Consider the following 144,179-nt stretch of genomic DNA (forward strand, 5'->3'; position numbering starts at 1 on the left):
GACACATTCCTTATTGGAAACAATATAGAACTTTTGGGAAGCAAAGAGGATTACTTGAATAAAAGTTTTTCAATGAAGGACCTGGGAGAAGCTGCTTACATATTGGGCATTAAGATCAATAGAGATAGATCAAGGCGCGTGATAGGAGTTACACAAAGCACATACCTTGATAAGATTTTGAAGAAGTTCAAAATGGAACAATCCAAGAAAGGGTTCTTGCCCGTGTTACAAGGTATAAAGTTGAGTAAGACTCATTTCCCAGTAAGTGTAGAAGATAGAGAAACGATGAGTGTCGTCCCCTATGCTTCAGCCATAGGGTCTATCATGTATGCAATGTTGTGCACAAGACCGGATGTCAGCCTGACCATAAGTATGGCAGACAAGTTTCAAAGTAATCCAGGAATGGAGCACTAGACAACGGTCAAGAATATTCAGAAGTACCTGAAAAGGACTAAGGAAATGTTTCCCATTTATGGAGGTGACGAGGAGCTTGTCGTAAAGGGTTACATCGATGGAAGCTTCAACATAGATTCGGGTACCTCTAAGTCTCAAACCGGATACGTATTTGTTCTCAATGGGGCTGCGGTAAGCTGGTGCATTTCCAAGCAGAGCGTCGTAGCTGATTCTACATGCGAAGTAGAGTATATAGCTGCCTCGGAGGCGGCTAAAGAGGGTGTCTAGATGAAGCAGTTCATGATAGATCTTGGAGTTGTGCCAAGTGCACTGGCTCCAATAAATCTGTTCTGTGACAACGTGCCATTGCTCTAGCCAAGGAACCATGGTTTCACAAGAGGCCCGGACACATAAAGCGACGCTTCAATGCCATGTGAGATTACATCAAGGAGGAGGACATAAATATTTGCAAAGTGCACACAGATCTGTATGTTGCAGATTTGCTGACTAAGCCTCTTCCACAAGCAAAACATGATCAACACCAGAACTGTATGGGTGTTAGATTCGTTACATTGGAAATCACATAGAGATGTGAAGCTAGATTATTTACTCTAGTGCAAGTGGGAGACTGTTGGAGATATGCCCTAGAGGCAATAATAAAATAGTTACTATTATATTTCTTGTTTCAAGATAATCGTTTACTATCCATGCTAGAATTGTATTGAGTGGAAACGCAGATACATGTGTGGATACCTAGACAAAACATTGTCCCTAGTAAGCCTCTAGTTGACTAGCTCGTTGATCAAAGATGGTTAAGGTTTCCTAGCCATAGACAAGTGTTGTCACTTGATAACGGGATCACATCATTAGGTGAATGATCTGATGGACATGACCCAAACTATAAACATAGCATGTGTTCGTGTTATTTTGTTGCTACTGTTTTCTGCATGTCAATTATATATTCCTATGACCATGAGATCGTGCAACTCACTGACACCGGAATTGGGTGACTATCAAGGTGCTCTACAGGTATCTGCATGTTATTTTGTGTGTATCAAACATCACAATGTAACTGGGTGACTATAAAGGTGCTCTACAGGTATCTCTGAAGGTGTCCGTTGAGTTAGCATGGATCAAGACCAGGATTTGTCACTCCGTATGGCGGAGATATGTCCGAGGGCCCACTCGGTAATACAACATCACAAATCAAGCCTTGCAAGCAATGTGACTAAAGAGTTAGCCACGGGATCTTGTATTACAGAACGAGTAAAGAGACTTGCCAGTAACAAGATTAAAATAGGTATGGAGATACCGATGATTGAATCTCGGGCAAGTAACATACCGAAGGACAAAGGGAATGTTATACGGGATTAACTGAATCCTTGACATAGAGGTTCAACCGATAAGAGCTTCATAGAATATGTAGGATCCAATATGGGAATCCAGGTCCTGCTATTGGATATTGACCGGAGAGTGTCTCGGTCATATCTACATAGTTTTTGAACCCGTAGGGTCTGCACGCTTAAGGTTCAGTGATGTGTCGGTAGTATTGTGTTATGTTTGTTGGTGACCGAAAGTTGTTCGGAGTCCCGGATGAGATGCCGTACGTCACGAGGATCTGAGGAATGGTCCTGAGTTAAAGATTGATATATAGGAATGTTGCATTTGGCTTCCGGAAAGATTTCGGGCATTACCACTAAAGTACCGAGAGTGACGAATGGGTTCCAAGGTTTTTATCGGGCGGGGCCACCCACCTGGGAGAGGACCTAATAGGCCTAAAGGTGGCGCACCAGCCCTTAGTGGGATGGTACGGCCAGCCCAATAACCTATTTTCGGCCAAGAGTGCAAAAGGAAAAAAGAAAAGGAAAAAAAGGAAGTAGGTGGCCAAGTAGGAAGGGAGTCCTCCACCAAACCGAATTGGAGGAGGACTCTCCTCCTCTTGGCTCGGCTGAACCCCTCTCCTTGGAGTAGGATGCAAGGCAGCCCCCCCTCTTGTTCCACCTATATATAGTGTAGGTTTTGAGGGCAAAGCACACCAGAAAAACAACGTGCCACCGTCTTCTCCATAGATCATCTTCCTCGTCTAGATTAGTTCGGCATAGCTTGGTGAAGCCCTACTAGATTAGTTAACCAACACGAACACCACGCCATCGTGCTGCCAAGGAACTCTTCTACCTCTCGACCCCTGTTGCTGGATCAAGAAGGTGGAGATCATCATCGAGCTGTACGTGTGCTGAACACGGAGGTGTCGTCCGTTCGACGCTAGATCGGGGCAGAGTTCGTCGGACGCTTGCGATTCAAATTGCGAAGACGTTTGACTACATCAACCGCGTTTCTTAACGCTTCCCGCTTAGCGATGTACAAGGGTATGTGGATTCGATTTCCCCTCTCATAGATGATCATCACCATGGATAGGTCTTGCATGTGCGTAGGATTTTTTTTGTTTCCCATGCAATGTTCCCCAACAGAAAGAGCTCAATTTTCGTGGAGACTGATGATTTGAGAATATGGAAGATTTGGAAAAATCTTAGATCATTTGGATAGTTGTAGCTAGTACTTCCTTCAAAAAAATTCTCTCTAGATATACACTTTGGAAATTTCCTGAGGAAGATTTGCTAGGAAAATGGAGCTGAATATTGGCATGTGATAATGATTTGTATATGGATGATTTCCCAAGACGTTTGAGGGCAATAGGAGGGGTCTAGATAGCCCTTGCTTTGCAATGTGCCAATCTAGACATAAAATAGAAATTGAAGCTAGGCTCACATAGATGATTGGATTGAGCTGCAATTTTGAGGAGGCTGATAATATTGGCACATGAAGGCACTCGAAAAATTTCATACCAGTTGGATAAATACAAATGGTACTTCCTTCACAATACTCTCGAGTGAATAGAACATCGGGAAAAATATTGAGGGAAATTGGCTTAACTAAATGAGCTAAAATTTGGTGGAGGTGGGTTCTATGGTGAGGGTCATGTCCTGGTAAATTTTCATCAATTATAAAGCAATATAAAATTTAGTTGCTTCACAAACTGAAAGTATTACCAGAAACAAGAACTGGATGGTGAGATCACATGGATTGTTAGATGGGGCTCAAATTTTTTGGAGAGCTATTATTTGGGCATGTATAAGATGTGATAAAAATTCAAATAATTAGGATATTGTTAGCTAGTACTTCCTTCACCAATGTTCTAGGTGAACAAAAAATTGGGAATTTGGTGAGAAAGATTTACTAGGAAAATGGAGACGAATTTTTTCATGAGGCAATGATTTGGATTGGAAAGAGTGCCCAAAAATATTAAGGGCAATAAATAAATATAAATAGCACTTCCTTCAAAGAGAGCTATTCTAAACGGAATAGGGAAATCAATATTGTTGAATTACTGTTGAACTAGGGAAGTGAGGGTTTTGACATATTTGAGGAATATATGATCTAAAGAATTTCTGAGTATTTTTTGAGAATTTTGGGAATGACATAAATGGAGGCTGCTTCTCAACCTAGGGCAAAAATTGACACATGGACATGACACATAGGCAAAACTGACGAGGTGGCACCTAGTAATAGCAATGCACCATAATTTACAAGGCTATGACCATCTATATTGGTCCTGATCAAATAGAAATAAGGCAGCGGACCAGTGTTGTGTGCTTTACGACCATTTCGTCTAAGGGTTTGGAGCCCCGCGAACGGCTTACGACCAATTGGTCTCACATGGTCGTTGTTTTACGACCATTTCTTTCACGGTCATTGACAGAAGGTCACAAGTTGACATATTTTTTGTAGTGCGCCCCGCCGCAGCTCCGTGACGCTATTCATCACAGATCAAACCCCGCCTCTACCCTCGCCGCCGATTCCACACTGCGTGGACCGTCGCTTGTCGTCATACGGACGGATCGGGTCATCGCCGCATCGCGCCACTGTGGCCTCGTCCGCCTCCACCCCGGCGCCATCTGCCTCCGCTCCGCCCACCTCGCCCGCACTACACGCCCCCACCTACTGCCCCTCACCCGCACCACACGCCGTCGCCCATCTCCATTCGCCTCGTACCCGCCTCGCACGCCGCTGCCAGCTCCCCGCTCGGCCGACACCCCGACCTCTCTTCACCCGCTGCCGCCCCGAATCGCTCCGACCACTGTCGCCACCCGATGGCGCCGAAGAACAGTAGACGCGGAGAAGAAGAAGATGTGTGGTTGTAAAGTGGCTGAGCAGTAGTCGCCGACCGATTTTACATCTTTGTTTTGGACCATCTGTTGGAGTTGTTGTTTTGCATCTCCGCTTTGGACCATCTGTTGGTGTTGAACCTTTTTCAGAGATGTAAAAAGTAATTTTTGGTGCTCCAAATTTTTACATCATTGGTTTGGAGCACCAAAATATACATCATCTATTGGAGATGCCCTAATCTTGTGGATTGATAACCCAGAAGTATAGGGGACCGATTTGGATCCAAAAGTTTAATGCTATGGTTAGATATTTATCTTAATAATTTTCTCGTAGTTGTGGATGCTTACGAGGGAGTTAATCATAAGTAGGAGGTTTACTCAAGTAATAACAGCACATAAGCACAGGTCCACCCACATATCAAACTATCAAAGTATCAAACACGAATTAAGCTATCATGGTGAAAAGTGACTAGATGAAATTCCCGTGTGCCCTCAAGAATGCTTTGCTTATTATAAGAGACCACTTTGGCATGTACTTTGCCACAAAAGGATTGGGCTAACTTGATGCACTTATTGTTACTCTTGATACTAGTTACTTGTTTCAACTATCTTTCTATCAAACAACTTGTTACCGCTATTTTAGTGCTTGCAGAAATTACCTTGCTGAAAATCACTTGTCATTTCCTTCTGCTCCTCGTTGGGTCTGACACTCTTACTTATCGAAAGGACTACGATTGATCCCCTATACTTGTGAGTCATCAAGACTCTTTTCTGGTGCCATTGCCGTGGATTGAAGCACCCTTGGTAAGTGGAAACCGGTCAGGACAATTTACTCTTACGTGCTGAAATTTATTGTCACTTGCTACTATGGAAAACAATCCTTTGAGGCGTTTGTTCAGGGTATCTTCACCTCTACCGGAAGCACAATTATTTGCCCCTCGACCTACTGCACCTATTGAAAATATTAGTTATGAAATTCCTTCGAGTATGATAGAACAACTTCTAGCTAATCTTTATGCAGGAGATGGAATTGAACATCCTGATAAGCACTTGGTATATGTGGATGAAATTTGTGGATTGTTTAAGCTTGCACGTCTACTCAGAGATGATGTTAAGAGGAATTTTTTCCCTTTATATTCAAAGGGAAAAGCATTGTCATGGTATAGGTTGTGTGATGATATTGGATCATGGAACTGGAATAGATTGCAAACAGAACTTCATCAAAAAAATTATCCTATCCATCTAGTTCATCGTGATCTGAATTATATATATAATTTTTGGCCTCGCGAAGGAGAAAGTATCGCTCTAGCTTGGGGAGGCTTAAGTCAATGTTATATTCATGCCCCAATCATGAGCTCTCGAGAGAAATTATTATTCAAAACTTTTATGCTCGGCTTTCTCGTAATAATTAAACCATGCTCGACGCTTCTTGTATTGGTTTTTTTATGAAGAAGACTATTGAATCCAGGTGGGATCTCTTAGAAATAATTAAATGCAACTCTAAAGATTGGGAACTCGATGAAGTTAAAGAGTCTGGTATTAAGCTTAAGTATATTGTGTTAAATCTTTTATGAATACCGATGCTTTTCAAAAGTTTAGCACTAAAAATGGACTTGACTTTGAGATAGTATCCTCTTTTTGTGAATCATTTGCTACTCATGTTGATCTCCCTAAGGAGAACTGGTTTAAATATCACCCCCTATTAAAGAAGAAATTAAAGAACCAATAATAGCCAAAGAAGAAACTATCATTTATAATATTGACCCAGTTGTCCTTACCACTTACATTGAAAAACCTCCTTTTCCTGTTAAGATAAAAGAACATGCTAAGGTTTCAACTCTGGTTCTCAAAAGTGAAATTAAAGCACCAAAACATTGTGAACAACTTAAGGTAGAACCTAATGTTGCTATAGTTAAAGATCTCTTGGACGAAAATATTGATGGGCATGCTATTTATTTCTGTGGTGAAACTTCTAGAATTGCTAAACCTGATGGAAAAGATAAACATAGAGAAGTTGTTGGCATGCCTATCGTCTCAGCTAAAATAGGAGATCATTGTTACCATGGTTTATGTGATATAGGTGCTAGCATAAGTTCTATTCCCTTTACTATGTATCAAGAAATTATGGATGAAATAGCACCCACTGAAATAGGAGACATAAATGTTACTACTAAACTTGCTTACAGAGACAACATCACACCAATTGGGATTGCTAGAGATGTTGAAGTCTTGTGTGGGAAAACAAAACATCCTACTGATTTTCTTGTTCTTGGTTTCCCACAAGATGACTTTTGTCCCATTATCTTTGGTAGACCTTTCTTGAACACCGTTAATGCTACTATAGATTGCCATAAACAAATTATCGGTGTTAATTTTGGTGGTGATTCTCATGAGTTTAATTTTTCCAAGTTTAATAGAAAACATCATAAGAAAGAATTTCCTAATAAAGATGAGATAAGTGGTCTTGCTTCTATTGATGTGCCTCCTACTAATCCTTTAGAACAATATTTGCTAGACCATGAAAATAATATGCATATGCATGAATGAAATTAAATAGATAACATCTTCTTTGAACAACAACCTCTGCTTAAACATAATTTTCCTATTGAAACTCTAGGAGGTCCTCCTCCACTTAAATGTGATCGTGTGTTTCAATTGAAACAATTACCTGATACTTTGAAATATGATTTTCTTGATGAAAAGAAGATATATCATGTTATTATTAGTGAAAACCTTTCATAACATGAAGAAGAAAGATTATTGAAAGTTTTGAAGAAGCACCGAGGTGCTATTGGATATACTTTTGATGACCTTAAGGGTATTAGTCCTAGTCTATGTCAGCACACGATTAATATGGACTCTGATGCTAAACCCGTTGTTGATCACCAACGTCGGTTTAATCCTAAAATGAAAGAAGTGGCAAGAATTGAAATATTAAAGCTTCTGGAAGCAGGCATAATCTATCCCATAGCTGATAGTAGATGGGTAAGCCCCGTTCATTGGGTCCCTAAGAAAGGAGGTATTACTGTTGTTCCTAATGATAAGAATGAAGTTATTCCACAAAGAATTGTCACTGGCTATAGAATGGTAATTGATTTCAGAAAAGTAAACAAAGCAACTAGAAAGGATCATTACCCTCTACCTTTTATCAATCAAATGCTAGAAAGACTCTCTAAGCACACACATTTTTCCTTCCTAGATGGATATTCATGTTTCAGACCTATTTCACAATCTCATCAAGAAAATCCACTTTTACTTGTCCTTTTGGAACTTATGCTTATAGGCGTATGCCTTTTTGTTTATGCAATGCACCTGCTACCTTTCAAAGATGTATGACTACTACATTCTCTGAATTTTGTGAAAAGATTGTTGAGGTTTTCATGGATAATTTTTATATTTATGGAACTTCTTTTGATGAATGCTTGAGCAACCTTGATCGAGTTTTGCATAGATGTGAGCAAACTAATCTTGTCTTTTGATAATTTTTCTGTTTATGGAACTTCTTTTGATGATTGCTTGAGCAACCTTGATCTTGTTTTGCATAGATGTGAGCAAACTAATCTTGTCTTGAACTGGGAGAAGTTCCACTTTATGGTTAATGAAGGTATTGTATTGGGTCATAATTTTTTTTGAATGGGGCATTGAGGTGGGTAAAGCTAAAGTTGATGCAATTGAGAAAATGCAGTGTCCTAAATATATCATAGGTATTCTTAGTTTCCTTGGTCATGCTGGTTTCTATAGGATGTTTCTTAAAGACTTCTCTAAAATTTTTAGGCCTCTTACAAATCTTTTACAAAAGCATGTTCCATTTGTTTTTGATGATGATTGTGTAGAAGCCTTTGAAACACTTAAGAAAGCCTTGACCACTTCACCCATTGCTCAACCACCTTATTGGAACTTGCCTTTTAAAATTATGTGTGATGCTAGTGACTATGCTATTGGTGCCGTTCTAGGACAAAGAGTTGATAAAAAATTAAATGCCATCCATTATGCTAGTAAAACTCTAGACAGTGCTCAAACGAATTATGTACCACCGAAAAGGAATTTTTAGAAGTTGTGTTTTCTTGTGATAAATTCGGATCTTATGTTGTTGATTCCCAAGTAATTGTTCACACAGATCATGCTGCCATAAAATATCTTATGGAAAATTTGATTTACACATCACTAATAGGAAAGGATTTGGGAACCTCGTTGCTGATAACTTATCTAGGTTAGAAAATGTTCTTGATGACTCACTACCTATTGATGATAGTTTCCCTGATGGAAAATTAGCTACAATAAGTGTTTCTCACAACACACCTTGGTATTGTGACTATGCTAATTTGTTTGTTGCCAAATATGTACCACCTAGTTTTACATACGAACAAAAGAGAAAATTCTTCTATTATTTGAGACATTACTTTTGGGATGACCCACATCTTTATAAAGAAGGAGTACATGATATTATTAGACATTGTGTACCCGAGTATGAATAGGAACCAATCCTACGGAAATGTCACTGTGAAGCTTATGAAGGATATCATGCGGGAGATAGAACTGCTCACAAGGTATTGCAATCTGGTTTTTATTGCCCTGCTCTCTTCAAGTGTGCCCGTAAGTTTGTTTTATCTTGTGATGAATGTTATAGAATTGGTAATATCGGTAAGCGTCAAGAAATGCCTATGAATTATTAACTTGTTGTTGAACCATTTTATGTTTTGGGTTTTCATAATATGGGACTGCTTCCTTCCTCTAATGGGTATACTCATATTTTGGTTGGTGTTGATTACGTTACGAAGTGGGTAGTGGCTATTCCAACTAGTAGTGCTGATCATAACACTTCCATTAAAATGCGTAAAGAAGTTATTTTCCCTAGGTTTGGAGTCCCTAGATATCTAATGACTGCTGGTGGTTCACACTTTATTCATGGTGCCTTCCGTAAAATGCTTGCTAAGTATGATGTTAACCATAGAATTGCATCACCCTATCATCCTCAATCTAGCAGACAGGTTGAACTTAACAATAGAGAAATAAAATTTATATTACAAAAAAGTGTCAATAGGTCTCGAAAGAATTGGTCTAAGAATTTAGATGATGCACTTTGGGCCTACAGAACAGCCAATAAAAATCCTATGGGTATGTCTCTCTATAAAATGGTCTATGGAAAAGCTTGTCATTTGCCTCTTGAGTTAGAACACAAAGCATTTTGGGCAATCAAAGAAGTCAGCTATGATTTCAAACTTGCCGGTGAGAAGAGGTTATTTGATATTAGCTCGCTAGATGAATGGAGGACCTAAGCTTATGAGAATGCAAACTATTTAAAGAAAAAGTTAAAAGATGGCATGATAAAAGAATTCAAAAGCAGGAATTTGAAGTGGGAGAAAATGTTCTTTTCTACAACTCTCGTTTAAGATTCTTTGCAGAAAAACTTCTCTCTAAATGGGAAGGACATTATATCATCGAAGAAGTTTATAGTTCTGGAGCTATCAAAATAAATCATGTCAAAGGTATTGAGCCGAAGGTGGCCAATGGTCAAAGAATTAAACACTACATCTCAGGTACACCCATTAATGTTGAAAGCAACGTTATTCAAACCATGACACCGGAGGAACACATAAGGGAAACCTTCTGAAACACTCTAGAATCGTGAAAAATAGGAGGTACGTGATACGGTAAGTAAACGGACTCCAAAAAATCCGCAAAAATGTTTTTTGTCAATTTTGGAATATATCAAAAATTAGGAAAATAAGAAATAGCCCCAAAGGTACCCGAGGAAGGCACAAGACACCAGGGCGCACCAAGCACCCCATGCACGCCCAGGTGGGTGGTTCCCACCTCGGACACTTTCTCGATTCCGTTTTCCCCTCGTTCTGCTTGTTTCCCAAGATAAAAAAAATCTGTATATGCTCCCCGATCGTATTGACCATCGTACCGTAGAGAAATCTCATGTTCTTCTTCCTTGCTGTTTTCAACCAGATCTAGATCCCCATGGCTCCTTCAAGCTCTCCAATGTAAGTTCTTCGACAAGGTCATCAACCCGTATCTGCGGGAGGAGATGCAGTACCCTCAATCCATTGAGATGCGTGAGGGGGTGCTCCGAGACGTCCAGGGACCCAAGGGGAAGGGAATTGTTGAGGATAGACTCGAAGCTATGGAACAGGAGATCTTCAAGTGCAAGGGGGTGGTGGAACGTGAACTCAACGTCAATCACCTCATGATCGCAGACTTCACCCGTGATCTCAAGGTGGATGGAAAATCCATGAAGGACACCATCTTTTCCTTCAACGAGCAAATCAACTTTCTACAAGACCAAATCTATGATCTCCAAAACCAAGTCTTTGAATATGAGACAAGGTTCAAAGGTATGAGTTTGGCTGCTAGCTGCAGGACTCCCCGGACCCTCAGTTCCTCTTATGATGGTGATCCAGTTCCATGGAAACCGGAGGACAAACCTACTACCTCATCACCACCACTTTCATCATATTCACCACCCAAGGAGGATTGAGTATTGGGTATGGGCACTCCCCTTGGCTTGAGCCAAGCTTGGGGGAGGTCCCCGGTATCGTATCACACCACTATCATTATTTTCATCTACTTTAGTCCGATCCTTAGTTTTCCTACGATTTAGTTGAATAAAAAGTTTAGTTCGATCCTTTGTTTTCGAGTGTTTGCTTAGTGATCTATCTTTGTAATCGTGTGCGAGATATAATAAAGTTAGTTCAAGTTTTGCCTTCTTTAGTTCTATGTTGCAACCAAAATAAAGGAAAGGAAATAAATTAATAAGATCATATACTATTCTTATGTCGAGTAATGACATTACATGAGGAAGAGTATAAGTAGTAAAATCTGTTGGAGATTGCCAAACATAGCATTGGTGAACAATGCAACTCATGAAAAAGGTTAATAAGGGAAGAGAAGATTCACATGCAAATATACTATCTTGGATATCTTTTATGATTGTGAGCCCCCTATCATTGATCCTTTAACATATGATTTATCCTTGCTTATATTCACATAGAAGTTATATTGTCATATATAGATTTTTTTTGTCCTTTAACATATGATTTATCCTTTAACATTGATCCTTTAAAATATTATATGCCAAAACGGTTGACATTCGACAAGGAAGACAACGCAATGATTTATCCTTCTTATATTCACATAGAAGTAATATTGTCATTGATCCTTTAACATATGACGTGTCACACCCTATGTTTTGACTCTCCTGACTAAATTAAATTATCTAAAAAATGAGGACCAAGTAAAAAAATTGTGACTCATTGTTTTGTTTGATGTGACTCTTGCTTGCTTGCTTGGTTGCTTGTGTTTGAATCAATGTTCCTGCTACCCTTTAGGCTCACCTCCTTGACCCAAACCCTTTGCTAATGATAATGCCATGTGTATAGGACCAGAAACTATTTTTACCAAATATTATTTTTACAAAAAAGCATGTACTTGATTTAAGGAATCCAAAACCCTTGGATGGTATTTGTACTACAAGTCCTCAAATTAGGGAGGTTGTTTTGCACCAAATATTTTATTTAAATCCCGTTATCAAAATGGCTTTCCAAAAACACAATATTATTATTGTAAAAGTTATTTTCCTGTTCTATTTAAATACCTTTCTCTAAGGCCAAAAATGGTCCCTTATGAAGAAAGTTTATTTTTCGTGTCTTCAGAATATTTTTATAAAATTTAGGCAAACTCAATGAACATATATATTCCATATATAAGAATTTAAACACGTGGTCATGTTCGGAATATTGGGCAAAACCCTTCAAAACCCTTCGTGCCTATTTGAAGCTTTTGGAATATTTCTATAAGAAATATTCTCAATAAATTCCAGCAAAATTCTAGAATGTCACATGATATATGTGATGATCTTGCGAGATTTCATCTCAATCCAAGTTTATTTGGTCCAGCTAATTATTCCAAAACCATATCTGCCCAGATACAAATTTGAGCAACTCTACATTGCCAAGTGTCTACAATTGTGCTCACATTTTGTGGACATGTTCTGATACTCTAATAATGCATCCACATTAAGTGGTGCATCAAGGATAATAGATGATCTTGTTCCAAACCCCTCAAAACCTTCTCTGTTGATTTCTAGCTTTGGGAAACTTTACATTAAAAAGTTTATCCAATTGATCCCAAACTTTTAGGGCATGCCCTAATGCTCCAATACTGCCACACTAGTAGAAAACAGGGCTTTGGTTCGGGCCTAGCCAGCCCATTAGTCCCGGTTCTTCACGAATCAGGACCCATGGGGGGCATTAGACCCGGTTCATGAGCCCAGGGGGGCCGGCCGGGGCCTCGTGGGCATTGGTCCCGGTTCGTCTGGACCCATTTGTCCCGGTTCTAGGCATGAATCGGGACCAATGGGCCGCGCTCCTGGCCCACATTCATTGGTATCGGTTCATGCCTTGAACCGGTATAGAAGGGGGGGGGGGCTTTAGCCCGGTTTATGCCACAAACCGGGACAAATAATTTGCCTATATATACCAATCGCCGCGGCAGAGTACTCTGTTTTTTCTGGCCGGTGAGGGGAGGGCATTTGGGTGCTCTAGCTCACCTCCTATGCACATGAGGTGTTCGATGAAATGCCCGAGCCACACTAGTTAAGCTTTCTCCTCTCGAAGCTCGAGCTCGGAGCTCCATTTTTCCCGAGATTTGTCTAGATTTAGCGATCCGTCACGCCCCATCCTCGTTTTCACCGTCGTTGTTCAGCAGCGCCGATATCACCGCCGGCACCACCGTGGTGAGCCTCTTGTTATTATCTTCTTTCTGATTTTCTTACTTTAGATAGAAACTTGTCTGATTTTCTTACTTTAGATAGATACTTGTCTGATTTTCTTACTTTTGACACACACAATTATATATAATGCACACAGATGAACCAGCAATGGATGTATGGTGACAGACACACCTCCGAGTACATTAAGGGCGTGCATAATTTTCTCGAAGTGGCTGAGGTAAATAAGAAGAATGGTTTTATGTGTTGTCCATGCCCTAAATGTGGGAATACGAAGTCTTACTCTGACCATAAAATCCTTCACACCCACCTGCTTTACAAGGATTTCATGCCATACAATAATGTTTGGACGAGGCACTTAGAAATAGGGGTTATGATGGAAGACGACGAAGAAGAAGAGGACGATGACAACTATGTGCCCCCTGAATACGGTGATGCTGCAATGAGGGGAGCTGCTGAAGATCAAGAGGAACCAGACGATGTGCCCGATGATGCTGCAACGGGGGAAGCTACTGAAGATCAAGAGGAACCAGACTACGTGCCTCATGATGATGATCTCCGCTGGGTCATTGTTGATGCAAGGACGTAATGCGAAAGTCAAAAGGAGAAGCTGAAGTTCGATCGCATGTTAGACGATCACAAAAAAGGGTTGTTCCCCAATTGCGAAGATGGCAACACAAAGCTGGGTACCGTACTGGAATTGCTGCAGTGGAAGGCAGAGAATGCTGTGCGTGACAAAGGATTTTAGAAGCTACTGAAAATATTGGAGAAGAAGCTTCCAAAGGAGAATGAATTACCCGACAGTACGTACGCAACAAAGAAGGTCGTATGCCCTCTAGGATTGGAGATGCAGAAGATACATGCATGCCCTAATGATTGCATCCTCTACCGCGGTGCGTACAAGGATTTGAACGCATGCTCGGTATGCGGTGCATTGCGGTATAAGATCAGACGAGATGAACCTGGTGATGTTGACGGCGAGCCCCATAGGAAGAGGGTTCCTGCGAAGGTGATGTGGTATTCTCCTATAATACCACGGTTGAAACGACTGTTCAGAAACAAAGAGCATGCCAAGTTGATGCGATGGCACAGTGAGGACCGTAAGAAAGACGTGAAGTTGAGAGCACCCCCTGACGGGACGCAGTGGAGAAAAATCAAGGGAGAGTACTGGCCTGAGTTTGCACGTGATCCAAGGAACGTATGGTTTGGTTTAAGCACGGATGGCATTAATCCTTTCGGGGAGCAGTGTAGCAATCACATCATCTGGCCCATGACTCTATGTATGTATAACCTTCCTCCTTGGATCTGCATGAAGCGGAAGTTCACTATGATGCCAGTTCTCATCCAAGGCCCTAAGCAACCCGGCAACAACATTGATGTGTACCTAAGGCCATTAGTTGAAGAACTTTTACAGCTGTGGAATGGAAACGGTGTACGTGTGTGGGATGAGCACAGACAGGAGGAATTTTACCTGCACGCGTTGCTGTTTGTAACCATCAACGATTGACCCGCTCTCAGTAACCTTTCAGGACAAACAAACAAGGGATACCATGCATGCACACACTGTTTAGCTGACACCGAAAGTATATACGTGCACAAATGCAGGAAGAATGTGTACCTGGGCCATCGTCGATTCTTCCGACCAACCATCAATGTCGAAAGAAAGGCAAGCATTTCAAAGGCGAGGCAGATCACCGGAAGAATCCCGCCATGCGTAACGGTTATCACGTACTTGCTATGGTCAATGATTTATAAGTAATCTTCGGAAAGGGTCCCGGCGGACTACTTGTTCCGAGTGACGTTGCGGGACACACACCCATGTGGAAGAAGAAATCTATATTTTGGGACCTACCCTACTGGAAAGACCTAGAGGTCCGCTCTTCGATCGACGTGATGCACGTGATGAAGAAACTTTGCGTGAACCTACTAGGCTTCTTGGGACATGGCAGAGAAAAAGTTCCAGAACCTAAAGTCTCATGATTGCCACATGATTATGACGCAACTGCTTCCAGTTGCATTGAGGGGGCTGCTACCGAAAACGTCCGATTAGCCATTGCGAAGCTATGTGCATTCCTCAATGCAATCTCACAAAAGTTGAACAATCCAGAAATCATACCAAGGCTAAGGAGTGATGTGGTGCAATGTCTTGTCAGTTTCGAGCTGGTGTTCCCACCATCCTTCTTCAATATCATGACGCACGTCCTAGTTCATCTAGTTGACAAGATTGTCAATCTGGGCCCTGTATTTCTACAGAATATGTACCCCTTTGAGAGGTTCATGGGAGTCCTAAAGAAATATGTCCGTAACCGCGCTAGGCCAGAAAACAAAGGATGCCATTGGGTTTTGTGTTGACTTCATTCCTGGCCTTAAGAAGATAGGTCTCCCTGAATCGCGGTATGAGGGGAGATTGACTGGAAAAGTCATGCTTGGAGGGGACTCAATAATATCCAGGGACGGATATTCTTAGTCTCAAGCACACTATGTTGGAATTATGCCCTAGAGGCAATGATAAATAAGTTATTATTATAATTCTTGTATCAAGATAACCGTTTATTATCCATGCTATAATTGTATTGAATGAAGACTTAGATGCATGTGTGGATACATAGACAAAACACTATCCCTAGCAAGCATCTAGTTGGCTATCCAGTTGATCAAGGATAGTCAGGGTCTTCTGACTATGTGCAAGGTGTTGTTGCTTGATAACTGGATCACATCATTGGGTGAATCATGTGATGGACTAGACCCAAACTAATAAACGTAGCATGTTGATTGTGTCATTTTGTTGCTACTGTTTTCTGCGTGTCAAGTATTTATTCCTATGACCATGAGATCATATAACTCACTGGCACCGGAGGAATGCCTTGTGTGTATCAAACGTCACAACGTAACTGGGTGACTATAAAGATGCTTTACAGGTATCTCTGAAGGTGTCCGTTGAGTTAGTATGGATCAAGACTGGGATTTGTCACTCTGTGTGACGGAGAGGTATCTCGGGGCCCACTCAGTAATACAACATCACACACAAGACTTGCAAGCAATGTGACTTAGTGTAAGTCACGGGATCTTGTATTACGGAATGAGTAAAGAGACTTGCCGGTAAACGAGATTGAAATAGGTATGCGGATACTAACGATCGAATTTCGGGCAAGTAACATACCGAAGGACAAAGGGAATGACATATGGGATTATATGAATCCTTGGCATTGAGGTTCAAACGATAAGATATTCGTAGAATATGTAGGATCCAATATGGGCATCCAGGTCCCGCTATTGGATATTGACCGAGGAGTCCCTCGGGTCATGTCTACATAGTTCTCGAACCCGCAGGGTCTGCACGCTTAAGGTTCGGTGATGTTTTATGCGTATTTGAGATATATGGTTGGTTACCGAATGTTGTTCAAAGTCCTGGATGAGATCACGGACGTCACGAGGGTTTCCGGAATGGTCCGGAGACGAAGATTGATATATAGGATGACCTCATTTGATTACCGGAAAGTTTTCGGCATTACCGGGAATGTACTGGGAGTGACGAATGGGTTCCAGATATTCACCGGGGGGGCCAGCCCACCCGAGGGAAGCCCATAGGCCTTAGGGGTGCCGCACCAGCCCTTAGTGAGCTGGTGGGGAAGCCCAAGAGGGCCCTTGCGCAGGAGATAAAGAAAATCAAAGAGAAAAGAAAAAAAGGGGAAGTGGGAAAATAGAGAAGGACTCCACCTTCCAATCCTAGTTGGACTAGGATTGGAGGAGGAATCCTCCTCCCCCCCTTCGGCCGACCCCTTGGGGCTCCCTTGAGCCTCAAGGAAAGGTCCTCCCCCTCCCTCCTATATATAATGAGGTATTAGGGCTGATTTGAGACAACTTTGCCACGGTAGCCTGACCACATACCTCCACGGTTTTTCCTCTAGATCGTATTTCTGCGGAGCTCGGGTGGAGCCCTGCTGAGATAGATCATCACCAACCTCTGGAGCATCGTCACGCTGCCGGAGAACTCATCTACCTCTCCGTCTCTCTTGCTGGATTAAGAAGGTCGAGATCATCGTCCAGCTGTACGCGTGCTGAACGCGGAGGTGTCGTCCGTTCGGCACTAGATCGGAGCCGATCGTGGGACGGATCGTGGGACGGTTCGTGGGGCGGATCAAGGCACGTGAGGACGTTCCACTACATCAACCGCGTTTCTTAACGCTTCCTGCTGTGTGATCTACAAGGGTACGTAGATCGGAAATTCCCTCTCGTAGATGGACATCACCATGATAGGTCTTCGTGCGCGTAGGAATTTTTTTGTTTCCCATGCGACGTTCCCCAACAGTGGCATCAGGAGCTAGGTTCATGCGTAGATGTCATCTCGAGTAGAACACAAAAGTTTTTGTGGGTCGTGATGTGTGATTTGCTGCCCTCCTTAGTCTTTTCTTGATTCCGCGGTATTGTTGGATCGAAGTGGCTCGGACCGACATTACTCGTACGCTTACAAGAGACTGGTTTCTTCACTACGAGCAACCCCGTTGCTCAAAGATGACTGGCGAGTGTCCGTTTCTCCAACTATAGTTGAATTGGATTTGACCGAGGAGGTCCTTGGAGAGAGGTTAAATAGCAATTCATACATCTCCGTTGTGGTGTTTGCGTAAGTAAGATGCGATCCTACTAGATACCCATGGTCACCACGTAAAACATGCAACAACAATTAGAGGACGTCTAACTTGTTTTTGTAGGGTATGCCTGTGATGTGATATGGCCGACGATGTGATATGATATATTGGATGTATGAGATGATCATGTTGTAATAGTTAATATCGACTTGCACGTCGATGGTAAGGCAACCGGCAGGAGCCATAGGGTTGTCTTTAAACTATTGTTTGTGCTTGCAGATGCGTTTACTATATTGCTAGGACGTAGCTTTAGTAGTAATAGCGTGAGTAGCACGACAACCCCGATGGCGACATGTTGATGGAGATCATGGTGTGGCGCCGGTGACAAGAAGGTCGTGCCGGTGCTTTGGTGACGGAGATCAATAAGCACATGATGATGGCCATATCATGTCACTTATGAATTGCATGTGGTGTTAATCCTATTATGCACCTTATTTTGCTTAGAACGACGGTAGAATTATGAGGTATCTCTCACTGAAATTTCGAGACGAAATTGTGTTCTCCCCGACTGTGCACCGTTGCTACAATTCATCGTTTCGAGACACCGCGTGATGATCGGGTGTGATAGACTCAACGTTCACATACGACGGGTGCAAAACAGTTGCACACGTAGAACACTCGGGTTAAGCTTGACGAGCCTAGCATGTGCATACATGGCCTCGGAACACACGAGACTGAAAGATCGATCAGGAATCATATAGTTGATATGATTAGCATAGGGATGCTTACCACTGAAACTATCCTCAACTCACGTGTGATCGGACATGAGCTAGTGGAATTGGATCATGAACCACTCAAATGACTAGAGAGATGTACTTTTTGAGTGGGAGTTTAGCAAGTAATTTGATTAGTTAAACTCTAATTATCTTGAACATAGTCTAAGTCCACTTTGAAAATATTTGTGTTGTAGATCAATGGCTCACGCGACAGTCACCTTGAATTTTAATACGTTCCTAGAGAAAGCTAAGTTGAAAGATGATGGAAGCAACTTTGTAGACTGGGCTCGTAATCTTAAGTTGCTCCTGCAAGCTGGGAAGAAGGATTATGTCCTTAATGCTGCGCTAGGAGATGAACCACCGCCGCGGCTGACCAAGATGCTAAGAACGCTTGGTTAGGACGCAAGGAGGACTACTCAGTAGTTCAATGTGCAGTCTTGTATGGCTTAGAGACGGGACTTCAACGTCGCTTTGAGCATCATGGAGCATATGAGATGTTCCAGGAGTTGAAGTTTATCTTTCAGAAGAACGCCCGGATCGAGAGGTATGAGACCTTTGATAAATTCTATGCTTGCAAGATGGAGGAGAATTCGTCTGTCAGTGAACATGTGCTCAAAATGTCTGGGTACTCAAACCGTCTAGCTGAGCTGGGGTTGTACTCCCGCAATAGGCTATCACTGACAGAATTCTTCAATCACTGCCACCAAGCTGTAAGGAATTTGTGTTGAACTATAACATGCAAGGGATGAACAAGTCACCCGGCGAGTTATTCGCGATGCTGAAAGTCGCAGAGTCAGAACTTCGTAAAGAGCATCAAGTGTTGATGGTGAATAAGACCACTAGTTTCAAGATAAACGACAAAGGAAAGAAGGGTAATTCAAATAAGAGTGGCAAGCTTGTTGCCAATCCGACGAAGAAACCCAAAGCTGGACCTAAGCCTAAAACGGAGTGCTATTATTGCAAGGGTATGGGTCACTAGAAGCGCAACTGCCCCAAGTATCTAGCTGATAAGAAGGCGGCCAAAGAAAAATCAGGTATATTCAATATACATGTTATTGATGTGTACTTAACCAGCTCTCGTAGTGGTGCCTGGGTATTCGATACTGGTTCCATTGCTCATATTTGCAACTCGAAACAGGAACTGCGGAATAAGCGAAGGCTGGCGAAGGATGAAGTGACGATGCGCGTGGGAAATGGTTCCAAGGTTGATGCAATCGCCGTCGGCACAGTTTCACTTCAGTTACTATCAGGATTAGTTATGAACTTAAATAAATGTTATTTAGTGCATGCGTTAAGCATGAACATTATATCTGGATCTTGTTTATTGCGAGACAGTTACTCATTTAAGTCAGAGAATAATGGTTGCTCTATTTCTATGAGTAATATCTTTTATGGTCATGCACCCAATGTGAGAGGACTGTTCATATTGAATCTTGATAGTGATAATACACATATACATAACATTGAGACCAAAAGAGTTAGAGTTAACAATGATAGCGCCATGTTTTTATGGCACTGCCGCTTAGGTCATATTGGTGTAAAGCGCATGAAGAAACTCCATACGGATGGGATTTTGGAGTCACTTGATTTTGAATCACTTGACAATTGCGAATCATGCCTCATGGGCAAGATGACTAAGACTCCGTTCTGCGGAACAATGGAGCGTGCAAGTGACTTGTTGGAAATCATACATACCGATGTGTGTGGTCCGATGAGTGTGGAGGCGCGCGGAGGATATCGTTATTTTCTCACCTTCACTGACGATCTGAGTAGCTATGGTTATGTCTACTTGATGAAGCACAAGTCTTAAACGTTTGAAAAGTTCAAGCAATTTCAGAGTGAAGTCGAATATCATCATAACAAGAAGATCAAGTTCCTACGGTCTGATCGTGGGGGTGAATATCTAAGTTTCGAGTTTGGTGCTCACTTAAGACAATGTGGAATTGTTTCACAGTTGACACCGCCGGGAACACCACAGCGTTATGGTGTGTCCGAATGTCGTAATCATACTTTATTAGAGATGGTGCGGTCTATAATGTCTCTTACCGATTTGCCGTTATCGTTTTGGGGTTATGCATTAGACGCAACTGCATTCACTTTAAATAGGGCACCATCGAAATCCGTTGAGACGACACCATATCAGCTATGGTATGGCAAAAGACCAAAGTTGTCGTTTCTTAAAGTTTGGGGATGTGATGCTTATGTCAAAAAGCTTCATCCTCAAAAGCTGGAACCCAAAGCGGAAAAGTGCGTCTTCATAGGTTACTCAAAAGAGATGGTTGGGTATACCTTCTATCTCAAATCTGAGGGCAAAGTGTTTGTTGCTAAGAATGGAGCTTTTCTCGAGAAGGAGTTTCTCTCGAGAGAATTGAGTGGGAGGAAGATAGAACTTGATGAGGTTGTCGAACCTCTCATCCCTCTGGATGGTGGCGCAGGGCAAGGGAAAACCCCTGTCGTTGCGACGCCAGTTGAGGAGGAAGTTAATGATGATGATCATGAAACTCCGGATCAAGTTCCTGTCGAACCTCGCAGGTCGACGAGACCGTGTACAACTCCAGAGTGGTACGGTAACCCCGTCTTATCAATAATGTTGTTGGACAACAATGAGCCTGCGAATTATGAAGAAGCAATGGTGGGGCCAGATTCCAACAAATGGCTGGAGGCCATGAAGTCCGAGATATGATCTATGTATGAAAACAAAGTGTGGACTTTGGAAGTACTACTTCAAGGCTGCAAGGCTATTCAGAACAACTGGATCTTTAAGAAGAAGACAGAGGTTGACGGTAATGTGACCGTTTATAAAGCTCGACTTGTGGCAAAGGCATTTTCACAAGTTCAAGGAATTGACTACGATTAGACATTATCACCCGTAGCGATGGTTAAGTCCGTCCTAATCATGTTAGCAATAGCTGCATTTTTCGATTATGAAATCTGGCAGATGGATGTCAAAACGGTGTTCCTTAACGGTTTCCTTAAGGAAGAGTTGTATATGATGCAACCCGAAGGTTTTGTCAATCCTAAAAAAGCTAACAAAGTGTGCAAGCTCCAGCGATCCATTTATGGACTGGTGCAAGCATCTCGGAGTTGGAATAAATGATTTGATGAGGTGATCAAAGCATTTGGGTTTATACAGGTGGTTGGAGAATCCTGTATTTACAAGAAAGTGAGTGGGAGCTCTGTGGCGTTTCTAATATTATATGTGGATGACATATTGCTGACTGGAAACCTGGAGCTTTTGGAGAGCGTAAAAGGTTACTTGAATAAAAGTTTCTCTATGAAGGACCTAGGAGAAGGTGCTTACATTCTAGGCATTAAGATCTATAGGGATAGATCGAAACGCGTGATAGGACTTTCACAAAGCACATACCTTGATAAAGTTTTGAAGAAGTTCAAAATGGATCAGTCCAAGAAAGGGTTCTTGCCAGTATTACAAGGTATAAAATTGATTAAGACTCAGTGCCCAGCAACTGAAGAAGATAGAAAGACAATGAGTTACGTCCCCTATGCTTCAGCCATAGGTTCTATCATGTATGCAATGTTGTGCACTAGACCGAATGTTAGCGTGGCCATAAGTATGGCAGACAGGTTCCAGAGTAATCGAGGAGTGGATCATTGGACGGCGGTCAATTATAGCCTAAAGTACCTGAAAAGGACTAAGGAGATGTTTCTCGTATATGGAGGTGACAAAGAGTTCGCCATAAAAGGTTACATCGATGCAAGCTTTGACACAGATCCGAACGACTCTAAGTCGCAGACCAGATACGTATTTATTCTTAATGGGGGTGCGGTAAGCTGGTGCAGTTCCAAGCAAAGCGTCGTAGCTGATTCTAGATGTGAAGCGGAGTACATGGCTACCTCGGAGGCAGCTAAGGAGGGTGTCTGGATGAAGCAGTTCATGACGGATCTTGGAGTGGTGCCGAGCGCACTGAATCCAATAACTCTGTTTTGTGACAACACGGGTGCCATTGCCTTAGCAAAGGAACCACGGTTTCACAAGAAGACGACACACATTAAACGACGCTTCAACCTCATTCGCGACTATGTCGAGGAGGAGGACGTGAATATCTGCAAAGTGCACACGGATCGGAATGTGGCAGACCCGCTGACTAAACCTCTACCACGGGAAAAACATGATCAACACCAGAACTGTATGGGTGTTAGATTTATTACAATCTTATTCGCATGGCGATGTGAGGACTAGATTATTGACTCTAGTGGAAGTGGGAGACTGTTGGAATTATGCCCTAGAGGCAATGATAAATAAGTTATTATTATAATTCCTGTATCAAGATAATCGTTTATCATCCATTCTATAATTGTATTGAATGAAGACTTCGATGCATGTGTGGATACATAGACAAAACACTGTCCCTAGAAAGCCTCTAGTTGGCTAGCCAGTTGATCAAGGATAGTCAGGGTCTTCTAACTATGTGCAAGGTGTTGTTGCATGATAACTGGATCACATCATTGGGTGAATCATGTGATGGACTAGACCCAAACTAATAAACGTAGCATGTTGATCGTGTCATTTTGTTGCTACTGTTTTCTGCGTGTCCAATATTTATTTCTATGACCATGAGATCATATAACTCACTGGCACCGAAGGAATGCCTTGTGTGTATCAAACGCCACAACGTAACTGGGTGACTATAAAGATGCTCTACAGGTATCTCCGAAGGTGTCCATTGAGTTAGTATGGATCAAGACTGGAATTTGTCACTCCGAGTGACAGAGAGGTATCTCGGGGCCCACTCGGTAATACAACATCACACACAAGCCTTGCAAGCAATGTGACTTAGTGTAAGTCACGAGATCTTGTATTACGGAATGAGTAAAGAGACTTGCCGGTAAACGAGACTGAAATAGGTATGCGGATACTGACGATCAAATCTCGGGCAAGTAACATACCGAAGGACAAAGGGAATGACATACGGGATTATATGAATCCTTGGCACTGAGGTTCAAATGATAAGATCTTCGTAGAATATGTAGGATCCAATATGGGCATCCAGGTCCCGCTATTGGATATTGACCGAGGAGTCCCTCGGGTCATGTCTACATAGTTCTCGAACCCGCAAGGTCTGCACGCTTAAGGCTCGGTGATGTTTTATGCGTATTTGAGATATATGGTTGGTTACCGAATGTTGTTCGGAGTCCCGGATGAGATCACGGACGTCACGAGGGTTTCCGGAATGCTCCGGCGATGAAGATTGATATATAGGATGACCTCATTTGATTACTGGAAAGTTTTCGGCATTACCGGAAATGTACCGGGAGTGACGAATGGGTTCCAGATGTTCACGGGGGGGGGGGGGGGGGCAGCCCTCCCGGGGGAAGCCCATAGGCCTTAGGGGTGCCGCACCAGCCCTTAGTGGGCTGGTGGGCAAGCCCAATAGGGCCCTTGCGCAGGAGATAAAGAAAATCATAGAGAAAAAAGGGGAAGTGGGAAAATAGAGAAGGACTCCATCTTCCAATCCTAGTTGGACTAGGATTGGAGGAGGAATCCTCCTCCCCCCTTCGTCTGACCCTTTGGGGCTCCCTTGAGCCTCAAGGCAAGGTGCTCCACACCCTCCTATATATACTGAGGTATTAGGGCTGATTTGAGACAACTTTGCCACGGCAGCCCGAGCACATACCTCCACGGTTTTTCCTCTAGATCGTATTTCTGCGGAGCTCGGGCGGAGCCCTGCTGAGATAGATCATCACCAACCTCCGGAGCACCGTCACGCTGTCGGAGAACTCATCTACCTCTCCATCTCTCTTGCTGGATCAAGAAGACCGAGATCATCGTCGAGCTATATGTGTGCTGAACGCGGAGGTGCCGTCCGTTCGGCACTAGATCGGAGCGGATCGTGGGACGGATCGCGGGACGGTTCGTGGGACGGTTCGCGAGGCGGATCGAGGGACGTGAGGCCGTTCCACTACATCAACCGCGTTTCTTAACGCTTCCTGCTGTGCGATCTACAAGGGTACGTAGATCGGAAATCCCCTCTCGTAGATGGACATCACCATGATAGGTCTTCGTGCACGTAGGAATTTTTTTGTTTCCCATGCGACGTTCCCCAACACACTACACAGTACTAATGAACTCTACCTAGGTGACCCCGTATGTCGATGAACACAAGAACAGTCTGCGCTCCAAACACCCCGAGCGGTGTGACAACTGGACTACAAGTGAACACATCAGGACTTCCAACAATTGGTTGGAAACACGTCTCAGAGGTGAGAACACTATTTGTGCCGAGCTGTACTCGTTGTCCAGGGGACCATCTTCGACTGTATTGACTTACAAAGGATATGAGATAAATGGGAATACATTTTACACGATCGCCCAAGATCAAAAGAGCACTAACCAAAACAACGGTGTCCGCTTTGATGCAGCAACTGAGAAGGGAATAGACACATATTATGGTTACATAGTGGACATATGGGAACTTGACTACGGACATGATTTTAAGGTCCCTTTGTTTAAGTGCAAATGGGTCAATCTGTCAGGAGGCGGGCTACATGTAGACCCATAGTACGAAATGACAAAAGTGGATCTGAACAATCTTGGGTACACTAATGAACCATTCGTCCTAGCCAATGATGTGGCACAGGTTATCTATGTGCAGGACATGTCTACCAAACCGAGAAAAAGAAAAGATAAGGAAGCGAATACATTATACGATGATCCAAAAAGCCACATAGTTCTTTCAGGAAAAAGGGACATCTTGGGAGTGGAGGGCAAGGCAGACATGTTCGAAGATTATGAAAAGTTTGATGAAATTCCTCCCTTCAAAGTCAAGGCTCACCCAAGCATCCTGATTAATGATGAAGATTATCCATGGTTACGGCGCAATAAGGAAAGGACACAAGAGAAGAAAAAGTGAAGACTTTCTCCACAACTATTATGATGATACCATGCCAACTTTCAACCTTTTCATAGTTCATTTGAAATGCCTGTTGTAACACACAAGTTTCCGTATGAAATCCTGATACTTCGAAAGAGATTGTCTGTTTTGTACACGAAGTGCATCCAGTTTTTGCCGTAACCCTCTCAGCTTTCTTGCATATGCTATGTGGATGAAATGGTTATACCATGCCAAATTAGAACCTTTCCAGAGTTTATTTCAAATGCTTTTCAATTTCATGGTCTTATAGCTCAAAATAATCAGTAAATGCATGAAAAATAACAAATGAAGTCAGAAAGGGTTGTAAATTGATGATGTGGCTTTTAATGGTGCATTTTGAACACAGAAAAACTATGGAATTCAAATAAGTTCAAAAAAATGAAATCCCTTTGTAACAGACGAGTTTACGTATGAAACCCTGATACTTCGAAACAGATTGTCCGTTTTGTACACGAAGTGCAATATCCAGTTTTTTCCGTAACCCTGTCTACTTTCTCGCACATGCTATGTGGGTGAAATGATGATACCATGCCAACTTGGAACCTTTTAAGAGTTCATTTCAAATGCTTTTCAATTTCACGGTCTTATAACTCAAAATAATCACTAAATTCATGAAAAATAACAAATGAAGTCAGAAATGGTTGTAAATTGATGATGTGGCTTTGAATGGTGCATTTTGAACACAGAAAAACTATAGAGTTCAAATAAGTTCAAAAAAATGAAATCCCTTTGTAACAAACGAGTTTCCGTATGAAACCCTGATACTTCAAAACAGATTCTCCATTTTGTACACGAAGTGCATCCAATTTTTGCCGTAACCATCTCTACTTTCTCGCACATGCTATGTGGGTGAAATGATGATACCATGCCAACTTGGAACCTTTTCATAGTTCATTTCAAATGCTTTTCAATTTCATGGTCTTATAGCTCAAAATAATCAGTAAATGCATGAAAAATAACAAATGAAGTCAGAAAGGGTTGTAAATTGATGATGTGGCTTTGAATGGTGCATTTTGAACACAAAAAAACCATGGAGTTCAAATAAGTTCAAAAAAATGAAATCCCTTTGTAACAGACGAGTTTCCATATGAAACCCTGATACTTCGAAACAGATTGTCCGTTTTGTACACGAAGTGCATTCAATTTTTGCCGTAACCCTCTCTACTTTCTCGCACATGTTATGTGGGTGAAATGATGATACCATGCCAACTTGGAACCTTTTCACAGGTCATTTCAAATGCTTTTCAATTTCATGGTCTTGTAGCTCAAAATAATCAGTAAATGCATGAAAAATAACAAATAAAGTCAGAAAGGGTTGTAAACTGATGATGTGGCTTTGAATGCTGCATTTTGATCACAGAAAAACAATGGAGTTCAAATAAGTTAAAAAAATGAAATCCCTTTGTAACAGACGAGTTTCCGTATGAAACCCTCATACTTTGAAACATATTGTCCGTTTTGTACATGAAGTGCATCCAGTTTTTGCCGTAACCCTCTCTACTTTCTCGCACATGCTATGTGGGTGAAATGATGATACCATGCCAACTTGGAACCTTTTTAGAGTTCATTTCAAATGCTTTTCAATTTCATGGTCTTATAGCTCACAATTATCAGTGAATGCATGAAAAATAACAAAAGAAGTCAGAAAGGGATGAAAACTAATGATGTGGCTTTGAATGATGCATTTTGAACACAGAAAAACTATGGAGTTCAAATAAGTTCAAAAAAAATGAAATCCCTTTGTAAGAGACGAGTTTCCGTATGAAATCCTGATACTTCGAAACAGATTGTCCGTTTTGTACACAAAGTGCATCCAGTTCTTGCCGTAACCCTCTCTACTTTCTCGCACCTCCTATGTGGGTGAAATGATGATACCATGCCAACATGGAACCTTTTCAGAGTTCATTTCAAATGCTTTTCAATTTCATGGTCTTATAGCTCAAAATAATCAGTAAATGCATGAAAAAGAACAAATGAAGTCACAAAGGTATGAAAATTAATGATGTGGCTTTGAATTGTGCATTTTGAACACATAAAAACTATGGAGTTCAAATAAGTTCAAAAAAATCTAATCCCTTTGTAACAGACGAGTTTTCGTATGAAAACATGATACTTCGAAACAGATTGTCCGTTTTGTACACGAAGTGCATCCAGTTTTTGCCGTAACCCTCTCTACTTTCTCGCACATGCTATGTGGGTGAAATGATGATACAATGCCAATTTGTAACCTTTTTAGAGTTTATTTCAAATGCTTTTCAATTTCATGGTCTTATAGCTCAAAATAATCAGTAAATGCATGAAAAATATCAAATGAAGTCAGAAAGGGTTGTAAATTGATGATGTGGCTTTGAATGGTGCATTTTGAACACAGAAAAACTATGGAGTTCAAATAAATTCAAAAAAATGAAATCTCTTTGTAACAGACGAGTTTCCGTATGAAACCTTGATACTTCGAAATAGGTTGTCCATTTTGTACACGAAGTGCATCCAGTTTTTGCCGTAACCCTCTCTACTTTCTCGCACATGCTATGTGGGTAAAATGATTATACCATGCCAACTTTGAACCTTTTCAGAGTTCATTTCAAATGATTTTCAATTTCATGGTCTTATAGCTCAAAATAATCAGTAAATGCATGAAAAATAACAAATGAAGTCAGAAAGGTTTGTAAATTGATGATGTGGCTTTGAATGGTGCATTCTGAACACAGAAAAACTACGAAGTTCAAATAAGTTCAAAAAATGAAATCCCTTTGTAACAGACAAGTTTCCGTATGAAACCCTGATAATTCGAAACAGATTGTCCGTTTTGTACATGAAGTGCATCCAGTTTTTGCCGTAACCCTCTCTACTTTCTCGCACATGCTATGTGGGTGAAATGATGATACCATGCCAACTTGGCACCTTTTCAGAGTTCATTTCAAATGCTTTTCAATTTCATGGTCTTATAGCTCAAAATAATCACTAAATGCATGAAAAATAACAAATGAAGTCCGAAATTATCAAAGTATTTTCTGTTCGAAACATTATAAGAAACCTCTAGTATTATTGAAACTAAAATTATATAAAATTGATGCAACTAAAATTATCAAAGTATTTTCTGTTCAAAATCATTAAAAGCAAAAAGAATTTTCATAAAGAACTTTTTTTGTTAGGAACTTTCATGGCAAAAATAATTATCATAAAATAAAATAAATAAGTAATTAGAAACAAAATAAAATAAAAAATAAGTATTTTGTTGTAAGTAGAAATAAAACAAAATAATAAAGCAAAAAAGAAAACCGGGAAAAAATAAAAAATTTGCCACCTACACGGCCACCACAGCGTGAATACGACTAGAAACCCATCCATGGCAAAGATTCAGGCTCGTAGAAGGCCGTGTAGGCCCACAAGCATAGTAGTGTGAAATTTGGCCCATAGGACTGCAGTTCTGAGGAGTTCAATGGAGATGGCGCGGCAGCGCTTATAAACAGGTGCGGCCGCTCCTCTGCTAGCGAGGTGGGACTAAACATCCCACCGCACCGCGCTAGTGCAAGGCCTTTGGTCCCGGTTGGTGGCACCAACCGAGACTAAAGGGGGGCATTGGTACCGGTTGGTGCCACCAACCGGGACCAAAGGCCTCTGCTTCCCGCCTTTCGGGCTGCTGAAAAGAGACCTTTGCTCCCGGTGGGTGACACCAACCGGTACCAATGCCACCATTAGTCCCGGTTGGTGCCACCAACCGGGACCAACGGCCTCTGCTTCCCGACCTTTGGGATGCTGAAAAGAGACGTTTAGTCCCGGTTGGTGACACCAACCAGGACCAATGCCCCCCATTAGTCGCGGTTGGTGCCACCAACCGGGACCAAAGGCCTCTGCTTCCCGCCCTTCGGGCTGCTAAAAAGAGACCTTTGGTCCTGGTTGTTGACACCAACCAGGACTAAAGGTGGCATTGGTACCGGTTGGTGGCACCAACCGGTACCAATGGCTTTGCTATATAAGCTAGCACTTGTGAAAATTTTGTCAGTTCTTCGATCCCTCCGACTACGCTGCCAGGCTGCCCGAGCTCGCCGTGCCTCTGTCGTGCCCCCAACCACGCCACCGTTTCCCCGCCCCGACCACGCCGTCATCGCCCCTGCCCCCGACCACGCCGCGCGCCCTCGCCGTGCCTCTGCCGCGCCCCCGACCCGCCCCGTCGACGCCGTCGTCGCCCCTGCCCCGACCACGCCGCCGTCCTCTACACCGGCCATGTCGCCATCCTCTACACCGACGCCGCGCGCCCCCGACCCGCCCCATAGACGTCGTCGTCGCCCCTGCCCCGACCACGCCGCCGTCGCCCCTGCCCCGACCACGCCGCCGTCGCCGCACTCTACACCGACGCTGGCGTCGTGCCTCTGTCCCTGCCCCGACCACGCCGCACCTCTCCTTGGTGAGGCCGGCGCCGCCCCTTGTCCTGTAGGATGATTTATTTTTTGCATTTTTATAAAAATGTATATATGTATGTATGTTCTTAGTGCATATAAAAGTTATATTTTCAGTACATTTGGGTACATTTTAGGTTAATTTTATCTATATATGTTCTCTGATTTAGTACATTTTAGGTTAGTTTCATTTTTAGAAAAGTTTTATATATTTAGGAAAGAAGGAAGAGAAGGAAGAAGGAAGAAGAAGAAAAAGTTTTATATATGCAAAAGTTACATTTTTAGAAAAGTATTATATATCTAGCTAGCAAGATAAGGAAGAAGAAGAAAAAGAATGAGAGGGAAAAGGAAAATAAGAAGAGGAAGAAAGGAGAAGAAGAGGAGAGGAAGAAGAGGAGAAATAAATAAGAAGAGGAAAAAAGAAGAAAAATAAGAGGAGAATAAGAAAGGAATAGAGAATAAGAAGAAAAAATAGAATATTTTCTATTTTTTCTTCTTCTTCTCTATTCCTTTCTTCTTCTTCTTTTTTTCTTCTTTTTTTTCTTTGATTGCTTCTCTTCTATTCCCACAATAAAATCCCCAAGTCTGTATTTGTTCCTAAAAGTAGTGGTGAATAATCTAGCAAGAAAAATGAAAACCTTAAGATGATAAGTGATCACGCTACTTTTGGTTTGAGCACCAAATACGACGATACGTGATTCTATCGCCTTATGCCTAGCTAAGGGCGTTAAACAATAGCGCTTGTTGGGAGGCAACCCAATGAATTTATGTTTTTTCTTTTCAGTTTTGTTGCGTCCACACTATCATAATTCTGTTGTGATTGTGTCCTTTGTGTTTATTTTTGTGTTTGAGCCAAGCAAAACCTTTATGACTAGTCTTGGTAATGGTTGATTGATCCTGCTGGAAAAAGACAAAAACTTTTCGCTCACGAGATTATTTTTCATTTTTATTCAGAAAGAGATTTTGAGTTGATTCTTTTTGCTGCTGGTTGATATGCCTTTTGTCCAGGCAGCCGTATGTTTTTATAAGTTTATAGGTACCATAATTATACGAAGTACACATATTGCTACACACTGGTCTGTTTTTGACAGATTCTATTTTTGTTGAGTTGGTTGCTTGTTTTGATGAAACTATGGATAGTATCGGGGGGGGGGGGGGTACTAGCCATAGAAAAGTGGGAATACAGTAATCCAACACCAATATAAATAGAAATCAAGTTTTCTATAGTAGCTAAAGAGGTGGTAGTTTGTTTTCTTCTCCTAATGTTATCACGAGTTTCCGTTTAAATTTTGTGTTGTGAAGTTTTCAAGTTTTGGGTGATGTTCTCATGGACAAAGAGATGAGGAGTGGAAAGAGCTCAAGCTTGGGGATGCCCAAGGCATCCCAAGACAAATTCAAGGACACCAAAAAGCCTAAGCTTGGGGATGCCCCGGGAAGGCATCCCCTCTTTCGTCTTCAATCCATCGGTAACATTACTTGGAGCTATATTTTTATTCACCACATGATATGTGTTTTGCTTGGAGTGTCTTCTATCGTAGGAGTCTTTTCTTTTTGTTGTGTCACAATCATCCTTGCTGCAGACCTTTTGAGAGAGACATGCACTCATCGTGATTTTGCTAGAATGCTCATCGTGCTTCACTTATATCTTTTGAGCTAGATAATTTTGCTCTATGTGCTTCACTTAGATCTTTTAGAGCACGGCGGTGCGTAACTTGGTAGTTGGCTTATGCTATGAAAGTAGTCCCAAAGGTGATACGCACCCAAAGAGGATACAAAAACCCCCATCTTCATGTGCATTGAGTAGAAAGAGAAGTTTTGATTCCTCTCAATTAGTTTTGAGACGTGGATTCGGTAATATTAAGAGTTATGTTAGTAGGGTGTTGTGAATCTAGAAATACTTGTGTTGAAGTTAGTGATTCCCGTCCCATGCACATATGGTGAACCGCTATGTTAGGAAGTCAGAGCATAATTGATCTATTGATTGTCATCCTTTGTGTTGCGGTCGGGATCGCGCGATGGTTAACACCTACCAACCCTTCCCCTAGGAATATGCGTTTGCCACTTTGTTTCGATTACTAATAAAAACTTTCGCAACAAGTATGTGAGTTCTTCATGACTAATGTGAGTCCATGGTATAGATGCACTTTCACCTTCCACCATTGCTAGCCTCTCTAGTGCCGTGCAATTCTCGTCGGTGCATAAACCCACGATATGCCTTCCTCAAAACAGCCACCATACCTACCTACTATGGCATTTTCATGGCCATTCTGAGATACATTGCCATGCAACTCCCACCGTTCGTCTCATGACTTATGCCGTCACTCTCATATTGCCTTTGCATGATCGTAAGATAGCTAGCGAGATGTTTCAACGTCATACCCCAAGCTAGATCGTTACACATCCCGGTAGACTGTCGAAGGCATTTCCTATAGAGTCATCATCGTTCTGAGCTTTGAGCTGTGAGTAAATAAAAGTGTGATGATCATCATTATTAGAGCATTGTCCCATGTGAGTAAATAAAAAAGAAGAGGCCAAAGAGCCCAAATTAAAAAAAGAGGCCCAAGAGCCCAAATAAAAAAAATAAAAATAAAAAAGAGAGAAAAAGAGAGAAGGGACAATGCTACTATCTTTTTAACACTTGTGATTCATAAAAGCACCATGTTCTTCATGATTGAGAGCCTCTTGTTTCGTCACCACCATATGCTAGTGGGAATTGTTGGAATTATGCCCTAGAGGCAATGATAAATGAAGTTATTATTATAATTCCTATATCAAGATAATAGTTTATTATCCATGCTATAATTGTATTGAATGAAGACTCGTTTACATGTGCGGATACATAGACAAAACACCGTCCCTAGCATGCCTCTAGTTGGCTAGCCAGTTGATCGATGATAGTCAGTGTCTTCTGATTATGAACAAGGTGTTGTTGCTTGATAACTGGATCACGTCATTGGGAGAATCACGTGATGGACTAGACCCAAACTAATAGACGTAGCATGTTGATCGTGTCATTTTGTTGCTACTGTTTTCTGCGTGTCAAGTATTTATTCCTATGACCATGAGATCATATAACTCACTGACACCGGAGGAATGCTTTGTGTGTATCAAACGTCGCAACGTAACTGGGTGACTATAAAGATGCTCTACAGGTATCTCCGAAGGTGTTAGTTGAGTTAGTATGGATCAAGACTGGGATTTGTCACTCCGTGTGAAGGAGAGGTATCTCGGGGCCCACTCGGTAATACAACATCACACACAAGCCTTGCAAGCAATGTAACTTAGTGTAAGTTGCGGGATCTTGTATTATGGAACGAGTAAAGAGACTTGCCGGTAAACGAGATTGAAATAGGTATGCGGATACTGACGATCGAATCTCGGGCAAGTAACATACCGAAGGACAAAGGGAATGACATACGGGATTATACGAATCCTTGGCACTGAGGTTCAAACGATAAGATCTTCGTAGAATATGTAGGATCCAATATGGGCATCCAGGTCCCGCTATTCGATATTGACCGAGGAGTCTCTCGGGTCATGTCTACATAGTTCTCGAACCCGCAGGGTCTGCACACTTAAGGTTCGACGTTGTTTTATGCGTATTTGAGTTATATGGTTGGTTACCGAATATTGTTCGGAGTCCCGGATGAGATCACGGACGTCACGAGGGTTTCCGGAATGGTCCGGAAACGAAGATTGATATATAGGATGACCTCATTTGATTACCGGAAGGTTTTCGGAGTTACCGGGAATGTACCGGGAATGACGAATGGGTTCCGGGAGTTCACCGGGGGGGGGGGGGGGCAACCCACCCAGGGGAAGCCCATAGGCTTTGGGGAGACACACCAGCCCTTAGTGGGCTGGTGGGACATCCCCAAGGGGGCCTATGCGCCAAGAGAAGGAAATCAAAGGAAAAGAAAAAAAAAGAGGGAAGAAGTGGGAAGGGAGGGGGACTCCTCCCACCAAACCAAGTCCAACTCGGTTTGGGGGGGGAGTCCACCCCCCCTTGGCTCGGCCGACCCCTTGAGGGTCCCTTGGACCCCAAGGCAAGGTCCCCCTCCCTCCTCCTATATATATGGGGATTTTAGGGCAGATTTGAGACGACTTTCTCACGGCTGCCCTTGCACATACCTCCATAGTTTTTCCTCTAGATCGCGTTTCTGCGGAGCTCGGGCGGAGCCCTGCTGAGACGAGATCATCACGAACCTCCGGAGCGCCGTCACGCTGCCGGAGAACTCTTCTACCTCTCCGTCTCTCTTGCTGGATCAAGAAGGCCGAGATCATCGTCGAGCTGTACGTGTGCTGAACGCGGAGGTGCCGTCCGTTCGATACTAGATCGTGGGACTGATCGCGGGATTGTTCACGGGGCGGATCGAGGGACGTGAGGACGTTCCACTACATCAACCGCGTTCTGTAAACGCTTCTGCTGTACGATCTACAAGGGTACGTAGATCACTCATCCCCTCTCGTAGATGGACATCACCATGATAGGTCTTCGTGCGCGTAGGAAAATTTTTGTTTCCCATGCGACGTTCCCCAACAGTGGCATCATGAGCTAGGTTCATGCGTAGATGTCTTCTAGGGTAGAACACAAAAGGTTTTGTGGGCGGTGATGTGCGTTTTGCTGCCCTCCTTAGTCTTTTCTTGATTCCGCGGTATTGTTGGATTGAAGCGGCTTGGACCGACATTACTCGTACGCTTACGAGAGACTGGTTTCATTGTTACGAGTAACCCCCTTTGCTCAAAGATGACTGGCAAGTGACGGTTTCTCCAACTTTAGTTGAATCGGATTTGACCGAGGAGGTCCTTGGATGAGGTTAAATAGCAACTCATATATCTCCGTTGTGGTGTTTGCGTAAGTAAGATGCGATCCTACTAGATACCCTTGGTCACCACGTAAAACATGCAACAACAAAATTAGAGGACGTCTAACTTGTTTTTGCAGGGTATGATTGTGATGTGATATGGCCAACGATGTGATGTGATATATTGGATGTATGAGATGATCATGTTGTAATAGAAATATCGACTTGCACGTCGATGGTACGGCAACCGGCAGGAGCCATAGGGTTGTCTTTATACTAACATATGTGCTTGCAGATGCGTTTACTATTTTGCTAGGATGTAGCTTTGGTAGTAATAGCATAAGTAGCACGACAACCTCGATGGCAACACGTTGATGGATGATCATGGTGTGGCGCCGGTGACAAGTAGATCGTGCCGGTGCTTTGGTGATGGAGATCAAGAAGCACGTGATGATGGCCATATCATGTCACTTATGAATTGCATGTGATGTTAATCCTTTTATGCACCTTATTTTTCTTAGAACGACGGTAGCATTATGAGGTGATATTTCACTAAAATTTCAAGATGAAATTGTGTTATCCCCGACTGTGCACCGTTGCTACAGTTCGTCGTTTCGAGACACCACGTGATGATCGGGTGTGATAGACTCAACGTTCACATACAACGGGTGCAAAATAGTTGCGCACGCGGAACACTCGGGTTAAGCTTGACGAGCCTAGCATGTGCAGACATGGCCTCGGAACACATGAGATCGAAAGGTCGATCATGAATCATATAGTTGATATGATTAGCATAGGGATGCTTACCACTGAAACTATACTCAACTCACGTGATGATCGGACTAGGGATAGTGTAAGTGGATCATGAACCACTCAAATGACTAGAGAGATGTACTTTTTGAGTGGGAGTTTAGCATATAATTTGATTAAGTTGAACTCTAATTATCTTGAACATAGTCTAAGTCCACTTTGAATATATTTGTGTTGTAGATCATGGCTCACGCAAGTGTCATCCTGAATTTTAATACGTTCCTAGAGAAAGCTAAGTTGAAAGATGATGGAAGCAACTTTGCAGACTGGGCTCGTAATCTTAAGCTAATCTTACAAGCTGGAAAGAAGGATTATGTCCTTAATGCTGCGCTAGGAGATGAACCACCCGCTACGGCTGATCAGGATGTTAAGAACGCTTGGTTAGCGCGTAAGGACGACTACTCAATAGTTCAATGTGCAGTCTTGTATGGCTTAGAACCGGGACTTCAACGTCGCTTTGAGCGTCATGGAGCATTTGAGATGTTCCAGGAGTTGAAGTTTATCTTTCAGAAGAACGCCCGGATCGAGAGGTATGAGACCTCCGATAAATTCTATGCTTGCAAGATGGAGGAAAACGCGTCTGTCAGTGAACATGTGCTCAAAATGTCTGGGTACTCAAACCGTCTAGCTGAACTGGGGATTGAACTCCCGCAAGAAGCTATCACTGACAGAATCCTTCAATCACTGCCGCCAAGCTAAAAAGGCTTTGTGTTGAACTACAACATGCAAGGGATGAACAAGTCTCCCGGCGAGTTGTTTGCGATGCTGAAAGTCGCAGAGTCTGAACTCCGTAAAGAGCATCAAGTGTTGATGGTGAGCAAGACCACTAGTTTCAAGAGAAACGGCAAAGGAAAGAAGGGCAATTCGAAGAAGAGCGGCAAGCCTGTTGCCAATCCGCCGAAGAAGCCCAAAGCTGGACCTAAGCCTGAAACAGAGTGCTTCTATTGCAAGGGTATGGGTCACTGGAAGCGCAATTGCCCCAAGTATCTGGCAGATAAGAAGGCGGGCAAAGAAAAATCAGGTATATTTGATATACATGTTATTGATGTGTACTTAACCGGCTCTCGTAGTAGTGCCTGGGTATTTGATACCGGTTCTGTTGCTCATATTTGCAACTCGAAGCAGGAACTGCGGAATAGACGAAGGCTGGCGAAAGACGAAGTGACAATGCGCGTAGGAAACGGTTCCAAGGTTGATGCAATCGCCGTCGGCACAGTGTCACTTCAGCTACCATCGGGATTAGTGATGAACTTAAATCATTGTTATTTAGTGCCTACGTTGAGCATGAACATTATATCTGGATCTTGTTTATCGCGAGACGGTTACTCTTTTAAGTCTGAGAATAATGGTTGTTCTATTTCTATGAGTAACATCTTTCATGGTCATGCACCGAATGTGAGAGGATTGTTCATATTGAATCTTGATAGCGATACGCATATACGTAACATTGAGACCAAAAGAGTTAGAGTAAACAATGATAGCGCCATATTTTTGTGGCACTGCCGCTTGGGTCATATTGGTGTAAAGCGCATGAAGAAACTCCATGCTGATGGACTTTTGGAGTCACTTGACTTTGATTCACTTGACACGTGCGAACCATGCCTCATGGGCAAGATGACTAAGACTCCGTTCTCCGGAACAATGGAGCGTGCAACTAACTTGTTGGAAATCATACATACCGATGTGTGTGGTCCAATGAGCGTGGAGGCATGCGGTGGATATCGTTATTTTCTCACCTTCACTGACGATTTAAGTAGATATGGTTATGTCTACTTGATGAAGCACAAGTCTGAAACATTTGAAAAGTTCAAGCAATTTCAGAGTGAAGTGGAAAATCATCGTAACAAGAAGATGAAGTTCCTGCGGTCTGATCCTGGGGGTGAATATCTGAGTTTCGAGTTTGGTGCTCACTTAAGACAATGTGGAATTGTTTCGCAGCTAACACCGCCTGGAACACCAAAGTGTAATGGTGTGTGCAAACGTCGTAATCGTACTTTGTTAGAGATGGTGCGATCTATGATGTCTCTTACTGATTTGCCGTTATCATTTTGGGGTTATGCATTAGAAACAGCTGCATTCACTTTAAATAGGGCACCATCAAAATCCGTTGAGACGACACCATACGAACTGTGGTATGGCAAAAGACCAAAGTTGTCGTTTCTTAAAGTTTGGGGATGTGATGCTTATGTCAAAAAGCTTCAGCCTGAAAAGCTGGAACCCAAAGTGGAAAAATGCGCCTTCATAGGTTACCCAAAAGAGATAGTTGGGTACACCTTCTATCTCAAATCCAAGGGCAAAGTGTTTGTTGCTAAGAACAGAACTTTTCTCGAGAAGGAGTTTCTCTCGAGAGAATTGAGTGGGAGGAAGATAGAACTTGACGAGGTTGTCGAACCTATCATCCCTCTGGATGGTGGCGCAGGACAAGGGGAAACCTCTTTCATTGCGACGCCGGTTGAGGAGGAAGTTAATGATGATGATCATGAAACTCCAGTTCAAGTTTCTGTTGAACCACGCAGGTCGACGAGATCACGCGCTGCTCCAGAGTGGTACGGTAATCCCGTCTTATCAATCATGTTGTTAGACAACAATGAACCTGCAAATTATGAAGAAGCAATGGTGGGCCCAGATTCCAACAAATGGCTAGAAGCCATAGATAGGATCCATGTATGAGAACAAAGTGTGGACTTTGGAGATACTACCTGAGGGCCGCAAGGCTATTCAGAACAAATGGATCTTTAAGAAGAAGACGGACGCTGACGGTAATGTGACCGTTTATAAAGCTCGACTTGTGGCAAAGGGTTTTTCACAAGTTCCAGGAGTTGACTACGATGAGACCTTCTCACCCGTAGCGATGCTTAAGTCCGTCAGAATCATGTTAGCAATAGCTGCATTTTTCGATTATGAAATGTGGCAGATGGATGTCAAAACGGAGTTCCTTAACGGTTTCCTTAAGGAAGAGTTGTATATGATGCAACCCGAAGGTTTTGTCGATCCTAAAAATGCTGACAAGGTGTGCAAGCTCCAGCGATCCATTTATGGACTGGTGCAAGCATCTCGGAGTTGGAACAAACGCTTTGATGAGGTGATCAAAGCATTTGGGTTTATACAAGTGGTTGGAGAATCTTGTATTTACAAGAAAGTGAGTGGGAGCTCTGTGGCGTTTCTAATATTATATGTGGATGACATATTACTGATTGGGAACAACGTAGAGCTTTTGGAGAGCATAAAAGGTTACTTGAATAAAAGTTTCTCTATGAAGGACCTAGGAGAAGCTGCTTGCATTCTAGGCATTAAGATCTATAGGGATAGATCAAAACGCCTGATAGGACTTTCACAAAGCACATACCTTGATAAAGTTTTGAAGAGGTTCAAAATGGAACAGTCCAAGAAAGGGTTCTTGCCAGTGTTACAAGGTACGAGATTGAGTAAGACTCAGTGCCCAGCAACTGATGAAGATAGAGAGCATATGCGCTCCGTCCCCTATGCTTCAGCCATAGGTTCTATCATGTATGCGATGCTGTGCACTAGACCGGATGTTAGCCTGGCCATAAGTATGGCAGGTAGGTTCCAGAGTAATCCAGGAGTGGATCACTGGACAGCGCTCAAGAATATCCTGAAGTACCTGAAAAGGACTAAGGAGATGTTTCTCGTGTATGGAGGTGACGAAGAGCTCGCCATAAAAGGTTACGTCGATGCAAGCTTTGACACAGATCCGGACGACTCGAAGTCGCAAACCGGATACGTATTTATTCTTAATGGGGGTGCAGTAAGCTGGTGCAGTTCCAAGCAAAGTGTTGTAGCAGATTCTACATGTGAAGCGGAGTACATGGCTGCCTCGGAGGCGGCTAAGGAGGGTGTCTGGATGAAGCAGTTCATGACGGATCTTGGAGTGGTGCCAAGTGCACTGGATCCAATAACCTTGTTCTGTGACAACACTGGTGCCATTGCTCTGGCAAAGGAACCAAGGTTTCACAAGAAGACCAGACACATAGAACGACGCTTCAACCTCATCCGCGACTACATCGAGGAGGAGGACGTAAATATATGCAAGGTGCACACGGATCTGAATGTAGCAGACCCGCTGACTAAACCTCTTCCACGGCCAAAACATGATCGACACCAGAACTGTATGGGTGTTAGATTTATTACAATGTAATTCACATGGTGATGTGAGGGCTAGATTATTGACTCTAGTGCAAGTGGGAGACTGTTGGAATTATGCCCTAGAGGCAATGATAAATGAAGTTATTATTATAATTCCTGTATCAAGATAATAGTTTATTATCCAAGCTATAATTGTATTGAATGAAGACTCGTTTACATGTGTGGATACATAGACAAAACACCGTCCCTAGCATGCCTCTAGTTGGCTAGCCAGTTGATCGATGATAGTCAGTGTCTTCTGATTATGAACAAGGTTTTGTTGCTTGATAACTGGATCACGTCATTGGGAGAATCACGTGATGGACTAGACCCAAACTAATAGACGTAGCATGTTGATCGTGTCATTTTGTTGCTACTGTTTTCTGCGTGTCAAGTATTTATTCCTATGACCATGAGATCATATAACTCACTGACACCGGAGGAATGCTTTGTGTGTATCAAACGTCGCAACGTAACTGGGTGACTATAAAGATGCTCTACAGGTATCTCCGAAGGTGTTAGTTGAGTTAGTATGGATCAAGACTGGGATTTGTCACTCCGTGTGAAGGAGAGGTATCTCGGGGCCCACTCGGTAATACAACATCACACACAAGCCTTGCAAGCAATGTAACTTAGTGTAAGTTGCGGGATCTTGTATTATGGAACGAGTAAAGAGACTTGCCGGTAAACGAGATTGAAATAGGTATGCGGATACTGACGATCGAATCTCGGGCAAGTAACATACCGAAGGACAAAGGGAATGACATACGGGATTATACGAATCCTTGGCACTGAGGTTCAAACGATAAGATCTTCGTAGAATATGTAGGATCCAATATGGGCATCCAGGTCCCGCTATTGAATATTGACCGAGGAGTCTCTCGGGTCATGTCTACATAGTTCTCGAACCCGCAGGGTCTGCACACTTAAGGTTTGACGTTGTTTTATGCGTATTTGAGTTATATGGTTGGTTACTGAATGTTGTTCGGAGTCCCGGATGAGATCACGGACGTCACGAGGGTTTCCGGAATGGTCCGGAAACAAAGATTGATATATAGGATGACCTCATTTGATTACCGGAAGGTTTTCGGAGTTACCGGGAATGTACCGGGAATGACGAATGGGTTCCGGGAGTTCACCGGGGGGGGGCAACCCACCCCGGGGAAGCCCATAGGCTTTGGGGAGACACACCAGCCCTTAGTGGGCTGGTGGGACAGCCCCAAGGGGGCCTATGCGCCAAGAGAAGGAAATCAAAGGAAAAGAAAAAAAAAGAGGGAAGAAGTGGGAAGGGAGGGGGAATCCTCCCACCAAACCAAGTCCAACTCGGTTTGGGGGGGGGAGTCGTCCCCCCCTTGGCTCGGCCGACCCCTTGAGGGTCCCTTGGACCCCAAGGCAAGGTCCCCCTCCCTCCTCCTATATATATGGGGCTTTTAGGGAAGATTTGAGATGACTTTCTCACGGCTGCCCGACCACATACCTCCATAGTTTTTCCTCTAGATCGCGTTTCTGCGGAGCTCGGGCGGAGCCCTGCTGAGACGAGATCATAACCAACCTCCGGAGCGCCGTCACGCTGCCGGAGAACTCTTCTACCTCTCCGTCTCTCTTGCTGGATCAAGAAGGCCGAGATCATCGTCGAGCTGTACGTGTGCTTAACGCGGAGGTGCCGTCCGTTCGGTACTAGATCGTGGGACTGATCGCGGGATTGTTCGCGGGGCGGATCGAGGGACGTGAGGACGTTCCACTACATCAACCGCGTTCTCTAAACGCTTCTGTTGTACGATCTACAAGGGTACGTAGATCACTCATCCCCTCTCGTAGATGGACATCACCATGATAGGTCTTCGTGCGCGTAGGAAATTTTTTGTTTCCCATGCGACGTTCCCCAACAGGAATCTATTATACAACTTGGCCTGTATATTCCAATGATGGGCTTCCTCAAATTGCCCTAGGTCTTCGTGAGCAAGCAAGTTGCATGCACACCCACTAGTTCTCCTTTTGAGCTTTCACATACTTATAGCTCTAGTGCATCCTTTGTATGGCAATCCCTACTCATTCACATTGATATCTATTAATGGGCATCTCCATAGCCTTTTGATATGCCGAGTCAATGTGACCATTTCCTCCTTTTTTGTCTCACAACCACCACCACACTCTATTCCACCTATAGTGCTATATCCATGGCTCACGCTCATGTATTGCGTGATAGTTGTAAAAGGTTTGAGAAAGTAAGAGTGCGAAAACAATTACTTGGCCAATATCGGGGTTGTGCATGATTTAAATTAGTTGTGTGGGGATGATGGAGCATAGCGAGACTATATGATTTTGTAGGGCTAACTTTCTTTGTCCTTGTTATTTCGAAAGATCATGATTACCTTGCTAGTTTGCTTGAAGTATTATTGTTTTCATGTCAATAGCAAACTATTGTTTTGAATCTTACGGATCTGAACATGCATGTCACACGAAATAAGTTGCAAAAGAGAACTATGCTAGGTAGCATTCCACATCAAAAATCCAGTCTTTATCACTTCCCTACTTGAGGACGAGCAGGAGTTAAGCTTGGGGATGCTTGATACCTCTCCAACGTATCTATAATGTTTTATGGTTTCATGCTATTATCTTGTCAAACTTTGGATGTTTTGTATGCCTTTTATATCTTTTTTGGGACGAACCTATTAACTCAGTGCCAAGTGCCACTTCCTATTTTTTCCGTGTTTTTGACCCTTTTCAGAGAAGGATTTTAAACGGAGTCCAAACGGAATAAAACTTCCAAAAAGATTTCTTCCGAAACATAAGAAGATTGGGAAGCTTGAGAACCAAGTCAGGGGGCCACCAGGGACCCCACAAGCCCCCTAGCTGCGGCCAGGGGGGCCCGTGCCTCCCAGGCTTGTGGTCTCCCTGGGCCACCTCTACCCTAGGTCTTTCGCCTATAAATTCCCATAAATTCCAGAAAAAATCAGGAGATCATCGAAAATACTTTTCTGCCGCCGCAAGCTTCTGGCTCCGCAAGATCCCATCTCGGGCACTTTCTAGTGCCCTGCTGGAGGGGGGAATTCGGATACGGAGGGCTTCTTCATCAACACCATGACTTCTCTGATGATGCGTGAGTAGTGCACCATAGACCTACGTGTCCATAGCTAGTAGCTAGATGGCTTCTTCTCTCTCTTGGATCTTCAATACAAAGTTCTCCATGATCTTCATGGAGATCTATCTGATGTAACCTTGTTTTGCGGTGTGTTTGTCGAGATCCGATGAATTGTGGATTTATGATCAGATTATCTATGAAACTTATTTGAGTTTCTTCTGATCTCTCTTATGCATGATTTCATATCCTTGTAATTCTCTTCGAGTTGTGGGTTTGTTTGGCCAGCTTGATCTATGATTCTTGCAATGGGAGAAGTGCTTGGTTTTGGGTTCATACCGTGCAGTGACCTCATCCAGTGACAGAAGGGGTAGCAAGGCATGCATCGTGTTGTTGCCATCAAGGGTAAAAAGATGGGGTTTTCATCATTGGTTTGAGTTTATCCCTCTACATCATGTCATATGGCTTAAGGCATTACTCTGTTCGTCATGAACTCAATACACTAGATGCATGCTGGATAGCGGTCGATGTGTGGAGTAATAGTACTAAATGCAGAAAGTATCGGTCTACTTGTCTCGGACGTGATGCCTATATGTATGATCATTGCCTTAGATATCGTCATGACATTGTACGGTTCTATCAATTGCTCGACAATAATTTTTTCACCCACCGTAATAGTTGCTGTTTTGAGAGAAGCCTCTAGTGAACACTATGGTCCCCGGGTCTACTCCACACCATATTTTCAGCATTACTCTTTTTCTTCGTTGCACTTTCCGCCTTCAGATCCCACTTTGCAATCAATCTTGAAGGGATTGACAACCCCTTTATAGCATTGGGTGCAAGCTCTTTTGTGTTTGTGCAGGTACTCTGGACTTGACGAGATTCTCCTACTGGATTGATACCTTGGTTCTCAAACTGAGGGAAATACTTACTGCTCATGTGTTGCATCACCCTTTCCTCTTCAAGGGAAAAGCCAATGCAAGCAAGTCTCCATCTGTTGGGTAACGTAGCATAAATTCAAAAAAATTCCTACGCATATTCAGATCGCTAAGCAGAAGCGTTGCTAGAACGCGGTTGATGGAGTCGTACTCGCGGCGATTCAGATTGCGGTGTGATTCCGATCTAGTGCCGAACCACGACACCTCCGCGTTCAACACACGTGCAGCCCGGTGACGTCTCCCGCACCTTGATCCAGCAAGGAGGAGGGATAGGTTGGGGAAGATCTCCGGCAGCACGACAGCGTGGTGTCGATGGAGAGACGAGGTCTCCTGGCAGGGCTTCGCCAAGCACCGGCTGAGAGGAGGATAAAAAGAGCAGGGCTGCGCCGAGGGAGAGGGAAAATTGTGTCTCCAAAAGCCCAAAAGTGCCCATTATATATAGGAGGAGGGGAGGGGGTGCCACCCATAGGGTTCCCACCCTAGGTGGTGCGGCAGCCCCCCAGATGGGAGGTGCGGCGGCCAGGGCAAGGGCAAGGGGTGGCGCACCCCTAGGTGGGCCTTAGGCCCACCAGCGCCTAGGGTTTCCCCCCTCTCCACCTCCTGCAGCTTGGGCTGAGTGTGGGGGGTGCACCAGCCTACCTAGGGGCTGGTTCCCTCCCACACTTGGCCCATCTAGCCTCCTAGGGTCGTTGCCCCCTTCGTGTGGACCCCCAGGGCCACCTCCGGTGGTCCCGGTACGTTACCGGTGACGCCCGAAACACTTTCGGTGTCCGAAACCATCCGTCCTATATATCAATCTTTACCTCTGGACCATTCCGGAGCTCCTCGTGACGTCCAGGATCTCATCCAGGACTCCAAACAACTTTCTCTAACCTCGTATAACAATTCCCTATAACCCTAGCGTCATCGAACCTTAAGTGTGTAGACCCTAAGGGTTCGGGAGACAGGCAGACATGACCGAGACACCTCTCCGGCCAATAACCATCAGTGGGGTCTGGATACCCATGGTGGTTGCCACTTGCTCCATGATGATATCATTGGATGAACCACGATGTCAAGGATTCAATCAATCCCGTATACAATTCCCTTTGTCTATCGGTATAGAACTTGCCCGAGATTCGATCGTCAGTATACCTATACCTTGTTCAATCTCGTTACCGGTAAGTCTCTTTACTCGTTCCGTAGCACGTCATCGTGTAACTAACTCCTTAGTCACATTGAGCTCATGATGATGTTCTACCGAGTGGGCCCAGAGATACCTCTCTGTCACACGGAGTGACAAATCCTGATCGCGATTCGTACCAACCCAACAGACACTTTCGGAGGTACCCGTAGTGCACCTTTATAGTCACCCAGTTACGTTGTGACGTTTGATACACCCAAAGCACTCCTACGGTATCCGAGAGTTGCACAATCTCACGGTCGAAGGAGAATACACTTGATATTAGAAAAGATTTAGCATACGAACAATACGATCTAGTGCTACGCTTACGATTGGGTCTTGTCCATCACATCATTCTCCCAATGATGTGATCCCGTTATCAATGACATCTAATGACCATGACCAGGAAACCATGATCATCTATTGACTAATGAGCTAGCCAACTAGAGGCTTGCTAGGGACACATTGTGATCTATTTATTCACACATGTATTACTGTTTATTGTTAATACAATTATAACATGAACAATAGACGATTATCATGAACAAGGAAATATGATAATAACCATTTTATTATTGCCTGTAGGGTATATTTCCGACAGTCTCCCACTTGCACTAGAGTCAATAATCTAGTTACATTGTGATGTATCGAACACCCATAGCATCACTACTGGAATCTGCTAGTTTGCCAACAGCCAGAGCTGACGGCAAAGGATAGTTTAATTGATGGCAAAGGCTTTGCCGTCAGTGTGCTGTCGGCAAAGGTACCGGCCAAGATTTTATCGGCAATCACCTTTTTTGTCGTGAGCTGAAGGTCGACCGACGACAAAGACTTTGCCATCAACTTTGTGGCACGGGTTGACGGCAAAGAGCAGTGGCGGCAACGACGCAGGCCGAGCCCCGTTAGAAGGTTAACGGCAGGCTTTGCCCACAGCCGTGGCAAAGCTGACGGCAAAGCCGAAACCCCTGGGTCCCCTAGGTCCCCTCTTTACCCACAGCTGTAGCAAAGCTGATGGCAAAGTCGAAACCCCTGGGTCCCCATGGTCGCCTCTTTCCCGACAGCTGGAGCACAGTTGACGGCAAAGCCGAAAATCTGGGAAAATTTGGTATTCCCAGAGTTGTCAGGATACACAGGCTGCTGCCACATGTCTTCTTTGTCGTTAGTCAACTGACGGCAAAGCCGTTGCCTTCAGTAAGCTGTAGGCAAAGACCCTCTCTGCTTTTTTTCATATTTGTTTTCTGTTAATTCCCTGCATTTGCAAAACATAGATACAAACAACAACATATATATATATATTCCCAGCCCCTAAACAGCACCACAAGTGCATCACAAAGTGCAAACAGCACAACACAAGTGCAAACTGCACGAATATATGTAATTAAAGTGCAAACAAGATCACAAAGTATTACAAAACATCACAAGCGCATCCACAAATACAATTGCATTACAAAGTTCATCTAAGACTACACAAGTGCATTACAAAGTCCCTCGAGCATCCATCCATATGCCATGCTGCTTTATCAAAATCTGCATAATGAGAAAGAAGTTAGAATAAGAATACAATAAGAAAGAAGTTATCTAAATTAAGCTAAGCAATTAGAAGAAGAAGTGGAAGAAGAAGAAGAAGAAGAAGAACAAGAAGAAGAAGTGGAAGAAGTGGAAGTAGAAGAAGAAGAAGATAGAGAAAAAGAAAGAAGAGAAGTTATATTTTTCTCCTCTTTCTTCTTCTCTTACTTCTACATCTCTTGTTTGTTCTTCTCTTCTGGTTTCTTTTAAAACTTTCTAAACTAATTATGTCATTTTTGAGCTCTGATATCAACTAGAATTTACTGAGCTAACTAAACCATGGCTAATATCAATTAGAATTTACTAAGCTAACTAAAGCATGGCATACTCTAAGTTGATCTAAACAATAAGAAGAATAAGAAGGAGAGGAATAACTTACCGAATGCCAAGAAACGGAGGAGAAGCTCCATCTCCGTTGGTCGCTGGGTTGCTAGGGCTCTCACTAGGAGAAATAAAGGGATCGTGGGATTCAAGTTTGGAATGATGCTGCAACAAGGCAAGAGTTAAAATATGTGGTTAACACGGTGATAGACAATGGTATAAGACCGTGCAAGGTTGGTCATTGAAAGGGAACTCACCGTTCCCACCGGAGAAGGCATCGACGGAGGGGGCGGCAAACCTTGCTTGTCACACATAGCCTGCAAATTAGTTTTCGAGGAGTCAAAGAAATAGCCTTGTTGCGTCTCACACATAGCCTTGCTTCTCACACAACTGACTTACCGCAACGAAGTCGTGCATGGACTTCGCATGGGCATTATTGCGTGCCCTCTCCTCCTCAAGCAACCTCTGCGTATTCCGGTCCCTCTCATCCAACAAGAGCCTGGTGGCCTCCCTCTCCTTCATAAGTGCGGCATGCAACCACTCCTCAAAAGGAATTTTCATCATCAATCTAGGGACAAAAGAACGAAAGAAATAATGAAGAAAACTAACCTCGATGGCAAGATCAACTGGCCTCGCGCGTTGCCGTATTACAAGAGTGGAGCTCATTTGCCTCGACTTGATCTGAGATAGAGTCTTAGTGATAGGGACGAAGCCATCACACATGGCCAGCGTGCCATGACTCTTACCGCCACCAGAGATCATTAACACCTCTGGATCGATAGGATTCTGGCTCGGGTCAATGTCAGGCCCGCGCAGCTGTTTGACCACCTCAGAATAAGACGTCATCTTGTTGTAGGCGGACATGCTTGTGTACGCCGACGGCCCGTCCCCCTCAGAATATGCCTTCGCCGTCATGTACGAGCCCTTATGGGCCATGCTAAATGCGACGTATCCCTCAAGCTCAGGTTGGTTATTGTGTTTGGCCTACACGAAAGGACAAAGAATTAGTACAACAAAAATCATGAACGAACGAATTATTGATGAAACAAAACAAGGCACACATACCCATTTTTTGGCGTATTGCTTGATGTTGGCATTGCCTTGGTGGTGTGGCACACCAACCAATTGGGCACCACGGTCCTTGGCCATAGTGTGGGTGCTCAACCAAGCCTCTATGCACCACCTGTCCACTATCATCTCCCAACAATCCATCTTATCGGCCAACCATCTCGGGGGCACCTATGAATGTAAGTTAATGAAGAATGAAACTAAGTATTATAACTAAATAGACCTAACTAGCCCTAAGAATTGATCTTTGGAATGTACATACCTCCATGTACTCGGTCTTATCAAGGAAAATCTTTCGACATTCAGTCTTTGTCTTCGGCTCCCCTTGCTTGGCGTACCAATCTCGAACAGCCTGAACACGCAGCTCGTGCCCCGTGTTATTCAATAAACTCTTGCACTCTTTCACGAGGTTCTTCTTGGCCGCCTCCTCCGTCCCCTCCTCGACCCTAAAGTAACTCTGCAATTATGCCAAATAGATGCACAGATGAATAGTGAAATGATTTGGAAGGAAATAACAATATATAACATTGTATACTTTTTATTGGGTAAAATAATAGTTACCCAAAAATCAGCCAACACCTTGTAGGCCACGCTCACGCAAACAACACCATTGACATGTGTGTTTTCCGGGAGCAGAGCGGCTCGGTAGTGCTCCCACTTGAGTCCTGGCTCGAGAACCATACCCTCACCGGGCAACCGCACTATCCGGGGGATGTACTCCCTAAGTAAAGCACCAAGGAGGCAGTTTGGATTCCGGGTATTCTGCGGGTAACCCCACCCCCTACATAATGATAAGGCAAAGACATTAGCTACTTGGTGAAATATAATGATATAAGGTACACAATATATATCAACTTACTTCTCGTCATCTGGCTTAATGAACGCCCTGTGCTGCAACTCCAATCGGTCTGGAACTCGTGTCATACCACGTTGGTAGACCGACTTGCTGGCAGCCCCCTCAGCCTCTGCCTCAGCCCCCTCCGCCTCAGCCTCCGCATCAGCACCCTCCGCCTCAGCCTCCGCCTCAGCACCCTCCACCTCAGCCCCCTCCGCCTCAGCCTCCGCCTCAGCACCCTCCGCCTCAGCGTCCGCCTCAGCCCCCTGCATCGGTGTCTGCTCCTGGATGGGAGGATCCCGCACCGGTGACACCCTCGTCTGCAAGGCTGAAGTGGCTGAGACAGAAGTAGCCGAGGGTGGTGGCGACTGGCTCCTATCATGCAGCCTCCCTCTCCCACGACCACGTCCTCTGCCTCTCTTCTTTCCTATGCCTCTCCCACGGGGCTCCTCGGCAAAGCTCTGCAACAAAGTTCTCCGTAGCTGCCCAGGTGCTATCCTCAACTTATCCCCGCCTGCCATGTCTCACCACCTGTAACGATAAATAGTTAAATAATTAGTACAAATTCAAGGACAATAATTAAATGAACAATAATAAATACATAAATAATTCAACTAATAATTGAATAATTAAACAACAATGTTTAGATGCATACAAAGTACTAATAGTCTGGATCATCTGTCTCTTCTCCATGGTCAATTGAAGCAAAATCAGCATCAGTATCACACGTGTCGTCATGACTGATATCGTCTTCGGGTTCAGGGACATCATGTGGAAGGCCTTTTTGTAACCGATCAAGCATTGATAGCTCATCGGCATTGGTAACTTCTTCTACTTCCACTTCTTCCTCATCATCACGTGAGTCTTGTTCCTCCGTGTTCAGGGTGGACATAGAGCAGTTTCGGGTACGACGTCTGACACCATGTGATTCTTGGAAGAATTCTCCATCGTATGTTATTGGGTCAATTTGAGGTTCATAATCGTCTTTATTTGGGGGAGGTGGTCTAAGATGTGGCGGCACATCGAACACGACATACCAACCTTCTAGGTTCTTAACACTTTGACGACAGTATGGCAGATAGAAATCTTGGGTGGCCTGTTGAGCCACAATATAGACATCGACACCGCTTAACTTCCTGTCTTGTCGAATTTCGACAATCCTGAGATGTTCATGAGTCCGTCTTGTCTTAGTAGGATCGAACCAATGACATTTGAACACAACAACGTTCAGAGGATTTTCACCATAATAATGAAGTTCGTAGACTTCTTCAAGTCTTCCATAATACTCGACACCTTCCTCGCCTATAGAAGAGACACCGGAATTGATTGTTTTTCGACCGGGCATTGAAAGCTCTTTGCTAGCAGTACGAAAGCGATACCCGTTGATGTCGTACTTCTGAAATGTACGGACCTTAAAGTCAAAACCATTAGCTATTTGTCTCAATTCATCGTCGACTTGCTCATCTGAATTTGCCTAGAAGTTAAGAAAAGATAGAATTTGGTGTGTTACTCATGAGTAATAGCAACAAAGGAAATCACTTATTATATATAAGGGAGGTACCGTTTTTTTGAACCAAGAGATGAAACCGGGATAGCTACCTCCTGTCTTTCCAAGAAGTTCATACTCGAGAATGGATTCTTTTTCGATTGCAACACCATTCAAGAGTTGCTCGACGTATCGAATGTATCAATTAATAATAGTTGTTAGACACAAAACTTGTTAAAAGTTGCAAAACAATGTACAGAGCACTTACTCGATGAATGGCCAAACTTCTGTTAAATTGTTCAATATATACATCATTAGTGTGCGCCACTCCTCGACGCACAGCAACTTTGGTTTTCCCACACCAGAAGGTGCGAGCTTCCCTTTGAAATGGCTGAGATTGGATTCACGTCGTTTGGGGTCGCCCAGATTGTACCGAGGCTTTGGATTATGCAAGCTGTGCATAGTGGCATCATAGTGTGCTGTGACGAAGTTTGCCGCCTCCTCGGTAATGAACGCCTCGGCCATCGATGGTTCAATTCTACGTTTATTTTTACATTTTCCTCGAAGTGTCTTCTGCATTCTTTCAGTTGCGTAGCACCAACGATTTTGCACAGGGCCACCCAATCTTGCCTCGATTGGGAGATGCAAAATCATGTGTTGCATCGGATTAAAGAAGCCCGATGGAAAAATCTTCTCTAACTTGCAGAGCAACTTAGGCGCCAACTCTTCCATGTCATCTATCAAGGCACGCGACAACTCTTTAGCACAAAGAACACGGAAGAAATAGCTCAACTCGGCCAATACTAGCCATTCAGCCTCGGGGATATAGCCACGCAACATCACCGGCATTATCCGCTCAAGCCATATGTGCCAATCATGACTTTTGAGCCCAAAAATTTTCATTTTTTCAATGCTCGCTCCCCTCGCTAGATTCGCAGCATACCCATCGGGGAACAACAACTTTTTTTGCACCCACAAGAGGATTTCCCTTATTGCTCCCTTCTCAAGATTGTACCAGGCAGGTGGTTTGGACCAATTTTTTCTTCCTTTCGGTTCTCGCATGTTTAGTGATGGCCTATCACACAAAGTCTCCTGGTCAACTCTAGCCTTTGTATTATCTTTGCCCTTATCGGTGCCGAAAAATGTGCCAAGAAGGGCCTCGGCGATATTCTTTTCAGTGTGCATCATGTCAATGTTGTGTGGAAGTAAGAGGTGTTCGAAGTAGGGGAGATCCCAGATGCATGGCTTGTGGGTCCAGGCGTGTTCCTCATTATAACCCAAGAAATACCCTCGACGGTTTGGATCAGGCTCCATAGATTTTAACTGTTCATTAATTTGTGCCCTCGTCAACGCAGGTGGTGCTGAGTGTTTGACAACTTTACCTTTCATGAAATTCTTATTGTCTTTTCTGAATGGATGGTCCATAGGCAAGAACTGTCTATGCAAGTCAAAGCAGGAATACTTCCCACCTGCCGGCAACCAATAAAACTTAAGAGCTAACTTGCATTGTGGGCATGGGAACCTTCCATGCACACACGAGGCAACAAAAAGCGCAAATGCTGGCAGATCATGCAACGAGTATTGGTACCAAACATACATTTGAAAGTTCTCTTTCTTAGCTGCGTCGTATGTGTTGACCCCATTCACCCAAGCTTCTTTCAAGTCATCCATCAGTGGTTGCATGTACACACTCATATTCTTCCCCGGGTAGTTTGGCCCTGGAACTATCAACGTCAGAAATATGTGCTTTCTTTGCATAATGGATGATGGTGGAAGATTGAGGGGAATGACAAATACAGGCCGGCAACTATATTGGCTAGCCGTCATACCAAAAGGATTGAACCCATCGAGGCTGATGGCTATTCGACAATTCCTTGGTTCTTTAGCTTTTTCCTTATGTATACTATCGAATGCCTTTCATGCGTCACCATCTGAAGGGTGTACCAACATCGGAACTCCGTGTTCATCTAATTCTTTCCTAATTCCATGTTTGTGCCATGTCATCTGTTTTGCTATTTCTTCGAGCATGTAAAGTCGTTGAAGTCTTGGTAGGATCGGCAGATACCGTAGGACACTCACGGGGATTTTGCTCTGCTTCTTCGCACCTTCACCGTTTTCTACCTCAACATATCTGGAGGACTTGCAAAATGGACAATATGTTTCGTCCGCATACTCTTTCCTAAATAAGGCACATCCCTTCTCACATGCATGTATCTGCTCATACGGCATCTTGAGTGCACTAAGGATTTTGTCTGACTCATATAGGTTTGAAGGCATAATATGACCTTGTGGTAGAAAGCGCCCAAATAGTGTCATCAGTGAGTCAAACAGGTCTCTTCCAATGTTGAACTGGGCTTTCAGAGCTATTACTTGTGCGATGGCATCTAGGTGAGAAATCTTAGTGTGCTCGTGAAGAGGACGTTTTGAAGACTCCAACATGGCGTAGAAGGCTTTCGCGGATTCCTCCATCTCTTCGTCCTTGTTCGGAGCATCATCAAAGTCATTCACCATGTCTTCAATCCCTGTACCATAATCATCGATGTGCCGACGCAACACCTCGTCTCTGTTACGTTGGGCCGACTCACCATGAAATGTCCACAAGGTATAGCCGGGAGTAAAACCACGCATCTGCAGGTGTTTACCCATTACATCCTTTGTTTGTCGTGAATAATTCTTGCACTTAGTGCAGGGGCACCATGTTTTTGGCTGGCCTTTAGAAAACGCTGTTTCCACGAATTCATAGGTTTTGCTCAACCATTCATCGGTCATATCTCTCTGACTATGGTGACCAGTGTACATCCATTCACGATCAGTCATTCTGGCAAGCTAGCTACATAGTATCCACATATAAAACAATATAAATTATCAATTCATCAAGTATGTTAAATTAATTATGGCCATTTTTTAATCATGGTTAATACATTGGGATGCACGGCATGCACACCTACCAGCTACTAGGTAAAGATGGGTCCTAATCCCACCTGAGTATGTGTAGATTGGGTCATTTACCCATGCTCTGCTCCCGACCCAATGCAAAATTTCGGCAGCACCTCCCCGCTGTTCTCCTGATACACGTCTCGGCAACTAACCGAGAGGATGTGTACCCGGGGAACAACAAGGAGGAGCTGTCGAAACTCTGCATGGGATCCGGAGCAAAGCGTGGGAAACGACCCAATCTACACATACCCGGGCTGTCCATGGATAACGTTGGACAATTCGAAAGAATCACCATTATAAATATGCAAATGCATGCATATTTATGACAGGAACCCTTTCGAATGGGAGACGCATATTGGTTACGCAACACCTTTGCATTTTAATACTAAAAATACCTAGCTAGATAGTGTCATCAGCACGAAGGCCGGAACAGAGCAAAATATAGGGGGTGGAGGAGGAGTTAACAAATGTGCTCACTATCGAATGCAGGGGAGGTCGTCGAAAACCAAACCCTCGCGAGGAAGCTACTGCACATTTAAATGCACTTAATCAACACAAATACGCACTCGCGGTAATTAAGCTAACTAATACTAACATCTATTATTAATCTTCTCTTCTTCTATTTCTTTTCTTCTTATTATTTTCTTTCTATTGCTAATAGCTAGCTAACTAATAATAACAGCTAGCTGACTAATACTAACAGCTAGCTAACTAATACTTACATGTACTAACATATATTGCTAACTAAATCTAACTAAAAATTTACCACTAAAAATGTACCACTAAGTAATTGCTAACTAAAATTTCCAATCCTCAGTTTTACACATGCATTCCGATAGTTTCCCTACATTTTTCCTATTCCTATGTTTTTGCGATCCTATACAATAGTACAGGTGCACTACTCCAGTATAGTATAGCACCCTAGTTGGAGTACTAGGTCGAGGTACGGTGGTAAACATCATCTGGTCGAGCATCATCGCCACCCGATTCACTGTACACAACTCGGAACGCCGCTCCCAGGACATGTATTGTGCTCTATGCCAACGATGCCCTTAATTTCTTCAGATTTTCGCTGTTCCAACAGCATATCAGGACGGGACGGCCGTCTCAACAAATGGCGTGATGATTGCCGCCCTATAGCTGAAACCAACAGCTTCCATGGACACTCATCATGGACTGCTACGTTGCCTTGGGGGATCAGATGCCAAACATGCATCGGGTCCTTGCTTTATTTTTTTTATCAGCTTTGCCACCAGACCTTAGGGAAGGGTACATCTGCTGCCCCTACTTCTCTGCCAATCAAAGGATCAGAGGATTACCTCTGTGTCCATCTCGAGAGGCGAGGGTCCTCCATAATTTGTCCAACCAATTATGACCAGAGGCTAGGAAAACCACTTCAAGATGATATGGAGGACACCCACATACAAATGATTGTGCCAACAGAGGCCCTAACATATAAAAAATAAACTAAAAAAAGAAAAAAAGGGGGAGGAGGAGCTCACCGGCGAGTCGGGGCGGGGCTGGCGCAGGGCGGCGGCGGCGCGGGGCTGTCGCGGGGCAGAGGCGAGTAGGGGCGGGCGCGGGGCAGAGGCGGGTAGGGGCGGGCGCGGGGCAGAGGCGAGTAGGGGTGGCGCGGTGCGACGCCGGCGAGTACGGGCGGGCGCGGGGGCCGATGCCTCTGGGCGGGGCGATGGCGGGGCTAGCGCGGGGCGGCGCCGGCGAGTAGGGGCGGTGCGGGGTGGCACAGGGCGGGGCTGGCGCGGGGGCCGATGCCTCGGGCATGGGTCGACGAAGGCGGCTGGTCGGGAGAGTAGGGCGGGAGAGGTGAAAGAGAAGAGGTGTTAGGTTGTGGCCTGCACGGGGGGGGGGGGGGGTAACCACCCAACTATGCCGTCAGCTGGCTCTCGCCAAAGACATCCGTTAGGCTTTGCCGTCAGCTGGCTGTCGGCATAGACGACTCCCGTTAAGCCATGGTCGAATGTGGGACCGAGAACCTCCCTATGCCATTAGCCGCCCTTTGCCGTCAGTCTTTTGCTCCTTTGCCGTTAGCTGGCTGACGGCTTAGATAGAGCGGACGGCATAGAGTTTCTATGCCGTCAGCCGCGCCTATGCCGTCAACATTATTTTCGGCTGAGGGTAAAGCCTCTATGCCGTCAGCCCCGTGAAAATGCTGACGGCAAAGCCAAAAGCTGTCGGCAAATTAGGTTTTTCCAGTAGTGCATTATGGTGTTGATCATGTTTTGCTCGTGGAAGAGGTTTAGTCAATGGGTCTGCAACATTCAGATCCGTGTGTACTTTAAAAATCTCTATTACTCCACTCTCGACATGGTCCTCGATGGAGTTATAGCGGCGTTTGATGTGCTTCGTCTTTCGGTGAAACCTGGGCTCCTTGGCTATGGCAATGGCCCCAGTGTTATCATAGAAGAGTATCATTGGACCCGACGTGCTTGGAACCACTCCAAGGTCGGTGATGAGCTCCTTCATCCAAATTCCTTCATGAGCCGCTTCTGAAGCACCTATGTACTCCGCTTCACATGTATATGCTGCCACGACTTCTTGCTTGCTGTTGCACCATCTCACTGCCCCACCATTCAAAACATATACGTATCCGGTCTGTGACTTAGAGTCATCTGGATCTGTGTCGAAGCTAGCGTCGACGTAACCCTTTACGACGAGCTCTTTGTCACCTCCATAAACGAGAAACATCTCCTTAGTCCTCTTCAGGTACTTAAGGATATTCTTGACCGTTGTCCAGTGTTCCATACCGGGATCACTTTGGTACCTCCCTACCAAACTTATGGCAAGGTTTATATCAGGTCTGGTACACAGCATGGCATACATAAGAGAGCCTACGGCTGAAGCGTAGGGGACATAACTCATTTTCTCTCGATCTGCTATCGTGGTCGGCGACTGAGTATTACTCAATCTCATACCTTGCAAAACTTGCAAGAACCCTTTCTTTGAGTTTTCCATATTGATCTTCTTCAATATCTTGTGTAGGTATGTACTTTGCGAAAGACCTAGGAGGCGTCTCGATCTATCTCTATAGATCTTGATGCCTAATATGTATGCAGCTTCTCCAAGGTCCTTCATTGAAAAACTCTTGTTCAAGTAGGCCTTTATGCTTTCCAACATCTCTATATTATTCCCCATCAATAATATGTCATCCACATACAGTATGAGGAAAGCTACAGAGCTCCCACTCACTTTCTTGTACAGATAGGCTTCTCTGTAAACCTATATGAACCCAAACGCTTTAATCACCTCACTAAAGCGAATGTTCCAACTCCGAGATGCTTGCACCAGCCCATAGATGGAGTGCTGGAGCTTGCACACTTTGTTAGCACCCTTATGTTCGACAAAACCTTCTGGTTGCATCATATACAACTCTTCCTTAAGGTTCCCGTTAAGGAACGCTGTTTTGACGTCCATTTGCCAAATTTCATAATCATAAAAGGCGGCAATTGCTAACATGATACGGACTAATTTTAGCTTCGCTACGAGAGAGAAAGTCTCTTCGTACTCAATTGCTTGAATTTGTTGAAAACCCTTTGCGACAAGTCAAGCTTTATAAACGGTTACATTACCGTTTGCATCAGTCTTCTTCTTGAAGATCCATTTATTTTCTATGGCTCGCCGGTTATCGGGGAAGTCCACCAAAGTCCATACTTTGTTCTCATAGATGGATCCTATCTCGGATTTCATAGCTTCAAGCCATTTGTTGGAATCCGGACCCGCCATTGCTTCTTCATAGTTCGAAGGTTCACCGTTGTCTAACAACATGATTTCCATTACAGGGTTGCCATAGCACTCTGGTGCGGAGCATACACTTGTGGACCTTCACAGCTCAGTAATAACTTGATCCGAAGCTTCATGATCATTATCATTAACTTCCACTTCAGTTGGTGTAGGCGCCACAGGAACAACTTCCCGCGCTGCGCCACTATCCTGTTCGAGAGGGGGTGTAATTACCTCATCAAGTTCTACCTTCCTCCCACTTACTTCTTTCGAGAGAAACTCTTTCTCTAGAAAGGATTCGTTCTTGGCAACAAAGGTTTTACCTTCAGATCTAAGATAGAAGGTATACCAAATAGTTTCCTTAGGGTATCCTATGAATACACATTTCTCCGCTTTGGGTTCGAGCTTTTCTGGTTGAAGTTTCTTCACATAAGCATCCCAGCCCCCAAACTTTAAGAAACGACAACTTAGGTTTCTTGCCAAACCATAGTTCATACGGTGTCGTCTCAACGGATTTAGACGGTGCCCTATTTAAAGTGAATGCTGCAGTTTCTAATGCATATCCCCAAAATGATAACGGTAAGTCGGTAAGAGACATCATAGATCGTACCATATCTAATAAAGTGTGATTACGACGTTCAGACACTCCATTGCGTTGCGGTGTGCCACGCGGCATCAGTTGTGAAACGATTCCACACTTCCTTAGGTGTGTGCCAAACTCGTGACTCAAATATTCTCCTCCACGATCAGATCGTAGACACTTAATTTTTCTGTCACGTTGATTTTCGACCTCACTCTGAAATTCCTTGAACTTTTCAAATGTCTCAGATTTGTGCTTCATCAAGTAGATATACCCATACCTACTCAAATCATCGGTGAGAGTGAGAACATAACGATAGCCACCGCGAGCTTCAACGTTGATTGGACCACACACATCAGTATGTATTATTTCCAATAAGTCGGTTGCTCTCTCCATTATTCATGAGAATGGAGTCTTAGTCATCTTGCCCATGAGGCATGGTTTGCATGTGTCAAATGATTCAAAGTTAATAGACTCTAACAGTCTATCAGTATGGAGCTTCTTCATGTGCTTAACGCCGATATGACCAAGGCAACAGTGCCACAAGTATGTGGGACTATCATTATCAACTTTACATCTTTTGGTACTCAAACTATGAATACGCGTAACATCACGATCGAGATTCATCAAGAATAAACCATTCACCAGCGGAGCATGACCATAAAACATATCACTCATATAAATAGAACAACCATTATTCTCTGACTTAAATGAGTAGCCGTCTCGCATTAAGCAAGACCCTGATACAATATTCATGCTCAAAGCTGGTACTAAATAACAATTATTAAGGTTTAAAAATAATCCCGACGGTAGATGTAGAGGTAGCGTGCCGACGGCGATCACATCGACCTTGGAGCCATTCTCCGCTTATTCCGCGGTTCCTGCTTTGAGTTGCAAATGTGAGAAACAACACCGGTATCAAATACCTAGGAGCTACTACGAGCGCTGGTAAGGTACACATCAATAACATGCATATCACATATACCTTTAACGTTGTCGGCCTTCTTGTCCGCTAAGTATTTGGGGCAGTTCCGCTTCCAGTGACCCTTTCCCTTGCAATAGAAGCACTCAGTCTCAGGCTTGGGTCCATTCTTTTTCTTCTTCCCGACATCTGGCTTACCGGGCGCGGCAACGGCTCTGCCGTCTTTCTTGAAGTTCTTCTTACCCTTGCCCTTCTTGAAACTAGTGGTCTTGTTGACCATCAACACTTGATGCTCTTTCTTGATTTCTACTTCTGCAGACTTGAGCATCGAGTACAATTCGGGAATGGTCTTCTCCATCCCTTGCATGTTGTAGTGCAGCACAAAACCTTTGTAGCTTGGTGGGAGAGATTGGAGGATTCTGTCAATTATACCATCATCCGGAAGTTCGACTCCAAGTGAAGTCAGACGACCATGTAACCCAGACATTTTGAGTATGTGCTCACTGACAGAACTGTTCTCCTCCATCTTACAGCTAAAGAACTTGTGGGAGACTTCCTATCTCTCGACACGGGCAAGAGCTTGAAAAACTAGCTTGAACTCTTGGAACATCTCATATGCACCGTGTTGCTCAAAACGCCTTTGGAGCCTTGTTTCTAAACTGTATAACATGCCACACCTAACCAGAGAGTAGTCATCACTCCACGTTTGCCAGACGTTCAGAATGTCCTGGGCTGCTGCGGGAGCGGGAGGGTCACCTAGCGGCGCATCAAGGACATAATCCTTTTTAGCTGCTTCAAGGATGAGCTTCAAGTTGCGAACCCAGTCCGCATAGTTGCTACCATCATCTTTCAGCTTGTTTTTCTCTAGGAAAGCGTTGAAATTGAGGTTGACGTTGGCCATCTACAATATTTATAAAGACATCTTTTAGACTAAGTTCATGACAATTAAGTTCATTTAATCAAATTAAGTATGAACTCCCACTTAAATCGACATCCCTCTAGTCATCTAAGTGATACATGATCCATGTTGACTAACCCGTGTCCGATCATCACGTGAGACGGACTAGTCACCATGGTGAGCAACTTCATGCTGATCATATTCAACCATACGACTCATGTTCGACCTTTCGGTCTCTTGTATTTGAGGTCATGTCTGTACATGCTAAGCTCTTCGAGTCAACCAAGGTGTTTCGCGTGTGTAAATCTGGCTTACACACATTGTATGTGAACGTTAGAATCTATCACACCCGATCATCACGTGGTGCTTCGAGACAACGATCCTTCACAATGGTGCACACTTAGGGGAATACGTTCTTGAAATTTTAAGAGGGATCATATTAGTATGATACCTTCGTTCTAAGCAATAAGATGAAAAACATGATAAACATCACAATGCAATCATATAGTGACATGATATGACCATTATCATCTTTGCTCTTTCGATCTCCATCTTCAGGCATCGCATGATCATCATTGTCACCGGCGTGAAACCATGATTTCCATCATTATGATCTCCATCATCGTGTCTCCGTGAAGTCGTCACGCCAACTACTACTATAGCTAACCGTTAGCAATGAAGTAAAAGTAGTAAGCACATGGCGTTGCATCTCATACAATAAATAAAGCAACTTCTATGGCTCCTGCCGGTTGTCATACTCATCGACATGCAAGTCGTGAAACCTATTACAATAACATGATCATCTCATACATCATACATGCAACATCAAAACTTTTGCCATATCACATCACATGCCAAACCCTGCAAAAACAAGTTAGACATCCTCTAATTGTTGTTGCAAGTTTTACCTGGCTGATTTGGGTTTCTAGCAAGAACGCCTTCTTACCAACGTGACAGACACAACGATGATATACCAAAGCTATTTACCCTTCGTAAGGACCCTTTTCATCAAATCCAATCCGACTAGAGTGGGAGAGACACACACCCGCTAGCCACCTTTATGCACGGTGTGCATGTCTGTCGGTGGAACCAGTCTCACGTAAGTGTACATGTAAGGTCGGTCCGGGCCGCTTCATCCCACAATACCACCGGAAAATAATAAGACTAGTAGCGGCAAGCAATTGACAAATCATCGCCCACAACCTTTTGTGTTCTACTCGTGCATAGAATCTACGTATAGAAAACATGGCTCGGATGCCACTGTTGGGTAACGTAGCATAAATTAAAAAAAATTCCTACGCATATTCAGATCTTCCTATGGAGAGACCAGCAACGAGAGAGGGGTGAGTGCTTCTTCATACCTTTGAAGATCGCTAAGAGGAAGCGTTGCTAGACCGCGGTTGATGGAGTCGTACTTGTGGCGATTCAGATCCCGATGTGATTCCGATCTAGTGCCGAAGCACGACACCTCCGCGTTCAACACACGTGCAGCCTGGTGACGTCTCCCGCACCTTGATCCAGCAAGGAGGAGGGAGAGGTTGGGGAAGATCTCTGGCAGCACGACGGCGTGGTGTCGATGGAGAGACGAGGTCTCCCAGCAGGGCTTCACGAAGCACCGACAGAGAGGAGGAGAAAGAAGAGCAGGGCTGCGCCGAGGGAGAGGGAAAACTGTGTCTCCAAAAGCCCAAAAGTGCCAACTATATATAGGAGGAGGGGAGGGGGGTGCCACCCCTAGGGTTCCCACCCTAGGTGATGTGGTAGCCCCCCAGATGGGAGGTGCGGCGGCCAGGGCAAGGGGGAGGGGTGGCGCACCCCTCGGTGGGCCTTAGGCCCACCAGCGCCTAGGGTCCCCCCCCTCTCCACCTCCTGCACCTTGGGCTGAGTGTGGGGGGCGCACCAACCCACCTAGGGGCTGGTTCCCTCCTGCACTTGGCCCATCTAGCCTCCCGGGGTCGTTGCCCCCTTCCGGTGGACCCCCGGGGCCAGCTCCGGTGGTCCCGGTGGTCCCGGTACGTTACCGGTGATGCCCGAAACACTTCCGGTGTCCGAAACCATCCGTCCTATATATCAATCTTTACCTCCGGACAATTCCGGAGCTCCTCGTGACGTCCTGGATCTCATCCGGGACTCCGAACAACTTTCGATAACCTCCTATAACAATTCCCTATAACCCTAGCGTCATCGAACCTTAAGTGTGTAGACCCTACGGGTTCGGGAGACAGGGAGACATGACCGAGACACCTCTCCGGCCAATAACCATCAGCGGGGTCTGGATACCCATGGTGGTTCCCACTTGCTCCACGATGATATCATCGTATGAACCATGATATCAAGGATTCAATCAATCCCGTATACAATTCCCTTTGTCTGTCGGTATAGAACTTGCCCGAGATTCGATCGTTGGTATACCTATACCTTGTTCAATCTCGTTACCGGTAAGTCTCCTTACTCGTTCCGTAGCACGTCATCCTGTGACTAACTCCTTAGTCACATTGAGCTCATGATGATGTTCTACTGAGTGGGCCCAGAGATACCTCTTTGTCACACTGAGTGACAAATCCCGATCTCGATTCGTACCAACCCAACAGACACTTTCAGAGGTACACGTAGTGGACCTTTATAGTCACCCAGTTACGTTGTGACGTTTGATACACCCAAAGCACTCCTACGGTATCCGGGAGTTGCACAATCTCACGGTCGAAGGAAAATACACTTGACATTAGAAAAGCTTTAGCATACGAACAATACGATCTAGTGCTACGCTTAGGATTGGGTCTTGTCACTCACATCATTCTCCCAATGATGTGATCCCGTTATCAATGACATCTAATGCCCATGAACAGGAAACCATGATCATCTATTGACTAACGAGCTAGCCAACTAGAGGCTTGCTAGGGACACATTGTGATCTATTTATTCACACATGTATTACTGTTTCCTATTAATACAATTATAGCATGAACAATAGACGATTCTCATGAACAAGGAAATATGATAATAACCATTTTATTATTGCCTCTAGGGCATATTTTCAACACCGTCAACGTGTTAATTTCTGGCGTTGTTGTTTGAGTAGTAGCACTGAGATGGATGACCACTTGAGAAATAAGTGGTGCACCAGGAAAGGTTTTGTGTGTGTGTTTTCGGAAATGGGATTAGATTCAAGATTTTCTAACCATCCCAACCTTTCATGTGCGACCACGATACCCTTTTATGGGACGGGGCTTTGTTGATTACTTTGTTGGGTGTTAGCAAAGATCCTGCATTACTAGTGACGGGAGTGATATGGTCGCTCTTGAGACTAGGTCGTGCCAGGAAGGGTGACAATGTTGTTTTTACAGGTTCCGGGCACACCGTTGGTCCCTGCATGGATGATACGGTCTAGAGTTGGTGATCGTAAGACGTACATTGGTACCAATCGAGTGGACTCTTTGTCTAGTGTCACCAGTGGAAAGGTATTGTTCGGGTACTTACCTCGGGTATGTTTTATACCGTGAGTCATGGATGACACGGAAGTTTCCCGGATCTCATGGGTATAGTGCACAACCTATGCAGAGTGTAAAACTATTCGAATCGCCGTGTCCACGGTCAAGGACAGTTGGGTAATCCTGCTTGTTAGGGCATATTTCTCCCGAAGTGGTTTTGGTGATTGATGACAATGCGTGTGTGGACTAATCATGTGCATTGAGGATTTCAGATAATTCATGACTAGGCACAAGACGATTCGGTGCCCCTCGGAGTCTTTCAAAGACGGTTGCTTTCTACGTTTCTCTTTGGTGGATTTGAGTCGTAGGTAAGCCGTACTATTCAGAGGGGGTCCGGTTCGGAAAGGTTAGGGTGGAATCAACACGTACACGATTCTATTGCACCACATTTCCCTTGCTTCAATGAAGCTCCAGCTTGTTTCTCCCTGTCTTTGCAAAAGAACTAGCGGTAGTACGGCTGGTGCCAGCAGTAGTACCGCACACACAACGGTAGTACCGCACACACAACGGTAGTACCGCTCTTTGGGCGGTAGTAATTTTTGACAATCGCTCCTTTGGACTTTTTGCGCAACCACAACCTCAACGGTGATAGGCACGGTACTAATTTTTTACTACCGTGGGTGGTGAACCTACTATGCGGTAGCACCGCTCCTAGCAGCGGTAGTACCACTCCTAGCAACGGTAGTACGGCTCTGCTCGGATTGTGAGTGGGGGATAACGGTTGGATTCTTTCCCCCACCATATAAAGGGGTCTTCTTCCCCAAGAAGGTTACCTCTCATCTCCTGAAGCTCCATTGTTGCTCCAAAGCTCATTTTCGCCCGATCTCTCTCCCTAGCCAATCAAACTTATTGATTTCCTAGGGATTGGTTGAGAAGGCCCTCATCTACACTTCCACCAAGAGATATTTGATTCCCCCCACTAAGCCCTTGCGGATATTGTTACTCATGGGTGTTTGAGAACCCTAGACGGTTGAGGTCACCTCGAAGCCACATTCCATTGTGGTGAAGCTTCGTGGTCTTGTTGGGAACCTCCAAGCTTTTTGTGGAGATTTCCCCAACCTTTTTTGTAAAGGTTCGGTCGCCGCCTTCAAGGGCACCACCAGTGGAATCACGACATCTCGCATTGTGTGAGGCTGTGAGGAGAATACAGTGACCATAGTGGCTTCTTGGGGAGCATTGTGCCTCCACACCGCTCCAACGGAGACGTAATTCCTTTCAAAGGGACGGAACTTCGGTAACACATCCACGTCTCCACCAGTTCCACTTGTGGTTATTTCTGACCTTTACTTTGTCCTTATTATTGTTGTGGTGTATTCCTTGCTTGCATGACTTGTTATTGTTGTTTGCATCATATAGGTTTCTCACCTAGTTTGTCTTTCTAGAGAACCTTTTGTTGCTAACCCTAATTTTTAAGAAGACCTAAAAATTGGTAGTTGCCTATTCACCCCCCTCCTCTAGTCAACCATATTGATCCTTTCAATTGGTATCAGAACCACATCTCTTTATTAAGGGTTTCATCACCCGAAGAGTATGGTTGACGATGGTGAGGTTGGGCACGAAGTGCGTGAGGCTGTGGAGTTCAGTTCTATCACATGGGACGACATGAATGAGGCTAAGGCCTCACTCAAGACATCCATGACGACCGAAGTGAAGTCCATTCTTAAAGAATTACTTGAGGGGATGAAGAATTCTCCCAAACCGTTGCTTCCACACCGGATTCAGAGGCCAATTCCAATAAGGAACCGGCTAAAGGTACTCGAACTTCTTCCCCTCTTGACAAGAATGGGACATGAACCTTTTCCTCGGTTCCTCCTTCCCCGGTCTATGGAGGACCGGTCCCTACACCGCATATTAATAACCTTGGTGCTCCTCCTAAACTTGTTAAAGGTGATTTTGCTAATTGGGTCTTTTGCATCAAGTCTCATTTGAATCACAGCTCAACAAATCTTTGGAGAATGATCGAACAAGGATTTTACCCAGATGATCCAAACAACCTCACTCCAAGAGAAGAGGTGGACAATCAATACAATCATTCCGCATTGTTCATCCTTCAATCCCCGGTTCCTCTCGAAGATCTATCTCACTTGTGCCCCTTGACCCGTGCAAAGGATTCTTGGGAGCACATCATGGTGTTGTACAAGGGGAGCTCAAACATTCAACAGTCTAACTATGAAGTGGTTCTTGATGAGGTCGCTGAGTCTGTGATGCTAGAAGACGAGGATCACCGTGATCTCTATCGAAGGGTGACTACTCTTGCCATTGCTCTCCAAGATCATGGGAGCAATGATACGGATGACACTTGGATCAAGCGCAAGTTTCTCAAGGCCATCATTCCATTCAACAAAGCCATGTCCTCCATCATTCGTCAAATTCCACATTTTCACATCTTGACATCAAGCGAAGTTTTGGATGAATTCATTGCCATGAATATCATGAACAAGACCGCCGATAATGCTCTTGCTCGTATTCGGTCGAAGAAAGCCTCACCCAACCTTGCCTTGAGAGCCAAGGTCATTTCGCATGAAGAAGAGGAAGAGGAAGAAGAGGGATGCCCCGAAGTCATAAAGGATGCTTATCAGGAGCATATATCTCTTGCATCAAGGTAATTTTGGGGCAACAAGAGAAACTCGAGGCCCAACTTCTCCAAGAACAACTCTATTGGGTCCAAGAACAAACAACAAGTGAGGACATGGTACAATTGCGGCAATGTGAGTCACTTCATGACGGATTGTCCTTATGAGAAGAGGGAAGACAACGGGGGAAGCTCATTCACAAAGACAAAGCCAAGTCTTTCCCAAGCAAGAACATCTTCACCAAGAAGACTCCTCCAAGGGGTTTAGTGGCCCATGAAGAGTACACCTTCGATGATGACGAAGATGATACATGCCGTGAGGGGATGGCAACGGCTACCATGGCCATTGCAACTTCCTCCCCCAAGGTATCTCTCTTCGGCACCACCAACGAGAATCGCATCGCCAAGTGCCTCATGGCCAAAGGTATCAATAAGGAAACCCCCAACATCAAGACCACTATCACTACTTCTCCTTTAATGTTAGATTGTGTTGATAATAGTGAGGTAGTGGAGCTTGATGAGAATGAGTTTGACAAATTCATGTGTAATATCAAAGGTGAATCCAAGAAGCACTTTGTTGCTCTTGTGGAACAACTTGGTGAGGCCAATGATCTCATTGATACTCATGAGGATACTATCTCCAAGTTGGAAGGACATAGTCATGATTACGCCGATGAGATTGCAGAACTATCCATTGGTCTATAGGAAGAGCATGGTCTTCGTTTTGCTCTTGAGGAGTCACACAATGTTGATCATGCTAAATTGCAAAAAGATCTTGATCATGCTATTGTTCTTACCCTTGTGCTTAAATTTGAGAAAATTGCACTTGGGGTTGGCCTTGATAGACTCAAGGAAGAATTTGACACACTTAACAAGTCCCACAAGGTCTTGAAAGGTGTTCATTCCTCTCTTAAGGAGTCTCATTATCAACTCCAAGTAAAACTAACCAAGGAGATTTCTACTTGTCCTCCTTTTTTCTAATGGATAATGCTTGTGCTACCAAGCCTTGTTGTGAGCATGTGCATCTTGCGGAGGAGAATGCCAAGTTGAAAGAACAACTTGAAAAGGGCCTTGTGTCATGCATCCAAGGTGAGAAGAATCTAAATGACCTTTTGAGTAATCAAAAGTAAGTTGTACGAAAGGATGGACTTGGGTTTGCACCCATGTCTAAGAAGAAAAAGAAGAAGAAGACCAAGCTTTCTCCCCCTCTCAAGGACATTTTTGTGAAAGAGGGTGGGAGTACTCATAAGAAGATAAAGAACAAGGAAGGGGATGACAATGCCAAGAAGGGCAAAACCACCTCTACCAACAAATCCGACGACTTTAACCCCTCTTATGTTTCATGACGTGCTAGTGATGGGCATGTTTATGCCAAATTTGTTGGTTCTTATTATGAGTACATTGAATGGGCTATTTGGGTTCCTAAGACCCTTGTTTCTAACATCAAAGGACCCATTCAAGAATGGGGACCTAAATCCAAGCATTGATCTCTTGTAGGAGTTTTCTTCCGGCCGGGTGTCATGGTTGCTCGACAGCGAATCCAGAAATCATATGACCGGGATCACGGACTTGGTGGTGGATGTGATTCGAATTCCATCTATGCCCACCCATGTCCAATTTGCTGATGCCTCAACATCTAAGGTAATGGGATTTGGCAAGGTGGTCATCTCTCAAGATTTATCTATAGAGAAGGTCATGCTTGTTGAGTCCCTTGCATATAATTTGCTTTCCGTTCGTCAACTTGCAATTATGGGCTTTGACACATTCTTTAATCATGATACCGTGGCCCTTTTCCGGAGCAAGACTCTTAAAGTAGCCTTTGTTGGACATGTCGAGAATGGTCTCTATGTGGTGAACTTTTCGGAGCGACCCACTAAGATCGTGACTTGACTCATGGATAAAGTTGATGTGGGTTGGCTTTGGCATCACCGACTAGCTCATGTCAATATGAGATCTTTCCAAACTCTCCTCAAAGGGGATCACATTCATGGACTAACAAATGTGAGTTTTTTCAGAGACCGTGCTTGCAGTGCTTGTATTGAAGGGAAGCTTCATGAAATGGCTAGCCGTTCCACGACTATCATTTACTCTAAAAGACCCTTGGAGCTCCTTCACATGGATCTCTTTGGTCCTCCATCTTTTGATAGTCTTGGGGGAAGAAAGTATTGCTTGGTGATTGTGGGTCACTACGCAAGATACACTTGGGTATACTACTTCAAGAGGAAGAGCGGGACTCACCAATCCGTCATCGACTTTGCTAATGAAGCTCAACATCAACATGAAGCAAATATATTGATGATTAGAAGTGACAACGAACCAAGTTCAAGAACTACACCTTGGATGAGTTCTGAGGGGATAAAGCACAAATATTCTGCACCCTATACCCCTCAACAAAATGGTGTGGCGGAGAGGAAGAACCGGACATTGATGGATGCGGCAAGAACCATGATAGCGGAGTTCGAATCTCCATACAACTTTTGGGCCGAAGCCATTAACACCGCATGTCATGCATCCAATCGTCTCTACCTCCACAAAGGCTTGAACAAGACTCCATATGAGATTCTTACCGGGAACAAGCCCAACCTCAAGTACTTCTGGGTGTTCGGTTGTAAGTGTTTCATTCTCAGAAAGGTGATTGTTTGTCTAAATTCAAAGCTAGAGCTCATGTGGGCATATTTGTTGGTTATGGTACAAACTCTCATGCTTATTGTGTCCTCAACGAGTCTACCAGACTCATCAAGGAGATGCGTAACATAGAGTTTGATGAAAATAATGGCTCCCAAGTGGAGAAAAGTGGTCTTTGTGATGTAGGTGATGAAATTCCTCCTCAAGCCATAAGAAGAATGGGGATTGGTCAAATACTCCCCATGGAGGAACTCCTTGTGGCCGAAGGAGAAAGACAATGCTCTACTCAAGTGGATCCATCACCTCCACTAGTCCCACACACTTCCGAAGAACAAAGTGAAGACCCTCGACCCGCTGAACCAGATCAAGGACAAGATCAACTCCATGAGGATGGTGTTGCACAAAATTATGTCCAAGATCATGCTCAAGACTCTGAGTTTGCTCAAGATCAAGTGAAACCACAAGATCAAGGGAAAACCAGTGAGCAAGCTCTAGACGGTGCTCAAGATGATCAAACTGACGATCCTCAGTTACCCAGTGAGGAACTCTTAGAGCGTCGTGTTGTCAAAGTGACTTCCAAGCTCCAGCGTCGACAACATATCTTGGAAGATGTGCTTGGAAGCTTCAATAAAGGGGTAACTACTCATCAACAATTATCAAACTTTTGATTGCATCACGCGTTTGTTTTGTGTGTTGAACCCCAAAAGGTACATGAAGCGCTCGATGATGAGGATTGGCTTGAAGCCCTGCATGTTGAACTTAACAACTTCGAGCGCAATCAAGTTTGGGAATTAGTGCCAAGGCCAATAGAGGAATATAATGTAATTGGAACCAAATGGATCTTCAAGAACAAGCAATATGCAAATGGTGGTGTTATTCGAAACAAGCAAGATTGGTGGCTCAAGGCTACTTCCAAGTCAAGGGAATCGACTATGGTGAAACCGTTGCCCCTGTTGCTCGTCTTGAATCTATTCGCTGCTTCTCATCATGATTTAAAATTGCAACAAATGGATGTGAAGAGTGCATTTCTTAATGGTCCCTGAAGTGAGTTGGTATATGTCAAACAAACCCCTGGATTCGAGGACCCCAATTTCCCCACTCATGTACACAAACTCAAGAAGGCGCTCTACGGCCTTAAACAAGCCCCATATGTGTGGTATGAGTACCTTACCGAGTTTTTGCAAGATCGTGGGTTTGAAGTTGGGAAAATTGACCCTACACTTTTTACCAAAAAGGTTAAAGGGGATTTGTTCATATGCCAACTATATGTTGATGATATTATATTTGCTTCTCCTAACAAATCTTTCAATGAAGAGCTTGCTGCACTAATGACCGAGAAGTTTGAGATGTCTAGGATGGGAGAGTTGAAGTTCTTTCTTGGGTTCGAAATCAAACAAGGAAGAGAAGGAACTTTCATCAAACAAGCCTAGTAAACACATGACATGCTCAAGAGGTTCGAGCTAGAGGACGTCAAGCCGGTCAAATTTCCCATGCCAACCAAATGCAAGCTTGACAATGATCCCAATGGTAAAGCAGTGGATCAAAAGGTATATTGCTCCATGATTGGATCTTTGCTTTAACTTTGTGCATCTAGACCATATACCATATTGAGTGTGGGAATTTGTGCACGGTTTCCATCCAAGACAAAGGAAAGCCACTATGCGGTAGTCAAACGAATCTTTCGCTACTTGGCTCATACCCAAAACTTTGGCTTATGGTACCCCAAATGAGCTAGATTTAATCTAATAGGTTACTCTGACTCAGATTGGGCTAGAGACTGTGTCGGAAGGAAGTCAACTTCTGGATGATGCCAATTCCTTGGTCGCTCTTTGGTAAGTTGGTCTTCGAAGAAGCAAAACTGTGTGTCACTTTCTTCCACCGAGGCCGAGTATGCAGCTACCGCAAGTTGTTGTGCTCAATTATTATGGATGAGGGAAACTTTAAAGGATTATGGTGTCACTTATGACAAAGTGCCTCTTCTATGTGATAATGAAAGTGCCATCAAGATATCTCTCAATCCGGTGCAACATAGCAAGACCAAGCATATTGATATTCTTCATCATTTCTTTCGAGATCATATCAAGCATGGAGATATTGAGGTCCTCTTCATCAACACTCAAGAACAACTTGCGGATATTTTCACCAAGCCTCTAGATGAAGCAAGGTTTCGTGAGTTAAGGCATGAGCTAAATATCATTGATTCAAGCAATTTGGATTGAAAATAGGCACACCACCCCACACTCATCATTATATTCTGCTCTAGGTGTAGGCATGGACATAGGGGGAGTGTTGTTCTCTCAATGAACTTTCCCTCCCCCCATTATGCATAAGTTGATCACGTCTTTCACATTAGCCATTGTTGATGGCACTTGAGCTTCAAAGACGAGCTTTGGTCATGAACCCAAGGATAATTCTTTGCGGTGTCATACCAATTGTCTTAAACATTAGTGGCTCCAACCACCGCCCTCTCTTCGTCAGAAGATTCGTTTCTATGTTTGTTTTTCTTGCTTGTTTCACTTTACTTACCTTTACTCGGGTTATCCTGTGTTTTTTTCTTGTTCTTGAAAAGATCAATCCGTCTTTTTCTGAAGAGGGCACGGTACTACCGCTTCAAGTACGAAAATAAATTTTTATTGCTGCTGGACGAGCGGTACTACTGCTCAGCAAGCGGTAGTAAAATTTTACTACCGCTGGCCAAGCGGTACTACCGTGATGACTGCGGTACTACCGCACCGTCGGGGCCACGATGAGTTATATTCGAGTAGGGGGCAGTTTCTTCTCCCCCCATACCCGTTCACCCATTAATCTCGTGGCTCTCTCTCTCGTTCTCTCTCTCTTCTCAAGAAACAGTGCCGGAGGGACTTGTCGAATCTCCTTCTGAGGCAACTCTCCTCCCGTTCTATTTGGTGGGATCCTCTCCCTCCTCTCCCTCGTGCCATGGGCCTCGGTATTGACCTAGTTTTCTTCTCTTTGCATTGTTTTTGTTGAATCTGGGGTTGGGGGCATATGTGTTAGGTTTCATCATTTTATGGCACAATCTTTCAATGAATGGATGGTTGGAGAGTGCTTGTGTGGTAGAAATTTTACATAGTATGATACATCATGTGACTTTTGGTCTCCGGTAGTACCGGATCTGAAGTTTGGAGTGTCGGACCTTGCAGTTTTCGCTTGTGCGTACTACCGCTCCTTCTGGAGCGGTACTACCGCAGTGAGTGCGATAGTAAAATTTTCCTACCGCTTGAACTATGGTACTACCGCTCCGAGGAGCGGTAGTATCATGGTTAGCGAGGTACTAAACTTTTACTACCCTTGGACTGCAGTACTACCGCTGATCCCTGAATTCACATGTTATGTCCTCCTATTTCTCATTTCTCTGGGCTCTTCTGGTTTACTTTGGTATTTGCCTTGACTTCTTTTGTCGTTTTCTCATGTTTGCGTTGTGTGTGATAGGTGGTGGCTCCATTTCCAGCTCCAGGTGCTCAAACCCTTCTCGGGATACCGGTTCCAAGCGCCTTCGCAATCTAGAGGCACCCGAGGGATCCCAGGCTCCGAAGCACAATTTCATGAGGCCTGTAAACAAGGGCATGAAGCAAACTGTCAGTTGAGATGGTATGCCACAAGCTGAGTTTCAGGTTCGCCGGAAGTGCGACCCCTAGGTCATCGAGAGGGTTAATCTCAAGGCGTATGAACTTTTCTTCTCCAACCAACAGGCTCTTATCTATCAAGATGTGATCAAGACCAAGAAAAACATCTATGTACCGGTTCAGTGGATTGACATGGATCATCTCAAGAACGACCCAACATATTTTGGTGAGCCTCTGGACATGGTGGAGAAGCTTGGGATCGAGGAGATCATCTCGTTTCAGCTTGACTTCGATCTTGAGAATGTGGCTCAATTATTTGTTACCGTTCACTTCCACTCTGATGTTGAGCGCACTATGACTTGGATGACTAATGGGGAGAAGTTGTCTGCTACTTGGAAGGAGTTTATGGATCTTCTGAACATTCATGATGAGAGGCTTGAGAACTAGTTGGTTTTGCGCCCACATGCAAAGCCTTCCGCTACACCTAAGGAAAAGTTGTTGCCCTACTTTATTGAGAAGATGTCCCCATCTAGTGAGATCCCTCACGTGCTGAACCCATTCCTTGATGTCATGCACCAAATCTTTCGCAACACTCTTTTTACGTGCGTTTGCAACAAGGACCAGGTGCATTCATATCTGGTGGATATGCTTTTGATGTGTCAGAAAGGGCGGGCTTGTGCTCCTGGATCACTTGGTGTGTCTCATGTTATGTGGAGTGAGCTTCACTCAGCTGTGTTTCACCGAAAGGTTCCCATATATGGACCTTATCTGTTTTACTTGATCCACGTGAAGTGTTCGGTGACCTTTCTAGAGATGATGTTTGATGCTCCTAGTTGGATCCACCATGAGCCTATTAAGCCGCGTCAGAAGAACAAGTGGGACAACACTACCACGACACCTGCTGCTACCAACATAGATACTGATGAGGATGAGGCTCAGGTTGAGGATAAGGTTGAGGGCAGTCCAAAGACACATGTGCCTTTCTCTACTGAGCCATCATGGGCCAAGAAGCTCACGGATAGGATGAAGACTATTTTTTTCTTGTAGGCAAAGGGGCAGTATATGACCCATGTTGATCAGAAGGATAGTCGTCAGCGCGACAAGCTGATTCTGAGGAAGCTTGATGTGCACATCTCCAGTGGGTCTGAGAAGGACATCACTCCTGAAGCTGCTTGGAAGGAGAAGAAGAATCTTCAGTGGGTTGAATCGGATGAGGAATCCGCCGAGGAGTCTGATGAGGAGTCTGATGGCTGATGTCTATGCATTTCGAGCTACCACCTATGTCTTAGGTGTCCCCTCTGCCATTTTGGTGTCCCGGGGTACAAGGGGGAGAGAGTGTAGGATTTGCGAGTTTCTTCGTATCCTCTGCCGCTTTGTTCGTTGAACTTTCATTGCTACTTTGGTTGGTTTTGTTTTGTGTGTGAAACTAGGAGACGTCGTACTCTATCATATGGTGTGAGACCCATGCTATCACTCATCTATCTTTATTGTCTCATTATTATCCATTATGTTAGTAGCTTGTGAGTCTAATTATTATGTGCCCTTATCTTCACGCTCACATGCTATGCCTTGCTTCCATGTTTAGTGTTTAATCAGTTTGTTGCAAGGAATGCCTCGTCTATAAAATCTAGGAGAGTGTTATTCCTTGGTTGTGTGTTTTACAAACCATGACCTTTCTCTAAAGTATGCACACATCCAGGGGGAGCTGGTCTCTAGTTTATAGATTTTGGGTTTGCATATGTTATTTTTATATCCTTTAGTGCAAATCTAGTATTGTAATCAATCCACCAAAAAGGTGGAGATTGTTAGGGCATATTTCTCCCTAAGTGGGTGTGGTGATTGATGACAATGCATGTGCGGACTAATTGTGTGCATTAAGCATTTCAGATAATTCATGACTAGGCACAAGACGATTCAGAGTCTTTCAAAGACGGTTGCTTTCTACATTTTTCTTTGGTGGATTTGAGTCGTAGGAAATCTGTACTATTAAGAGGGGGTCCGCTTCGGAATGGTTAGGGTGGAATTAACATGTACACAATTCTATTGCACCACCTTTCCCTTGCTTCAATGGAGCTCCAGCTTGATTCTCCCTGTTTGTTCAAAAGGAGTACCGCTGGTGCCATCGGTAGTACTGCAGGCACAACGGTAGTATCTCTCTCTCGGCGGTAGTATTTTTTTACTGCCGCTCCCTCGGACTTTTTTCACAACCACAACCTCAGCGGTGGTAGGCATGGTAGTAATTTTTTTATTACCATGGTTGGTGAACCTAACAATGGTAGTACCGCTCCTAGCAGCGGTACTACCACTCCTAGGAGCGTTAGTACCGCTCTGCTCGGGCTGTGAGTGGGGGGTAACGGTTGCATTCTTTCCCCGACTATATAAAGCTATATTCTTCCCCAAGAAGGTTACCTCTCACCTCCTCAAGCTCCATTGTTGCTCCAAATCTTATTTTTGCCCTATCTCTCTCCCTAGCCGATCAAACTTGTTGATTTCCTAGGGATTGGTTGAGAAGGCCCTGATCTACACTACCAGCAAGAGATACTTTATTCCCCCCACTAATCCCTTGCGGATCTTGGTACTCCTGGGTGTTTGAGCACCCTAGACGATTGAGGTCACATTGGAGCCACATTCCATTGTGGTGAAGCTTCGTGGTCTTGTTGGGAGCCTCGAAGCTTTGTGTGGAGATTGCCCCAACCTTGTTTGTAAAGGTTCGGTTGCCGCCTTCAAGGGCATCACTAGTGGAATCACGACATCTCGAATCATGAGGAGAATACGGTGGCCCTAGTGGTTTCTTGGGGAGCATTGTGCCTCCACACCGCTCCAAAGAGACGTACTCCCTGTCAAAGGGGAGAAATTTCGATAACACATCCTCGTCTCCACCGGTTCCACTTGTGGTTATTTCTTACCTTTAATTTGTCCTTATTACTGTTGTGGTTTATTCCTTGCTTACATTAGTTGTTGTTGTTGTTAGCATCATATAGGTTTCTCACCTAGTTTGTCTTTCTAAAGAACCTTTTGTTGCTAACCCTAATTTGTTAAGAACACCTAAAAACCTGTAGTTGCCCATTCACCCCCCTCTAGTCAACCATATCGATCCTTTCATCGCTTAAAGTACGTCCAGTTGTTTCCACATAAACCAAGTGTGAGTGTGTGTGTGGTGAAGAAAGATGATGTTTGTCAAGTTGGATGACCTTGCATGAAGGGTGAACATGGATGTTCGGCCCTTGGAAGATATGTTGATATATGTAACATGTTCTTATGGTTACCAGTTACCTTGTGATGTATGATCATACAAACACCTGACCATGTTGCTGCATTCCAGGAAAAACTTGCTTTCCACTAAAGCTGCATACTTGTGATATATCATGTTTCATTATTGCCTTCTTCCACATCATGGGTTGCTTGCGAGTACATTCAATGTACTCATTAGCTTGCCGCTGGTTATTTCATTGACTAGGTAAGAGAGAAAAGGAGATGGTGAAGAGTATTTGGTGACGTTCCTGCGAGCTAGGACGCTTCCCAGTCAGAATGCATGTAGGTTAAGTCTGATGGCATGGGTTCACGTTTATACCAATATTCCTCTATTGGTCAAGTTTGGAGTGTTGGCCTTCAAGATCCTATCTATTTAAGACTTGACCGTAAAGGTCATTATTTGTATCTCACGGTATGTATGGATGTAAGACTCTTGTTATTCAGTATTTGTGTGTTCAGTGAGCATTGATTTGTGGGATCACTGTACACGTTCATTCGGTGGTCTCGACTCGTAAGTCGGGGTCCCCACAGAGATGGTATCAGATCCATCATAACTGTAAGAAGCCCTTAGTTAGCACTGGCGTTGGTTAGGGCAAAGCTGTTTTCCAGACCATTCAAAAGTACTTGCAAAGCTTGTATCTTTCTCACCTCTCCTAAATCTTTAAAGAAAGCGAAGGTTTTACCTTAGCGTTTCCACCCTTATTCTCTTGACACTCTGCATTTGTTTTTTAGAAAAAACTTGCAAATGGTCACTAGCACCCTTATGCCCTCTGATCACCGAATTATTTAATATCCTCGTGAGTAACTTGGAAGGGAGCAACCTTTCTGAGCAATCACCCACATACTTGGAAGGCAAGGATAGCAACGCTATGACCAGAAGACACCAACAGAAGCTACCTACATGAGGGATGAGGACATCGAGACCCAGAAGATGGTAATACCCTCGACACTTTCCTAGGGTGATGCAACCTTCACTTATGATGATCAGGACATAAGATATGCAAGGCCATGATATGCATCACTGATAGAGCAACCATGTCATTATCAATGTTGTGTCGACCACCACCGGTGGATGAGAACCTCGTTGTTTGGTCCGCCTCACCTTAGTGAGAAGGAATACGGTTCTCTTCATCCTCTGCTCTAGGTGTCGATATTGTGATCAACGTGACTGACAAGCCAGAACTCTATCATGCCTTGTTGATATCATTGGATAAAGGTTGTCCACTTGGAACTCTCGGCGCCTTTGAATACAAGAAGTCAATGACTAGATTGCGAAGACAATAGAAGACCCTGTAGTTTCATCCATGAGGGACTACCTTTGTCGGCAGCTCACCAGATGGGAAGTCATCAAGGACTCTTTTTAGCCCAACCCGAGTCGTTTCGGCGAACAATAACAAGGGACACAGCGACACCATGAGAAGGTCCAGAAGACTGAGCGGACTCCTCTCCGAAGCACGAAGCAAGCATGAATGGCGAATCTGAGAACCCAAGCGTAGGATGGTTCGTGAATTCCCTATACGAAGTCGAGTCCGTGAAATGGTTCGGATGGAACCATGTTGTGTGTTTCTTGTTCTTGTTTTGTTTGATTGTGCTTGTTATAATTTGGGATTTTTCTCTAGGCAACAAGCACACGATTGTATCACGTGCCTCATCTTGATGTTTGAACTGACTTCTCGATACTTGTTTGATTATACTTGCACTATATCACCCCCTTTAGGCACTTCCCTGTGTGTTGCTATCTTCTCTCTCACCTTTCTCGGCAACTAGAGACCAGCAAGACAAGATGCACCAAGGATCCACCCCGACAGATGGCTCGCACGGAAGACTATGATTGCAACGTACTCAACCAGACGTAACCCCATGGCACTATGATTCTCCCTCAAGATTGCAAGACCCTCCCTAGACCAACCTAAACCTCAAAAGCTTCCCCAGCTCAAATTTCTGGTCACGTTTCTAATGCACGGATTTGCCAGAACACCGGTTGCGCACCGGTAACCCCTGCTTAGCACTGGGTTCTTCATGGAACAAGTGATCACGGCGGACAAATATCCATCATTCTTAAAGCTAGCATGAGAACCCGGATGCCATAAGAGTGACCATTCTTGGATATATGATTTGTAGACCATGGTTTGTTGTGTTTATGATAGGTGTCTCGGGGATATAGCTAGACTATCTTGGTGGAACATAAGACCCTACGATTGTAGGTGAACTTGGTGGAACAAGTTGATAAAGTGGTAGTCATGGTTTGATGATGTAACCATCATGACTAAGGGTAACAAGTAAGAGTTCTTGTTGGAGATGATATTTGGATTTAGCAAGTGACCTCAGTAGAGTATCAATGATGAAGCTGACCACATGGTTTAGAGTAAATTGGATTTAGTCCGACGATCTCGATCTTGATACCATGTTTCTTGGTGGATAACAAGTGCAAGTACTTGGAGTTGTCGAATTGATTTGCGAACCTATATAAGCTTGGCCTTGGAGATTAGTTGGCCATGATATTGGAGGTTGGTGGATACAGTCTGACATAGTCCTTGCAACAATATGTGGATTATTAAGACTCTTAGTGATCATGTAGAACCCCATCCATATTGGATTTGTAGGAGTGATAGTTCCAGTGATGATCGATAGGGTTGATGGACTACTTGATCAGACTCATAGGAAGGAAACAAGACCTTGGATAGGCATACTACGTGGTTCCTTAAAATAGGAATGCAGTAAACTGGCCATTGGATAATCTAGCTGAGCACTTGAAATTGTGGTGTCTTAAGTTCAAGCTTAGAAGCTTGTATGTTTTCCCGAGGAGTTTTACATAGGGATCCGAGTGTAACTTAGCCATAGTACACTTATGAGGTTAGGTTAAGGTCCTTTCCCCAAACCCTGGAGTTAAGTAGCATGGGTGATGTGGAGTTAACTTATGCAAGATGGTATCTTCGATGATGTAGGGTGAATTTTTGTCTCGAGATAGTGGTTAGACTATTAGTATCTAAGGAATGTGCTTAGCGATAAGATGATAGACGTTCATTCACATGCTAAGTTCATTGGAACCCCGAAACTTCGTTGAGTCATAAAAAGGTCGGGTTTTGACCATAGGAAACGACTCTAAGACGTTAGACTATGGCTAGTACTCCGCCCCGACCGCCACCAATCATGTCTATGAGGAACATGGACATGAAAGAATAGATTATGTTGGGCCACGACCCCTCGACCAGTGACCGCCCATAGCAAGGGCCCACTCCTCTCACTTGTCTCATGAGCACTGTAATTATGTGATGCTTGGAGAAGTATGTGTTGGGGAACGTCGCATGGGAAACAAAAAATTTCCTACGCGCACGAAGACCTATCATGGTTATATCCATCTACGAGAGGAGATTTGGATCTACGTACCCTTGTAGATCGCATAGCAAGAAGCGTTAAGAAACGCGGTTGATGTAGTGGAACGTCTTCACATCCCTCGAACCGCCCCACGAACCGTCCCAGGAACCATCCCACGATCCGTCCCGCGATCTGTCCCACGAACCATCTCGCGATCCGTTGCACGAACCGTCTTGCGATCCGTCTCATGATCCATTCCGATCTAGTGCCGAACGGACGGCACCTCCACGTTCAGCATACGTACAGCTCGATGACGATCTCCACATTCTTGATCCAGCAAGAGGGGGCGGAGAGGTAGAAGAGTTCTCCGGCAGCGTGACGGCGCGCCGGTGGTGGTGATGATCTACTCCGACAGGGCTTAGCCTAAGCTCCACAGAAATACGATCTAGAGGAAAAACTGCGTGGTATAGGGTTGAGCAACACGTGGCGAAGTTGTGTCTCAAAAACCCTCAATACCTCTAGTATATATAGGAGGGAGGGAGGGGAGGAGGCAGCCTCAAACCCTCAAGGTTTGGCAGAAATTGGAGGTGGAGGAGTCCTACTCTAATCCTACTTGGAGTAGGATTCCACCTTCCCACTTGGAAACACTTTCCACCTTGTGTTTTTTCCTTCTCAAACCTTATGGGCCTTAGTGGGAACTTATCCCAGCCCACTAGGGGCTGGTTTATCTCTTCCCATAGTGCATGAGACCCCTTGGGGCGTGACACCCCTCCCGATGGTCCCCGGCACACCTCCCGGCACTCCCGGTACACTACCGATGAGCTCGAAACGTTTCTGGTGACCAAAACAGGACTTCCTATATATCAATCTTTACCTCTGACCATTCCAGAGCTCCTGGTGACGTCCTGGATCTCATATGGGACTCCGAACAACTTTCGGTTACCAACACCTATAACTCAACTATACCGAAACGTCACTGAACCTTAAGTGTGCAGACCCTACGGGTTCGAGAACTATGTAGACACGACCCGAGACACTCCTCGGTCAATATCCAATGGCGGGACCTGGATGCCCATATTGGATCCTACATATTCTCAGAAGATCTTATTGGGTGAACCTCGGTGTCAAGGATTCATATAATCCCGTATGTCATTCCCTTTGTCCTTCGGTATGTTACTTGCCCAAGATTTGATCGTCGGTATCCGCATACCTATTTCAATCTCGTTACCGGCAAGTCTCTTTACTTGTTCCGTAATACAAGATCCCATGACTTACACTGAGTCACATTGCTTGCAAGGCTTGTGTGTGATGTTGTATTACCGAGTGGGCCCCGAGATACCTCTCCGTCGCACGGAGTGACAAATCCCAGTTTTGATCCATACTAACTCAACGGACACCTTCGAAAATACCTGTAGAGAACCTTTATAGTCACCCAGTTACGTTGCGACGTTTGATGCACACAAGGTATTCCTCCGGTGCCCGTGAGTTATATGATCTCATGGTCATAGGAACAAATACTTGACACGGAGAAAACAATAGCAATAAAACGACACGATCAATATACTACGTTCATAGTTGGGTCTTGTCCATCACATGATTCTCCTAATGATGTGATCCCGTTATCAAGTAACAACACTTGCCTATGGCCAGGAAACCTTGTGCATCTTTGATCAACAAACTTGGCAACTAGAGGCTCACTAGGGACAGTGTGTTGTCTATGTATCCACACATGTATTTGAGTTTCCAATCAATATAATTCTAGCATGGATAATAAACGATTATTACGAATAAGGAAATATAATAATAAGTAATTAATTACTGCCTCTAGGGCATATTTCCAACAGTCTCCCACTTGCACTAGAGTCAATAATCTAGTTCACATCACCATGTGGTTTTAACGAATCCAACACCCATATAGTTCTGGGGTCTGATCACGTCTTGCTCGTGAGAGAGGTTTTAGTCAACGGTTCTGAATCTTTCATATCCATGTGTGCTTTACAAATCTTTATGTCATCTTATAGATGCTGCTACTACGTGCTATTCGGAAATACTCCGAATATCTACTCTACTATACGAATCCGTTTTACTACTTATAGTTATTCGGATTAGTGTCAAAGCTTGCATCAACGTAACCCTTTACGACGAAATCTTTAACCACCTCCATAATCGAGAAAAATTCCTTAGTCCATTAGTTACCAAATATAACTTTGACCGTTGTTCAATGATTCAATCCTGGATCACTCTCTGTACCCCTTAACAAACTTGCGGCAAGGCACACATCAGGTGCGGTACACAACTTAGTATACATTAGAGTCTATGGCTAAGGCATAGCTGACGACCTTCGTCCTTTCTCTTTCTTTTGCCATGGTCGGGCTTTTCAGTCTTACTCATATTCACACCTTACAACACAGCCAAGAACTCTTTCTTTGCTGATCTATTTCAAACTCCTTCAAAAACTTGTCAAGGCATGCATTTCATTTGAAAGTTATGTTTAGCATTTTGATCTATCTCCATAGATCTTGATGCTCAATGTTCAAGTAGCTCTATCCAGGTCTTCCTTTGAAAAACCCCTTTCAAACAACCTTTGTGCTTTACAGAAATTCTACATTACTTCCGATCAACAATATGTCAACCACATATACTTATCAGAAATTCTATAGTGCTCCCACTCACTTCTTTGGAAATACAAGTTTCTCATAAACCTTGCACAAAACCCAAAAGCTTTGATCATCTCATCAAAGCGTATATTCCAACTCCGCGATGCTTGCACCAGTCCATAAGAAGATCGCTGGAGCTTGCATACTTGTTACTATCCTTAGGATCGACAAAACCTTCTCGATGTATCACATACAACCTTTCCTCAAGGAAACTGTCGAGGAAACAATATTTTGACATCCTATGTGCAATATTTCATAAATAATGCAGCAACTACTAACATAATTCCAACAGACTTTTAGCATCGCTACGAGTGAGAAAGTCTCATCATAGTCAACTCTTTGATCTTGTCGAAAACATCCTTGCAACAAGTCTAGCCTTTTTTAATGGTGACTTTTCGCCATCATCGTTTGTCTTCCTTTCAAAGTTCCATCTTTACTTAATAGTCCTACGACCATCAAGTAGTTCTTCCAAAGCCTACACTTTGTATTATACATGGATCCTTTCTCGGATTTCATGGCCTCCAGCCATTTGTCGGAATCTGGGCCCACCATCACTTCTCCATAGCTCGTAGGTTCATTGTTGTTCAACAACATGACCTCCAAGATAGGGTTACCATACCACTCTGCAGTACTATGCGACCTTGTCGACCTACGAGGTTTGTAGTAACTTGATCTGAAGCTCAATGATCACCATCATTACTTTCTACTTCAATTGTTGTAGGCGCCACAGGAACATCTTCCTACACCCTGCTACACACTGGTTGAAGTGACGATTCACTAACCTCATCAAGTTCCACTATCCTCCCACTCAATTCTTTCGAGAGAAAGCTTTCCTCGAGAAAGGACCCATTTCTTCAAACAAACACTTCGCTTCCAGATCTGAGATAGGTGATGCACCCAACTGTTTTGGATATCCTATGAAGATGCATTTATCCGCTTTATGTTCGAGCTTATCGGACTGAAGCATTTTCACATAAGCATCGCAGCCCCAAACTTTTAAGAAACAACAGCTTAGGTTTCTCCAAACCATAGTCTATACTGTGTCATCTCAACGGAAATACGCGGTGCCCTGTTTAAAGTGAATGCGGTTGTCTCTAATGCATAACCCATAGACGATAGTGGTAATTCGATAAGAGACATCATAGTATGCGCTATATCCAATAGGGCGCGGCTATGACGTTCGGACACACCATCACACTATGGTGTTCCGGGTGGCATGAACTGCGAAACAATTTTCACTTTGTCTTAACTGCGTACCAAAAACTCGTAACTCACATATTCATCTCTATGATCATATCGTAGACAGTTTACCCTCTTGTCACGACGATCTTCACTCTGAAATTGCTTTGAACTTTTCAATATTTCAAACTTGTGATTCATCAAGTAAATACTCCTGTGTCTACTCAAATCGTGAGTGAAGTAAGAACATAACGATATCCACTGCGTGCCTAAGCACTCATTGGACTGCACACATCAAAAATGCATTACTCCCGACAAGTTACTCTCTTGTTTCATGTGGCATGTTTTGCATGTCTCAAGTGATTCAAAATCAAGTGAGTCCAAACGATCCATCTCTATGGAGTTTCTTCATGCATTTTATACCAAAAGGTATGGTTTGCATGTCCCAAATGTTTCAAAAATGAGTGAGTACAAAGATCCATCAGCATGGAGCTTCTTCATGCATTCTATACCAACATGACTCAAGTGGCAGTGCCACAACTAAGTGGTACTATCATTATTACTTTGTATGTTTTGGCACCAATATTATGTACATGTGTAACACTACGATCGAGATTCAATAAACCATTGAGGGTAATTATTCAAGCAAATAGAATAACTATTATTCTCTTTAAATGAATAATCGTTTTGCAATAAACACGATCTATCATGTTCATGCTCAATGCAAAAACCAAATAACAATTATTTAGGTTTTACCACCAATCCCGATGATAGAGGGAGCGTGCGATGTTTGATCACATCAACCTTGGAAACACTTCCAACACGTATCGTCACCTCGCGTTTAGCTAGACTCCGTTTATACCCTAGCTTTCATTTCGAGTTACTAATCACTTAGCAACCGAACCGATATCCAATACCCTCGTGCTACTAGGAGTACTAGTATAGTACACATCAATATCATGTACATCAAATATACTTTTGTCGACTTTGCCAGCCTTCTTATCTACCAAGTATCTAGGGTAGCTCCGCCTCAGTGACCGTTTCCCTCATAACAGAAGCACTTAGTTTTGGGTTTGGATTCAATTTTGGGTTTCTTCATTAGAGCAGCAACTGGCTTGCCGTTTCATGAAGTATCCCTTCTAGCCCTTGCCCTTCTTGAAACTAGTGGTTTTACAAACCATCAACAATTGATGCTCCTTCTTGATTTCTACTTTCGCAGTGTCAAACATTGCGAATCACTTAAGGATCATCATATCTATCCTTGATTTGTTTATAGTTTATCACGAAGCTCTAGCAGCTTAGTAGCAGTGACTTTGGAGAACCATCACTATATCATATCGAAGATTAACTCCCACTTGATTCAAGAGATTGTTGTACTCAGACAATCTGAGAACATGCTCAATGATTTGAGCTTTTCTCCTTTACTTTGTAGGCAAAGAATCTTGTCGGAGGTCTTACACCTCTCAACAAGGGCACGAGCATGAAATTTCAATTTCATCTATTTGAACATCTCTTATGTTCTGCGACGTTTTCATAACGTCTTCGACGCCTTGCTTCTAAGCCATTTAAGTATTGCGCACTGAACTATCATGTAGTCATCAAAGACGTGTATGTCAGATGTTCGAAACATCCACAAATGACGCCCGAGGTGCAACACACCGAGTGGTGTATTATAGACATAAGCCTTTTGCGCAGCAATGAGGACAATCCTCAGTTTTACGGACTCAGTCCGAAAGTTGCTACTATCAACCTTCAACTAAATTTTCTCTAGGAACATATAAAAACAGTAGAGCTATAGTGCAGGCTACATCGTAATTCGCAAAGACCATTAGACTATGTTCATGATAATTAGTTCAATTAATCATATTACTTAAGAACTCCCACTCAAAAAGTACATCTCTCTAGTCATTTGAGTGGTACATGATCCAATTCCACTATCTCAAGTCTGATCATCACGTGAGTCGAGAATAGTTTCAGTGGTAAGCATCTCTATGCTAATCATATCAACTACACGGTTCATGCTCGACCTTTTGGTCTCTTGTGTTCCGAGGCCCTGTCTGCACATGCTAGGCTCGTCAAGTTTAACCCGAGTGTTCCGCGTGTGCAACTGTTTTGCACCCGTTGTATGTGAACGTGGAGTCTATCACACCCGATCATCACGTGGTGTCTCAAAACGATGAACTGTAGCAACGATGCACAGTCGGGGAGAACACAATTTCATCTTGAAATTTTAGTGAGAGATCACCTCATAATGCTACCGTCGTTCTAAGCAAAATAAGTTGCATAAAAGGATTAACATCACATGCAATTCATAAGTGACATGATATGGCCATCATCATGTGCTTCTTGATGTCCATCACCAAAGCACCGACACGATCTTCTTGTCACCGGTGACACACCATGATCTCCATAATCATGATCTCCATCAACGTGTCGCCATAGGGGTTGTCGTGCTACTCATGTTATTACTACTAAAGCTACATCCTAGCAATATAGTAAACGCATCTGCAAGCACGAATGTTAGTTTAAAGACAACCCTATGGCTCCTGCCGGTTGCCGTACCATCGACGTGCAAGTCGGTATTAACTATTAGAACATGATCATCTCATACATCCAATATATCACATCATGTCATTGGCCATATCATGTCACAAGCATACCCTGCAAAAACAAGTTAGACGTCCTCTAATTGTTGTTGCATGTTTTATGTGGTTTCTATGTGAAAAGGATCGAGATGGACCTAGAGGGGGGGTGAATAGGTACAAATCCAAATTTTAATAATTACTTAGCAATTTTAGGCTAAAGTGTGGAATATGAGTGTAAGCCTAATAATTGCTATGACAAAGAGTAAGCTATTTGGAGTGAAGTAAGACAAGCGGTAAACAATAATCAAATACAAGTAAGTAATAAGGATTAACACAGGTAGAGAGTTAGGGTTAGGAATAACCGAAACTCCGAGAGAGACAAGGATGTATCCCGATGTTCACTTCCTTGGAGGGAAGCTACGTCACTGTTAGAGGGGCGGATGTTACCACGAAGGCACACCAACGCCACGAAGGCTCACCCTATTCTCCCTTTGAGATAACTCCACGAAGGCGTTTCTCAACCACTAGTGGTAAGACTTGAGGTGGCTTCCAAACCTTCACAAACTTTCCGGGGGATATCACAATGGTTTGATTCCTCTCCGAAGACTCCTACCGCCTAGGAGTGTCCAACCTCCAAGAGTAACAAGATCACGGGGATTGCTCAAAACTTGCTCAAATCACAAATCACTTTGGTGGGAAGGAGGAGAGGGAGACGATCTATCTTTTGATTGGAACAACACTCAAAGGGATCTAGGATTTAGTGTAGACAAGAGTGAGTGAGAGGAAAGGTGTTCTTGGGTGTATTCTGGCTGTGTTGAACAAGCTTTCACGAGGTGGGAGAAGAGTATATATAGTGGAGGGTGAAATCCAGCCGTTGGAGGTGCTTTAAGTAAAACACGGTCCGGACGTCCGACAGTTGCCGGAAGTCCGGGCGTCCGCGAGGGGTCGGACGTATGACAGGGGTCGGTCGTCCGAGGCCTGTAGATACGACTGAACCTATTTTGAATATATCAGCGACCGGACGTCCGACAGGGGTTGGTCGTCCGAGGCCTGTAGATATGACTGAACTTATGTTGAATTTATCAGCGACCGAACGTCCGGAGAGGACCGGAAATCCGAGTTATACAGCTCAACTTCTACTGGTGGTAGTTTCCGGATTTCCGACGGGGGTCGGACATCCGGCGCTCGGACGTCCAGAGGGAGCCGGACTTCTGAGTTATAGAACACAAATTCTACTGGTGGAGGCTTCCGGATTTCCGGGGCTTGGCCGGACGCCCGGCCCTCGGATGTCCGGAGGGAACCGGATTTTCGAGTTATATGCCTCACAAACTTCTGGTGACGGGCTGCGGATTTCCGAAGCCTGCCGGTCGTCCGGTCCTCGAACGTCCGGAGGGAGCCGGATGTCCGAGGCAATAGACCTGTTTTGAATTGAGAACAGAGTGGAGATTATGTGGTGTTTGGTATCATAGTAAAGATGTGGTATGAGCAAGTTCATCGCAAAACCTGTGATCCCCTCTTAATAGTGCGGGATCCCTATACTCAATATGAGTAAACTCAAAAGACTAATCTACATCATCTCTTCTTAATTCTGAGCCTTCTCGAAATATAAATCCCCAATCTTTTCAGACAACCTTTGGCACATAATTCTCAATCTACTAAAGTACTTGCCATCCTGAGATACACTCAACAAATAGGATTAGTTTCCTATGTATGTGTTGTCATTAACACCAAAAGACGATTAGGGGCATAGCATGCAATTTCAATCTCCCCCTTTTTGGTAGTTGATGACAACATATACAAAGGTCTCAAAAAGATTTAACATACATTATAGTCTAGGAGATATTTAGTACGGAGCTCCCCCTTAATATATGCATGATAGAAAAAATGAAGCTCCAATGGATCAACATGTAAAGATAATAGATCATCATAGGAATAGTGAATCAAGACATAATAGTCTATGATGATATCATAGCAATCCATAGCAAGTCACAACCATTCATAAGTAGCCATACATGAGTTTATCCATTACATTAAATCTCCAAAGACTAAAAACTACGATACATTACTCACCCTTTGGCACCAAGTACCAAAAAGGGAGCCACCAACAGTACCAATCACGCTCAGAGCTCATCACCATCATCATCAGCATCATCATCCAAACCACTGCCACCAGCCTCGTCAAGGAAATCAGACCAATCAGGACCAGAAGGGAAGCCAAAATCAGTAGGAGGAGCAGCAGGAGGGGCCTCATCATCACTCACATCAAGAGTGCCCGAGGCTCTCAGACAAGCCTTGAGGGCATTCTTGGAGGAGACTAAGCGGGAAACCACATCATGGGTTTGACCACACTAGAAGGAGACGACCTTCAACAAAGCAGAATGTGCCTTGCCAAGGAATTTGGCAATGCGACCGAGAGGAGCGGAGCTAGATGAGGAGGTGACGGCCCGTGCAGCAGTGCGGCGAGTGGATGTGGAGGAAGAGGGGGCTTTCTTGGGAGCATGGTCATCCTCCATGTGAGCGGGAATGACCCACGTGCGATGTATGTGAGTGACAGCCACAGAGAAATCAGCAACATGGTTAATAAGAGCCTGGATGAAAGGAGCGTGAGGAAAGGCTCGCTTGTACTGAAAGCTAGCAAGCCGAATCTCATGCCATAGAAAATGGGGCACATTGATTTTGCCCTTGGGGTGCTCCAACAAGTGATACATGATGTCGATACAATAGCCACTGCAAGAACCCTTATCACCCATCTTGGGATAGATGGTGCGGATGAGACACTGAAAAATAATGAAGTAAGGTGAGCGCCAGATGGATACCTGGTTAAGGTCCTTCATGCGCTCATCCGCATCAAGCTCACGTAGTGGCTTGAGAAGATGCCCACACACGTCAATAGACTTAGGCGCATGGTTAGGATCATCCCTATGTATTTTGAAACCGGAATTGGAAAACCCAGTGCGGCAACAAATGTATCATAAGAAGCTTTGAAGAGAACGTCAGAGGTGATCCAGCTGACAGTGTTGTCTGAGCCAAAATGGCATGTGGCACAGAACTGGTGAATGGCAGCAGCATTAAAGTCGCAATGAAAGGCAAACGGGGCGGCAAGCCCCGATGCCTCAATAAGCTCAATGGCACCCGGATATTTCGCTGAGTGCATGCGAATATGCTCAACATCAATAGAGTGATGAATAGATAACCCCTTAGGATCTATGACTGTGGTAAAGATGTCCGCCTGGACGTTTGTGCGGAAACGTGAGTCCGTAGAGTCACGTGCGACAGCGTATTGATCAATGTCGCGGCGGAAAGTGAGTTATGAAGCTGCACCAAGTGTGGTGAAATTTGTGATAGCACGACTTAACGTGGCAGGAGGTTCTAGTGAGATGCGGCGAGCTTCACCTGCGGGCTGGGCAGGAGGAGGTTGTGGCATGTAGGATGCCCTGCGAGTCCCGAGCTTTGGCTTGGACCTTCGAGCGACGTTCTCGACAGGAAGGTCCTCAGTGGCAAGCTCCTCCTCGAAGTCGGGGTCATCACCATCAGACGACGAGGGAGACGGAGAATGCCGGGCAGTCCGTTTGAAGGGACGAATTGGCTCATCCGAGTCCGACCCCGTGTTCATAGGGGCGCGAGAGGATGAGCCGGCCACGGTCTTCCGAGCGGTGTGCTTGGTCTTCCCCATGGAGCGCAAACACCTACGCGGATGAAAAATCCCCAAATGAGGAACGAACATGGAGATACATGGGAGAGAGAGAGAGAGAAAATCAAATCCAACGCGAAAGGAGACAGAGGAGCGACCTGAGGATGGATCCCGTGAAGAATACGGAGGAAGGAGTGGGGGATCCGCGGAGGAGATCGGCCCGATCTCGAGGTTGGCGGCACAGGGAAGGAGCTCCTCGAGTTGGCGGCGGCGGTTGTGGGAAAAGGGGCGCTGAGGGTTAGGGAAAGAGCCCAGCCCCGCGCTCAGCTATATATATAGGCCCCGAGGCGTCGGACGTCCGACAGGCGTCGGACGTCCGGAGGTTATTTTGGCGTCGGACGACCGACACTGGTCGGACGACCGGAGGGGATTTTGTCGCCGGACGTCCGAGAAGGAGGAGGAGGAAGAGACTGATTCTGGTTTTGTTTGTTTTGATGATGATATGATGACTTGCATGGTTTCGCACACAAAAAAAATACGAGCATGATTTTCCTACAAGCATTACATGCATGAATTGATCTATGCGTACTTTGTAAGCTTTAAAACATAGAATTAAGACTCACTCCCCCTAAATACATGCCCACATCAAGACACCAACATAATGTGAGTGTGTGTATGTGTGCAAGATTTCAAGATATGTTGTCAAGCTCCAAGATACCAAGTTCACGCCTAAGTTGACAGAACCTAGCTACGCTAAGTGGCTTGGTGAAAATGTCGGCTAACTGCATGTCGGTACCCACATGGGTAATATCAATGTCACCCTTTTGCACATGGTCTCTCAAGAAATGATACCTAATATCAATATGTTTCGTGCGAGGGTGATCAATGGGGTTCTCGGAGATCTTTATGGCACTTTCATTATCACAGAGAAGAGGAACGTGTCGATATGTGATACCATAATCCTTTAGTGTTTGCCTCATCCATAGCAGTTGGGTTGCACAGCTTGCAGCTGCAATACATTCGGCCTCGGCCGTGGATAGAGAAACACAGTTCTGCTTCTTCGAGGACCAACTTACCAAGGAGCGTCCAAGAAACTGACATGCACCGGAAGTGGATTTCCGTCCCGCTTTATCACTGGCCCAATCCGCATCGGAATACCCAATAAGATCAAACTTTGCATCCTTAGGGTACCATAAGCCTAACTTTGGGGTGTGAACAAGGTATCTAAGAATATGCTTAACCGCCGTGTGATGGCTTTCCCTAGGGGAAGCTTGAAATCTAACACATATTCCTACACTCAACATGATGTCCGGTCTAGATGCGCAAAGATAAAGCAGCGAACCAATCATGGAGCGGTAAGTAGATGGGTCAAAAGGAATACCGTTTGTGTCTTCATTTAGAACTACATCGGTGGCCATAGGTGTCTTCATTGGTTTAGGATTTGTCATATCAAATTTTTCAAGAATGTCCTTGAGGTACTTAGTTTGAGACAAGAAAATCCCTTCTTGAAATTGTTGTATTTGAAAACCAAGAAAGAACTTCAAGTCCGTGTTGAGTGACATCTCAAAGGTCTTGGTCATGGAGGCCGCAAACTTCTTGCACAAATGGATGTTAGGAGAACCAAAAATGATGTCATCTACATAGATTTGGCATAAGATCAAATCACCATTTTCCCTCTTAGTAAAAAGAGTGGGATCGATCACCCCCACCACAAAGCCATCATCGAGTAGGAACTTCTTAAGATGATCGTACCAAGCACGGGGTGCTTGTTTAAGACCATACAGAGCCTTGTGAAGTTTATATACATGGTCTTTGTGATGAGGGTCAACAAACCCAGGTGGTTGTGATACATATACCTCTTCTTGTAGAGGACCGTTAAGAAAAGCACTTTTCACATCCATTTGATGCAAAGTAAAACCATTGAAAGCAGCATAGGCCAATAAAATGTGAATTGACTCAAGACGAGCAACAGGGGCGAAGGTTTCACCAAAGTCCAAACCTTGAACTTGGGAGTACCCCTGTGCTACTAACCTTGCCTTGTTGCGTAGGACAGTCCTGTTCTCATATTCCTTGTTCTTGAAAGTCCATTTAATTCCAATGACATTATGTTCCTCAGTTGGTCGTTCTACCAATGACCATACTTCGTTGCGTGTAAAACTGTTTAGCTCCTCTTGCATAGCAATTAGCCAGTCATTGTCACACAATGCATCCTGAACCCTGTGTGGCACGGTACTAGAGACAAACGAAAAGTGAGCACAAAAGTTTGTTAATTGTTTACGAGTCACTCTACCTTCCGACACGCCTGTGAGGATTTGATCAATATCAACACGACCGGCCACACGTGGCATGATGGACGTCAAGGTTTCACGAGGTTCCACTTCGTTTCCATCATCAACGTCCTCAACATATGGATCATTTATGTGCAGAGGAAGATATTCCTCTTCGCGTTGCACCTGTTGAGGTTCATCATCAAACATACCCATACTTTGGTCTACCTCTTGAAGATCAACTTGTTCTTGAGTGTCATCAGGGTGAGAGACATGTTCTCCCACTTGATCCTCAACAACTGGCATGATGTGTGTGCTAATATCTTGTGGAGGTACGGGCAGTGAACTGTCTTGAGGATGAGAGATACTCTCATCATCTTCATCATCATCATGGGGTCTTTGTTCCATGGGAAGAAGTGCACCTACACCCATGTTTAAGATATCTTGTGGGCAGTCTTCTTCACCTGCACCATCTAGATCAACTTGCTCCCCATGGAAGTGGTTAAATTCATCAAACGTGACGTCACAGGTTTCTATAACACATCCAGTGGATTTGTTGTAGACTCTGTAGGCGTCAGAGTTTGACCCATAGCCAACAAAAATCCCTTCAGTTGTTTTGGATTGAAATTTTCCTAACCGTTCCCGTTTGTTGAGGATGAAACATTTGCATCCAAACACACGAAAGTACTTAACATTGGGCTTGTTCCCAATTAGGAGCTCATATGGAGTCTTCTCCAATATTGATCGGAGGAAGAGCTGGTTTGATGCATGACATGCTTTGTTGACGGCCTCAGCCCAAAAACTCTATGGTGACTTGTATTCATCTAACATGGACCTTGCCATTTCCACAAGTGTCCGATTCTTCCTCTCTGCCACACCATTTTGTTGAGGGGTGCAAGGTGCGGAGTACTGATGTTCAATCCCCTCATCACTAAGAAATTCATCTAGGGTGTAGTTCTTGAACTCAGAGCCATTATCACTTCTTACTGCCTTGATGTCCTTGTCAAACTTCCGCTGGGCTTGTTTGGCTAAGTCAACGAAAGTGATCTTCATCTCGTCCTTGGACTTGAGAAAGAACACCCGTGTATATCTTGAGTAATCATCAACAATGACTAGGCCATACTTTTTCCCTCCAAGACTTTCCCATGAAGGAGGCCCAAACAGATCCACATGAAGGAGTTCTAACGGCCTCGAAGTGGATACAATGTTCTTGGGTGGATGTCTTGATTGATGTTGTTTCCCAGCTATGCATGCACTGCACACACGATCTTTCTTAAAAGATACATTTGTTAGTCCGAGGATGTGATTGCCGTTTAAGAGATTTTGAAGATTTTTCATGCCAACATGGGCGAGCCGGCGATGCCACAGCCATCCCATGTCGGCCTTGGCCATTAGACAAGTTGTATGGAAAGTGCTCTCTTTCGAGAAATCAAGCGTGTAAAGGTTGCCATCCAACTCTCCAACAAAGGCCACTTCAAGAGTGTCTCTCTTAAAGACTTTCACATCCGTTAGTCCAAATAATGTGTCATAACCGACGGAAGCCAATTGGCGAACTGAAAGTAAATGATATTGAAGAGATTGGACAAGCATGACATTTGCAATAGACATGTCATTAGTGATTGCCACCTTGCCCAACCCAATTACCTGCCCTTTCGACCCTCCACCAAATAGAATGCTCATGTATGGTAGAGTGGCTTGCATGAAGTCATAGAGCAAGTTACTATCTCCGGTCATATGATTTGTGCATCCACTGTCGATCACCCATTTGGCTCCTCCGGAGAAAACAACCTGTAACGAATTAAGACTTGGTTTGAGCTACCCATTTTGTCATGGGGCCTTTCACATTAGTTACAAGAGTCTTAGGGACACAAATAGCATAGAATCGAAATGCATTACGGGGACCAACGAATTTATCATAGACCTCTCCTTCCTTTGATTTGCGTAGTACATAGGATGGAGGCATGAATTCGGTTGTCTTGTTGTGAGTAGACGAACCCCTAGTGGTCGATCCACTCACAACCTTACCTTTCTCTGTGTGTCCCTCTCGTACAAATATTTCTTTAAGCGGAGTGGTACACTTGAGAGGAGATGCACTTTTCTTGGCAGTGCTTGGGTTGAACCCAAGCCCTTCCTTGGCGAAACCTCCATTGTGTCGACTTAAGATCTCATTGAGAGTCTTTTGTCCTTGTGCACATGTCATGAGACCTCTGTCTAGCTGTGCCTTTAACGAACAGTTTTCCTCAAGGATAGATGTCAGTTCACTACTAGAGTTAGTAGTGCGGGTATCAACATTGATAATAAGTGAGGAGTAGGCCTTAGCGAGAGTGTCAAGATAAGTGACCTTAAGTGCCTCAAAGCTCTTTGTAAGAACAGTGAGTTTCTCTTCCTTGTCTTTAAGAGACAAGGATAGACGCTCACAGTCCTTAGGAAGGGAAGCATGAGAGTTCACAAGTCGGTCTTTATCATTTAGTAATTCTTTGCACACATATTCAGCCTTTTTCAAGGAGGCAAGATCATTAGCATGTTTATCAAGGTTTTCACCTACTTTTGAACATAGTGCATCATTTTGTGCTTCCTCATACAGGACTTTCTGCTCAAGAAGTTCATTTCTCTCCTTCTCCTTAGTGACGAGGGTTTCGAGTTCCTTGATGGTATTGGTGTGCTTACTCACCATTTCCATAAGTATGCGAAACATAGTGAGCTTCTTTCCTTTAAGGGAGCACATAAATTTGTTTATTTTAGCAAACATGGGATGATCTAAGTCATTATCCTTATAGTGATCTTCCGCATCAAGATACTCATCAGAAGGAGTAGAAGCTAGACTGAAAGAGTTTAACCGTGGAGTTACCTTAACCTTATCATGGGAGCTTTAGTCTTCCTCATCTCCCATGGCAGTCTTTGCCATCAAACACTTGTGAGCATTGCCCTTGTAGTCCTTCATATAGTTGTAGTGAACAATATCACCACTTTTGTTGACTAGCCTCAAGGTGCTTTGTGTATCTTGAGCTACTCCGGCAACTCCACCAACATCTTCTGGATCTGATTCTTCTTGTGCAACCATTGCTCTTCCATCTGTCCTCTTGAACTTGGAGTTCATAGGGTTTGGCAACTTCTTCTTTGCAAAGGTCTTTGGAAACCTTGGTTTGTCTTCTCTCTTCTCATAAGGGCAGTCATTGGAGAAGTGGTTGGTTTCCTCACAGTTATAGCATTTCCTTACCTTCTTCTTTGGGAATCTTCCCTTGAACTTTCCTGCACTGAACTTCTTTACAAAGAGAGCAATGTCCTCATAAGATGGGCTTTCATCAGAGTCAACATCATCACCATCTTCGCAGTCATCATCACCCTCTTCTTCTTCACTTTCTTCTTCGTCACATTCATGCTTGGCTTTCAAGGCAAGATTGATCTTTGATGTTGAAGTGCCATGCATGGCTAGGTGCTTTGTTGCATTTTCCATTGACTCTTCAAATAATTGGAAGGTGGATATGATGTCATCCGGAGTCATTTCTTTGAACCCATGATGCTCCCTCATGTCCCATACCATTTGATGGTGATACGGAGCAAGAGCGTGAAGTAACTTGTCCACAACAAATCTCTTGGTCAGATTGAAGCCATCTTGCGTCTTGTCACAGTCACATGACTCAATGTCTGCAGCGAGAGTCATGAGCCGTTCTAGTAGTTGCTTGGGAGATTCACCCTTTTCCATACATAAATTCTGTAATTGCCCCTTGGCAATTTCATATTGAGCAAGCTGAAGAGTCGAGGTACCGGTCTTGGTCCTTATGATGCTGTCCCACAGTTCCTTGGCACTTGTGATGTGAATGTATGGTCTTCGTTGCTTGTCATTCATTCCTTTTCTTATGCACATGATCACAGTGTCATTGAGATGCTTGTCATATGTTTCTCTGGGCGTGAGGCACCTTGGATCTACAGGATTGTACCCATGCTCGAGGATGTCCAACATCTCATCATTGGCGTACCTAAGATGATCCTGCATACCAACTCTCCACAAAGCAAAATCGGAATTTTCATCAAGCAAGGGAGGTTTTCCTCCAGGATTGTCCTTAGGTTTCTCAATTTGAGATCTAGCATAAAGCCAGGGAACACTAGTTTGGTTCCTCTCCGGAGGTGGTTGGCCAAATGAAGTACCGTGCACGTGGGGCCCTGAGGCCCTCGGGGACGTGGTTGTCCCCGTGGTTAGTGATGCTAGTCTCATTTGAATCATGGCCTCAAGAGAAGCATCATGCTCCTCTTTTTGCTTGGCAAGGGCCCGTTCCAGGTCCTCAGAGGTGAAAGACTTGACTTCCAAGGAAGTCCCGTCCCTCTGCACTGGAGCTACCGTAGCTAGATCCACGTCCATCTCGCTCTAGGGCGGTTAAGCCATACAAATAGAGCATGATGCTCTGATACCAATTGAAAAGGATCGAGATGGACCTAGAGGGGGGGTGAATAGGTACAAATCCAAATTTTAATAATTACTTAGCAATTTTAGGCTAAAGAGCGGAATATGAGTGTAAGCCTAATAATTGCTATGACAAAGAGTAAGCTATTTGGAATGAAGTAAGACAAGCGGTAAACAATAATCAAATACAAGTAATAAGGATTAACACAAGTAGAGAGTTAGGGTTAGGAATAACCGAAACTCCGAGAGAGACAAGGATGTATCCCGATGTTCACTTCCTTGGAGGGAAGCTACGTCACCGTTAGAGGGGCGGATGTTACCAGGAAGGCACACCAACGCCACGAAGGCTGACCCTATTCTCCGTTAGAGTGGAGATTATGTGGTGTTTGGTACGATAGTAAAGATGTGGTATGAGCAAGTTCATCGCAAAACCTGTACTTTCACCATGGGTATCTAGTAGATCGCATCTTACTTACGCAAAAACCACAAAAAAGATGTGCAAATTGCTATTTAACCTCTCCAAGGACCGCCTCGGTGAAAACCAATTCAACCAAAGTTGAAGAAACAAACACCCGCCAGTCATCTTTATGCAACGAGGTTGCATGTCAATCGATGAAACCAGTCTTTCGTAAGTGTACGAATAATGTCAGTCCGGGCCGCTTCAATCCAACAATACCGCCAAATCGAGAAAAGACTAAGGAGGGCAGCAAATCGAACATCACCGTCCATAAAACCATTTGTGTTCTACTCGAGATAACATCTACGCATGAACCTAGCTCATGATGCCATTGCTGGGCAACGTCGCATGGGAAACAAGAACTTTCCTACGCACACGAAGACCTATCATGGTGATGTCCATCTACGGCAGGAGATTTCGATCTACGTACCCTTGTAGATCGCACAGCTGGAAGCGTTAAGAAACGCGGTTGAAGTAGTGGAACGTCTTCACGTCACTCAAACCACCCCACGAACCGTCCCGCGATCCGTCCCACAATCCGTCCCGCGATCTGTCCCATGAACCGTCTCGCAATCCATTGCACGAACCTTCTTGTGATCCGTCTCATGATCTGTTCCGATCTAGTGCCGAACGGATGGCACATCCGCGTTCAGCATACGTATAGCTCGATGACGATCTCCACCTTCTTGATCCAGCAAGAGGGGGCGGAGAGGTAGAAGAGTTCTCCGGCAGCATGACGGCGCGCCGGTGGTGGTGATGATCTACTCCGGCAGGGCTTCACCTAAGCTCCGTAGAAATACGATCTAGAGGAAAAACTGCGTGGTATAGGGTCGAGCAACACGTGGCAAAGTTGTGTCTCAAAAACCCTCAATACCTCTAGTATATATAGGAGGGAGGGAGGGGAGGAGGCAGCCTCGAACCCTCAAGATTTGGCCGAAATTAGAGGTGGAGGAGTCCTACTCCAATCCTACTTGGAGTAGGATTCCACCTTCCCACTTGGAAACTCTTTCCACCTTGTGTTTTTTCCTTCTCAAACCTTATGGGCCTTAGTGGGAACTTATTCTAGCCCACTAGGGGCTGGTTTATCTCTTCCCATAGCCCATGAGACTGTTGGGTAACGTAGCATAAATTCAAAAATTTCCTACGCATATTCAGATCTTCCTATGGAGAGACCAGCAACGAGAGGGGTAAGAGCATCTTCGTACCTTTGAAGATCGCTAAGCGGAAGCGTTGCTAGAACGCGGTTGATGGAGTCGTACTCGCAGCGATTCCGATCTAGTGCCGAACAACGGCACCTCCGCGTTCAACACACGTGCAGCCCGGTGACGTCTCCCGCACCTTGATCCAGCAAGGAGGAGGGAGAGGTTGGGAAGAAGACCGGAAACACGACGGCGTGGTGTTGGTGGAGAGACGAGGTCTCCCGGCAAGGCTTCGCCAAGCACCGGCAGAGAGGAGGAGGGAGAGGGCAGGGCTGCGAGAGAGAGAGATTAAACCGTGTCTCAAACAGCCCCGAACCTCATCTATATATAGGGGAAGAGGGAGGGGGCGCAGCCCTTAGGGTTCCCACCCCTAAGGGGTGCGGCAGCCCTCAGATGGGGAAGGGGTGGCGGCCAGGGCAAGGGGGAGGGGTGGCGCACCCCTCTGGTGGGCCTAAGGCCCACCTAAATTAGGGTTCCCCCCCTTTTTTCCTTTCCCCTGCGCCATGGGCTGAGTGGGGAGGCATACCAGCCCAAGTAGGGGCTGGTTCCCACCCCCACTTAGCCCATCTTACCTCTTGGGGTCGCAGCCCCCCCTCGGTGGTCCCCCGGGACCACCTCCGGTGGTCCAGGTGGTCCCGGTACGTTACCGGTGATGCCCGAAACACTTCCGGTGTCCGAAACCATCCGTCCTATATATCAATCTTTACCTCCGGACCATTCCGGAGCTCCTCGTGACGTCCGGGATCTCATTCGGGACTCCGAACAACTTTCGGTAACCTCGTACAACAATTCCCTATAACCCTAGCGTCATCGAACCTTAAGTGTGTAGACCCTACGAGTTCGGGAGACAGGCAGACATGACCGAGACACCTCTCTGGCCAATAACCATCAGCGGGGTCTGGATACCCATGGTGGGTCCCACTAGCTCCACGATGATCTCATCGGATGAACCACGATGTCAAGGATTCAATCAATCCCGTATACGATTCCCTTTGTCTGTCGGTATAGAACTTGCCCGAGATTCGATCGTCGGTATACCTATACCTTGTTCAATCTCGTTACCGGTAAGTCTCTTTACTCGTTCCGTAGCACGTCATCGTGTGACTAACTCCTTAGTCACATTGAGCTCATGATGATGTTCTACCGAGTGGGCCCAGAGATACCTCTCCGTCACACGGAGTGACAAATCCCGATCTCGATTCGTGCCAACCCAACAGACACTTTCGGAGGTACCCGTAGTGCACCTTTATAGTCACCCAGTTACGTTGTGACGTTTGATACACCCAAAGCACTCCTACGGTATCCGGGAGTTGCACAATCTCACGGTCGAAGGAAAAGATACTTGACATTAGAAAAGCATTAGCATACGAACAATACGATCTAGTGCTAGGCTTAGGATTGGGTCTTGTCCACCACATCATTCTCCCAATGATGTGATCCCGTTATCAATGACATCCAATGTCCATGATCAGGAAACCATGATCATCTATTGACCAACGAGCTAGCCAACTAGAGGCTTGCTAGGGACACATTGTGATCTATTCATTCACACATGTATTACTGTTTCCTGTTAATACAATTATAGCATGAACGATAGACGATTATCATGAACAAGGAAATATGATAATAACCATTTTATTATTGCCTCTAGGGCATATTTCCAACAGTCTCCCACTTGCACTAGAGTCAATAATCTAGTTACATTGTGATGTATCGAACACCCATAGCATCATGGTGTTGATCATGTTTTGCTCGTGGAAGAGGTTTTGTCAACGGGTCTGCAATATTCAGATCCGTGTGTACTTTACAAATATCTATCACTCCAGTTTGGACATGGTCCTGGATGGAGTTGTAGCGGCGCTTGATGTGCTTCGTCTTCCGGTGAAACCTGGGCTCCTTGGCTATGGCAATGGCTCCAGTGTTGTCACAGAAGAGTGTCATAGGACCCGACGTGCTTGGAACCACTCCAAGGTCGGTGATGAGCTCCTTCATCCAAATTCCTTCATGAGCCGCTTCTGAAGCAGCTATGTACTCCGCTTCACATGTAGATGCTGCCACGACTTCTTGCTTGTTGCTGCACCAGCTCACTGCCCCACCATTCAACACATATACGTATCCGGTTTGTGACTTAGAGTCATCCGGATCTGTGTCGAAGCTAGCGTCGACGTAACCCTTTACGACGAGCTCTTCGTCACCTCCATAAACGAGAAACATTTCCTTAGTCCTTTTCAGGTACTTAAGGATATTCTTGACCGCTGTCCAGTGTTCTGCACCGGGATTACTTTGGTACCTCCCTACCAAGCTTATCGCAAGGTTTATATCAGGTCTGGTACACAGCATGGCATACATTAGAGAGCCCACGGCTGAAGCATAGGGGACAGAACTCATCTTCTCTCTATCTGTTGCCGTGGTCGGCGACTGAGTCTTACTCAATCTCATACCTTGCAAAACTGGCAAGAACCCTTTCTTTGAGTTTTCCATATTGAACTTCTTCAGTATCTTGTCAAGGTATGTGCTTTGCGAAAGACCTATTAGGCGTCTCGATCTATCTCTATAGATCTTGATGCCTAATATGTATGCAGCTTCTCCAAGGTCCTTCATTGAAAAACTCTTGTTCAAATAGGCCTTTATGCTCTCCAACATCTCTATATCATTCCCCATCAACAATATGTCATCCACATATAGTACGAGGAAAGCTACAGAGCTCCCACTCACTTTCTTGTACAGACAGGCTTCTCCGTAAACCTGTATGAACCCAAACGCCTTAATCACCTCATTAAAGCGAATGTTCCAACTCCGAGATGCTTGCACCAGCCCATAGATGGAGCGCTGGAGCTTGCATACTTTGTTAGCACCTTTAGGATCGACAAAACCTTCTGGTTGCATCATATACAACTCTTCCTTAAGATTCCCGTTAAGGAACGCTGTTTTGACGTCCATTTGCCAAATTTCATAATCATAAAAGGCGGCAATTGCCAACATGATTCGGACTGATTTTAGCTTCGCTACGGGAGAGAATGTCTCTTCGTAGTCAACTCCTTGAATTTGTCGAAAACCCTTTGCGACAAGTCGAGCTTTATAAACGGTTACATTACCGTTTGCATCAGTCTTCTTCTTGAAGATCCATTTATTTTCTATGGCTCGCCGTTCATCGGGCAAGTCCACCAAAGTCCATACTTTGTTCTCATACATGGATCCTATCTCGGATTTCATGGCCTCAAGCCATTTGTTGGAATCCGGGCCCGCCATCGCTTCTTCATAGTTCGAAGGTTCACCGTTGTCTAACAACATGATTTCCATCACAGGGTTGCCGTACCACTCTAGTGCGGAGCGTACCCTTGTGGACCTTCGTGGTTCAGTAGTAACTTGATCCGAAGCTTCATGATCATCATCATTAACTTCCTCTTCAATCGGTGTAGGCACCACAGGAACAACTTCTTGCGCTGCGCTACTTTCCTGTTCGAGAGGGGGTGTAATTACCTCATCAAGTTCTACCTTCCTCCCACTTACTTCTTTCGAGAGAAACTCTTTCTCTAGAAAGGATTCGTTCTTGGCAACAAAGGTTTTACCTTCGGATCTAAGATAGAAGGTATACCCAATAGTTTCCTTGGGGTATCCTATGAATACGCATTTCTCCGCTTTGGGTTCGAGCTTTTCTGGTTGAAGTTTCTTCACATAAGCATCGCAGCCCCAAACTTTAAGAAACGACAACTTAGGTTTCTTGCCAAACCATAGTTCATACGGTGTCGTCTCAACGGATTTAGACGGTGCCCTATTTAAAGTGAATGTTGCAGTTTCTAATGCGTATCCCCAAAATGATAGCGGTAAGTCGGTGAGAGACATCATAGATCGTACCATATCTAATAAAGTGCGATTACGACGTTCAGACACTCCGTTGCGCTGCGGTGTGCCAGGCGGTGTTAGTTGTGAAACGATTCCATACTTCCTTAGGTGTGTGCCAAACTCGTGACTCAAATATTCTCCTCCACGATCAGATCGTAGACATTTAATTTTCCTGTCACGTTGATTCTCAACCTCACTCTGAAATTCCTTGAACTTTTCAAACGTCTCAGATTTGTGCTTCATCAAGTAGATATACCCATACCTACTCAAATCATCGGTGAGAGTGAGAACATAACGATAACCACCGCGAGCTTCAACATTCATTGGACCACACACATCAGTATGTATTATTTCCAATAAGTCGGTGGCTCTCTCCATTATTCCTGAGAATGGAGTCTTAGTCACCTTTCCCATGAGGCACGGTTCGCATGTGTCAAATGATTCAAAGTCAAGAGACTCTAGCAGTCCATCAGTATGGAGCTTCTTCATGCGCTTAACGCCGATATGACCAAGGCGGCAGTGCCACAAGTATGTGGGACTATCATTATCAACTTTGCATCTTTTGGTACTCACACTATGAATATGTGTAACATCACGATCGAGATTCATCAAGAATAAACCATTCACCAGCGGAGCATGACCATAAAACATATCACTCATATAAATAGAACAACCATTATTCTCTGACTTAAATGAGTAGCCGTCTCGCATCAAGCAAGACCCTGATACAATGTTCATGCTTAAAGCTGGTACTAAATAACAATTATTAAGGTTTAAAACTAATCCCGACGGTAGATGTAGAGGTAGCGTGCCGACGGCGATCACATCGACCTTTGAGCCATTCCCGACGCGCATCGTCACCTCGTCCTTGGCCAGTCTCCGCTTATTCCGCAGTTCCTGCTTTGAGTTGCAAATGTGAGCAACAACACCGGTATCAAATACCCAGGAGCTACTACGAGCGCTGGTAAGGTACACATCAATAACATGTATATCACATATACCTTTAACGTTGCCGGCCTTCTTGTCCGCTAAGTATTTGGGGCAGTTCCGCTTCCAGTGACCTTTTTCCTTGCAGTAGAAGCACTCAGTCTCAGGCTTGGGTCCGTTCTTTTTCTTCTTCCCGGCATCTGGCTTACCGGGCGCGGCAACAGCTTTGCCGTCTTTCTTGAAGTTCTTCTTACCCCTGCCTTTCTTGAAACTAGTGGTCTTGTTGACCATCAACACTTGATGCTCCTTCTTGATTTCTACTTCTGCAGACTTGAGCATCGAGTATAACTCGGGAATGGTTTTCTCCATCCCTTGCATGTTGTAGTTAAGCACAAAGCCTTTGTAGCTTGGTGGGAGAGACTGGAGGATTCTGTCAATGATAGCATCATCCGGAAGTTCGACTCCAAGTGAAGTCAGACGACCGTGTAACCCAGACATTTTGAGTATGTGCTCACTGACAGAACTGTTCTCCTCCATCTTACAGCTGAAGAACTTGTCGGAGACTTCATATCTCTCGACACGGGCATGAGCTTGAAAAACTAGCTTCAGCTCTTGGAACATCTCATATGCCCCGTGTTGCTCAAAACTTTTTGGAGCCCCGTTTCTAAACTGTATAACATGCCACACCTGACCAGAGAGTAGTCATCACTCCGCGCTTGCCAGACGTTTAGAACGTCCTGCGCTGCTGCGGGAGCGGGAGGGTCACCTAGCGGCGCATTAAGGACATAAGCCTTTTTAGCTGCTTCAAGGATGAGCTTCAGGTTGCGAACCCAGTCCGCATAGTTGCTACCATCATCTTTCAGCTTGTTTTTCTCTAGGAATGCGTTGAAGTTGAGGTTGACGTCGAACATCTACAATATTTATAAAGACAACTTTTAGACTAAGTTCATGACAATTAAGTTCATTTAATCAAATTAAGTATGAACTCCCACTTAAATTGACATCCCTCTAGTCATCTAAGTGATGCATGATCCATGTTGACTAACCCGTGTCCGATCATCACGTGAGACGGACTAGTCACCATGGTGAGCAACTTCATGCTGATCGTATTCAACCATACGACTCATGTTCGACCTTTCGGTCTCTTGTATTCGAGGTCATGTATGTACATGCTAAGCTCGTCGAGTCGACCTAAGTGTTTTGCGTGTGTAAATCTGGCTTACACCCGTTGTATGCGAACGTTAGAATCTATCACACCCGATCATCACGTGGTGCTTCGAGACAACGAACCTTCGCAACGGTGCACACTTAGGGGAATACGTTCTTGAAATTTTAGGAGGGATCATCTTATTATGCTACCGTCGTTCTAAGCAATAAGATGTAAAACATGATAAACATCACAATGCAATCATATAGTGACATGATATGGCCATTATCATCTTTGCTCTTTCGATCTCCATCTTCAGGCATCGCATGATCATCATCGTCACCGGTGTGACACCATGATCTCCATCATCGTGTCTCCGTGAAGTCGTCACGCCAACTACTACTATCACTACTACTATGGCTAACCGTTAGCAATGAAGCAAAAGTAGGAAGCACATGGCGTTGCATCTCATACAAAAAATTAAGACAACTCCTATGGCTCCTGCCGGTTGTCATACTCATCGACATGCAAGTCGTGAAACCTATTACAATAACATGATCATCTCATACATCATACATGCAACATCACAACTTTGGCCATATCACATCACATGTCAAACCCTGCAAAAACAAGTTAGACGTCCTCTAATTGTTGTTGCAAGTTTTACGTGGCTGATTTGGGTTTCTAGCAAGAACGCCTTCTTACCTACGTGACAGCCACAACGATGATATGCCAAAGCTATTTACCCTTCATAAGGACCCTTTTCATCAAATCCAATCCGACTAGAGTAGGAGAGACAGACACCCGCTAGCCACCTTTATGCACGATGTGCATGTCTGTCGGTGGAACCAGTCTCACGTAAGCGTACGTGTAAGGTCGCTCCGGGCCGCTTCATCCCACAATACCGCCGGAAAAGAATAAGACTAGTAACAGCAAGCAAATTGACAAACCATCGCCCACAACTTTTGTGTTCTACTCGTGCATAGAATCTACGCATAGAAAACCTGGCTCGGATGCCACTGTTCGGTAACGTAGCATAAATTCAAAAATTTCCTACGCATATTCAGATCTTCCTATGGAGAGGCCAGCAACGAGACGGGTAAGAGCATCTTCGTACCTTTGATGATCGCTAAGCGGAAGCGTTGCTAGAACGCGGTTGATGGAGTCGTACTCGCAGCGATTCCGATCTAGTGCCGAACAACGGCACCTCCGCGTTCAACACACGTGCAACCCGGTGACGTCTCCCGCACCTTGATCCAGCAAGGAGGAGGGAGAGGTTGGGAAGAAGACCAGCAACATGACGGCGTGGTGTTGGTGGAGAGACGAGGTCTCCCGGCAAGGCTTCGCCAAGCACCGGCAGAGAGGAGGAGGGAGAGGGCAGGGCTGCGAGAGAGAGAGATTAAACCGTGTCTCAAACAGCCCCGAACCTCATCTATATATAGGGGAAGAGGGAGGGGGCGCAGCCCGTAGGGTGCCCACCCCTAAGGGGTGCGGCAGCCCTCAGATGGGGAAGGGGTGGCGGCAAGGGCAAGGGGGAGGGGTGGCGCACCCCTCTGGTGGGCCTAAGGCCCACCTAAATTAGGGTTCCCCCCCTTTTTTCCTTTCCCCTGCGCCATGGGCTGAGTGGGGAGGCATACCAGCCCAACTAGGGGCTGGTTCCCACCCCCACTTAGCCCATCTTACCTCTTGGGGTCGCACCCCCCCTTCGGTGGTCCCGGTGGTCCCGGTACGTTACCGGTGATGCCCGAAACACTTCCGGTGTCCGAAACCATCCGTCCTATATATCAATCTTTACCTCCGGACCATTCCGGAGCTCCTCGTGACGTCCGGGATCTCATCCGGGACTCCGAACAACTTTCGGTAACCTCGTACAACAATTCCCTCTAACCCTAGCGTCATCGAACCTTAAGTGTGTAGACCCTACGGGTTCGGGAGACAGGCAGACATGACCGAGACACCTCTCTGGCCAATAACCATCAGCGGGGTCTGGATACCCATGGTGGGTCCCACTAGCTCCACGATGATCTCATCGGATGAACCACGATGTCAAGGATTCAATCAATCCCGTATACGATTCCCTTTGTCTGTCGGTATAGAACTTGCCCGAGATTCGATCGTCGGTATACCTATACCTTGTTCAATCTCGTTACCGGTAAGTCTCTTTACTCGTTCCGTAGCACGTCATCGTGTGACTAACTCCTTAGTCACATTGAGCTCATGATGATGTTCTACCGAGTGGGCCCAGAGATACCTCTCCGTCACACGGAGTGACAAATCCCGATCTCGATTCGTGCCAACCCAACAGACACTTTCGGAGGTACCCGTAGTGCACCTTTATAGTCACCCAGTTACGTTGTGACGTTTGATACACCCAAAGCACTCCTACGGTATCCGGGAGTTGCACAATCTCACGGTCGAAGGAAAAGATACTTGACATTAGAAAAGCATTAGCATACGAACAATACGATCTAGTGCTAGGCTTAGGATTGGGTCTTGTCCACCACATCATTTTCCCAATGATGTGATCCCGTTATCAATGACATCCAATGTCCATGATCAGGAAACCATGATCATCTATTGACCAACGAGCTAGCCAACTAGAGGCTTGCTAGGGACACATTGTGATCTATTCATTCACACATGTATTACTGTTTCCTGTTAATACAATTATAGCATGAACGATAGACGATTATCATGAACAAGGAAATATGATAATAACCATTTTATTATTGCCTCTAGGGCATATTTCCAACAGTCTCCCACTTGCACTAGAGTCAATAATCTAGTTACATTGTGATGTATCGAACACCCACAGCATCATGGTGTTGATCATGTTTTGCTCGTGGAAGAGGTTTTGTCAACGGGTCTGCAATATTCAGATCCGTGTGTACTTTACAAATATCTATCACTCCAGTTTGGACATGGTCCTGGATGGAGTTGGTGCGGCGCTTGATGTGCTTCGTCTTCCGGTGAAACCTGGGCTCCTTGGCTATGGCAATGGCTCCAGTGTTGTCACAGAAGAGTGTCATAGGACCCGACGCGCTTGGAACCACTCCAAGGTCGGTGATGAGCTCCTTCATCCAAATTCCTTCATGAGCCGCTTCTGAAGCAGCTATGTACTCCGCTTCACATGTAGATGCTGCCACGACTTCTTGCTTGCTGCTGCACCAGCTCACTGCCCCACCATTCAACACATATACGTATCCGGTTTGTGACTTAGAGTCATCCGGATCTGTGTCGAAGCTAGCGTCGACGTAACCCTTTACGACGAGCTCTTCGTGACCTCCATAAACGAGAAACATTTCCTTAGTCCTTTTCAGGTATTTAAGGATATTCTTGACCGCTGTCCAGTGTTCTACACCGGGATTACTTTGGTACCTCCCTACCAAGCTTATCGCAAGGTTTATATCAGGTCTGGTACACAGCATGGCATACATTAGAGAGCCCACGGCTGAAGCGTAGGGGACAGAACTCATCTTCTCTCTATCTGTTGCCGTGGTCGGCGACTGAGTCTTACTCAATCTCATACCTTGCAAAACTGGCAAGAACCCTTTCTTTGAGTTTTCCATATTGAACTTCTTCAGTATCTTGTCAAGGTATGTGCTTTGCGAAAGACCTATGAGGCGTCTCGATCTATCTCTATAGATCTTGATGCCTAATATGTATGCAGCTTCTCCAAGGTCCTTCATTGAAAAACTCTTGTTCAAATAGGCCTTTATGCTCTCCAACATCTCTATATCATTCCCCATCAACAATATGTCATCCACATATAGTACGAGGAAAGCTACAGAGCTCCCACTCACTTTCTTGTACAGACAGGCTTCTCCGTAAACCTGTATGAACCCAAACGCCTTAATCACCTCATTAAAGCGAATGTTCCAACTCCGAGATGCTTGCACCAGTCCATAGATCGAGCGCTGGAGCTTGCATACTTTCTTAGCACCTTTAGGATCGACAAAACCTTCTGGTTGCATCATATACAACTCTTCCTTAAGATTCCCGTTAAGGAACGCTGTTTTGACGTCCATTTGCCAAATTTCATAATCATAAAAGGCGGCAATTGCAAACATGATTCGGACTGATTTTAGCTTCGCTACGGGAGAGAAAGTCTCTTCGTAGTCAACTCCTTGAATTTGTCGAAAACCCTTTGCGACAAGTCGAGCTTTATAAACGGTTACATTACCGTTTGCATCAGTCTTCTTCTTGAAGATCCATTTATTTTCTACGGCTCGCCGTTCATCGGGCAAGTCCACCAAAGTCCATACTTTGTTCTCATACATGGATCCTATCTCGGATTTCATGGCCTCAAGCCATTTGTTGGAATCCGGGCCCGCCATCGCTTCTTCATAGTTCGAAGGTTCACCGTTGTCTAACAACATGATTTCCATCACAGGGTTGCCGTACCACTCTAGTGCGGAGCGTACCCTTGTGGACCTTCGTGGTTCAGTAGTAACTTGATCCGAAGCTTCATGATCATCATCATTAACTTCCTCTTCAGTCGGTGTAGGCACCACAGGAACAACTTCTTGCGCTGCGCTACTTTCCTGTTCGAGAGGGGGTGTAATTACCTCATCAATCTCGTTATCCGCCCGAGATTTGATCGTCGGTATCCGCATACCTATTTCAATCTCGTTACCGACAAGTCTCTTTACTCGTTCCGCAATACAAGATCCTATGACTTCCACTTAGTCACATTGCTTGCATGGCTTGTGTGTGATGTTGTATTACCGAGTGGGCCCCGAGATACCTCTCCGTCACACGGAGTGACCAATCCCAGTCTTGATCCATACTAACTCAACGGACACCTTCAGGGATACCTGTACAGCACCTTTATAGTCAACCAATTACGTTGCGACGTTGGATGCACACAAGGTATTCCTCCGGTGCCAGTGAGTTATATGATCTCATGGTCATAGGAACAAATACTTGACAAGCAGAAAACAATAATAATAAAATGACACGATCAATATGCTACGTTCATAGTTTGGGTCTTGTCCATCACATGATTCTCCTAATGATGTGATCCCGTTATCAAGTGACAACACTTGCCTATGGCGAGGAAACCCGACCATCTTTGATCAACGAACTAGTCAACTAGAGTCTCACTAGGGACAGTGTGTTGTCTATGTATCCACACATGTATTTGAGTTTCCAATCAATACAATTCTAGCATGGATAATAAACGATTATTATGAACAAGGAAATATAATAATAACTAATTTATTATTACCTCTAGGGCATATTTCCAACAGTATGTTGTTATCCTCATGGATGACATACTTATTCACCCAATAGGAGGAAGAGCACCTTAGTCCTGTTTGGACGAACCCCGGGAACGCTGATCACCAAGCCTCTCAAGATCAAGTTGTTATCTCGAGAGGATGGGCTCCTCGACACAATCTCCAAGTAGCAGAAGTCAATCCTACCCAAGCGAGGCGAAGAACCACTATGGTTGGGAACCCACGACAAAGAAGATGAAGTAGTAGGAGTCAACCACCGCTCCTCTGCCAGCTGCAACAACTATATCAAGAAGCATCGACGATCAAGCCGAAGAAGCCTTTGTACAACAAGGGAAATCGGAGAGTCTGTTTTGGATCCAAATCAAGGACGAGAGTCCTAATTGGATCATGGTCAAAACCTGCTAAAGGTGATTCACCCCACCTGCCAAGCCCCAGACCTTAGGGATTGGATGACTGGTCTATACTCTGGGTAGCCATATCATCCAGAAGCCCTCACAAATCTTCCCAGATGATAGAACCATTCTAAACACCAAGTCTCAGGGCGTAGATTCACGGGCGAGACCAAACCAGACCTTTCACGAGATGCTACGAAGAGGCTAGAAGACCCAAACATCTGAAGACACGCCGGAAGCATGCTTCCATAACGACAATGACAAACGTCCCAGGACGAACGAAACATATACAACGGTAACTTACTCAAGAAGAAGATCTCGACGAAAGGCATTCGAAGTTGTATCATCAAGCACTTCAAGACCCACATGAGAAGCATGGGGATATGAAGACTACCTCCGACCCAAGATTTTGTATCTCTCCAACGCCTAGCCTTGAAATCTCGAGGAGGAGTTTTTCTTAAGGAGATAAGGTCTATCACACCATGTGTTTTGACTCTCGTGACTAAATTAAATTATGTCAAAAATTAGTACCAATTAAAAAAAATTGTGACTGATTGTGATGTTTGATGAGACTCTTGCTTGCTTGCTTGTGTTTGAATCAATGTTCCTGCTACCCTATAGACTCACCTCCTTGACCCAAACACTTGCCTAATGATCATGTCATGTGTATAGGACCAAAAAATATTTTTACTAAATATTATTTTTACTAGAAAGCATTTACTTGATTTAAGCAATCAAAAACCCCTCAGATGGGATTTCTACTACAAGTCCTCAAATTAGGGAAGTTGTTTTGCACCAAATATTTTATTTAAATCCCATTATCAAAATGGCTTTCCAAAACCACAACGTTATTATTTTAGAAGTTATTTTCCTATTTTATTTAAATACCTTTCTCTGAAGCCAGATATGGCCCCTTATGAAGAAAGTTTATTTTTCCTCCCTTCAAAATATTCTTATAAAATTTAGGGAAACTCAATGGACAAATATATTCCATATATAAGAGTTTCAACACATGGTCATGTTCAAATTATTGGGCAAAACCCTTGAAAACACTTCATGCCTATTTCAAGCTTTTGGAATACTTCTATAAGAAATATTCTCAATAAAATCCATTGAAATTGTAGCACGTCACACATGATATATGTGATGATCTTGCGAGGTGTCATATCAATCCAAAATGATTTCCTTCAGATAATTATTCCAAAACCATATTCGCCCACATCAAAGTGTGAGCAATTCTACATTGCCAAATGTCTATAATTGTGCTCACATTTTGTGGCCATGTTCTGATACTCTAATAATGCATCCACATGAAGTGGTGTATCAAGGAGAATAGATGAGCTTGTTCCAAACCTCTCAAAACCTTCTCTCTTGATTTCTAGCTTTGGCAAACTTTACATTATAAATTTTCTCCAATTGATCCCAAACTTTTTGGGCATGCCACAAGACCAATTTGTGGATTAGTGGGAATTTATTTTCATGGTTTTATACGCACAAAGCTATTTGTGCCTATTTCTTGGGTTTTTCAAGTCTACATTGGAAACTTTCTCCAACAAATCCTCAATTTGGTGCACAAGCTCATTTTGACCTATCATGTGACCCTATTAAGTTTCATAGTAATTCGAATCCATCTGGTAGCCCTAACATCCATCAAATACCTTCTGTCCAATTACTAGAGTTCCTACTTTGGCCCTTCCACTAATCTCCTTGTGCTTAAAATTTTACCACGGCTCTCTCTAGTCCCCTTTTATGTCCAGTAACCTTGCCATGGCCTCTGGTCAATTATTGGAGGGTGACTCCGTCTCCTCACCTCTCTTTTTACCTTGGCAACACTATTATTTACCCCTCTTGCTATGCCTCTGCTCAAGCCAATGCCCCCACCTCTTTAGAGAGCACCTCTAGTATGCTATTGCATCATTCCAAACCAAAATATGGCATGCTCATGTGGGAAGTATTAGCAGCCCTTCTGAAACTTGTTTTTGGCATAAATATGGCTTTGAACTGCAAGTACTAGCTACACTCCTCCCCATGAACTTAAAGTTAGCAGTATTGTAGGCCTTGCATAGCTAGTGCTAGACATGGTTTTATCCCAAGACTCCCCCAATGAAAACCACTTTTTATAGCCCCAAGTTTGCTGGTGCAAACTTAATGAGAGTTGAAACCAATTCAATCCAACACCATATGGTTCCAAACTTCACCAGTGCTCTCTCGCACGCATGCCTTGCATGTTGGACACCTTGGTCTGGCCAAGGTGTCGCCCTGGACATGTAGTGGGCTGGTGACCACCTGCGTGACATGCAGAAATGGCGCCCTGCACCTTGTCTTCATCTTGCAGGCCATGCTTAGCTATGGCAACTTGTCCCAGCGCGCCAGGGCACCGCCCTTTGACCGTCCAAGCCCTTCCCGATGCCTGGAAGCTGCCAATTACCCTCTGATGCGCGTTCTCTCTCCGTGCTCAAAGCACCCGAGGCGCTCCCGAGCCTCACCTCTGTGCCCCCCTTCATTTAGGACCTCCATCGAGCCCTTGTTGTCTCCCACCTATCCCCTCCCTTCCTTGAACCTCCCAGACCAGCCCAAGGCAGCCATGAGCTCCCCATCCACCTCCAATGGCCGAAGCTCGCTGCGGCCCCTCGCACTAAATTCGGGCACACTGGGCGTCCTTTCCCTCTCCAGTCCATGCAGGATCCCCAGAACCTCCGCCACCTCCTCCCTCCCCTCTCCTCCTTCTCCCGGTGGCGCCATTCCTAGGGCCACCGTTGTCGGTCTGCACCGTGGCCAGGGGCCTCCTCTCCCTGGCGCTCATCTGCCGGGGCTGCCCCTGGTGGGGTGCGGGGCTCTTCCTCGAGCGCTCCGGTGGCCGGGGCCGTACTAGGGTGGTCTGAGCCGCCGGAAAGAGCCACCGACGCATCGGCCTCTCCCCTTTGTTGACCCGCGCGGGTGCTACTAGTCAGCCTCTAGGCCGGCATGCATGGGCCCGCCAGTCGGGTTAAGTGGAGACGAAGTCTCCATGGCCGCCTCCCCGCATAGAAGGAGCACACCCGGGAAGGCGCCTCCCACGCCACCTGCTGCCGCCAGGGCGAGCCAATGTGCAGGCCCACCTCCATTCCAGCGCCGCTCGACGCAATTTAGCCTGCCCCGTATAAACTTTTTCTCTTTAAAATTTTAGTAGAACTTCCAAAATACATAGAAAATTCATATTACCTCCAAATTAGGTGATCCAAATTTCTGTAGGTTCCTAAAATCAAGATCTATTCAAATATGTGCATTGCACATTTTTCTACAGACATTTGTGTATAGGTCAAATTCAAATATGAATTTGATTTATTCAAAACTCACTTTGCAAAAATCCTTGAGGACTCAAATCAACTCCAAATGGATTGATTCCAATTTCCACATGCTTCTAATATTATGCACTTTTTTGCAGCATTAGTCAACATTTTTCTATGTATGTTTCTGTTGCATCAAATAAATAGCCCCATTTTTCTATTTATTAAATGGTAGAAAATACATAGGAAATTCATATCAACTCCAAATCTAGTGAAACAACTTCCTATATATTTCTGAATTCATGCCCTAATAAATGAGTGCCTCCACTCATTTTTTATAAAATATTTTCTGCGTACTTCTTGTGGGGCCACTGATGCTTCCACTTCCTCCATTCAAAATATGTGGTAATCCAAATCTCCTAGAAGAAGCTTTAGGTATTCTTCTTATGACCAGAGGTATACAAGAAAAATAAAACTCCTATTTATAGAGCACTTTTGTTTCTTCTTGTTGTGTGGCTTACTGTGATTGTATCCGACGATAGTTGACAGAGTAGATGGAGTACTCGAAGTTGGCCCGGAAGACCTCGAAGACCTCAAAGACTTATGCGAGCAAGGCAAGTATCCCTTTGACCATGTCTGAGAAAATAGTTTTTGCATGCCATGTTGATTACTTTATTTCGATGCATATGATCATGATTGATAGGTAAAACCTCGGTATGGTGTTGCCGATGGCTCGTGTGGAGCACTTGCATTTGCGCTTGACCTTACCATCTATGAAGGTCACAGTGATGAATAGTTGAAAAGTAGATAGTAGTGCTACGCATAGGATGAGCATATGTGAAAGGATGTGGATGTCGCCTAGAGAGGGGGTGAATAGGCGCTTTAAAATAATTACGGTTTAGGCTTGAAGAAATGCGGAATAAAATAATGTTTAATTTGTTAAGCACAAACCTAAAACAATTAGGCTCACCTATGTGCACCAACAACTTATGCTAAGCAAGATAAACAACTAAGTGATAGCAAGATATATAACAAGAAACAATATGGCTATCATAAAGTAAAGTGCATAAGTAAAGGGTTCGGGTGAGAGATAACCAATGCACGCAGAGACGACAATGTATCTCGAAGTTCACACCCTTGCGGATGCTAATCTCCGTTTGGAGCGGTGTGGTGGCACAATGCTCCCCAAGATGCCACTAAGGCCACCGTAATATCCTCACACCCTCGCACAATGAAAGATGTCGTGATTCCACTAAGGGACCCTTGAGGGCGGTCGTCGAACCAGTAAAAACAAGGTTGGGGCAATCTCCACAACTTAATTGGAGGCTCCCAACAACACCACGAAGCTTCACCACAATGGCATATGGCCTCAAGGTGACCACAAATGCTCGGGGCAATCTCCACAACTTAATTGGAGACCCCGACGCTTGCCCGGAGCTTTATACCACAATGATTGAGCTCCGAGTTACCACCAAGCTCCTAGGACGCCAAAGCATCCACGAAGAACAATCTCTAGGGTACCAAGTATAGAAGGGTAATAAGCTTCTCAAACTTCACTTCCACGTATCACCGTGGAGAACTCAAACCTATGCACCAAATGCAATGGCAAGGGCACACGGAATGCCCAAGTCCTTCACTCCCAAATCCAAACACAACAACTAATGCTATGGTGGAAAATGAGAGGAAGAAAAAAGAAGAACACCAAGAACTCCAAGAACTAGATCCAAGGGGTTCCACTCACTTAGAGGAGAAAGTGATTGGTGGAAATGTGGATCTAGATCTCCCCTCTCTTTTCCCTCAAAAAGAAGCAAGAATCATTAGAGGGATTGAGAGTTAGCAAGCTCGAAGAAGGTCAACAATGGAGGAAGAACACGAGCTCAACAGATAAGACCATTGGGGAAGAAGACCACCTTTATATAGTGGGGGAAAGAATCCAACCGTTACCACCACTCTTAGCACGAGCAAATCGGTACTACCGCTGCTAGGAGCAGTACTACCGTCGCTAGGAGCGGTACTACCGCAGGGTAGATCCACCTACCACGGAAGTAAAAAATTACTTCTGTGCCTACCACTGCTGAGGCTGCAGTTGTGCAAAAATCCGACCCACTAGTATTGTACGGTACTCTCGCCAGAGAGCGGTAGTAAAAAACTGCTACCTCTCCTAGAGCGGTACTACCGCTGGCACCTGCGGTACTACCGCTGGCCACTGAAACTGCCATAACTTTCGCATGCGAGCTCCGGATAGAGCAAACTCAAGCTTGTTGGATTCAGGACGACAAGAGCTATCCAACAACAATATAGAGATGTGAGACCTCTATGAATGAAGAACATGCAGTTATGAAAATGCCAATGATATAGAGATGTGATACCTCTATGAATGAAGAACCGGCAAAAACTCCCAACATCGAAAACATCATAGAAGATGCATATGGACTCCAATTTCGAGGAACTCGAGCTTGTCATGAAGATGACCATAAGCTCTAAAACTCACAAAGATAAACACCAAACAAGAACCAAGGAATGTGATGCAAGAATGCAAATGGTTTCAGCTATCAACAAACGATACAATCAAGCTACTCACTTGAGAGCCCCCCTTGACAGTATGACAATCTATCCTAAAATAGAAAAACCTATCAAGGGCAAACCTATACCTTGCACCTAGTCATCTTGAGCTAGATAACGATGATCCCGGCTTTCTCAAGATGGACCACCCTTCTTGATTCAGTTGGTTTGATAAAGACTAGTTGATTGCTCCCCATACTCATATGGGTGAGCCACTCTTCAGCACATCTTCACAAGTCCATTGCCACCATAATGGGCGGCAAGCTTAAAGCATGATATCTTTGTGATGCTCCACTTGAACTTGCACACTGCAATCTTGATGACGATCACCACCTCATGTCATCCATCATAGGTTGAATGAGATCTTCCTCTTGACGCAAAACCATGGAAACACACCTAACCCCACATAGAACTCTCACGAAGACCATGGGTTAGTACACAAAAGCATTATGGACAATGCTTACCATACCATGGGATCACTTGATCCCTCTCGGTACATCTTGTACACTTTGTGTGTTGATCATCTTGATTTACTCTTTACTTAGTCTTGATCAAGCTTGTGTCTTTATAACCAATCTTTGGATAATACTTGGTATCCCACCTAGGTCATCATATAAACTCCTTGAAACCAACAGATGGACTTCAAGAAGTGTATATGGACAAATCCTTTGAATATAACTTAAGGAAACCATTAGTCCATAGGGATTGTCATCAATTACCAAAACCACATACAGATAAATATGCTCTAACAATATGCATGGTGATGGTAACACAGAGGTGATTACAAAGACTTTCGGTAAACCCCGTCGGGGCCACTAATGCCCGAGGGTGATGGTGTTGAGATGGATGACCACTTGAGAAAGAAGTGTTGTACCAGGAAAGGTTTTGTGTGTGTGGTTTCGGAAATGGGATTATATTTAAGATTTGCTGATCATCCCAACCTTACATGTGCGACCATGATACCACTTTATGGGAAGGGGCTTTGTTGATTACTTTGGTCGGTGTTAGCAAAGTGCCCGCATTACTAGTGACGGGAGTGATATGGTCACTCTCTGGACGTGGTCGTGCCAGGAAGGGCGACTATGCTGTTTTTACAGGTACGGGGCACACTGTTGGTCCCTGCATGGATGATACGATCTAGAGTTGGTGCTCGTAAGACGTACATCATGTGGGCTGGGTACCAATCAAGTGGACTCTTTGTATAGTGTCACCAGGGGAAAGGCATTGTTCGGTTACTTACCTCGGGTATGTTTTATACGGCGACTCGTGGATGACACGGAAGTTTCTCGGATCTCGTGGGTACAGCGTGCAACCTCTGCAGAGTGTAAAACTATTCGAATAGCCGTCTCCACGATCAAGGACAGTTGGCTAATCCCGCTTAAACTACGTCCAGACGTTTCCACATAAACCAAGTGTGAGTGTTTGTGTGGAGTTAAGAAAGATGATGCTTGTCAAGTTGCATGACTTGGCATGAACGATGAACATGGGATGTTCAGCCCTCGGAAGATATGTTGATATATGTAACCTGTTCTTATTGTTACCAATTACCTTGTGGTGCATGATCATACAAACACTTAACCATGTTGCTGCATTTAGGGAAAAACTTGCTTTCCGCTAAAGCTGCATACTTGTGATATATCATGTTTCATTATTGCCTTGTTCCACATCATGGGTTGCTTACGAGTACATTCAATGTACTCATTATCTTGCCACTTGTTATTTTATAGACCAAGTAAGAGAGAACATGAGATGCTGAAAAGTATTTGGTGACGTTCCCGCGAGCTAGGATGCTTCCCAGTCAGAATGCCTGTAGGTTAAGGCTGATGGCATGGGTTCACGCTTTCGGCCAATATTTCCGCTATTGGTCAAGTTTGGAGTGTTGGCCTTCAAGATCCTATCTATGTAATACTTGACCGTAAAGGTCATTATTTGTATCTCACGGTATGTATGGATGTAAGACTATTGTTATTCAGTATTTGTGTGTTCAGTGAGCATTGATCTATGGGACACTGTACACGTTCATTTGGTAGTCTCGACTCGTAAGTCGGGGTCCCCAAATGGTGCTTGCTCAATATATTTTCTAGCCAAAAATTCCGCACAAAGTAGAGATACTACTTGTGCATCCAAAAACCCTTAAACCTAAATCTTATTCCAAAGAGTCCACCATACCTTCCTATGGATTGATTAAGATCCTTCAAGTAAGTTGTCATAGGTGCAATAAGGTAATAAAAGTTTCTTCTTAATGTGTTGGATCATTTAGTGTAAGAGAAAATTGAGTGTTCTACGAACTTGTGATGGAAAAGTAATAAAGGCGACGGACTGCATAATAAAGGTTACTATCATAAGGCTTTATGGACTCCGACAAAAACTCTACGATATAATTAAGTTACGAAAATGCCAATGATATAGAGATGTGAAACCTCTATGGATGAAGAATCGGCAAAAATTTCAAACACCAAAAACATCAAAGAAGATACATACGGACTCCATTTTCGATGAACTAGAGCTTGTCATGAAGATGACCATAAGCTCTACAACTCACAAAGAGAATCACCAAACAAGAACCAAGAAAGATGTTGCAATGATGCAAATGGTTTGAGATATCAAAAAATGATATGATCAAGCTACTCACTTGAGAGCCCCCCCCCTTGACAGTATGTCAATGTATCCTAAATTATAAAAACCTATCAAAGGCAAACCTATACCTTGCACATAGTCCACTCAAGCTAGATGATAACGATCTTGAGTTCCTCAAGATGAACCACCTTTCTTGATTGTATTGGCTTGATGAAGACTAGTTGATTCCTCCCCCATACTCACTATGGGTGATCCACTCTTCAACACATCTTCACAAGTCCATTGCCACCACAATGGACGGCAAGCTTCAAGCATGATTTCTTCGTGATGATCCACTTGAACTTGCACACAAGAAACTTGATGACGATCACCACTTCACGTCATCCTCCATGGACTGTATGAGATCTTCCTCTTGATGCAAGCCCATGGAAACACACCTAACCCCACGTAGAACTCTCACGAAGACCATGGGTTAGTACACAAAGTGTAATGGACAATACTTACCATACCACGGGATCACTTTATCCCTCTTGGTACATCTTGTACGCTTTGTGTGTTGATCAACTTGATTTACCCTTTGACTTAGTCTTGATCAACCTTGTGTCTTTATGACCATTCTTTGAATAATACCTTCAAAACCACATTGGTCATCATATAAACTCCTTAGTCCATAGGAATTGTCATCTATTACCAAAACCACATATGGAGTAATATGCTCTAACAAAAGAGCTACCGAAGGGGGCTACCTGTTGAGCACAAAACACCAAGGTGCACCAGGCCCCCCAGGTGCGCCTGGTGGGTGGTGCTCAGCCCAACCCACCTCCGATACCCCCTTCTGGTATATATTTCATTTTTACCTAAAAAATATAGAGGAGGACTTTCGGGAGGAAGCGCCACTGTCTTGAGGTGGAACTTGGGCAGGAGCAATTTTGCCCTCCGACGGAGCGATTCCCCCGGGCGAACTTCCCTCCCGAAGGGGGAAATCATCATCATCGTCATCACCAACAACCCTCTTATCTTGGGGAGACCAATCTTCCTCAACATATTCAACATGAACATCTCCTATAAAACCCTAGTTCATCTCTTCTGTTCAATCTTTGCACCAGAACCTTAGATTGTTGCTTGTCAAGGGCTAGTAGTGTTGATTACATCTTGTAGTTGATTACTATATGGTTTATTTGGTGGAATACAAAATGTTCAGATCCTTTGTGAAAATTAATACTCCTCTGATCTTGAGCATTTTTATCATTTGTGAGTATTTACTTTTGTTCTTGAGTCCACGGGAGAAATCATGTTGCAAGTAATCATGTGAACTTGATATGTGTTCAATATTTTGATGGTATGTATGTTGTGATTCCCTTAGTGGTGTCGTGTGAATGTAGACTACATGACACGTCACCATATTTGGTCCTAAGGTAATGCATTGTGAAGTATTTATTGTATGATGGGTTGCTAGAGTGACAGAAGCTTAAACCCTAGTTTATGCGCTACTTCGTAAGGGGCCTATTTGGATCCAAAAGTTTAATGTTATGGTTAGAAATTTATCTTAATACTTTTATTGTAGTTGCGGATGCTTGCGAGGGAGTTAACCAGAAGTTGGAGGTTTGTTCCAGTAAGAACAACACCTAAGCACCGGTCCACCCACATATCAAACTATCAAAGTATCGAACACGAATTAAGCTATCATGGTGAAAGCGATTAGATGAAATAACCGTGTGCCCTCAAGAACACTTTGCCTATTATAAGAACCCACTTTGGCATGTCCTTTGCCATAAAAGGATTGGGCTACCTTGCTGCACTTATTGTTAGTCTTGCTACTAGTTAGTTGTTACAACTATCTTGCTATCAAACAACCTGTTACCGCTATTTCAGTGCTTGCAAAAATTACCTTGCTGAAAACCACTTGTCATTTCCTTTTGCTCTTTGTTGTGTTCGACACTCTTACTTATCGAAAGCACTACGATTGATCCCTTATAATTTTGGGTCATCAATCAACCCAAAATTTGCAATGAATTGCATGAACTCTTGATGAAAACCCGCCTCACTCATGATAAGTGCATGTTGCCATTCACATGGTTAAACCTCCGTGTTGTGAGGGATGTTAATATCTTGGTCCGGGGTCCTCACAGCAACTCCTTTGGTGCTCCGGCTTGTAGAGCCTCTCCTAAATAAAGTCATCTTCCTATGAACAAATTTATGAAATTTTTGGACCATAAAATTATGTCAGTAAAACTTTGCAAGATTGATAGCAACTACTCATATGGACATATCAAGCATTCCCACTACTTGGAACTCAAAGAATTAGACATGCAAGCTCATTTTCAACAGCACCAACTGAAGAAAAATATGCAAAATATAAACCACAAAAGCAAAAAACTAATTGTAGGAATGGGGGAGTCACATACCAAGGAACAATTCATCGAAACAGTTTCAAAATGGAGTCCGAGCAAAGAGATCAAAAATTTCCGTTTCAGGAGGAAGAGAGAAAGAGAGAGAGAGAGAGAGAGAGAGAGAGAGATAGAGCTAGGGAATTTTTGCTGGAGGTAATGTATGACATGGGCATAAGAGATAAGGAAGGGGGCCTTTGAGCACCACCACACAACAGGGTCCACCCTAGGGGGTGGTCAGGCCATGTTTCCTTGTGGCCCATAGGTGCCCCTTCCTTGTGTGCTTTCAACACAAAAAGTTCTTAAATATTCCAGAAAGATACATGTTAAAATTTTGTGGCATCATGAGACTTTTTATTTTTTTTGGGTCATTTTGTCACAGCCCAAGCTTTCATTTGTTTGCCAAGCATTCATGCATGCATTATAAAAACTTTGATGTTTGAAATAGGAAGTGATTAAAACCCCTATGATTTGAAAAATTTACAACAACGAAATAAAAATTAATACCTTAAAAGGGACCAAGAAAATGTTCCAAATACTTGGCAAAATAGTGACATAAAATAAATTTGTCAAACCAAAATTCTAGGCCACAGGAACTTTTGAAAAAGGATTTTTGAGTTGACCAAATAGCTAATTGGAATGGAATTTTTTTTGATTCCTTCTATTTTAAAAGTTTCAAAAATGTTGAAACTATTTTGTGGCATTGATTATTTTATCTATGTCACATAACACTATCTTAGGGTTTTATAAAATAGTTAAAAATTTTATTTAAAACCTAAATCTAAATGCCAGAAAGGAATCAAAACAGAAAAAGAAAAATACAGAGGGAAGACTTACGTGTCGCCTACCTGGTTGGCCCAGCCCACCAGGGGCACCCCTATCTTCTACCTCTTTCCAGAAGGCACAGGAGAAGCAGGGGACGGCGAGCTCGCGAGAGTGCCACGCCTCCTACCTGCCTAGCCTCCCTGCCGACTTGGTGAGTGGGATAGGCACAGAAGAGCCGTCCCGATCTCCTCCTCCTCCTCTCCATTTCTCCCTCTCTCCTATGCACTGTTCTCTCTTTTCCTCCTGCCGCCATTGGTGAGCTCGGGCTCGAGCTCACCACCTTGCCCTCCGGCCCTGCTAGCCCTATCCGAGCAGACCAATCTCTCCGCCATGACATGCCGTACCTCCCCGTTGAGAGAATTGAGCCGAAGCCCCTGAATCGAGCTGCCACCATCGTCGTCTTCACCTCCGGTCACCGAGATCCACCGCCGTCGATCCGCTGCCACAGAGCCCCTCCAACCTCGCTCATGCCAGGAATGGATCCCTTGTGAGCCTTCGATGCTTTCCCCTCTCTCTCCTGCTCGAAATCCCCCTCAGAGCATCTCCCCAACGAGCTCCACTTCTGACCGCCGCGCACACTCATCGTCGGCACCTCTCCCGGCCACCCTAGCCCTCTTGCTACCCCCTGCGAGAACGGCAGCTTCGCCAGCGTCCCGTAGCCGCAAGCCGCGTTGCAAATGGACCCCTGTAGCACGTTCTAGCACAACTCCGGCGAGCCCTCCGTCGCGGGTTTGGTTGCCGGTGACCACCCTCCAGTCGCCGTCGACGTGACCAACCTAATTAACCTGCTAACACCCCCCAGAACCTCTGACAGAGGGCCCCACGCGTGGGTCAAACCCACTTAGTGCGGGTCAACCCGGGATTAGCACCTGGGTCACTGACCAGTGGACCCCACTTGTCAGGTTTGACCTGGCCCAGGCGCTGTTGACTGCTGACGCAGTGATGACATCATAGTGACGTAGTAATAGCTTTTCTGATTTAATTTAAATCCAAGAAATTGCTAATACTTGTAAAAATCATATAAATTATAATATAACTCGGATGAAAATAATTTATATATGAAAAATGATCAGAAAAATCCAAAGAATCTGATTATGGCATTTTAATGCTGGTTTGAGAAAGTTAACAACACCAAATAGGAAAAATGATGAATAGGGTAAATTTAATAAATAGTTTTGGAGTTGGAATTTGATTCCTATTTGAATTCCACTTGAATTGCTATGATCAAACATTGAGCTAGCAAAACCAGTACCTCAAATTGCCATCTTCATGCATGCTAAAAACAAGTTATACCTGAGCATCAGGTCGAATCAATTAAAAGGGTATCCGGAAAATACCTTGCTTGAAGTGGTATTTGAATCCTGATTCAAATCGAGCTTCAACCTAAGAAATGGTAGCTATATCGGCCCTGTCACATTTCATCTCCATTTCTTGATCATGCATCATAGTGTTGCATTTCCGTGAAGTAATTGTTGTTCCTTTCTTGTTTGCCGGTGTTGTTCCCTCTCGGTAGACGACAGTTCCGACGATGTGATCGTTGACATTGATGAAGACTCATTGCTATCTTCAGACGTGTCAGGCAAGCAAACCCCCTTGAGCATATTGATATAAACCCACTCTCTCGCTCCTGCTCTCTTTTACTGCATTAGGACAAACACGATTCAACTGTACATGTTATCGGTAGTTGAACCCATTTCTCTGCATGACCTGATTTTTTCACAGTAAATAGTTGAAACCACTTAGCATGAGTAGCAACTGTTGAGCCTTGTTGTGCTTACTCATCCATGCTTGCTTACAATGCCTGCCATGCTTAGAGTCGTGTCGGGTCTGATCCATCTGGATGATGAATCGGAATGGTTGTGTTCATGTCCTACAGTGTGAGAGTAAAAGTGTGAATCCGATTTGGTAAAGGTAGTGATGAGAGGCCATGTAGGAGTACATGGTGGGTTGTCTCATTGGGACCGTCCTTAAGAACTGATTTTTGTGTATGTTATCCAAGACAAGATACTACCACACATTGGGATACTTAATTGACCCTCTTGGCTTATTAATCGCCTAGATCTCTGTCCAGGAGTTGCAACTAGTTTCTGGTTTTTGTAGGAAAAGTATTGGCGGCCGTGTTTAGCTCTGCCCGATGGGGTAGGCTTCTCTACGGTAGATACATAGTGGCACGGTGTACCAAGTGGCACCCGGATGGTGGGCTTGGGAACCCTGCGCACATTGTTTGGGGCTTTAGAGGAAACCTCGGCCGGACTTACTTGCGGGTTCAGTCTCAAATAGGCGATAAAACTGGACTAGGGTATTGTGTGGTTAACGGTAGTGGCCGACACCCACGCCAGTGCTTCCGCTTGAAGATTGCCGAGATGCATGACGAGCATATGGTGCTAAGTGGTGAGAGCATGTGTGAAGAAGTATACCCATGCAGGGTGAATCAATCTGTTCGAATAGCCGCGTCCTCGGATATGGACTACTTGGAAGCATTACGTGGTACATAAACAATTTAAATGGATACTCTAAAACATGCAAAATAAGTGTGAGTGCTATGGAAGGCCTTCTCGTAGGGAGACGAGAGTGAATCCATAGTGCTGTATTGATTGGTGAATATGTGGACTCGTGTGCGCTATCCCACCTCAAAGAAAGAACTTGTAGTCGTAGTACAGGTTAGCCAAGAGTCAAAGCTGGCTTGCTGCAATCAAACCACACAATCCTTCCATTGAAACATGATGAATATATATGTAGATAGTTCTGATGTAAGCCTTGTTGAGTACCTTTGTACTCACGATTGTTTTATTTATGTTTTACAGAGAAGATTTAGACTCATTAAAAGGTTCTACGCGATGTGTTCTATGTTGACCGGAATAGCTTGGGAATCCCAGACAAAGGTCTGACTCCTTTGGTAGGGTGGTAGAAGCTTTTCAGGCACTTCCAGCCATGTTTAGTAGATGTCTATACCCAGACATGTTTTGCTTCCGCTTGTTGTTTGTATGACTTGAGTGGCGGGTCACGGGACCCCTGTTTGTAATAACACACTATGTTGATTCTTATGAGTCCTTAATAAAAGCTTGAGTCATAAAGTTATGTTGTGATGCCATGTTGTATCTACACATATCGTGCATATTGTGTGTATGTTATGAAATGCATTATATGTGTGGGATTCAACACCTAGTTGTGTGCCTTTAGTAGTACTCTTTACAGGGAAATGCCTCTTTGTGCTTCTATCGAGCCTTGGTAGCTTGCTACTGCTCTAAACACATTGATTGACCGGCGTGTATCCTTCTTTGCTGTTGTGTCTGTCCCCTCAGGGAAATGTCACGCGGTGTAATGGAGTCCTTGTAGCTTGCTACGACTCGTGTACACACACTGTTGATCGACACTTGCCTTGCGAGGTTATGTATGCTTGTCCCTGTACGGATGTACCGCTTGGGTTTATAACTAGTCATGTCGACCCGGGTTCTTTGTCATTTGCATGCTAGAAACATATTCATATACGTGAGCCAAAAGACGCAAACGGTCCCGGCCAAAGTAAGGTGGCAGCCATGGAGTTTACCGTGCGTGAGGCCGCAAAGTGATGTGATGTGTTACAGGCTGGGTTCTTATGACTCAGGATCAGGGTCCTGGCATCTTTGGTATCATAGCTTGACTGCCTGTAAGATAACCAAGCCAAACTGGTCGATGTTCAGTCTAGCAACTCTTTAGTTATATAAGGGAATTGTTTGTGGAAGGGAACGTAAGGCTCTTTTTACTCCTTTTCTTGTGTCATTCTTATTCTGAGTCACCCTCTTCTTTACTCTACGGGGTTTAAGAATTAGGCTTTCTCATCTAATCATTAGGATGACGAGTTATTATGCTGGAGACTTATAAAAAATTTGGTGTCTTCTTGGATCAGTGTCTTCATAAGAATTCAATGGTTATGTTGTCAGTTTCTTGCAGGTTGCCTCATATTTCATGCCATACAGCCGTTATTGTTGGAATTATGCCCTAGAGGCAATAATAAATATAGTTATTATTATAATTCCTGTATCAAGATAATCGTTTATTATCCATGCTATAATTGTATTGAATGAAGACTTATATACATGTGTGGATACATAGACAAAACTCTGTTCCTAGCAAGCCTCTAGTTGGCTACCTAGTTGATCAAAGATAGTCAGGGTCTTCTGATTACGAACAAGGTGTTGTTGCTTGATAACTGGATCACGTCATTAGGAGAATCACGTGATGGACTAGACCCAAACTAATAGACGTAGCATGTTGATCGTGTCATTTTGTTGCTACTGTTTTCTGCGTGTCAAGTATTTGTTCCTATGACCATGAGATCATATAACTCACTAACACCGGAGGAATGCTTTGTGTGTATCAAACGTCGCAACGTAATTGGGTGACTATAAAGATGCTTTACAGGTATCTCCGTAGGTGTTCGTTGAGTTAGTATGGATCGAGACTGGGACTTCTCACTCCGTGTGACGGAGAGGTATCTTGGGGCCCACTCGGTAATACAACATCACACACAAGCCTTGCAAGCAATGTAACTTAGTGTAAGTTGCGGGATCTTGTATTACGGAACGAGTAAATAGACTTGCCGGTAAACGAGATTGAAATAGGTATGCGGATACTGACGATCGAATCTCGGGCAAGTAACATACCGAAGGACAAAGGGAATGACATACGGGATTATATGAATCCTTGACACTGAGGTTCAAACGATAAGATCTTCGTAGAATATGTAGGATCCAATATGGGCATCCCGGTCCCACTATTGGATATTGACCGAGGAGTCACTCGGGTCATGTCTACATAGTTCTCGAACCCGCAGGGTCTGCACACCTAAGGTTCGACGTTGTTTTATGCGTATTTGAGTAATATGGTTGGTTACCGAATGTCGTTCGGAATCCTGGATGAGACCACGGACGTCACGAGGGTTTCCGGAATGGTCCGGAAACGAAGATTGATATATAGGATGACCTCATTTGATAACCGAAAGGTTTTCAGAGTTACCGGGAATGTACCGGGAATGACGAATGGGTTCCGGGTGTTCACCCGGGGGGCAACCCACCCCGGGGAAGCCCACAGGCCTTGGGGGTGGCGCACCAGTCCTTGGTGGGCTGGTGGGACAGCCCAAGAAGGCCCTATGCGCCATAGGAAGAAAATCAAAGAGAAAAAGGAAAAAAAAGAGGAGGTGGGAAAAAGGGGAAGGACTCCTCCTTCCAAACCTAGTTGGATTCGGTTTGGAAGGGGAGGACTCCCCCCCTTGGCTCGGCCGAGGCAAGGCTCCCCCTCTCCCACCTATATATACAGAGGTTTTAGGGCTGATTTGGGACAACTTTGCTATGGCAGCCCGACCACATATCTCCACGGTTTTACCTCTAGATCGCGTTTGTGCGGAGCTCGGGCGGAGCCCTGCTGAGATTAGATCACCACCAACCTCCGGAGCGCCGTCACGCTGCCGGAGATCTCATCTACCTCTCTATCTCTCTTGCTGGATCACGAAGGCCGAGATCATCGTCGAGCTGTACATGTGCTGAACGCGGAGGTGTCGTCCGTTCGGCACTAGATCGTGGGACGGATCGCGGGACGGTTCGCGGGGCGGATCGAGGGACGTGAGGACGTTCCACTACATCAACCGCGTTCACTAACGCTTCTGCTGTGCGATCTACAAGGGTACGTAGATCGAATATCCCCTCTCGTAGATGGACATCACCATGATAGGTCTTGGTGCGCGTAGGAAATTTTTGTTTCCCATGCGACATTCCCCAACAGTTATGTTGTCCGAGTTTTCCAAAGTTCCCAAATAATCTGATGCAATTGCAAATTCCTTCCTCTTATTTCCAATGTCTTTGGCCAGACAAAGCACACTAATCATTGTGATGTGATACTTTATTACCTTGACCTATTGTTGAAGTATTAGGAAAGCATGTCACCTCGAAAACCACCCAATAGTCTAGATGTGCTCTATGTTTCCAGTGCGATAATTCTAGCCATCATTTTAGAAAAAAGCTCTCGTGATGTTATTTAGTTTTTAGGAATTCTATTTCTGGGTCTTTGAATCCAAGGATCATTCTGCTCATCTCTGTTGATAGTGTTGCTAGTTCCTTTAGAATGATTAGTAACCTTGTTGTAGCTCCCAAGGTTCATGGTATATCATTCTTCCAACACCATGAATCATCTTTGGCAGAAGTTCTCCGTGAACTAAAGATCATAACAAGAGTGCTTGTGATGAGTTCTCTAGTCCATATTGTGATTCTGCCAACTCCGCCCTTCTGCATGGGTTAACTGGAAGAATTATGTTGAACTCGTTCGACATGCTAATCTATGCATCCACAACTCAAGAAATCATGTGCTCTTGAGTTGGCCCAATCTAGTTGTATTTTGACCTTCATCTTTGAGAGGTTAGTCAAGAGTAGTTGTGCATTCTTGTTATCAATGTCTTTTATTCCTCTGGCCTATCAAGTTGTGCTATTTCCAATTGACTGGGAGAAGTAAACTCCAGTACCTCATCCATTTCTTGGATTGGGTCAAAGTAGTTATACTCTGCAGATCAAAATGCCAACCCAGCTTTTGTTCTGTTCTATCCTGGAGTATTACCCTCTTGTTGTCAAGAATGTCGTGAGAATTGCACCATCTCTTATGAGCTCTTGATGTAGTGATACTTCTCGCTATCATTGTTCATCCCTTGGTTTTCGTGTTGGTTGAAACTGGAATATCGACAAGTGAACCATGATGTGTGAAATCAATACTACTAGCAATGCCATTGTTTAGTAGTTAATGGACAATAAATTCACTCTTATGGTGATGATGATTGAATCGTCATCCTACGATTGACCGTGCTACCTAGTCCATGTTTCATGGTGCAATTTTCGATCAATGAGTTAGGATTTTTTCAATCCCTCGCTCTATTGATCACATCATCTTTCCCTGAAAAGCGAGATTGTTCCCGAGCTTAATAATATATCGGTGGTTCGTGATTTTCCGAATATCTTCTCGGAAGTATTACTAGGTTGTTTCCTGACTGTTATGTTAGAGCTCGTGATCAAGTTGGTCTTTCTATAAACCAACCCCTTCTCCAAGAATCCGTGTTGGATACCCCGAGCTAGTTGGTTAAGCTAAACAACAACTTGGAGAGTTGGAAGATAAAAGCTTCGCCTAAACTTAGCTCATTCAAAAAGGATATTTTTCCTGTTTTGTGAGTGTGAAGAAGATGATATTGTCATCGTCTGATTCGTGTGATCCATTGTTGCATATATTATCTTGTCCAATCTTGATTTGAGTATGGGCTATTGTCAAATCAAACTCAGAACCAAAGATTTTCGTAACGGTCTCTTACTCAGGGTTTTCCTTGAGCCTACACTATTGTATTATTTGATCTGACCAATGCTATTATCTTGCTCACATAGTTGTGGAAATCCATTTATATGGGTATTTTGATGAATTGTTGTTGAGCCCATTGGCAACATTCTCATTTGTTCCATGATCTATGTTGGACATTAAGCTAGTGCTGGAAACTTTGTAGACATTGTCTTCGTGTCTCGTGCACGAGGTATATGTTAGGTGTAAGAAGTGACTTCCTTTAATTCATGTGCATGTGATGCAAGTTGCCTCCGTGAATTCGAGAAAAGTTAATTTGTTTCTTCAGAATCATCCCAAGTCAATCATGCAAGTGCGAAGTATTCTATGGTTTGATAGACTGATCATCTTCACTCCATATGTATCTCCTAGCACACCAAGCCACTTATTGATTTGTTCAAGGAAAAGAAGTTAGGTGTTATTCCCGAAGGGCCCAGACGGACTTGCACATAGCTTCGATATCAGCAATGATGGTTCCCAAACCAAAACGCGGTAGTGTTTGTTGTAAGACTTTTCATGTGCTCATGATTGTCTTGGGCAGTGTGTTCACGTGGGTCTTGCAATCCAGCTCATGTTTTGGAGTTGTCCTCCGTAGTATATTTCCTGAGAATCTTGGAATGTTATCCCGTCGATTTGTGTTGCAAACTTTCTTTTCGGACATGCTGAGTCTAAAGCATCGTGTCACCAACCAGAGCTGAATCTCAGACAGTTATAATGGTTGGAACTTTCCCAAGAATTGTAATACTGGTATCTATGTAACCCGGTAAAGTGATGTAATAGCTAACACACCTAGCTGGAAGGTTTGATATTATAATATCTTGCATCAGCAACCTTAGCCATCTTCCGTGAGGTTTTTGTATGACTTATTTTGGAAGTTGTTCCTCATGGACCCCATTTAAGCCCCAAAGTCTGACCTATATTTGATGTGCTAGATATAAGGCATGGCCTAGAATTGCGTTTTGCTAGTACATCAAGGAGAACATTAGAAGCGGAGTGCTAAATGTCTTTCGGTCGATCAACCAGATTCCGTTCCCTTGGCACAACTAAGGTGAAATCTGAGGAAGTGTTGTCTTCATTTGCATCTGCATCCTCCATCACTGTTCATCATAGTAGTAAGATGTGTCACCAATATCTTGGCACAGATATTGGTAAAACTTTGATGAATATGGTAATGCTCAAGTTCTTGAGAGCACGCTCAGATACTAGGTTATATCCTCAGTAGTAGTTGGAATGTGCTTTCTGCTCGCTGAGTTATTCTATAACCCTAGTTTCTCTCCAACTTGAGTATGCCATTCTTTCAAATTGCTTCAAACAATCATTTGTGAATTGCCTTACCCTGGTATGAAGAGTTTCAATGATCTCTGTATCAAAAGTAATTCTTTTTGCCACTTAAGGGAATAACTCTACGAGTCACCCTCCTATGGTGCCCCGTTATGGTATGAAGGGTAACATAATCCTCGCTACTTTGAACCCTCGTCTCCATCTAATTTAAGCGTGGGATTGTTGCCTACCAATTGAACCTTTGTCATATGCCTCACTTCCTCGTTTCTGTCATGAGTGTTGTGTTTCAGCTCAAGGGACGTCTCTATATCTCATTCTATGAGTCGATCATGAGTTGCCCGATCTTCGAAAAAATCGAGTCTTGTAGAGTCTATCTGTTCTTTTGTCGTCGAGCTAGATGAAGACCTCAAAGACAAAGATGTCAAGACCAGCATGATGCAATGATTAAATATCTTCGATAAGGGCAATTGGATCGTGAAGATTACGATAGTTTATTGTCCCCTCTTCCTCTTCCCGACTATGCTTGAATCTCGGGACGATAATCTTGTTTAATGGGGGTGAGTTGTCACAGCCCAAGCTTTCATTTGTTTGCCAATCATTCATGCATGCATTATAAAAACTTTGATGTTTGAAATAGGGAGTGATCAAAACCCCAGTGATTTGAAAAATTGACAACAAGGCAATAAAAATTAATACCTTAAAAGGGACCAAGTAAATGTTCCAAATACTTGGCAAAATAGTGACATAAAATAAATTTGTCAAACCAAAATTCTAGGTCACACGAACTTTTGAAAAAGGATTTTTGAGTTGACCAAATAGCCAATTGGAATGGAATTATTTTGATTCCTTCTGTTTTAGAAGTTTCAAAAATGCTTAAACTATTTTGTGGCATTGATTATTTTATCTCTGTCACATAACACTATTTTAGGGTTTTATAAAATAGTTAAACATTTTATTTAAAACCTAAATCTAAATGCCAGAAAGAAATCAAAACAGAAAAAGAAAAAACAGAGGGAAGACTTACCTGTCGCCTACCTGGTCGGCCCAGCCCACCAGGGGCACCCGTGTCTTCTACCTCTTGCGAGAAGGCAGAGGAGAAGCAGGGGACGGCGAGCACGCGAGAGCGCCACGCCTCCTGCCTGTCTGGCCTCCCCGCCTACTTGGTGAGTGGGATAGGCTCAGAAGAGCCATCCCGATCTCCTCCTCCTCCTCTCCATTTCTCCCTCTCTCCTCTGCCCTGTTCTCTCTTTTCCTCCTGCCGCCATTGGTAAGCTCGGGCTCGAGCTCACCACCATGCCCTCTGACCCTGCTAGCCCTATCCGACCAGCCCATTATCTCCGCCATGACGTGCCGCACCTCCCCGTCGAGAGAAAATGCCAAAGCCCCTGAATCGAGCTGCCACCATCGTCGACTTCACCTCCGGTCACCGAGATCCGCCGCCGTCGATCCGCTGCCAGAGAGCCCCTCCAACCTCGCCGATGCCAGGAATGGATCCCTTGTGAGCCTCCAATGCTTTCCCCTCTCTCTCCCGCTCGAAATCCCCGTACAAAGCATCTCCCCAACGAGCTCCACTTCCGACCGCCGCGCACGCTCATCGTCGGCACCTCTCCCGGCCACCCTAGCCCTCTTGCTACCACCTGCGAGAACGGGCGCTTCGCCAGCGTCCCGTAGCCGCAAGCTGCATCGCAAATGGACCCTTATAGCACGTTCTAGCACAACTCCGGCGAGCCCTCCGCCGCAGGTTTGGTCGCCGACGACCACCCTCCAGTCGACGTCGACGTGGCCAGCCTAATTAACCTGCTAACACCCCCCAGAGCCTCTGACGGAGGGCCCCACGTGTGGGTCAAACCCCACTTAGTGTGGGTCAACCCGGGATTAGCACCTGGGTCATTGACCAGTGGACCCCACTGGTCAGGTTTGACCTGGCCCAGGCGCTGGTGACTGGTGACGTAGTGATGACATCACAGGGACGCAGTAATAGCTTTTCTGATTTAATTTAGATCCAAGAAATTGCTAAAACTTGTAAAAATCATAGAAATTAAAATATAACTCGGATGAAATAATTTATATATGAAAAAGGATCAGAAAAATACAAAGAATCTGATTATGGCATTTTCATGCTGGTTTGAGAAAGTTAACAACACCAAATAGGGAAAATGATGAATAGGGTAAATTTAATAAATAGTTTGGAGTTGGAATTTGATTCCTATTTGAATTCCACTTCAATTGCTATGATCAAACATTGAGCTAGCAAAACCAGTACCTCAAATTGCCATCTTCATGCATGATAAAAACAAGTTATACCTGAGTATCAGGTCGAATCAATTAAAAGGGTATCCGGAAAATACCTTGCTTGAAGTGGTATTTGAATCCTGATTCAAATCCAGCTTCAACCTAAGAAATGGTAGCTATATCGGCCCTGTCACATTTCATCTCCATTTCTTGATCATGCATCATAGTGTTGCATTTCCGTGAAGTAATTGTTGTTCCTTTATTGTTTGCCGGTGTTGTTCCCTCTCGGTAGACGATGGTTCCGACGATGTGATCGTTGACATTGATGAAGACTCATTGCTATCTTCAGACGTGTCAGACAAGCAAACCCCCTTGAGCATATATATATAAACCCACTCTTTCGTTCCTGCTCTCTTTTATTGCATTAGGACAAACATGATTCAACTGTACATGTTATCGGTAGTTGAACCCATTTCTTTGCATGACCTAATTTTGTCACAGTAAATAGTTGAAACCACTTAGCATGAGTAGCAACTGCGTGAGCCTTGTTGTGCTTACTCATCGATGATTCCTTACAATGCCTGCCATGCTTAGAGTCGTGTCGGGTCTGATCCATCTGGATGATGAATCGGAATGGTTGTGTTCATGTCCTACAGTGTGAGAGAAAAAGTGTGAATCCGATTTGGTAAAGGTAGCGATGAGAGGCCATGTAGAAGTACATGGTGGGTTGTCTCATTGGGACCGTCCTTAAGAACTGACTTCTATGTATGTTATCCAAGACAAGATACTACCACACATTGGGATACTTAATTGACCCTCTTCACTTATTAATCGCATAGATCTCTGTCCAGGAGTCGCAACTAGTTTCTGGTGTTTGTAGGAAAAGTGTTGGCGGCCGTGTTTAGCTCTGCCCGACAGGGTAGGCTTCTCTGCGGTAGATACACAGTGGCACGGTGCACCAAGTGGCACCCGGATGGTGGGCTTGGGAACCCTGCGCACATCGTTTGGGGCCGTAGAGGAAACCTCGGTCGGACTTCCTTGTGGGTTCAGTCTCAAATAGGCGATAAACCTGGACTAGGGTCTTGTGTGGTTAACGGTCGTGGCCGACACCCACGCCAGTGCTTCTGCTTGAAGGTTGCCGAGATGCATGACGTGCATATGGTGCTAAGTAGTGAGAGCATGTGTGAAGAAGTATACCCCTGCAGGGTGAATCAATCTATTCGAATAGCCGTGTCCTCGGATATGGACTACTTGGAAGCATTATGTGGTACATAGACGATTTAAATGGATACTCTAAAACATGCAAAATAAGTGTGAGTGCTATGGAAGGCTTGTTGGGGAACGTCGCATGGGAAACAAAAATTTTCGTACGCGCACGAAGACCTATCATGGTGATGTCCATCTACGAGATGGGATTTCCGATCTACGTACCCTTGCAGATCGCACAGCAGAAGCGTTAGTGAACGCGGTTGATGTAGTGGAACGTCCTCACGTCCCTCGATCCGCCCCGCGAACCGTCCCACGATCCGTCCCACGATCTAGTGCCGAACGGACGGCACCTCCGCGTTCAGCACAGGTACAGCTCGACGATGATCTCGGCCTTCTTGATCCAGCAAGAGAGTGGGAGAGGTAGATGAGTTCTCCGGTAGCGTGACGGCGCTCTGGAGGTTGGTGGTGATCTAATCTCAGCAGGGCCCCGCCCGAGCTCCGCAGAAACGCGATCCGGAGGTAAAACCGTGGAGGTATGTGGTCGGGCTGCCGTGGCAAAGTTGTCTCAAATCAGCCCTAAAAACCCACTATATATAAGAGGGAGGGGGGCCTTGCCTTGAGGCTCAAGGAGCCCCAAGGGGGTCGGCCGAACCAAAGGGGGGAAGTCCTCCCCTTCCAAACCGAATCCAACTAAGTTTGGAAGGTGGAGTCCTTCTCTCCTTTCCCACCTCCTCTTTTTTTTCTCTTTGATTTTCTTCCTATGGCGCATAGGGCCTTCTTGGGCTGTCCCACCAGGCCACCAAGGGATGGTGCGCCACCCCCAAGGCCTATGGGCTTCCCCGGGGTGGGTTGCCCCCTGGTGAACACCCGGAACCCATTCGTCATTCCCGGTACATTCCCGGTAACTCCGAAAACCTTCCGGTAATCAAATGAGGTCATCCTATATATCAATCTTCGTTTCCGGACCATTCCGGAAACCCTCGTGACGTCCGTGATCTCATCCGGGACTCCGAACAACATTCGGTAACCAAACATATAACTCAAATACGCATAAAACAACGTCGAACCTTAAGTGTGCAGACCCTGCGGGTTCGAGAACTATGTAGACATGACCTGAGAGACTCCTCGGTCACTATCCAATAGCAGGACCTGGATGCCCATATTGGATCCTACATATTCTACGAAGATCTTATCGTTTGAACCTCAGTGCCAAGGATTCATATAATCCCGTATGTCATTCACTTTGTCCTTCGGTATGTTACTTGCCCGAGATTCGATCGTCAGTATCCGCATACCTATTTCAATCTCGTTTACCGGCAAGTCTCTTTACTCGTTCCGTAATACAAGATCCCGCAACTTACACTAAGTCACATTGCTTGCAAGGCTTGTGTGTGATGTTGTATTACCGATTGGGCCCCGAGATACCTCTCCGTCACACGGAGTGAAAAATCCCAGTCTCGATCCATACTAACGCAACGAACACCTTCGGAGATACCTATAGAGCATCTTTATAGTCACCCAGTTACGTTGCGACGTTTGATACACACAAAGCATTCCTCCGGTGTTAGTGAGTTATATGATCTCATGGTCATAGGAACAAATACTTGACACGCAGAAAACAGTAGCAACAAAATGACACGATCAACATGCTACGTCTATTAGTTTAGGTCTAGTCCATCACATGATTCTCCTAATGATGTGATCCCGTTATCATGTGGCAACACTTGCCTATGGTCAGGAAACCTTGACCATCTTTGATCAACGAGCTAGTCAACTAGAGGCTTACTAGGGACAGTGTTTTGTCTATGTATCCACACATGCACTGTGTTTCCAATCAATACAATTATAGCATGGATAATAAACGATCATCATGAACTAAGAAATATAATAATAACTAATTTATTATTTCCTCTAGGGCATATTTCCAACAGTCTCCCACTTGCACTAGAGTCAATAATCTAGTTCACATCACCATGTGATTTCAACGAATCCAACACCCATATAGTTCTGGGGTCTGATCACGTCTTGCTCGTGAGAGAGGTTTTAGTCAATGGTTCTGAAACTTTCAGATCCGTGCGTTCTTTACAAATCTTTATGTCATCTTATAGATGCTCCTACTACGTGCTATTCGGAAATGCTCCAAATATCTACTCTCCTATACGAATCCGTTTCACTACTCATAGTTATTCGGATTAGTGTCAAAGCTTGCATCGACGCAACCCTTTACGATGAACTCTTTAACCACCTCCATAATCGAGAAAAATTCCTTAGTCTATTTAGTTACTAAGGATAACTTTGACCGCTGATCAGTGATTCAATCCTGGATCACTCTGTGTACCTCTTAACAGACTTGCTGCAAGGCACACATCAGGTGCGGTACTCAGCATGGCATACTTTAGAGTCTATGGCTAAGGCATAGAAGACGACCTTCGTCTATTCTCTTTATTCTGCCGTGGTCGGGTTTTGAGTCTTACTCAAATTCACACCTTACAACGCAACCAAGAACTCCTTCTTTGCTGATCTATTTTGAGCTCCTTCAAAAACTTGTCAAGGCATGCATCTTGTTGAAACTTCCATTAAGCGCTTTCGATCTATCTCCATATATCTTTGATGCTCAACGTTCAAGTAGCTCAATCCAGGTATTCCTTTGAAAACTCCTTTCAAACAACCTTGTATGCTTTACAGAAATTCTACATTACTTCTGATCCACAATATGTCAACCACATATACTTATCAGAAATTCTATAGTGCTCCCACTCACTTCTTTGGAAATACAAGTTTCTCATAAACCTTGTACAAACCCAAAATCTTTGATCATCTCATCAAAGTGTATATTCCAACTCCGAGATGCTTGCACCAGTCCATTGAAGGATCACTGGAGCTTGCATACTTGCTAGTATCTTTAGGATCGACAAAACCTCCTGGTTGTATCACATACAATGTTTGCTCAAGGAAACCGCCGAGGAAACAATGTTTTGACATCCTACGTGCAATATTTCATAAATAATGCAGCAACTACTAACATAATTCTGACAGACTTTTAGCATCGCTACGAGTGAGAAAGTCTCATCATAGTCAACTGTTTGATCTTGTCAGAAACATCTTTGCAACAAATCGAGCTTTCCTTAATAGTGATTTATCACCATCATCGTCTGTCTTCCTTTTAAAGATCCATCTTTACTCAATAGTCCTATGACCATCAAGTAGTTCTTCCAAAGTCTACACTTTGTTTTCATACATGGATCCTCTCTCGGATTTCATGGCCTCCGGCCATTTGTCGGAATCCGGGCCCACCATTGCTTTCTTCATAACTCGTAGGTTCATTGTTGCTCAACAATATGACCTCCAAGACAGGGTTACGGTACCACTCTGCAGTAGTACGCGACCTTGTCAACCTACGAGATTCGTAGTAACTTGATCCGATGCACGATGATCACCATCATCAGCTTTCACTTCAATTGGTGAAGGCGCCACAGGAACAACTTCATGTGCCCTGCTACACACTGGTTGAAGTGATGGTTCAATAACCTCATCAAGTTCTACTACCCTCCCACTCAATTCTTTCGAGAAAAACCTTTCCTCGAGAAAGGATCTGTTTCTAGAAACAAACACTTTGCTTTCGGATCTGAGATAGGAGATGTACCCAACTGTTTTGGATATCCTATGAAGATGCATTTATCCGCTTTGGGTTCAAGCTTATCAGACTGAAACTTTTTCACATAAGTGTCGAAGCCCCATACATTCAAGAAACGACAGTTTAGATTTCTCCAAACCTCAATCTATACTGTGCCATCTCAACGGAAATACGCGGTGCCCTATTTAAAGTGAATGCGGTTGTCTCTAATGCATAACCCATAAACGATAGTGGTAATTCGATAAAAGACATCATAGCATGCACCATACCAAATAGTGCGTGGCTATGACATTCAGACACATCATCACACTATGATGTTCCAGGTGGCATGAACTGCGAAACAATTTCCACATTGTCTTAACTGCGTACCAAAACTCGTAACTCAGATATTCATTTCTATGATCATATCGTAGACAGTTTTATCCTCTTGTTACGACGAACTTCACTCCAAAACATAATTGAACTTTTTCAATATTTTAGACTTGTGATTCATTAAGTAAATACTCTTGTATCTGCTCAAATCGTCATTGAAGTAAGAACATAATGATATCCACTGCGTGCCTCAGCACCCACTGGACTGCATACATCAAAATGTATCACTTCCAACAAGTTACTATCTTGTTTCATCTCAACGAAAACAAGGCCTTGCTCATGTGGTATGATTTGCATGTCACTAGTGATTCAAAATCAAGTGAGTACAAAGATCCATCAGCATGGAGCTTCTTCATGCAATTTTATACCAACATAACTCAAGCGGCAGTGCCACAAGTAAGTGGTACTATCATCATTACCTCGTGTCTTTTGGCACTAATATCATGAACATGTGTAACACTACGATCGAGATTCAATAAACCATTGAAGGTGATTATTCAAGCAAATAGAGTAACCATTATTCTCTTTAAATGAATAATCGTATTGCAATAAACACGATCGAATCATGTTCATGCTTAACGCAAGCACCAAATAACAATTATATAGGTTTAACACCAATCCCGATGGTAGAGGGAGCGTGCGATGTTTTGATCATATCAATCTTGGAAACACTTCCAACACGTATCATCACCTCGCCTTTAGCTAGTCTCCGTTTATGCCGTAGCTATCATTTCGTGTTACTAATCACTTAGCAACCGAACCGGTATCCAATACCCTCATGCTACTAGGAGTACTAGTAAAGTACACATCATGTATATCAAATATACTTCTTTCGACTTTTGCCATCCTACTTATCAACCAAGTATCTAGAGTTGCTCCGCCTCAGTGACTGTTCCCCTCATTACGGAAGCACTTAGTCTCAGGTTTAGGTTTAATCTTGGGTCTCTTCATTAGTGCAACAACTATTTTTCCGTTTCACGAAGTATCCCTTCTAGCCCTTGCCTTTCTCGAAACTTAGTGGTTTTACTAACCATCAACTATTGATGCTCCTTCTTGATTTCTACTTTCGCAGTGTCAAACATTGCGAATCACTCAAAGATCATTGTATCTATCCTTGGTATGTTATAGTTCATCACAAAGCTCTCACAGTTTGGTGGCAGTGACTTTGGAGAATTATCACTATCTCATCTGGAAGATTAACTCCCACTTGATTCAAGCGATTGTCGTACTCAGACAATCTGAGCATACGCTCAACGATTGAGCTTTTCTCCTTTACTTTGTGGACAAAGAATCTTGTCGGAGGTCTCGTTCCTCTTAACAAGGGCACGAGCATGAAATCACAATTTCATCTCTTTAGAACATCACTTATGTTCCGTGATGTTTCAAAACGTCTTCGGTGCCTTGGTTCTAAGCCATTAAGTATTTTGCACTGAACTATCATGTAGTCATCAGAAACGTGTATGTCGGATGTTCACAGCATCCACAGACGACGCTCGAGGTGCAGCACACCGAGTGGTGCATTAAGGACATAAGCCTTTTGCGCAGCAACGAGGACAATCCTCTTCAAAGTTTGCTAGTATCAACTTTCAACTAAATTTTCTCTAGGAACATATAAAAACAGTAGAGCTATAGCGCAAGCTACATCGTAATTCGTAAAGACCATTAGACTATGTTCATGACAATTAGTTCAATTAATCATATTACTTAAGAACTCCCACTCAAAAAGTACATCTCTCTAGTCATTTGAGTGGTACATGATCCAAATCCACTATCTCAAGTCCGATCATCACGTAAGTCGAGAATAGTTTAAGTGGTAAGCATCTCTATGCTAATCATATCAACTATACGATTCATGCTCGACCTTTCGGTCTCATGTGTTTCGAGGCCATGTCTGCACATGCTAGGCTCGTCAAGCTTAACCCGAGTGTTCCGCGTGTGCAACTGTTTTGCACCCGTTGTATATGAACGTTGAGTCTATCACACCCGATCATCACGTGGTGTCTCGAAACGAAGAACTGTCGCAATGGTGCACAGTCGGGGAGAACACAATTTCGTCTTGAAATTTTAGTGAGAGATCACATCATAATGCTACCGTCATTCTAAGCAAGATAAGGTGCATAAAGGATTAACATCACATGCAATTCATAAGTGACATGATATGGCCATCATCATGCGCTTCTTGATCTCCATCACCAAAGCACCGACACGATCTTCTTGTCACTGGCGTCACACCATGATCTCCATCAACGTGTCTCCATCGAGGTTGTCATGCTACTCATGCTATTACTACTAAAGCTACGTCCTAGAAATATAGTAAACGCATCTGCAAGCACAAACGTTAGTTTAAAGACAACCCTATGGCTCCTGCTGGTTGCCGTACCATCGACGTGCAAGTTGATATTAACTATTACAACATGATCATCTCATACATCCAATATATCACATCACATCGTTAGCCATATCACATCACAAGCATACCCTGCAAAAACAAGTTAGACGTCCTCTAATTGTTGTTGCATGTTTTACGTGGTGACCATGGGTATCTAGTAGGATCGCATCTTACTTACGCAAACACCACAATGGAGATATATGAATTGCTATTTAAACTTATACAAGGACCTCCTTGGTCAAATCCGATTCAACTAAAGTTGGAGAAACCAACACTTGCCAGTCATCTTTGAGCAACGGGGTTACTCGTAGCGATGAAACCAGTCTCTCGTAAGCGTACGAGTAATGTTGGTCCAAGCCGCTTCAATCCAACAATACCGCGGAATCAAGAAAAGACTAAGGAGGGCAGCAAAACGCACATCACCGCCCACAAAAACTTTTGTGTTCTACTTGAGAAGACATCTATGCATGAAACTCGCTCTCATGCCACTGTTGGGGAACGTCGCATGGGAAACAAAAAAATCCTACGCGCACGAAGACCTATCATGGTGATGTCCATCTATGAGAGGGGATTTCCGATCTACGTACCCTTGCAGATCGCACAGCAGAAGCGTTAGTGAACGCGGTTGATGTAGTGGAACGTCCTCACGTCCCTCGATCCGCCCCGTGAACCGTCCCACGATCCGTCCCACAATCTAGAGCCGAACGGACGGCACCTCCGCGTTCAACACACGTACAGCTCGACGATGATCTCGGCCTTCTTGATCCAGCAAGAGAGATGGAGAGGTAGATGAGTTCTCTAGCAGCGTGACGGCGCACCGGAGGTTGGTGGTGATCTAATCTCAGCAGGGCTCCGCCCGAGCTCCGCAGAAACGCGATCTAGAGGTAAAACCGTGGAGGTATGTGGTCGGGCTGCCGTGGCAAAGTTGTCTCAAATCAGCCCTAAAACCCCACTATATATAGGAGGGAGGGGGGCCTTGCCTTGAGGCTTAAGGAGCCCCAAAGGGGTCGGCCGAACCAAAGGGGGGAAGTCTTCCCCTTCCAAACCGAATCCAACTAGGTTTGGAAGGTCGAGTCCTATTCTTTCCCACCTCCTCTTTTTTTTTCTTTCAATTTCTTCCTATGGCGCATAGGGCCTTCTTGGGCTGTCCCACCAGCCCACCAAGGGCTGGTGCGCCACCCCCAAGGCCTATGGGCTTCCCCGGGGTGGGTTGCCCCCCCCCCCCGGGTGAACACCCGGAACCCATTCGTCATTCCCGGTACATTCCCGGTAACTCCGAAAACCTTCCGATAATCAAATCAGGTCATCCTATATATCAATCTTTGTTTCCGGATCATTCCGGAAACCCTCGTGATGTCTGTGATCTCATCCGGGACTCCGAACAACATTCGGTAACCAACCATATAACTCAAATATGCATAATACAACGTCGAACCTTAAGTGTGCAAACCCTGCGGGTTCAAGAACTATGTAGACATGACCCGACAGACTCCTCGGTCAATATCCAATAGCGGGACCTGGATGCCCATATTGGATCCTACATATTCTACGAAGATCTTATCGTTTGAACCTCAGTGCCAAGGATTCATATAATCCCGTATGTCATTCCCTTTGTCCTTCGGTATGTTACTTGCCCGAGATTCGATCGTTAGTATCCGCATACCTATTTCAATCTCGTTTACCGGCAAGTCTATTTACTCGTTCCGTAATACAAGATCCCGCAACTTACACTAAGTCACATTGCTTGCAAGGCTTCTGTGTGATGTTGTATTACCGAGTGGGCCCCAAGATACCTCTCCGTCACACGGAGTGAGAAATCCCAGTCTCGATCCATACTAACTCAACGAACACCTACGGAGATACCTGTAAAGCATCTTTATAGTCACCCAGTTACGTTGCGACGTTTGATACACACAAAGCATTCCTCCGGTGTTAGTGAGTTATATGATCTCATGGTCATAGGAACAAATACTTGACACGCAGAAAACAGTAGCAACAAAATGACACGATCAACATGCTACGTCTATTAGTTTGGGTCTAGTCCATCACATGATTCTCCTAATGATGTGATCCCGTTATCAAGTGGCAACACTTGCCTATGGTCAGGAAACCTTGACCATCTTTGATCAACGAGCTAGTCAACTAGAGGCTTACTAGGGACAGTGTTTTGTCTATGTATGTGTTTCCAATCAATACAATTATAGCATGGATAATAAACGATCATCATGAACTAAGAAATATAATAATAAATAATTTATTATTGCCTCTAGGGCATATTTCCAGCAAGGCCTTATCGTAGGGAGACGAGAGTGAATCCATAGTGGTGTATTGATTGGTGAATATGTGGACTCGTGTGCACTATCGCACCTCAAAGAAAGAACTTGTAGTCGTAGTACAGGTTAGCCAAGAGTCAAAGCTGGCTTGCTGCAATCAAACCACACAATCCTTCCATTGAAACATGATGCATATGTAGATAGTTCTAATGTAAGCCTTGCTGAGTACCTTTGTACTCACGGTTGTTTTATTTATGTTTTTGCAGAGAAGATTTAGACTCATTAAAAGGTTCTATGCGATGTGTTCGATGTTGACCAGAATAGCTTGGGAATCCCAGACAGAGGTCTGGCTCCTTTGGTAGGGTCGTAGAAGCTTTTCAGGCTCTTCCAGCCACGTTTAGTAGATGTCTGTACCCAGACATGTTTTTCTTCCGCTTGTTGTTTGTATGACTTGAGTGTCGTGTCACGGGACCCCTGTTTGTAATAACACACTATCTTGATTCTTATGAGACCTTAATAAAAGCTTGAGTCATAAAGTTATGTTGTGATGCCATGTTGTATCTACACATATCGTGCATATTGTGTGTATGTTATAAATGCATTATATGTGTGGGATTCGACACCTAGTTGTGTGCCTTTAGTAGTACTCTTTACAGGGAATGCCTCTTTGTGCTTCTATCGAGCCTTGGTAGCTTGCTACTACTCTAGACACATTGATTGACCGACGTGTATCCTTCTTTGCTGCTGTGTCTATCCCTCGGGGAAATGTCACGCGGTGTAATGGAGTCCTTGTAGCTTGCTACGACTCGTCTACACATGTTGTTGATCGACACCTGCCTTGTTGGGTTATGTATGCATGTCCATGTATGGATGTACCGCTTGGATTTATAACTAGTCATGTCGACCCGGGTTCTTTGTCGTTTGAACGCTAGCAACATATTCATATACGTGAGCCAAAAGACGCAAATGGTCCTGGCCAAGGTAAGGTGGCAGCCGTGGAGTTTACCGTGCGTGAGGCCGCAAAGTGATGTGATGTGTTACAGGCTGGGTTCATATGACTCAGGATCGGGGTCCTGACACATTTTTTATTGCATGGAAAACTCAGAAAACAAGATAATCATGGCATTTTATTTTATTCAACTAAAAATAGCAGAGAACAAACTAAGAATACAGAGAGTTGTGCCTACTAAATTCATCGATTGCATGTCTTTCAAAAAGGATCCATTAATAAGGTTAAACAAGTCTTATAAATAACCATTTCCGATTGACATGAAATTGATTTTCGTATGACACTAAGTTACCTCAATGGGGATTTTTACATCACCAACAATAAGAGTATAACATTTCTTCTTGGCAGTAGGAAGAGGAATTGGTAACCTCCAATGGTGACTGTAGCAATTGGCTCAATGACATTAATATTATTAACCAAAGTTTGCTTCTTCGGAGAATCTATGGTATGTTGTTTGCCATTGATATGAAAAGTGACCTTGCTTTTGTTGGAATCAATAACAGCCCCATACAACATTTGAAAAGGGTCTACCAAGGAGGGTTGACATGTTGTCATCCTCGGGCATATCAAGAATAACAAAGTCTGTCAAGATAGTGACATTTGTAGCCACAAGAGGAACATCCTTGCAAGTTCCAATTGGTAAAGCGGTGGATTTATTAGTCATTTGTAAAGATATCTCAGTAGGTGTAAGCTTATTCAAATAAAATCTCTTATAAAGAGAGGAAGGCATAACACTAACACTAGCTCCTAAATCCGATAAATCAGTTTTAACATAATTTCTTTTAATGGAGCAAGGTATTGTGGGTATACCCGAATCTCCCAACTTCGTAGGCACTCCACCATCAAAAGAATAATTAGCAAGCATAGTGGCAATTTCAGTTTCAGGTATTTTTCTTTTGTTGGTGATAATATCTTTTATATACTTAGCATACAAAGGCATTTTCAAAATATCAGTCAACTGGGTGCGCAGAAAGACAGGCCTAATCATTTCAGCAAAGCGCTCAAAGTCTTCCTTGTCCTTACTCATAGAAGGCTGACGAGGGAATTGCATGGGATTTTGAACCCACGGCTCTCTTTATTTCCCATATTTTCTAGCAGCAAAATCTTTATTCTCTTCGCATTTATTTTTAGGAGCTGGGTTATCAAGATCTTTAGGAGGTTCTATTTCCACATCATTATCAGGTTTTTTATTACTATTTGGTGAAGCATCTACATGAACATTATTATTCTCATCATCAATAGGTGAATGTTCACTACCATATTGTGTCTCAGCATCCGAAATAGAAACATCATTATGATTCTGAGCAGGTTTTTCTATAACAAGTTCACTAGAAGCACGCAAAGTCTTATCATTTTTCTTTTTCTTTATCTTCTTGGAAAGACTAGGTGTATCATCGTTAATTCAGTGAGAACCATGTTCTTTTCTTTTAGGATGACCTTCAGGATAAAGAGGTTCCTGAGTCATGCGACCTCCTCTAGTCATTACTCTAACAACATTGTCATTCATATTATCATTTATCTCAGCAAGCAAATCATTATGTGACTTAGCAACTTGGTCTAGTTGGGTGTGAACCATAGAAGCACGTTTATCTAGAACCTTAACATCATTAGTAATTCTAAACATCAAGTAACTCAAACGATCTATCATCATCACATTGCGTCTTAATTGATCTTTGACATAATTATTGAAATGTTCTTGCTTAACTATATAATTATCGAATTCATCCATGCATTGACTATGAGTCTTAGTGTAAGATATATCACTTGCGTTGAAGGTACAGAGAGAATTTATCTCTACTACCATTGTCGGGCTGTCAAGTCCATCTATTTCTTTGATAAGTGGTAATTTCTTGACATCTTCAGTTTTAATACCCTTCTCTTTAATAGTTCTTTTGGCTTCTTATATATCTTCAGGACTGAGGAATAGAATACCTCTCTTATTTTGAATAGGGTCCGGTGGTGGTTCAGAAAGTGTCCAATCATCGGCATTTTGCAATATGTTATTTAATTGTTCTTCATCTTGTCCAACAGTTCTTTCCCTCAAAACACAACTAGCACAAATATCTAGGGAATCCCTAGAAGAATTGGTTAGTCCATTATAAAAGATATCAAGTATTTCATTTTTCTTAAGGGGATGATCAGGCAGAGATTGAAGTAACTAGAGAAGCCCCACCCCCACCCCAAGCTTGAGATAGATTATCTTCTTCAACTTGCACAAAGTTAAATATGTCATGTAAGGTAGCTTGTTTCTTATGAGTAGGAAAATAATTTTAGAGAAGTAATAAAGCATATCCTGGTGACTCTGCACACAACCAGGAGCAAGAGAAAGGAACCATTATTTAGCCTTGTCTTTTAGAGACAAAGAAAAAGGCTTAAGGATGTAATAGTAATGTATCGTTTCCTCATTAGTAAACAAAACAACAATATCATTCAATTTAGTGAGTTGTCCAACAATAGTTTCAGTTTCATAACCATGGAAAGGATCAAATTCTACTATAGGAATCCACTAAGGGTCTATAGAGAACCCATAATACTTATCAGTAACAAATATAAGAGAAGTAGAAAATTTAGGATCACTTTCATTTTCTCCATCATATATTTTTATTTTAGTTTGCATGGTAGTTACTTCAGGTCATCTCTACTTTTACAAGCAAGAAAGTCCCTAGCTACTTCCCTATCCATAACATATCCTTCAGGTACATAAGGCAATTCATATTTATTGGAAGAGCGAGGTGCAGTAGGTGATTTAAAATCTTCATTAGTTTCAGCATTTCCAAGTTCTTTAGCTTTAGCAATATGGGCATCAAGTAATTCATTCAGTGACTAATACGCCTCC

This window comes from Hordeum vulgare, chromosome 6H, assembly GCF_904849725.1.
Source record: "Hordeum vulgare subsp. vulgare chromosome 6H, MorexV3_pseudomolecules_assembly, whole genome shotgun sequence".
NCBI lineage: Eukaryota > Viridiplantae > Streptophyta > Magnoliopsida > Poales > Poaceae > Hordeum > Hordeum vulgare.